Source organism: Myodes glareolus, chromosome 24 (genome assembly GCF_982192425.1).
Source record: "Myodes glareolus chromosome 24, mMyoGla1.1, whole genome shotgun sequence".
In the NCBI taxonomy this organism is placed as follows: Eukaryota; Metazoa; Chordata; class Mammalia; order Rodentia; family Cricetidae; genus Myodes; species Myodes glareolus.
The window spans coordinates 36950704-37088746 of NC_142049.1; the positions used below are offsets into that span (position 1 = coordinate 36950704).

The 138043-nt window shown below is 38.4% G+C and overlaps 1 long non-coding RNA gene across 1 annotated transcript; it reads right to left on the reverse strand.

Annotated features, from left to right (window-relative positions):
* Positions 1 to 9606: 9606 nt before the first annotated feature.
* Positions 9607 to 71025, reverse strand: LOC146889936 (uncharacterized). The gene is made up of 4 exons (XR_014999464.2): positions 70867 to 71025; positions 29499 to 29589; positions 25373 to 25450; positions 9607 to 9810 (listed from the first exon to the last, which is right to left on the reverse strand). It is a non-coding gene; the product is annotated as an uncharacterized LOC146889936 (long non-coding RNA).
* Positions 71026 to 138043: the final 67018 nt, after the last annotated feature.

Genomic DNA, 138043 nt, shown 5'->3' on the forward strand with positions numbered 1-138043 from the left:
GGCTTGAAAGCTACAGAGAAACTCTGTCTCAAAAAACAAACAAACAAAAAACAAAGAAGAAGTAGAAGAAGAAGAGGAAAAAGAAAGAAAGAAAGAAAGAAAGAAAGAAAGAAAGAAAGAAAGAAAGGAAGAAAGAAAGAAAGAAAGAAAGAGAACCCCCTTGCCCCATTATCAAACTCAGTGTTCTGAGTTCTAGGTAACTTTAAATTAAATTAAATCTAAATTAAAGAGAAATTGGATTAGGATTAGGAGTACTTAAATCAATACCTTAGCTCTAGTTCTGCTAGTGGGCCTCAAAATGCATATCACTTTTTCATTACTTTAGTTGATAAATTTTAAGAATGATCTCATGTAGCTTATAATTTACCACAAAGCTAAGGATGACCTTGAACTCACTTTTGATCCTTCTGCCTCCACCTCTAAGTAACAGGACTAAAGTACCACCATTCGCAGTTTTCTGTCATGCTAGGAATCAAATCCACAGATTGATCTATGCTATGCAATCATTCCATAAGCCGAGAAAAACCCTAGACTTACCTATTCTTTATATAGAACCTCACTACGTAGAGTGACCATAAACTCACCATTTTCTATCTGCACCAAAGAGTTTGGCAAATAGAGCTGTGAGTCAACATGCCCAGCCTCATTAATCTTTCACATGATATTTTTAGCATCTCTTAATACAAACAATCCAGGGGGGAAGGAAGTACAATTGGTGATACAATATACCCTGTAAAACTTCCTAGGAACATTTACATATTGTTACATTTAACTCTCAGTAATCTTAGGTTCTGCCAAAACAAAAACAATAGAAACAAAAGTCCAAACTGAGAACAAAAACACTGAGCATTGTATTAATTAACTCAAGAGAATCAACCACAACAGGCCTGCATAGTTTTGCCTTCATCCTTTGGCATGAGCCATCTGACAGGAAAAATGCAGAGCAAGAAGCAGGCCTAGCATAAGACAAATGTGTTAACTTCTCTTGATATTCTCTTTCTTTCTGCCCACTCTCTTTAGCACAGGACAACACAGAGAAACACATTCAGCTTGTTGTCTACTTTCGTATTTATACCATCCTGCCTCTGGTTTCTGTAACACAAGAGTGGAACAATTGTTCCCACTCTTACCAGGAAAGCAAGTTGAGCAATCCTAAAATCAATAGAAGGAAGACCCTGCTCAAACACAAAGAAATGCTGTGGCTATTTTGAAGGGTCACATTATAGGAGAAACTTCTTAGAGAGCCTGTACTTTTCAGGCAATAAATGTATGCATCTGTCCCTTGAATTTTTGAGGGCATGATTTCCCTGAATGAAGTTTGAATATACTTTGCTCACCTGAATAAGAATCTTTGTTGTTGTTGTTTGAGACAGAGTTCATTCTTGGTGGCCTAATAGTCACTATATAGAATGACTGTACTGAAAAATTATACAATAACCTTCTTCTGTCTGCAGAGTGCTAGGATTAAAGGTATACTCCACCATGACCAGCCTTGTTAATCTTTTTAACTATCATTCTATCTGCCTTCAGAAAGCTAAACTTGTAGATTCAACTCAATAAGCTGTCCCGGGCCCACGCCCTTTTGGGGTGACTTTTGTTGTGCTCCTAGCCACAGCGGATTCATATGTTCCAGGGTAGGGGCTTGAGGACTAGAAAAGTTAAATAGCAAGAACAGAGATAAGAAAGAATCAGGAGAGCCTCCTGCATACTGAGTTCTGAGTTTGCCCATGTTTAATTTTCCACACACTTTTCCAGTACAAAAGGGGAGAAGAGGGCAAAAGACTGCTTTAGCGTGATACGAAGGACAACTAGAATAATTACCAGCTTCAAAACTTTGGAGCATAAAGTCATTGTTTCTTGAGAAAAGTATTTTTTTGTTTAGGCAGTGAACCCACCCTAAATCAAATATTCTGAAGGCAACCACTCTCTAGGTCAAACCTCCTATTTCAAAAGAAGGAGAAGAAATATGTTTGCATTCTCAGAGTGAAGTGGATCTACCCTTATGGGCCATCTTATTGTCCAAAACGCCAAGTAAACACACCCTAGGTCAGGGTGTGTAGACACAGTTGTTTTCAACATCTTTGAGCAAACTCAAACTCTCTGACCTTTAAACAAGGTAGAAAATGTTCACAATTTTGAGCCTTCACAATAAACGTTAGTGTTCCTGTTTTTGTACTATTACCCTTGGGTAAATAGAATATAGAGAGTTCTCATAAGTGTATGTCACTTCTATACCTTATCAAAATCCCCTCAGGCAAAAAAATAACGGAAAGCCTTTAAAGAAGTCATAGAGACAGTGACCTGATCTCTTGTGAGTTCCAGACCACCAACTAAGGAGCCTGCATGGAACTTACCTAGACCCTTTGCATGTGTGGACTGTTTGTGAGCCTCCTAGCTGTGCTATCAGGACCTGTCCCTGATGTTTGAGCTGTCTTTTGGGAACCTATTCCTGTACTGGGTTACCTTACCCAGCCTTGATGCAGTGCGAAGGAGCTTGGGCTTGCCTGACTGCCCCTTAATGAATGGAAAAGGAAAAGGAGTGGATGAGAGAAGGGTAGCAGAGGTGGAGGAGAAAGGACAGAGGGAGGGGAGAGAGGGGAAACTGTTGTTGGGATATAAAAGAAATGAAAAAAATCACTAATATAAAAGAGAAATTAAAATAGCAAAAATCTCTTTAAAAGTGTTCAACATCTTGAGCAATTAGGAAAATGAAAAGTACTTTAAAATTTAATTTAACTTTGGTCAGAATAACTAAGTAAAAAACAACCTCCCCCCAAAAAAAACAGAAACAGTAAAACAAAACAAAAATCATGCTGGTGAGGGTATAGGGGAAAGGGCGTTTTTATTTACTGATGGTTAGCATTGCACACTGGAAAGGGTCATTGTAGAAATCAATGTGGATAATTCTCCAGAAGCTAAAAAGAAATCTATCATATAACCCAGTTGTATCATTTCTTGCTATATGCCCAAAGAATATGACATCAACTCCGAAGAAACCCACTCAGCATTGTTTTTCTGTTCTATTCACAATATCTAGGGAACTCAAACAAGGTAAATGTCTTGAAACTGATGAATGGATAAGGCAAGTGTGGTACAAATGCACAATGGAATTCTATTCAGCTTCAAAGAAAACAGAATTCATGAAATTTGCCTGTAAAAGGATGGGTATAGAAAATATTCTACTGATGGATAAAACCTATACTCAGAAAGACAAACACTGCTTCTATTATCTGTGGTTGTTATCTCAGAATCTTTAGATGTCAGCAACCTCATTTAAGCTGGGAATAGCCTGAAGTAACCAGAGACACCAGGAAAGGAAAAAGGAAGCAGGGGAAAAGGGTGCGAGAATAGTCTCTAAACATAAATAAACACAGGCAGCACTAAATGGAGTCCACAAACTGTATTTAACAATAATAATTAAAGAAGAGGCCATGAATTTGAGAGCAATTGCAGGGCACAGGGGAAGGGTGAAAATGATATAAATACAATGCTCATATATGAAATTCTAAAATAAATAATGTTAAAAGAATGATCCCAGCTACCAAATTCTGAGGCATGCTTTGTTCCTGACTGTTGACATTTCGGAGGCTATCTAGGACAATCATTACCAAACTGGAAGAAACATGTGAATTAATATGAATATTAATTAAGTAGGGTTGTGTTTGAGTCAATGATTCTATTGCTCCTTTTGATAGCCCACTTTCTCCTTAGCCCTTGTGGAGTCTATGGAACATCCACATATTCAAGATGGTAATTTGCCATGATACCTCATCAGATTTGATACATCAGTGACTTTTCTCTATCCATGTATAGAATTACAATCCCACCTGTACTTATTGGTTTTAGTTTTGTCCTTAGAGCTGAACTGACAGTTAATAAAATAGAAATTCAAATTCCCCACTAGATCTGGTAAATTTTAATTCCTAGGTGGAGGTTACGTTTAGAGTGTGAACAACTCCCTGGTGAAGCAAATGCACATTAAATTTGAGAAGCAACTGTTATTGCTAGAAGGATATTAGAATTAGGCCAGCACTGCTGGAAAGAAAAGATAATATCAAATACTCAAGAAAAGAATTCTCTATAAATAGAATTACATTACTTGATCAATATGAGACATGCTTCTGATTAAGGGGAAATAGCCAATATACAGCAGGTATAGGAAGAAGTTATTTAAACAATGTACAGGCTAGTGGAGGTTAAGAAGTAAGAGACAAGAGATTGTAATAATTCTAATAATACAAGACCAAAGTGTCTTCTGCATCTAGTAAGGAGGTCAGAAAAACCTGTGGAATCAATTCTATGGGAGAAACATGCTACATGTTATTTTATTTTATAAAAAATATGTTATTTTCTTTCAGGATCAGGTAGAGCAGGCCTGATCAGAGGGGATGCATTAGTGAAATGAAAGGTATCAGGGTGGTAAGGAGCAAGTCCTACCTGGATGGCAGGTAAGGGTGGCAGGTAAGAATTCTGAGGAGTGGACCTAGTTGAAAGATTAGGGCAAGCAAATATCTAAAGAACTAAGGAGGAGTTTGGGAGTGGGAATAAGCAGACTAGCTCTCTGTTGGATTAGGGATGTCCCTAAAGGTTGGATGGGCTTTTTGAATAGGAAGCAGCAGGCCTACCCAGTGGGGATGGAAAATGGAGTTATAAAGGATCACAGTAGACAAATAGGACACCATGACAAATATCATTCTTATTCCTTGGTGAGGATGTCTATTCATGGAAAGAGAAGAATATTGCATAAAATACTGAATTTCTGGGTTGAGGTATATCACGGTGCTACAACTCTTCCCTACTATGAACAAAAACTTTGATCTAAACTTCATAACCACAGATAGGAAAATTAATTTCTCCCTGAAAATTCTCTGCTTATTACAACTTTAGTCAGACCTCTTAGTAGGACTCTTTCAGAAGTTTCCAATTTTAGCAAAGACACCACTAACCAAATTAACAAGGGTGTCCCATGGTAGATATTGAAGAATGTTTCTCATCTGCCACTGTGCACACATGGTATCTTGTCACACTGAATTATTTTTAGCCAGAATCCCTATTAATACTTAATAATCATCACACTACTGACCTCCCTACCTTTTACTGGATTGTGGCATCATACTTTCCTATCTTTTACTCTGTGTTAAGCCAAACTTTCTCTTTCCACAAGAAAACTATGTTTGAGCAGTCTCTTTATAGACATCAAAGGTTACATTCACCATGCCTTAAGAAGTTATCATTGAGCTCCAGGCATGCTTGGAAGCTAGAGACAGGAGGATTGACACAAATTTACGGCACGCTTGATCCAGACCAGCCAGCTCTAGACAGTAAGATCCTGTGTCAGCAAACCCACTTCCTGCCACAAATTATTATTGAGTATGTTTCAAATAGTACAGAGAAAAATAGTACGTGCACACACACACACACACACACACACACACACACAGAGAGAGAGAGAGAGAGAGAGAGAGAGAGAGAGAGAGGTGCAAAAACACATCTGAATACTGGTATGTTATACAAAACTCACGTGATCCTTTAAGAGGGTATGCATATGTCATTGCAAAAAATAGGTTCCCAAAAGCCCTGTTCTTTGGCCTCTATCATAGTAGATACGGTTATCAAAATGTATGGTAGTTAACTGAATGGAAATTGTGGTTAAAATGAATCTCACTGAGACAGAAAAGGAGTATACTACACCATCAAAGGTACCAAAGACTATTTCAAGAAACTTTGACAAATGTATTAAACAGCACAAAAATGCATTGAGGATGGCATATAAATTTACAATCTATAATCATAGGATAACTGCAAAAGTATTTTTATTTGTTATACAAGCAAAAGCTTTGTCAATATATTTCTAGTGCTAGATTCAAATGAAACAATCAAAAGACTAAACAGAGAAGGCTGATACTTTATTATTTTTATTTATTTTGAGTTTTTGAGACAAAGTCTTGCTAGCCTGGGACTTAATCTGTAAATCAGACTGGCCTGAAACTCAGAGATCTTCCTGCCTCTGCTTCCCAATTATTGGGATTAAAGGAGTATGCCACCTGGCATAATTATTTAAGGCAAAGTCTCACGTAGCTTGCTTTGACCTTCAGATACTCTTCACTTCCCAGAAGCTGTAATCATAGGTGTGGGCCACCAGTGACTGGCTTTGGATATTTCCAAATTTATATTGCTTATGTGTACATTATAGAGAGTGAAGATACAAATCCATATATTAAACCAGTAATACTGACTAGCAAGGTGGTGCCCACAGGTGTTACCATAAAGAGTGTTGCATACGGCAGAACTATTCAGTATGAGTCCAGCTTGAGCTACAGTGGGAGACCCAGTTTCAAACCATCTCCACAAAACCAACAAACAAAACTCTAAAAATTTGAAAGTAAGTATAAAATAAAGAAAATATAATATGTCCCTTTCCAATGACCATGGAAATGAAAACCAGTATAGGATGCAGCCTGCCTTATCCAACACTTCAGAGCAGAGACAATTATGGCCCTGAAGGCCACTTTTATGCAAGACGGGTTCCTTGCCTATCCTTTATAAGAGATGGGGAAACTAGATATGCACTGAATGATGATGAATTTCTGAGTTGTGGCTTAGCAAAAGAAGTGATACCTGTCCTCTAGGATCACTTTTTAAACTAAATTTACTTCTGCAGAAGAAAGCCTCACAAATTTAAATGGACGTACTCAGCAGAGTGTCTCTGGATTTTTATTCCTAATGTGAAGGAGATCTGAGTAGTCAAAACTTGGCCTCACATTTGTTTATTTGTTTGATTGGGGTTTTTTTGTTTGTTTGTTTGTCTGAGACAAGATCTCTCTGTGCTGTCCTGGAACTAACTCTGTAGTCAAGGCTGTCCTTGAACTAACAAAGATCCACCTGCTTCTGCCTCTCTGCACGCTAGGATTAAGGGTGTGTGCCACTACTGCCCAGTTTGGTGCTATGAGATAATGCTCTTTTACACTGTAAATATTTGACACTCATATTGGCTTAATAAAATTCTGGTTAGTCAGTAGCCAGGCAGGAAGTATAGGCATGGTAACCACACTAGGAGAATTCTTGGAAGAGAAAAGGCAGACACTGTCACAAGTTAGACTCAGAAGAAGTAAGATGAGAATGTCTCACTGATACAAGGTACCAAGCCATGTGGCTGAACATAGATTAAAAAGTATGGGTCAATTTAAGTTGTAAGAACTAGTTAATATTAAGCCTGACCTAATAGGCCAGTTTATAATTAATATAAGCCTCTGTGTGTTTGTTTGGGACTGAACAGCTGTGGTACCAGGTGGAGCAGAAACTTGTCTACAGCTTGTCCTCAAATTAAGTCCCAGAGTACATGTGTAGCATAGGCTGCAATTTTCTGCAGGGATAATGGTTTTCAAAATGGACTCTGATTGGGAAAGTGGGCACTGCAGAGTCTAAGACAAGGACTGATAGTTAATGGTTGACACTGTTACAATGGGATGGTGAAGAAGCTCAGTGAAGTACTTGACTAGCATGCTCCAGGCTACATTTCCCACACCTTATATAGAATGCATGTCTGTAATAATAGTATCCATGATGTGAAGTCAGGAGAATCAGAAATTCCAGATTGTCTTCCACTTCAAAACAATCTGGAGGCAAACTTGGGTTACTTGAAACCTCCTCTCAAAAATAAAGGTAAACAGCAGATATACAGCTACATTTCCCTGGGCACATGAGACACAGTATCAGTAAATATTATTATCTGAAAGATTGCAATTTATAGTCATAGATTGCATATATAGTCATATAACTCCAAGTTAGAAAACATAATAACACCATTCCTACAAATGAAGTTGTACCACTCTTACAAAAACATAATCAAAACTAATTGTATCTTAAACCAATCTAAAGACACACACACACGCACGCACGCACACACACACACACACACATGTATTTTTGTTATATATCATAAAATACTATATGATATTATTTGTGTGGGAGGAGCAATAAAACTGAATTCTACAGAAACAAAGAGTTGAATGCTGGTCACCAGTGTTGGCACATGGCTCAAGAAAATGTTGTGTTAAGACTATATAATTAGGACATTTTAGACCAGTTTTTAGGAAACTCTAGTTGAGAGTTTGGTTTTATAGAACTTAAAAAACAAGTTACCATGGAAACTGGAAGTGGCTTGGGAAATAGGATGACTGCAGTGGTTACTGTGGGGTACCATTGCCTGTCTGCTTGATGGCTGAATCCTGCTCCTAAATATAAAGATGTCACAAAAACCTCCTGCTTCATTGATTGTCCTTGTAAATTGTCTCATTTTTTTTAATTGTCTCATATTTTAAAAGTTTAGAAAGTAAACTAAGAAGTAAGCAGTGGTGTGGGGCAAGAAATAACATGGCAGACTCTTTGGTGAGCAGTCTACCTGCCTATAGAAGTAAGATGGCATGGAATGAATTTTATTAATGATAGAGGAAAAATTAAAATTACACTTTAGTTTCATTAGCAATATGTTAATTACTGACAAGGGTCAAGGCAAAAATCCATATCTCGATTCTCAAAGAGAATAAAATGTAGTTCATTCTGGATCCATTCTGCGTGACCATGGCTTGCAAACACAGATTTAGGTTACCTCAAATTTCATTTTCCTACATGGAAGAAGCAGTTTCATGGAGGTTTTACAGATTTTACATGGAGCAAAGTCATGAAACAAGGCAAATATAAAATACACTGGGAACTGTATCAGAGAGGCAGGTGCAACAAAACTATAGGTACCTGAGATATTACCAGTTTTGGTGTTGGTAGAAGCTAGCTGACTGTAAGTTAACAGAGTCTAAAAGGTTTTGTTTTTAATTATTTAGTCCCAGTCTCTCAGTTCTAACAAATGTTGGTCAAGAAATGACTGTTCTGCAGGGGTAATATTGCCCAAGAGAAGATCATGAGTCTTTGGACCTGCAACATTTCAGCGTCTGCATCATAGTGAATCTAATCAGTCGACCAGTCTCTGCACACAGGGCTTCTTTTCAAAAGCTTTCATTTTCACAGCGAAGGTTAAATGAAAGGGAGAGGTGGCTAAATATACTATGCTAAATTTTATGGAAAAAACACATAATGTCTCTGTTTATGCCATTTTTCAGTCTCCTGATTTAAATGTTATACATTAGGTTAATGGTGGCTGTTTTGAAGCTTAGTGGTAGAATTTTTTTTTTTTTTCGAGACAGGATTTCTCTGTAGCTTTGGAGCATGTCCTGGAACTAGGTCTTGTAGATCAGGCTGGTCTCGAACTCACAAAGATCTTCCTGCCTCTGCCTCCTGAGTGCTGAGATTAAAGGTGTGTGCCACCACCGCCTGGTATGTGGTAGAATATTTTTACACCTGCTTTGTTCAAGACACGGGGCAAAATTCCTGGCAATGTGGGAGGGAATCCAAGGACTCTGCAAAATTGAGATAGCCAAAGATTCACAGAAGACTGGTAGGGAATGTTTGCCCTTTCGTAGAAATTCAATTAAACCCACAAACAAGTCAGGTGAGGCAATTCGTCCTCTGCAAATAAATTATGTCTTGTGTGAATGGATTCTCTCTAATGTGGTTAGCAGCATTAGGCGGAATACAAAGAAGTTCTTACCTCTTGTCTAGGAAGACTATAGGGCAGAAAGCTTATATACAAAGTTGAGGTAGAAAAGATCAGCCGTGCTGCAACAGCCTTTCCATGAGGCAAATTCCTGCATAGTTTTCACAATACTACAGGGAATTTATTAGCCCCATAGACAGGATCATCCTATTCCTGTTGGAATCCCTGGTTGTCAGAGGACACTTTGTCTTTGAATGCTGTACCTCAAAAAACAAGAGATTGAAATGTTATATGAGTGGCTAATGGTCAAGCAGTGTTTAAATGAATACAGTTTCTATGTGATTATTTCAGGTATAAGCAAGCTGGATGGCCCCTGCTTTTCTGCTACAGACATCTTAAGAAGCATTCTACTAGGCTCTTCATTTCATTTCTTGACTGCATACCCTTCATATGACGTGAGCCAGACTAGGCTAAGGGAGGGCTGAGAACTACGATCTTTGCAGCTAACATGCAACAAGCAGCAAAACCAGTAGAACCAAGAAAAACAAGGAAAGAGGAAAATAAGAGATAAAGTAAAAAGGATGATGAAGAGTCAAAAGTGGGAGAAACTCATAGGATGCTAATATATTATCTATCGTCTATAGGAAACCACGAATTAGAGTATTAGCACAGTACTAGATTATCTCTAAAATAGTCAACACTCTATAAGGGAAATCTGAGAAAAGGGATGATGTGCACTGCAGGTTAAGTTTCTCCTCAGTGTGGGGTCCTGTGAAAAAAGAAAATCAGCATGAAAACAAAGAGAGTTTGGCTGTGGAAGATACAGGGGCTTAATGCATTGTAGCTCAGGATAATATTTAACATCCCGAACAAGGTATCTTAAACCTGTGGAAAAACAAGGACTAAACAAAAGCAGGAAAAGTAAACAGAAATAGATGATAAAAATCAGAGCAGAAATCACTGGAATGGAAATGGAAAAAGTAAAATATTAATAAAGCAATCAAAATAGCCTAAATCAATGGTTCTCAACCTTCCTCATGCTATGTGAACCTTTAATACACTTTCTCATGTTGTAATAATTTCTAATCATGTAATCATTTTCATTACTACTCTATAACTGCAGTTTTGCTACTTTTATATATCATAATAGAAATACCTGTGTTTTCTCCTAGTTTCAGGGAACCCGTGTGAAAGGATTGCTTGATTCTCAAAGAGGTTGGGACCAACAGTTTGAGAAAAATTGATGAAAAGATTCCCATGTTCATGGATTACAGTAACTAATATTACAAAAAGAGGTAAATCACAGAAAAAGGCAATCTACAGATCTAATGCAATTCCCTCAATATTTCACTGACGTTCTTTACAGAAATAGGAAAAAAAATTCCATAATTCCTACAGAAGCCCAAAAGATACTGAATAGTCAGACCAAAACTGAGCATAAAAAACAATGCTACAAATATCCTTGAAGAACCAAAGTTCCTTCATTTTGTCCTCAGCCATCATCTTGTGTCTTGTGTAAGCTATTTTTCCCGTAGAACATTCCAGTCCTCTGAAATGGTTAGGGGCAAAAGTAACAGGGTAGCTGTTTGGAAAGTACAGACAAGCACAGAATGTCCCCACCCAAAGGTCAGCTGATAAGAAAACCTGAGAAGCAACAGGCAAGGTTTGAAAATAAGATTTGTGAAAAGTCCCTAGAAAAAAGCCAATCAGAATGGAACTGTCATCCCACACTCTTCTATTGTAACTTTTTTGGGTTATACCTTTAAATAATGTCCTCTAGAAGGGTGGGGAACCTCCTCTTGCTGTTGCACTGATGAGGTCTCTGCGGCTAGAAAATGTGCGCAAAATAAACCTTGTCTTTGAATTTTGGTGAGTCAGTCTTCCTGGTAGTCTTTTGAGGATCCCCATGGACTGGGCATAACAATCCTCATACTTTATTTCAAGTTATACTACAGCCATATTTAAAAATAAACAGCATTATGCTGACAGCAGAACAGAAATAGCCCTCAGAAGGTAGAGATCTGCAGATCCCTGAGTTGAGGCCTTCCTCATCTACAGAGCAACGTTCAGGACAGACAGAGCAACACAGATGAGCCCTGTCTCAAAACGAAAACAAAACAAAATAGATCAATGTAATAGAATACAGAACTTGAGTATAATTCCTTTCAGCCTCAGCGCCTTGAGATTTTGACAGTGATGACCAAAACAGACACTGAAGAGCCCATGGACAAGGACATAGAGATGAAACTCTTGTCACGGCCACTTTGTAAAAAGTCAATTTCAAATAAATCAAAGAGTGTTGCAGTGGAGTACCTGGAGCTCTGTTAACACAACTGTTAGAGGAAAACTAGAAGACACACTTTATGACACTGGAATAGAACAAAGATTCTGTGAAGAAGCCTCCTGTTACTCATCAAATAATGCCAAGAATTTCTAAGGAAGATTAGGTGAAATTACAAAGGTTCTCCACAGCAAAGAAACCACTGAGAAAAAAGGCAGTCAACAGAATAGGGGTCAATTTTTGTTAAGCAAACATCTGATAATAGAATAATATCGATAATATATAAAGAATTTTAAAAATCTTAAATGCCAAGAAATCAATGAGCCGAGTTAACAAACGTGTTAATGAAATAAACAGACAATTCCTAAAAGATGAAGGACACATGGAAACAAATAAGAGTGTTGTGTTTTTAAGTACTGTTGAGTTGGTGAATAATTTTCATTTCTTGTGAAAGCCTAGGAAAGAAACCCAATAAAGTGCACAGAGGGCTCCTCACGAAGTCCTGAAGTTCTAATCTGAGAGTTGAAAGAAGAGTTCAGTACTTAGTTCCCTTCTTCTCCCTGTCCTTTCTCTTCCCTAATCTTTCAAATTACAGCCCTCTCTCTGGCCATCCAGCTGTCATAGGAACAGTGATTGCTGTAACAACAGAAATGGAAAAGTCATCAACACACACAAGAAAGAAGCTTTCACCAATTGGAGGAGCAGTAGCTCCAGCCTAGTGGGTCGTTTCTCCTCTCTTTTTGTTGTTCCTATTGCTGGTACAACTCAAAACTGCTCTGTACCCTAGGAAACATGCATTTTATTCTGGAACCATTATTCTCACCCATCCCTGTTATTTTTTCTTTTCTTTTTTTTATCTGTCTATCATCTGTCCAATCATCCTTGCTATCAATGTCGTCTTTGATTTATGGATACAAAGGGGAGTCAAAAGCATACAAATCACTGAGAAGCTCTTGAAAGAACAATCTTTGCTGAGAGATATGCTGCTTAAATATTCAAATGCTACACATCCTTTTCCAAAGATTGATGTTATTCTAGTTAGCATATTAAATAAAGCTTTATCCCAAGATTGAACAATGCATAGATTGAAGGCCAGAGGGCATTTAATTACAACTTTGTTGATAATCATACTCTCTGGCCACAATTGATTGGACTGTGCCAATGTAGCATAAAACAGCTTTAGACAGTACATGAATGGATGGCTGTGGCTGTGTTTCAGTTGAGTTTTATTATGAAACAAAAACAAATGAGGTAGACAGGACTTGATCCATTGGCCATTAGTAAACAAAAAGGATAGATAAGATAATGTTTATCCTAGTAGGATGGTGAGGAACAGGGCTTCTATAGGCAGAGTATTGTGCTTATAGTCCAACAGAAATTGTTGTCTTATAAATTGTGAATGTTTGTCCATAAAACAGAATACATATATCTTCTATTTCAGAACTCTCTCTGACATGAAAAAGTGCCTAAGTACTTTGATACAGTTCCATTCCTTTACATGGATTTGAAACACACAAAGACAATTTTTTTAAATCAGTTTCTTGAACTTTGTTTTTAGACTGACACCTATACTTCTTTATGAAAATAATGAGTCTGTGAGTAAACATCAGTGATGTGGGAGTCCCCTCTGTGTGCTGTGATTACCATTAATGAATAAAGAACTGCTTTGGACCTATGAAAGCAGAACTTAGGTAGGCAGGGAAAGCTGGACTGAATACTGGGAGAAGGAAGGTAGAGTCAGAGAGACACCATGGAGCCGCTGGAGATAGACGTGCTAAAACTTTGCTGGTAGGCCACGACCTTGTGATGATATACAGATTAATAGAAATGGGTTAAATTGTGACATAAGAGTTAACCAATAAGAAGTAAGAGCTAATGGGCCAAGCAGTGATTTAATTAATACAGTTTCTGTATCATTATTTCAGTTCTGGTTGGCCGGTAATCAACAAGTGGCTTTCCTACTTTCGACCTATCAGGAATCCCCAACCTTGCAACTTCTTGTCCTCCTCTACTCCACAGTTTGACTATCAGGTCTCTCTGCCTCCTCCTTGTTCCTGGATTCAGGGGTTAGACTGCATTGTGCTATCAGGAAAGGAGCGGTCCTAAAAATACAAATGACTATCAGATTATTCAAACAATGAGCTTCAAATCATTAACATCTTCCCAAGAATCCTAAACTGGGGGAAGAGAAATGATGCAGCCATGATGCCAGCCAGAGCACGAACTTGTTTCCCAATAAGAACATTCACAGTTCACACATCTTATTGGAATGCCTTGCAGGACAGACTGGAACCAGACGATAATGGCTCAGGGATGAGGAAGAACACACCTGGAACAGGATTTGTTAATTACCATGACTTCTTGCCCTCTGTTTAAACCTAAACCTCACGTCAGAACCCTGAAGAAAGGACAGAAGGGGAAATAGTTTCTTTTATTTGTTCTTCTTCCCAATGTGATCAAACTGAACAAATCTTTCTCTGTTTTGAAGTGTTACTTGTCTGAAATTAGAATTTTAGGGACTTGTGGCCTAGTCTAACTTGTAGAGGCTGCCAGGGGTAGAGTTTTAACTTAAATACTTTAATAGTAACATGATCAGCTTAGCTTTAGTGTTTAGAAGGCTTCAACAAAAACCCAAGCCAATTTAGCTAGAATTCTCATCTTTTTACAATACTGATTTCTCCTAATTCTTGGCCGAAAGTCCCACTTTCCATGCTGAATTCAGAATTTCTTCCATTGTTTTCTGTCCTCCTACAATTTCTCATTGTCACTACTTAATAACAATGTACATTTTATGTTTTGTGTATCCGTTGAAAGAAATTTGAACTGAAACATAAATAAGAGAAGGTAAAGAGTTTTTGTGAGGACTCATGGCAAAGCTTCACAGGCATGTTTAAGGACAGCACACAAGGCTTTGTGAAATATCTCACCTTACGAATTGTGAAAAGCCTTGGAGAATTTGGAAGAAGAAACTATTTCTACTTTATTAAGCCAATATTTACTGGACATATTGAGTACTATGTAAGTGTTTTGTGTTAAAAAGATATTCAGCGTGATATTATAAGTAAGCAAAAGTGCTAGGCATAGCAGCATACCTCGGCCACGCAGACCATGAAAAAACAGCCAAGTTGAAGCTGAGGTTGTGAGTTCCAGACTGTACTGGGGTACAAAAATGAGAAAATATTGTTCCAGAAAAAAACGTTATTTTAATCCTATACACTGAAGTTCTCTGAAAAGGAAAAGAACCCGTGCTTAACACTCTACAAAGCTGCTTTACTATGGATTCGGTAAGTTGCACATTCAGGTCCAATTTATCTTGGAAGATTATATTTATTTAAAATACATATTAATTAGGTGCAGACTGACCCTGAAATAGGCAGCATCCAGAGGGCCAGAAGGAGGGGAGGTGAATACAGCTCAGAATATCAGTTTGTAAAGCATTGTTTTTCTAAAAGGATAGTTCATCTTTTAATTCCATCTTTTATTTCATTCAAGCCACAAGATATAGTGTTACCAAAGAAAAGAGATGCATTCCCAGAGAGCATAAACCCTAACAATTAGTCAGTGATAAATGCCATAGCACACATCAGTTAAATCAGTTTTGTAGTCAAACATGAAGGGTGTATTTGTCCACATACTAGTGTATCTGTTTCTGTCTATGAAATAATTCAAGTTGCAGGATTGATAAACCTCTTCAACCGCTTCAGTAAATACGACCTGACGGGAAACGTGAACTTAGGACATCCTTCCAGTTTCTTTATAGAGAATCACGACCTGATCTCCTCAACATTTTAGTCTCATAGGTTAGCTTTGAAATAGGTATTTTTAAAGAATCCTTCTATAGTTTTTTTATGGACTGCCCTCCTTTTTCAAAACTTTTTCTGAGCCTTGCTTTTGATCTTACCAACACTCTCATGCAATTTCAGACACAGTTTTGTTGGGTGCTAGGTGTCGCTGTGGTTACACTGGCCAGAGACTCCCCAAAAGTATTGTGAGGCATTTATTTTACCCCCTCTTCTTCTTTATTGAGATTATAATGAAACTGCATCATTTTCCATTTCCTCCTTCTTAAGACCTCCTGTTCTCTTTCAAATTCATGGTCCCTTTTCTCTAATTGGTGTTTGGAATTTAAGAATCCCGAGCTTGGAGTTCAATTGTCTCCTTCCTAGAGGACAATTTGATTGCCTGACTCAGCATCTTTATATTAGATCAAAAAGAGTTTCTACCCAGATAACACTTTCTGGGGTCTCTCTCATTATTTTATTTATTTATGAGTGTTTGTCTTTGCACCAGATACTTGCCTGATGCTCCAGAGACCTTAGGAGATGCTAGATGCCATGACTTGAGTTATAGACAACCGTGAGCTTCCATGTTGGTGCTGTAAAGTAAATCTGGGTCCTGTGGAAGAGCAGTCACTACTCCTAAACATTGAACCTCTGGTTCTTACTGTATATTCTGATCACACATTTTTCTCTCCCAATTCCTCCCAGATCTTCCCCACTTTCTCTACTCTATGGCATTTCTTCTCTTTCTTCCCTCCCTCTAGAAAACAAGACAAGCAAAATTAAAAAGAAAAATCAATGGAAAAAGCCATAAGAAATATACACAACATAAAACATCCAAAATTATAACCAAAATAAATAAGCAAAGACCAAAAAGACAAAATACTGTCCAAACAAAAAAATATGACGTAAGATGTCGACAAAAATACCAGTGATTATGTTTTGTGTTGACCACCTATTCTTGGTCAAGAGGCAGAGTCTGAACTGTGGTTAATCTATCCATAAACCTTCATGATTCGAGCCAGATGGGGTGCCAGTGCTTAGAAGGAGAAGTGGAAAATGGTTCCCACTCTTCATCAAGAAGCTACCTGTAACTGGCATCTACTTGCAAAGGAAAATTAGTTTTTTTTTCCAATGTAGCAACTGTTGTTACTTTTCTTGGACTTTATTAGACTTCTTATTTTTCTCCACATCCTACTTTTCTTTCTTGGTAAATGATGCACTGAATCAGTGAAGGAGAAAGTGAATTAGGAATGATAAAAGGTTCTACCTAGATTCTACTGTTTATATAAATAATGGAAAACATATCATTTATTCATTATATAGCCAGGGCCCTTCATAGTGGCCCATTATAGGAAACTAAAACAATTAGTGAAAATTCAGCATCAGAATTGTTTTTGCTGGGGAAGATGTGTTGTTTTGGCTGTTGCTATGTTGGTTGTTGCTATGTTGAGACAGGGAGTTACTAGGTAGCTCTAACTGGTCTGGAATTTGCTACGCAGGGTAGGCTGAACTTTAACTCAGAGATCCACCTGACCGTGCCTCTGAAGTGATGACATTAAAGCTGTTTACTACCATGATCTAAAGGGGAGGACCCCTAGACATCTAGAAAAGCAATGCAAGAGTTCCCTAAAACCTGACAGGTGATGCAGTGTGGATATAGTCATTCTGAGTACTGTGAACATGAGGAAGCCAAGTGATATACTTGAAGAATCAAAGCTCCTCCATTTTGTCCTCCATCTTGTGTCTTGTGTGAGCTATTTCCCATAGAACATTCCAGTCCTCTGAAATGGCTAGGGACAAAGGTAACAGGGTAGCTATCTGGAAAGCACAAATAACTGCAGAATGTCCCCACCTGCAGGTCAGCTGATAAGAAAACTTGACAAACAACAGGTGAGGTTCAAAAACAAAATTTGTGAAAAGTCCCTAGACACAAGCTAATCAGAACTGAAGCATCACCCTACACTCTTCTAATGTAACTTTTCTGGGTTTTGCGTTTAAATAATGTCCTCTGGAAGAACAGGGTACCTCCTCTCAAGGTCCCTGTTGGCTTGTAACTAATTGTGCACATAATAAACCTTGCTTTTGATTCTGATGAGTCGGTCGGTCTCCCTGGTGGACTTTTGGGGTCCCCACGGACTGGGCATAACAATATAAACTATCCCTCTTTGAGACATAAGCTCTATAACTGTGGGCAAATGAGTCTCTCCCTTAGAGGAGTCATGAGATATACTTGACTGTTGTGGTACGGGGCACCCATCAGCATCAGGTAGCGATCACAACAGAAAAAAGTTCAGTCATTACTGCAGGAACTAAGCATATTGGAGGTGGTAATTGATGTCCCAGTAAATATCAGAGATTACAAAACAGCGGAGGAAGTACAAAATTTATTAAGTGGACTGCAGATATGTGGGATTAGGTTGAAAGGGTTTAGACTAGCATGGGAACTAGGTCTACAAAGTACTGAGGCTAACAGGTCACATGGACTGGCTCAGGAAGACAAAGTGCTTGTCTGAGTTCACTCATGGGCAAATGTGGTGAGATATATACTGCATAGAGAAAAATGTCACCAGAAAGCCATAGGCTGTATTAGTGAGGTTCTGGAAGATTTTATAACCCAGGCGGCAGTTTACAGAAAACATAGATGCCAAATGATGCAGATGATGAAGATTAAGTTTGAAGCTGGGTACGGTAGCACATGCCTTTAATCCCAGGTGGTGGGGAAAGAGGAGCATTTTTTTTTTAATTTTTGATTTAAAGCCGGCTCTAAATAGTGACTTCCAGGTTAAAAAGAGCTGTATAATGAGACCCTTCAAACACTCTTTTTTTAAAGATGAAGTTTTTCCTATTAAGTATATATCATCTCAAGTATGCAGTGCATATTTTGCTCCATGACAAGACAGCTGGGGGCTGATGCTATCTGCCCAGCCCTAGGACTTTTAGCAGTCAGTTTGATTAATGGAGTCACCCAGAGCCCATGAGAACTGTGGAACTGGCAGGCTAGAGAGTCGGTGTCGTGCTTTGAATGAGAAAAATTTCCCAGAGATTCTGGTATTTGAACACTAGACTCCCAGGTGGTGACTCTGTGGCCTTGCTGGAGGAAGGAGTGCCCAAAGAATGAGTTTTGTGTTGAAAACCCTTGTGTGGGTGCCAATGTGCTCTCCCTGCTTATTTCTTGTCCTCTATCCTCTTTGCTTTCTACTTGAATGCAAAGCTATGAGCTTTCAGCTTCCTACACCAGGCGCCATGACTGGGTAGAACACTGGAGTTCACCTAAACAAAGAGATGACTGTTTCAGAAGTTATAATGCTAACAACTCTGCTAAAATAGCAATCCATTGTACAAATGTACTATACCATGGAGGTCTCAAAAATATGCATAATTTGAATATAAAAATAAGGTCTCGTTCTCTCTGTTCCTATCTTTTTTTCCCTGTCTTTCTCCCCTCCTCTTTGCCTGAAAGATGGTTAAATAGGGTTAATGCACAATTTCTAGAATACATAGTAGAAAGAGAGAACAAACTGAATACTGTCCTATGGCTTCACATGGGTATTCAGGGCTTTCAAACCCTCAGAACATGCACATGCATACACACTAATAATTAACAAACTAATAATTTTCAAGGTATTTATTTAAAAATATGTACTTGGTTGTTTGGATGAACATGGTGCCCTTGGACTCATAGCGAGATCCATTATAAGGAGGTATTGCCTTGTTAGAGTAGGTGTGGCCTTGTTGGAAAAAGTGTGTGTCTGGGGGTGGGCTTTGAGGTTTCAGATGATCAAGTCATACCCAGTGTCAATTTTTCTTCATGTTTCCTGCTGCTCCATGTTCCCTCTCCAACATCATGCCTACCCGCATGTTGCCATGCTTTCCACCATGAAGACTATAGATTAAACCTCTGAACTATAAGTCTTCTCCAATTACATGCCTTCCTTTATAAGAGTTGCCATGCCCTGGTACCTCGTCACAGCAATAGAAATGCCAACTAAGACAGAAGTTGTTACCAGGGACTGCGGTATTGCTATGATAGGCCTGATCTTGCTTTTCTCTTTCCTTGGGGGAATACAGACTTTGGCACTTTGGGTTAGGAAAGCAGTAGGATACTTTTAGCACAGCATAATGGGCCATACTAATAGGAGCGTGGAAGACTGTGGTGGTGAAGGTGATATTAACTGTGAGGACCCAGATCAAGAGGTCTCAGAGGAGAAGAATATTAATATGTGACCTAGAGACCATTCTTGTGGTATTTTGGTGAAGAGCATAGATATTTACTGCCCTTACACAAATATTTCTACCTGGGACTAAATTGAAGAGTTATAGATTAACAGCATTGGCAGAGGATATTTCAAAACTACCTATTATTGATTGTGCTACTTCGTTATTATTGACCACTATTATGTAGCTACATAATGAAAACAAAGCTGAGTAAGAAAAAAAATACAAAATATATAGTTTGAGGAGAAAAGGAGGACCAGGAAATCATTTCAAGAAAAGGCTGATGCTAAATAGAATAGAAGGAGTGGTAACCTCAGGGCAAGACCTTGCTTAGCTAACCGCCCAACCAGTGAAAAGGTGTGAAGACCCAACCGCAGGAGTCACTTCTGAAGGTCAGAGAGCTTGAAATTATTTTGCTTGCTCAAAGTTGTTAACAAAGGTTGCTACACACCCTAACCTAGGGTGTGGTTACTTGGTTTTTGGACATTAAAATGACCCATAGGGGTAGATCTACTCCACCCTGACCAAATATCAGAGAGTTCAAGCATACTTCTGCTCCTTTTTTTGAAAGAGGTTTGACCTAGGGAGTGACTACCTTCAAGATACTTGGTCTAAGGTGTGTTCACTGCCTAAACAATGGAATGCTTAATTCAGGTTATAGTTGCTTGTTGTCTCAAGTATTGGGACAAGTAACTGTTCTGGTTGTCCTTTGTATCATGTTAAAACAATCCTTTCCCTTGTTTACCCCTATTTTATTGGGGTATAAAAGTGTAGGGAAAATAAACACAGGCAAACTCATGAAGTCAAAACTCAAGAATTCAGTATTTGCTGAGTTGTCCTCCCATTACTTTCTTGTGTCTCTTTGTTTCCTTTTTATCTCTGTTCCTTCTACCTAACATTTCTAATCCTCATGCCCCTACCCTGGAACACATGGGTTTTGTCAAAGCAGGTTCCTGACAAAAAGAAATTATAAGGTTAGATAGATACAGGCATGGTGGTACACTCTGAAATTACCTGGCATGAGTGTGAAGGAATCACAAAACATGCAACAAACCTGCTTAGGAATTTAGAGGGGATGTGTACAGGCCTGGTGGATCGCTGTGCAGAGAAAGAGAGAGAGAAAGAGAGAGAGAGAGAGAGAGAGAGAGAGAGAGGACACGTCCAACTTTTAAAAGCTGCCCAGCGCATGCGCACAGGGGGTTGTTATGACTATGTCATACACAGATGATGAGGCTCACGCATGCATGCGAGGGCTTAGCTGAGAGTCATACGTGGTGTGCATGTGGGTCACACAGGCCCTTTAACATTCGGACAGTCCTGCCTGAGGGCTTGTCTGTATGTGCATTGCTCTAGAACCCCTGAAGTTCAGTCTTATTTGTGGCTGAATAATTACACACACCATTAATCCTAGTACTCAGAGACAAAAGCAAGTGGAAATCTGAGTTCAAGGTCAACCTAGTCTACAGAGCAAGTTCCAACACAGTCAAGCTTAGGCAGCGAAAGAAGCAATCAAAAACCAAAAAGATGGTGAATAGGTAATTAGATTAGGGGCTAGGTTCCACACCCAGCAAGTAGTAGAACTTGGCAGTTTTAACCATGTGGTGCTAGTTTTAGAGTCAAGGACAAAAGAAAGGAGTTATGGAATCTACTTTCATGGCTAAGGAAAGCCACAAAGACCAGATGTGTGTCAGGAGGCTCCTTGCATGGAGGTCTAGAGTGGTCACTGTGTGAAGCTGTGATGATGAAGTCTGGATTGCCTTAGAGACCCCAAAATGTTGGCGATGTCAAAGCTGTGGGATACCTGCTAAGGAGAACGACAAACAGGGAATGGAATCAGCCCAAGAAAGAACCATTCCAATAAAACCAAAAGGAGTTTGAGTTTGAGATCTTAAGGGCACTTTGACATCAGACACAGAGATGTAGAGTTTGGAGTTTTCCTAACTGCTGGTTTTCAGTCTTGTTTTGGTCCAGTAATTCCTCACAATTTCCCCTTTCTTCTCTTTTAGAACAGTAATTAATATCCTGTGGCATTAGATGTGGGAAGTAAGTCATCTGCTTTTTTTTTAAAATTTTGATTTTATAGGGACTTACAATTTAGAGATTGCCACCAGTCTCAAAAGAAACAGCATTTTAAAACAAAGACTATGGGGGACTATTTTGTTTGTTTTCTTGCTTCTTGAGATAGTATTTTTCTGTGTAGTTCTGGCTGTTCTGAAACTCTTTCTGTAATCCTGATTGGCTTCAATTTTGGAGCTCCTTCTCCCTCTGCCTCCCATGTGTGCACTACCACTGCCTGGATGACGATGGAGACTTGTAAATTTGGACTAAATGCAGTTTTTAATTATGGTAGATTTATAATCCTGAGGGCACCAGGGAGTGTAATGTGATGATCTGAAAGAAAATGGCCCCCATAGGATCATAGGGAGGGGCACCATTGGACGGTGTGGCTTTGCAGTAGTTGCAGCCTTGTTGCTTATTGGAAGAAAGGTGTCCCTGGGGTGGGTTTTGAGGTTTCAGATGCTCAAGTCAGGCCCAGTGTCACTTTTACTTCTTTCTGCCTGCTAATCTGTCTGTAGAACTCTCAGCCACCTCGCCAGCACCTATCAGTACATGTGCATCCATGCTTCCCACCATGAGGATAATGGACTAAAACTCTGAACTGTAAGCCAGTCTGAATTAAATGCTTTTCGTTATGTGAGTAGCTGTGGTCATTGTGTCTCTTTATAGCAGTAGAAACCCTAACTAAGACAGGTATACTTGCACAACAGAATATATCAGCTACAAAGAAAAGAAAATCATGAAATTTACAGGACAATGCACGGAAATGGAGCAAGATACTATGTGAGGTCACCCACTCCCTCCCCAAAAGCATACACTGCATGTTTTCTCTTGCATGACAATTCTAGAAGTATTATGTTTATGAATAATATATATGAACATTATGTTTATTGTGCTTACTATGAGGTCTATGAGAAAAATAGGAAACTAGAAATTACTCACTGGCAGACATGGATACATTCAGAGAGAAGTGATAGTATTATGTTTGTGAAATGAATGTAGAGAGGGGAATCCTCAAACAAGTAGCTGAGTGATGGGGATAGAGAAATAAGGTACCAGGGGAAGGGTTACCAATTAAATGCTCATGAAGAAGCTACTTTAGAACCTATAAACTTCCAATTGAGTTCAAAGTATAATAAGTGAGGTTTATACAGGAATGGAGATTGGGGAGACTGGATTTTCTTACCTATGACTGGACGTTATATGCTACAATTTTATATGTTCATGTATTGTGTTACTTGGTTATGATTAGCCAGTATTATGTAGATAAATAATGAAAAGAAGAAAACTGAGTAAGAAAACAATACAAAATGTACAGTTTGAGGAGAAAAGAAGCACCAGGAGATCATTCAAAGAAAATCTTGATGCTAAATAGAATAAAGGGAATGATGACCTCAGGATAGGACCCTTCCCAGCTAAGTGTCCAATGAGTAAACATGAATTAAGAGGTTATGTTCAGACATGGTGGTATAGGTCTTTAATCCCAGTACTTAGGGACAGAAGCTAGCAACAGGGCCCATAGGTTTGGGTTCATTCTACCTTGACTAAAGGTCAGAGAGTTGGAACTTACTTGTTATTGTCAACAGTTCAAAGAACAGACCAGGTATTTGAGGTATTAAGAAGTACGCCTGCTTCTACGTCAAACAAAGATCAAGGTTCCATTCCACCCTGATTTAGATCAGAGGGTTTTGTTCTCTCAAGACTGTTGTCAACAGGTGTGGCTAATGTCCAGACCTGGTATTTCGGGTATTGAGAAATAGGTCTGTTTTGACATCAAAAAAAGTCAAAGAATTCAACTAGGTTCCACTCCCTTAGGGAGATAACTATGGATTCAACCCAGGGAGTGGTTTGCCGACAGAATGCTTTGTTCTAGGGTATGAGCCTTACTTGTCTTGTTTTTGTAACAGAATATTTAACTAAGACTGTAGCCTGTAATCTTTCAAATGGTCTTTTCATTTCTTTGTATCATGTTAATGCAGTTTTTTTTCTAAAATCTTATTCCTACCTTTTGGGGTTGAGGTATTTAAGCAAATGGAAATTAAACATGGGTGATTTTCAGTATTAACTGGAACTCCCTCCTGATACTATCCTATGTTTTTGTTTTATTATCTTCCCTCACGTCTTTGTTCTGTCTACTTATTATTCTAATTCCAATGCCCCTATCCCAGTAAATATTGTATCCTCACAGAATACACCAGTCAGAACTTGACCATAATTCTAAATTTCCTTTAGGTACCCATAAGATCATCATTACCCCTAATTAGCAGGAAGTAGTCTAAAAAACTACACCAACATTCCCCCAAAATGGATTATGGATGTTGGTCTTTGTTTAGAGTGCTGATTTCAAGTTGTTCTGGATAATGGAGGAAACTAAACAAAGGAGATTAGATTCAGAGTTCTTATTTTGAAGAGAAAAAAAAAGAGAAGTACTGTGAGATAATGCTTTTGTACACTGTAAAAATTTGCCACTTGTATTGGTTTAATAAAATATTGATTGATCAGTAGTCAGGCAGAAAGTATAGGCAAAGCAACCACACTAGGAGAACTCTGGGAAGACGAAAGGTTCAGTCTACAGTCGCCATTCAGATGCAGAGGAAGCAAGATGAGAATGCCTCACTGATAAAAAGTAAAAGCCTTGTAACTAACTTAGACAAGAGTTATAGGTTAATTTAACTTGTAAGTGCTAGTTAATAATGGGGTTGAGATAATAGGCCAACCAATTTACAATTAATATAAACCTCTGTGTATTTTGTTCAGATGGAATGACTGCCAGAAACAGGCAGGACAGAAACGTCTCTCTACATACGAGTCTTAACTAGTGCAATAAGAGAAGTGAAGGAGATAAAGGCAATAGAAATAGAGAAGGGTAAACTCAAAGTATCATTATTTGAATATGATATAATTAATTATAAACAAAAATTTATAAATATACCACCAAATACCTATTACTGCTGACAAGTACATTCAGAAAAGGGGCAGGATCAAAAATTAATAAACAAAAATAAGTAGTTTTTTACACAGTAAACATGCTGAGAAAGAACTCATAAATATGTATTCACACTTACATATTTAAAGGCCACAGTTAAAATTAAATAAACTGAAAAAGTAAATTTAAGAAACCAGAGCCCAATCCATGGTTATTGATTACCTGGGTTATTATTTATAAAAATGACCATCCTACCAAAAGCAACTAACTGATTTGTGTTAATGTAATGTCCATCAAAATCCCAGCAAAAACCATCACATAATTTGAAAAACAGAAATTGTAAATTTGTGTGGAAATACAAAAGACTTGCTGTAGCAAGAAATATCTACTGTCCTATATTTCAAGTTATACCATAGAGCTAAAGTAATAAAAACAATATGGTATTGGCATAAAAACCAAGAGACCTAGAATTGAACCAACATGACTGGTTAAAAAAATTATATTAAAAAATTCCTAATGATATTCTCTTATACTCATAGATTGTTGCCCAGACCAATCATTACCAGAAAAGCTTCACTCAGCAGCTAATAGATACAGATGCAGAGACCCAGATCCAAACATTAGGCAGACCTTGGAGAATCCTGTGGAAGAGGGTGAGAAAGGATTATACAAGGTAGAACAGTCAAGGACATCACACAAAAACCCATAGAATCCAATAACCTGGGATCATCGGAACTCAGGGAGACTTAGTTGAAAATTAGGGTGCCTGCATGGGACTGACCTGAACCTATGTTGTGTACTTTAGTCTTTGTTTGGAACTCCTGGCAGAGGGAGCAAGTTCTGACTCTGTTGCCTGCTTTTGGAACCCTTTCCTCTTACTGGGTTGCCTGGTCCAGGCTTAATATGAGTGGATGTCCCTAGTCTTACAGCAATTTAATATGCCATGACTGACTGATATGCATGGCAGATGACTTTTCTGAAGAGGAAGGAGGAGTACTGGATCGGTGGGTAGGAGAGGTTGGGACTAGGAAATGGGAGCAGAGAAGGTAGAAAGGGGAAACTGTAGTCAGGCTGGAGAAAATTAATTAATTCATAAAAAACCCAAACACACAGATCAACGGAATAGAATTGAGAACTCACATATAAGCCCATACAAACATAATAATCTTATTGCCCACAAATCTTAAAAAGGTTTTAAATAAATGCCGCTGATTAAATGCACAACTACATTTATAAGGGTAATGTTAAATTTTTATCTCTCATCTTTCACAAATTCAACTACATATGGATTGAGGACTGAAATTTAATACCTAATGCCTTGAATATAATAGAGGAGAAAGCAGGGGATATACTTAAACTCACTGACACAGGAAATGACTTTCTGAACAGAACAGTGATATTACAGGCATTAATAAATAAAACTCAAAAAGTTTCTGTACAGCAAAGGACACTATCATTCAATTGAAAAGACAGCCTTTGGGTTGGAAAAAAAATAATATTTATGAGGTATACATCTGATAGGTTTTAAAATAGAGAAAGCAGTTCTAAAACTAAATATTAAGGAAAACAAACCACCCAGTTGGTGGTAGTACATGTCTTTAATCTCAGCACTTGGGGATGGGCAGAGGCAGGTCCATCTCTGAGTTCAAGACCAGTATTGTCTACAGACTGAGTTCCAGGACAGCTAGGGCTACACAGAGTAATCCTGTCTTGAAAACAAAACAAAACGAAACAAAACAACACAAGCAAAAAATAAACAAAACCTCTTAAACAAAAACATCATCAACAGCAACAGAATACAATTAAAAAGTGGACTATGAATGCATAATTACATATCCACACATGCGCACGCACACACACACATGCACTTCTAACAGTTGTTGGTGGTAAAAGTGATCAGAAGGGTTAGCATATATAAGGGTTTGGGAGAAGGAAAAAGAATGGAGAAATATAATTAAATCATTCTTAAAAACTATAGAATTTAAAAAGGTAGGCCAGTAAACTAAATTCTCAAAAGATAAAATACAAATGACTGAGAAATATTTTAAAATTCAATATTTCTAGCTCTCAGGGGTACAAGTTAAAACTAAACTTTTTTCCTGTGCACAGGCACAGGGAAAGAGGGACCCTGGTAGGAATGCAAACTGATGCATTCACTATGGAAATTAATGTGGAAGTTATAAAATAAGTTAAAAGTAGGTTTGTCATATGATCCAGTTATAACATTCTTGACCATGTGACCAAAAGAACCTATATCATACTATTGAGATACCTGCTATCCATGTTCTTGGTTTTATATTCACAATAGCTGGGATATGAAAACTGTTTACATATCCATTGTTTACGTAATGAATATTAAACATTTGGTATATTTATATAATATAGTGTTTATCAACTCATAATAAATTAAAAATATGAAACTCACAGGTCAATGAATGGAACTGAAAACAATTATTCTGAAAAAGGTAACAATAACCCCAAAAGATAAAATTTGATATGTTTTCTCTTATTTGTGGGTACAGTTTTTGGATTTTCTGCAATGTATTTTCCATTTTGAAAAAAATCAAAGGTATGGAAATTAGTAAGTGGCAATGCATTTCAAGAGAGGAATGATAGATCACAGTGCTATAAATGATTAAAGGAGAATAATGGTACGTGAAGAGCTTGATGAGACTAGTATGAGTGAGTTTTCCCAGTTAGTGCTCTATGTGAACTCTCTTATTACACACACAGAACTGTGTGTAGGTTTGATTTCCTACTCTCATAGGCGCTTCTACCCAATGTAATGGCATTCACCTAAGCAATATTCAAAATCCTCAAAAACATGAGGAGGATGAACACTATTAAATTTGTTTATGAGGCTAACATTATTATGGTAGAAAATTAAGGTACATGTGAACACCCCTAATCAATGCAGTTATAAAACCCATAACCGAAAGAGAAACACGATTTAACAAAGTAAAGACAGGATGATTGGGCGTGAACTAGGAGGGTCAATTTGTAAGGCGGGAATAAATTAGCATGTATTTTATCAATAAATTAAGAAGAATTAAAGCCCAAATAAATTATATTGACAATTTTAAAGAAAGAAATGAATATATGTCTTCAACACACATTTCACTAATGAAGTAACTTGCCAGTTACCAAGGAAAAATTATGGTGCATAGACTTCATTTCATTTTCTTGCTTACTACCAGTTGCTAATACCAACATTCTACTATAATCTTTCTAGGTATGTGTTCTTTAATAACAAAATCTACCATTTATGTGTGTATGTATGTACATATGTAAGAATGTATATTTATTATCTGCCTGGGCACCCATCTATATGTGGCTTTAAAGATTTAAAAACAATATTAGGTATCATTTCCCAGGTAATATTGGTCTTATTTTTGTGTTAGGGTCATGTGATAGCCTAGACTTCACCTAATAGGGTAGGCTGGCTTGGAAATTAGCTCCAGAGATCTGGCTGTCTCAATGTGCCCTACTGGATTACAGGTTCAACCTATCTTACCTTGGTGTTTTGTATTATTTTTGGAGATTGAACCGAGGGCTTCATGTTTGCATGGCTAACATTTTAGCAACTGAAGCAACTATTCAGCTCCTATTTATACTGTGTTTTAAATTTGAGTCACAAATCCATAGCATCTGCTGTAAGACTGTGAACTCTATGACAAGAAAGATTCAACCACGAAATTTCAACAGTGTGATCACTTATAAATACCAGAACATTGACAACACCAATTTATATATTAACATGTATGGGACAAATCTCACAGGGCCCGATCCCTAGGTGAACATATACAAGCAATCGTTGACTTCTGAAAGGGGGAGAACCAGTTTTCTTGGTGATGAACACCTAGTTGCTTATTTAAGATCAAGGGGTTAGTCTTGAAATATCAGACATATAAGAACAATTGAGTGGACTCAGAAAGTTATATTTATGTGTGTGTGTTTTACATGGAGTTAGTTGACCACGTTGGGTGCCACTCTGTAACAGGAGGAGTGGGCTGCTTGTCCTCTCAGTCACCCAAAATAATCACACAGAAACTGTATTAATTAAAACACTGTTTGCCCATTAGCTCTAGCCTCCTATTGGCTAACTCTCACATCTTGATTTAACCCATTTCTATTAATTTGTGTTCACCACAAGGTCGTGGCTTATCGGGAGAGATTTAGCATGTCTGACCTGGTGTCTCCATGGCGGCTCTCTTGACTCTGCGTTCTTCCTCCCAGAATTTAGTTTTGTCTTCTCTGCCTACCTAAGTTCTACCCTATCAGGCCAAGCAGTTTCTTTATTGATTAACCAATGAAACCAACACATAAACAGAAGGACCTCCTACACCAGTAAACATGTATTTTGTGACAAAAGTAACAGAAGAGATGATCTGAGAGGGAGTGGGAATCATTGGATGAATGGAAGAGAGAGACAGAATAATGGAGATGGTATAGATAAAATTCTCAAAAATAAAAAGCAATAAAATACCATAAAGTTGGGTAAAATAACGATCCTTATAAAAATGACAAAATTGGAATATCTACCTTAAGCTATAAATAGAATAAGTCTGAAATAGGAAAACTTAAAATCAGAGATAGTAGATGTATAGCTAGCTAGCAACATTGATGAAAAAATGGATGCATAGGTGAGAGATAATTTTAAAATTCTGGAAAATGTAGATGTTATCTCACCTTAAAATGATCTGAATTTGTTCATCATTCTTCTAGAGAAGCTGAAAGATCTAGTTCCAGGACAGGCTCCAAAACTACAGAGAAACCCTGTCTTGAAAAACCAAAACAAATTATAATTATTACTTATTACAGCTATATAATCATTACCAGAATTGATAATTGGATTACACCCATAAATATGTAAGATATATAATGAAAGACTTTGATAGCATTTTGTTTTCCATCGAATTGTCAGAGGCTTCTCATATTCCAACCAATGGTGGTCAATTGCACTGAACATGCTGATTAGAGCAAAATGAAACCTTTCAATGTTTCTCACAGATTTTCACCAACAGCATAACCATAATTTCCCAGTTACATTTTTTGATCAAAGTGCTTCTTTAAAGCCATGACTTTGCTGCATTTCCTTTAAAATATAATTCAACTTAACAGGATCATTCTTGTAAGATCATATTTAAAACTCTAAGAAATATTCAAAGATAAGAAATAAATTCATTAGTTTCTGGTTTCACACTGAATTCCTTTCTTCACTTGTACCCAGCACTGTGGCCTGTAATGCAGTTTATATCCAAATCTGAATTTGTTTGCTGTACAACGCTATAATTTTTAGAGCGGTTTTAACCACAATAAAACAATGTTATCACTATTAATATCACAATATTAACAATATTTAAAAGGCTATTATATAAGCATGCAGGGAAATATGTTCACAGGTAACATCACATTCCCCAGGATTCCCATGTATCCCCTCCAACATACCATAATGTCCATCCATCATCATGTCATTTTTATTTTGATAAGCCATTAAGTATGATGACCACTGCACATATGTGTATGGGTTCTGTCACATCCACTGACCCTTGGGAAACTGAGAAAAACAATGGTTCTTTCTATTCTAGGTGTTTTGACAGTAGCTCCTCAGTAAGGTGCCTATTGTTTTTTGGAGATCATCTATCTCATATATACTGGGAATTGGCTCAGTTCCATTTACAATATTTATATATTTATTTGAAGTAAAGTCTTAATAGGCAGCTGTGTTGGAGTGTAACTACTGTGTAGCCTGGGGAGGCTTCAAAGTCTTGATCATCCTGCTTCAGCTTCCCAGGGGCCTGGATTAAAGTCATCCATGAAGTTAGTGGTATCTTCATATTTGTATAAATACAGATGCTCAAATTATGACCAAACACATATTTTTTAAATCTTACTAGCATTGTGTCTATAGAAATAAGTCCATAAATGTAAGGGTAATTTTAGTAACATTTACTTAATGCTCATTGACCATTGAGACACAACATGCCCAAGAAAATAAAAGGGGGGAATCTATAAAAACCACATGGGTACATTTGAAAAAGAAGATCAAAATCTCTACTAGCTGTGAAGATTGCCTAACGCAGCACAGCAGGCCATGGATGTCCTCGCTTCTTTAGACACAGGGAGTAGCTTCTGTGGCGGCCAGAGGAAGTGTACAGCACCCATTTCTCAAAGAAACTATAGTCATCTACTACTCTAGTTTTCTAGAATACAGAAAAGCGGAAACATGGAGTGTCTGCCATGCCATGCAAACAGAGGCTACATAAATCCCTGATGTTCAGCTCCACTCTTTCAATGTCATCCAGGGTAATGAGTCTGCTGCTAACCACACTGTTTCGACTTGTGCAAACCCACTCGGTTTCCCTTGAGACCCGGCAAGGGAGCAGTCACAAGGAGTAGCTGCTGTAGCCAGAGTAAATTCACTGTAGTCACCATTCCCTGGCCGTGGTAGCACATTTCTTGGTGCCGATTGTGCCCTGTTCTGTGCTTTATTGCAATACGTGGGGTAGAGCGGTACGGGGCATGACAATCTGTCATCTCAAACTTCGCTGCGGTGAGCAGACTATCACCACTACTGTGCTGCATCCAGGTTGGTAACCTCTCTGGAGAAATGACAGCGTCTGCAAACAGTGTTACTGGAATGGGTCACCACTCCCTTGCATTTGCAACATATTATTTTAAAGTCCTAAATCTAAATACAACGTTGAAATGAAGAGCAGAACACAATGGCATAAAGAAAGGAGACGTGGCCCCCATGGACTTATCTGTCAGAGGATGCCTGAAAGAAAATGCTGCATCCATTCGCACATCTTATCAACTCCAACCCAGGGAGGGGATCAGAGCGAGTAATGCAGATGACACATCCAAACAAAATATTTCTCGAACAATCAATGATACAATGCTTGTTGTGTCCAGACAGCTTCACAAAAATAAAAGAAATGAAGACAAGGAAGCTTGTTTGCAACGCTCAAACTAGACTGCCTTACAAGTTCAGAGGAAAAATGTTTGTTACTCCATACCACTGTGTAGACAGCTTGCCCATATATGACAGATACGCCTCATTTCCACACAGTGGACTGCTGCAGGTGCATCCACTCACGTCTCATAGCCCAGTGGAACATAAACACACATGTGTTCTCTCTCTCTCTCTCTCTCTCTCTCTCTCTCTCTCTCTCTCTTGCATTCTGATCACAATTCTTTCTTACAGCCACTTTGGAAACTCCCTTCCTTTATTTTAACTATCATAGCATCAGAACTTATTCTTGCCTTCTTCTCTAACCATCACAAACTGGCAGGTCCAAACCCCACTATGGTCTATTAGACACCCCTGCCCCACCCCTGTGTGTTTATTTGTATGCTACCTTTCACCTGCTTTCATCCTCTCACATCCTTTAGCATCAGGCACACACTGAATTTATCTTTCCCAGACTGCTACATTTGTGTAGCATCCCCATATTACCACAATTGTTCATTTTTGATCCGTCATTGCCGCCCTTCCCCCCCCACACTGATAATCCACCATAACTGCCTCAGATTTTAAATACAAATATGCACTCAAAAAGAGACTTGAGCTAACTGGACAGGGCAGATTGAGGTAGCAAGGGGAAGGGTACCGCACAACCAATGCAAGAAAGGGAAGGACAAAAAAACCCAGGTCCTGTTCTGATAGCTTTCTGATCTGATTCTTCAAAGAATTTAGATCTATACAACGATGTTCTAATCCATACAGACTCACAATAATTAATGTGCAAAATTACTGTCCACCTATGGTAGATACAACAGGGCCCAGAGGGAGCTGACCTTGGTTGCTGCATTGTCTTGTGGACCATTCCTCAGGTGGATGCGACAGGCATCTTGGCTGCCTCTCCTCTGCACAGGACCTGCTGCTGCACTGACTTGAATCATCACACTCCCAACCCCCACCCTGTGCTAGTGAGCTAGCACAATGCTGCAATCACGCATGCGCGCACGTTTGCCAGACTGCAGGGGCTCAAGAATCTTTTCTGAACCTAATGACATAATATAGGCAACCATGAGCTTTAAGATTTCTTATTGCTAGTGTTGTAATGGAGTGCATTTATAACCCCCTGTATAAATTGCCCAGAAACAAATTCAAGGTGGTATTGGGGGTAATATGGACTACATAATCTTAATAATATTCACTGTTATCTCTCTACATACAGTAGAGAAAGGGTGCTTATTAATATGTCACCCAAACTAGAGGAGGTACAAAAACACTAGACACTTGAAACCTGGCGGAAGAGGATATTTTGATGATTAAAAGATGCTGCATTAAAAACATTCTGAAGTCATCAGGTTTTCCTTGATATATGCCTTTCAATATGTTCAGAAAATTGAAAATGTTACTATGAAAATAATAATTGCAGTTTTAATTAAAATTCAAATAGAAAAATTCCTTACTCGTTGTGCTGGGTAGTTTTATGGCAACTTGAGAGAAGCTACAGTCATCCGAGAGGAGGTAATCTCATTTGAGAAAATGCCTCTATAAGAACCTGCTATAGGCAAGCCTATAGCACATTTTTCAAAATTAGCGATTGATGGACCCAGTCTGTTGCAGGTGGTGCCATTCCTAAGACTGGTTGTCCTGAGTTCTATGAGAGGCAAGTCAGTAAGTGGCACCCCTCATTGACCTCTGTATTAGCTTCTGTCTCCAGGTTCCTGCCCTGTTTCAGTTCTCATCCTGACTTCCTTCAATAATGAAGAGCGATATGAAAGTGTAAGCCAAATAAACCCTTTTTTCTCCAAGTTACTTTGCTTATCACGCTTCATCATAGCAATGGTAACCCAAAATAAGACACTAATGTATTTAAAAATACTTGCTTGGATATACATTTTTTCTTTCCTTCTTTCTTTACTTACTATTGAGACAGGGTCTTTTTTATTTATTTTAATTTATTAGATTTTTTAAAAATACCAATTCAAGTTCCCATTCCCTCCACACACCCCCTCACCCCACCCCCTTCCCATCCTCAGAGAGGGTAAGGCACATTGCTTTTTGGAAGATCCAAGGCTCTCCCTACTATGTCTAGGCTAAGCAGGGTTACATTCAAAGAGCATAGGAACCCCAAAAGCTAATATATGCAGTAGGAATAAACCCTGGTGCCACTGCCAGTAGCCCCTCAGTCTGCCCCAGCAATTCAACTGTATTTTTTTCTTGGAATCAAAGTAATCTGTTCATTTTATTTATTTATTTTTATTAATTTATAAAATTTTCCACTTCCGCCCCTCCTCCCAATACCCTCCCATTCCCCCTAATCCCTCTCCTCCTCCCTCTCCAGTTCTAAGAGCAGTCAGGGTTTCCTGCCCTGTGGGAAGTTCAAGTTCCTCCCCTCTCCCTCCAGGTCTAGGAAGGTGAGCATCCAAAAAGACTAGGATCCCAAAAAGCCAGTGCATGCAGAGGAAACAAGTCCCAGTGCCATTATCAATGGCTTGAACTGGCCTTGGCCCATAACCATACTGATGAATATTTTGCATATCACCATAGAACCTTCATCTGGAGATGGATGGAGATAGAGACAGAGACCCACATTGGAGCACTGGACTTAACTCCCTAGGTCCAAATGAGAAGAAGAAGGAGGGAGAACATGAGCAAGGAAGTCAGGATCAGAGGGAACCTTCATCCGACGATGGATGGAGATTGAGACAGAGACCCACATTGGAGCACTGGACTGAGCCCCCAAGGTTCAACTGTATTTTTGTATTAAAAAGAACACCAGTGAGAAGGTTTAGTATAGATAAATTCACTTGTTACCAAGACTGACAACCGGAGTCTGGTTTGTAACGAATACACACAAGCACACACATAACACACAAGCATACACACACTAACATTTTTAATATAATTTATTTTATTTTTTTTAAAAAGAAAGAAAACACTATCTTATTTAATTTTGCCTACCAATCCCAGTTCCCACTCCTTCCCTCCTCCCATTCCCTCCACTTCCACCCCCACCCCACCTCCATCCACTCCTCAGAGAGGGTGAGGCACATTGCTTTGGGGAAGGTCCAAGGCTCTCTCTACTGTATTTAGACTGAACAAATACAAAAAAAAAAAACCATCAAAAATTAATGGTTCCCAAAAAGCCAGTACAAGCAGTAGGGATAGATTCCAGTGCCACTGCCAGTGGCCCTGCAGTCTGCTCCAGCCATACAAATGTCATCCACATTCAGTGGTCCCATTCTGGTTCCTTCCCAGTCCAGCTGGTGTTGGTGAGTTCCTATTAGCTCAGGTGAACTGTTTCAGTGCGTGTACCCATCATGGTCTTGATCTCTTTGATCATCTTCTCACTCCTCCCACTCTTCAACTGAACTTTGGGAGCTCAGTCCAGTACTCCACTGTGGGTCTCTGCCTCTGTTACCATAAGTTGCTGGATGAAGGTTCTATGGTGATATTTAAGATATTCATCAGTCTGACTACATGGCAAATCAAGATTGGGCCCCCTCTCTTCTATTGCTTAGTGTCTTAGCTAGGGTCATCCTTGTGGATTCCTAGGAATTTCTTTAGAGCCAGGTTTCTACTAACCCTATAATGGCTCCCTTAATCAAGATATCTCTTTCCTTACTCTCATCTCTGTCTTTCCTCCATCTCGACTATCCTATTCCCTCAAGTTCTCCTCATCCCTCCCCTTCTTCTCTCTTCCTCTTCCCCTTCTACCTTCCCTTCTTCTCCTGTCCTCGAGACGAATATGGTATGTACTCATTTATAAGTGGATACTATCTATAAACAAAGGACATAGAGCCTATAGTTCATGATCCCAGAAAAGTTATGTAATAAGGTAAACCCAAAGCAAAACACATATAGCTCCACCTGGAAATTGGAAATAGACAAGATCACCTGACAAAATTGAGACAAGGTCTTTCAGCGAAGCCCTGGCTGGCCTGGGAATTCACATTGTAGACCAGGCTTTTTTTTTTAATGGACAGTGATCTACCATCTTTTACTCACTGAGTGCTGGGATTAAATGCATGTATCACTACAATTGGCTAGATTTATTATTTTTAATTATGCATATGTGTGTATTTCTCTCTCTTTCTCTGTATGTTTGCGCAGAAGTGTCAGTGGAGCCCAGAAGCATTGGATAACCCCAAAAGCTGGAGTTACAGCAGTTGTGCGATGCCTGATGTGGTGCCTGGAACCAAACTCTTGTGCTCTGGCAGAACAGTAGTTGCTCTTAACAGCTGAACAATCTTTTGATCTCTCTGATTCACTTTAAAGTCTTGGCAAATTGGATCCATACCAAAATATGTAAACATCAAACAAACAAAAACAAGACAATTTTCTATCTGTTAAGATTGTATACATTGCATCTTCCCAATAAATATAAAGATATTATTGGCCTAACAATATCCATATCTGGAGATTGAGGATTATATGGGAAGGGAAATTGCGATCCATGATCACTGGATTGAGAAAAATGGACATTTTCAAGCAATACTAAAAGAGAAGAAAATAGAACTTGACTTAGCAATATCCTATATGATGAAATCTTATAAACTATAAACTTAAAATATTGTATGCTTAAAATGTTTTTGTTAATGTTTTTAATGCTTTCTGTATACACACAATATATTTTTATCATATCATTCCTTATTAACTCCCCAACACATACAAGACCCTCCAAACAATCTCACTCTGTTATCCTATCCAACACCATGAATGTCATTATCGCCTCTTTCATCAACTCCTTATGTCTAGTTAATGCTGACCCATGCACATGAGTTTGAGGCCATTCATTCACACAAATAGTTACGTTCCCCCAGAGAAATGTGAATGAAAATGAATGCACAATATACCCAAATTATGAGATACATTTGTAGTATTAAGTGCCTCCATAAAGAACCTGGAGAAATCTCATATTAGCAGCTTAAAAGCATACCTGGAAGCTCTAAACCAAAAAGAAGCTAGAGAACTCAAGAGTAGTAGAGAAATAATCAAACTGAGGACTGAAATGAACAAGATGGAAACAAAGAGAACAATACAAAGAATCAGTGAAACAGGGAGTTGGTTCTCTGAGAAACCAAGAAGATGGATAAGCCCTTCCAAACCAACTCCATGAAATCTGTAATAACTAAAGAACTGTATCTTCTATTAGGTTTCTGTTGCCTTGAGGGTAGTGGTGGCACATGCCTTTAATCCCAGTACTTAAGAGGCAGGTGGATCTCTGTGAGTTTGAGGCCAGCCTGGTCTCCAAGAGCAAGTTCCAGAACAGCTAGGGCTGTTACACAGAGAAACCCTGTCTTGAAAAAACTAAAAAAAAAGTCAGATTTCTGTTGCTTTAATAATGCACCCAATGTTGTTATTACTTCTATCTTAAATGTCTTTATTTTAGAATCAGTTTATAAAAACAAGATAGACTGAGATTTGCATAGGAGATAAATACTCTACATCAGGGATATAGAGGGACATATTTATACGAGTAATCTGAATTTCATAAAATAATGGCTATTATCAACAGCAGGCAAATTTATTCTGTATTTTGTTCTGATCATGATTATGAATATTAACTTTTGTATTGCATACTAAACTGAACACAGTATTATGCATGTGTGTGTATGTGAGATAGATACACACACAAAGAGAGAAAGAGACAGAAAGAGAGAGAGAAAGAAAGAGAGAAAGAGAGAGAGGTACTGTGAACTGGATAAGAAAGGGTTAACGACCTGGAAACCGCCTTGATGCCCCTCAACCAAACAATGGATAAAGAAAATGTGGTATAAATATACAACGGAGTATTACTCAATGGTAAAAAAAAATGACATCTTGAATTTTCAGACAAATGAATGGATCTAGAAAAAAAATACCATGTGAGGAAGCCAAGACAGAGAAAGACAAATATAACATGTACTCACTCATAAGTGGCTTTTAGAAATAAAGCAAAAAAAATACAAAACACAATTATAGAGAACTTAGACAACAAAGAGATCCTAAGAGAGAAATACATGGATCTACACAGAAAGGAGAAAAAAGACAAGCTCTCCTGAGTAAATTGGGAACATGGGGGAGTACAGAAGGGGAGAGGAGAGGAAGGGAATGGAGTGGAGAAAAATGTATAGCTCAACATAAACAATAAAAAAGAAAGACAGTGTGATAAAAGAAGAAAGGGTTAAAGAGACTGCAGGGTTCAGAAGAAGGCAGGGAGCTGTTACAGGTGAAATCAAAAGCCCTAAATGGGACCAGATAAAACGTTTCACAAACTTCGAGGTGGGCATAAAGCTGCTCCAAGTTACAAAGATACCAAATACAAAATTTGCTCTGTCTAACAGTCAGTCAGTTTTAAGTGGACTTCATGTTACAGAGAGGAGAAAGTGTAAGTGTCAGGGCTGGAATCCAGGAAACAGTGGTGTGCAGATTATTTTTTTTCCCAATTTAACACAAATTGGGTCATCTGTGCAGAGGGAACCTCACTTGAGGAAATGACTGCATCAGATGAACCTGTAGGCAAGTCTGTGGGTGTTTTTTCTTGATTGATGGTTGATGTGGAAGGACTCGGGCCACTGCATTGCGCCTCCTCTAGGTAGCTCCTACTGGGTTCTGTACAAGCTGAACAAGGCATGTAGAACAAGCAAGGAAGCAGAGTTCCATGGTCTCTGCCTTAAATCCTGTTTCCAAGTTCCTGCCTCAGAGATGAACTATAATGAAAAAGTAAAAACCAAATAAACCTTTCCTCTCAAGCTGGTTTTTGTTAGTGTGTTATCAAGACAACAGAAAACAAGTTAATACAAGATGCAGCTCTTTAGTTGTGGTAGTTTTCATGTAGATGGGTTGTGATTATCAAGCTTTTGCCATTTCACAGTCTTGAGTTATTCCTTCCGGTACAGTTTCAGAGGCTGTGGAGAATTCTGCTTCTCACAGTCCTGATATTTTAGATGTATGTGATATGCTCTTGATTTACCTAAAGTCTTTGACTGGTCATTGTTGTTTAGATGAATAATTGGTTTATCAGTCTGTGCGTTGTGGGAAAGGATGCACAGGGAGTAAATGTTTACATGTAAAAACATGATGTAGCCACATATTGCCTCAGCCTTTACATACTACAGTTTTGTAAAAACGTACTCATTAAAGGGGAAGGGACAGTGTAAAAGACATGGTTTTGTGTAGTATGGAGTAACTTATAGACAGGCACAACCCTGATCTCCACAAAAGACTCTGATCACATTTGCATATGCCAGATCTGTTTTTCTGGAAAAAGTAGAACAAGATACCACATAGTATTTTAACAACCATCAAGAAAAAAAAAGAGGTCACGAATTAGATAGAAAGCAAGGAGAGGCATATGAGGGGTGTTGGAGGGAGACAGGTGAAGGAGGAAATGATGTAATTATGTTATAATCTTCAAAAGAAAAGAGAAAAAGAAGATGTAAAATGAGAGTTTCTAAGGGTGAGGTGAGCAAGCTGCCTCAGCAGGGAAGAAGAGCTGTGGTACAGGCCTGGCACCCTGCATTCCCTCCCTGAAGACACGGGAGAGAAGAGAAGAATCAATTTCACAGTTTCCCTCTGGCCTTCACATGTGCACAGATACATCCAACCACATGTAAATTCCAAAAACGCATATATTAACAATACCAGCAAAGTTCAACAAGTGTGTTTCTAGTGAATTTAACCACCAACGCACACACGTAAGGGGACAAAAGAATGAATTTCACAAATGCACCTCTGGCCTTTCTATGTTTGCTGAAGCATACCCACATCTATTCAAACACAACTCTACACACATATGTAAAACAATAATAGCAGTAACAACAAGGGTAAACATCCAAAAGGGTTTCTACAGGAATAAATATTGATGAGTTCTCTGAATGAGTACTGGGTTTTCTGAATTTGGTTGTTTTATGCCAGTTTAAAGAAAATGACTCTTTTCATTAATATTGACAGTACAGGGTCTGGGGAGATAGCTCATTCAATAAATTCCTTTCCTGACGAGTATGCAGACTGGAGTTTGAGTCCTCAGGGACCATGAGAAACAGTTGGAGACAGCATGTGCCTGTAATTCCAGAAATAGGATAGGAAAAAACAGCAAAATTTTGGAACTCACTGGCTAGGCTAGCCAAATCAGCAAGGGTTGGGTTCGGTGAGAGAATTTGTCTCAAAAATCCAGATGGTACGCATAGGACTGGAGATGGAGGTTAAGGGAGGTTTCCTTTGACTTAGCTATACCTAGGTCTTCCTAAGCATTTACTATTAATCAGATGACTAAGGAAGCCTTGGGCCTCTTTGTTAGCTGGCTATCCTCACTATGCAGGATCACCACAAAGTGAACAACAGACACACTGCTTTCTCTCCCTAGGAATCCTTGAAGGCAAGTGGTAATAATAATTCTAAGTTTCCATTTATTGATTGTTTGGGTGTGTGCACTGACCTGTGACAAAAGGTGTGGGGCTGAGGACAACTTGTGGAACTCTTTGTAGGTTATGGCAATTGGATTCAGTTTTTAAAAATTACCAGCAAGTAGGATAACTGCTAAGCCGACTCACCAGTCCCAGAATTCAGTTATAAATAAAGGACTTGAACAATGAAAGTATATCTGATGAAGAAAAAGTTTATGAGGCTCCCAAACAGGTAGAAGAAGTTATAAATGAAACAATCGTCCTATAATCAGAGGCAAGTAAAGAAAACGGCACATTTTAGTCAAGGTTTCTATTGCTACGAAAAACATTATGACTACAGGCAAGTCTGAGAAGAATGGGTTTGCTTTGCTTACACTTCCATATCAGTTCATCAGCAAAGGAAGTCCAGGCAGGAACTGAAGTCAGGCAGGGACCTGGAGGCAGGAGCTGATGCAGAGAGCAAAGAGAACAAAGAAGAGCTCTGTTTACTCCTGGCTTTCTCAGCCTGCTTTCATACAGAAGCTGGGGTAACCATTTCAGGGAAAGCACCACCCTAGATGGGTTGTACCCTCGCCCATCAATCCCTAATTAAGAAAATGCTCTACAGGCTTGCCTACAGTCAGATCTTAAAAGGAATTTTCCCGGTTTAGATTTCTTCATCTCAGATGAATTTAACCTGTGTCAAGTTTAGATAAAATTAGCCTGCAACAGTGCAGAAATATGTGAAGTTTCTCTACACACAGGAGAAATTCATGTCACCCTAGGGTAACTGACAGCAAAATCTGTGGAGGAAAGTCTTGTGATAGAATGCATTCATGGACTTTTCACTCTGAATTATTAACATAGTCTGTGGTGAAGAATCTCAGAAGAGGCTTGGCAGTGGCAGCACATGTCTTGAATTCCAGCACTGGGGAGGCAGAAACAGGTGAATCTCAAGTTTAAGTCCAGCCTAGTCTCCAGAGTAAGTTCCAGAACAGTCAGGGCAACAAAGACCCTACCCCTCACCTGCAAAAAATAGTCAAAGTTGAGACTATCTAACTGTTAAAAACAGCAGGCTTATACACCCAAAATCATGAAAGAAAAGTTCATTGTGCTCCTTGAATGTAAGGCATAGAGACAGTAGAAAGAAAATATTTTATAAAACGTTAAATTTGGGAACTAGTGAAATTTTTCATAGGTTGCTTCCAGATCTACCTACCTGAACCTATAATGTGAAAACAGAGAAAATAGAGAACTGAATTTCCCCAAGACCAATCATGTACCCTCTCTTCTCTTCTCCTCTTCTCTCCCCTCCTCTCCTATTTCCTTTTATCTTCCGCTTAAACTCTCTCTTTCATTTTGTTATTAATTGCATTATTCTTGTTGTGCAAAAACACCTTGACCAACGTGACTTATAGAAGAAACCATTCTGTTTGTTTCAGACAGCATCTGTGGAAGAGAGGAGGTAGTAAGTAGCAGACGGCTCGAACAGCTGCTAATAGCTTACACCTCAAACTAAAAACAGGAAGAAGACAGAGCTAACTTGAAATACCATGAGTTTTTAGACAGCTCGGAGCCTATCTCCAGTGATAGTTTCTCTCCAGCAATACCACGTCCCCTCGACTTCCCCAAACAGCTGTCAACTAGTGGTCAAGTGTCTGAATACCTGAGACTAATAGGGACATCTCATTCAAACTACCACGTTCCACTCCTTGGCTCTTGTATTCTCACAGCTATATCATAATGTAAAATGTATTTAATCCATCCTCAAAAGTTCTCTTAAGCAGGGCTGTGGTGCCAACACACCGTTAATCCAAGGCAGAGGTAAGCAGATCTCTGAGTTCAAGTCTAACCCAGTCCACAGAGCAAATTCAAAGAGAGCCAAGACTGCATAGAGAATGCAAAAAAACCAAAAAGTGATCTTTGTAGGATTTCAAAAAAAAAAACCACCCAATAATATTGTTTAAAAGTCCACAGTCTCTTCTGTGACTCAAGGCAATTCCTTTTGAAATGATCTCACACTAGCCTGAAATATGCTGTTGATGACCTTGAGCAGCTTCTTCTTCTGTTTCTATCTACTGAATGCTGTGGACACTAGTGTGCACCATTTATGTGTATTCAGTCCTAAGAATTAAACTCAAATCTTTGTGCAGAATAGGCAAGAACTTTAACAAAGGTACAATATCACCCATCTCCCCATATGCTTTCTTCTAAATCACACATTTAGTAAGGATCCTGGCAACTTGGTCTAGCAAAACTCTCCTATAATAGATGTCAGATTAACTTTTTCACCCTTCACCATTTCTCAAGTGATATCAGATCACCCTGAAAATTTTCTTGACCAAATTTCTTACAGGTTAATAATTTTACTTTCACTGAAATATCTACCCTGGTCCTTGACATAAATAATTTTTTGACTCGGTAGACTTAAACTTTCTCCCCATATGAACAACCTGGTTGCTGAGATCTCTATTTATCTGTCATTGCTACTAACTTGGAATGTTCTCAGGAGAAGGCCTTTGGAAGGAGTGTTGATATAAAGCACTTGTAGTATCTTCTGAGACTATGTATTATTCAACAGAGTCAAGACACTATGCCAAGATCCACCTTTCTACAATGCATATTATACATATTCTGATGTTCTGATCTACCAGAACTTAAATTTTTCATGAAATACTTCAAAAATAACACACATTTAGTTGAGAAACTAAAACTAATTGCTACTTGGTGCATTATGGAAAGACCATATGACCATTTATGTTTGTGTACGTGGTGTAGAAATTGCCTCTGTGTCTTAGTCAGAGTTTCTCTCGCTGTTACAAAACACCATGAACCAAAACAAAGTTGGAAGGAAAGGGCTTACATTTCAGCATTGTTGTTCATCACTGATGGAAGTCAGGACAGGAGTGCAAACAGGGTGGGATCCTGGAGGCAGGAGCTAATGAAGAGGCGACAGAGTGGAGCTGCTTACTACTCAGTTCACCTGCTAATAGAACCCAGGACCAGCAGCCTAGGGATGGCACACCCACTATGGACTGGGATCCCTTCCTTTGATTGCTAAATGAGAAAATGCCTGAGAGTTGGATTGCATCCAGGCATTTCTTTCTTCAACTGAGACTCCTTCCTCTGACAACTCTAGCTTGTGTCAAGTTCACACACAAGACCACCCAGTACACTCTGTAATTACAAAGGTTTTAAAAATTAAATTATAGAATTCAAAATTATATACCTAAAGTATATGTTTGTTTATAAACAGTGAGTGTTTAAAATTAGTATCATATAAGTAGAAATGGAATAAAAATGGCCATCAAACATACTGAAAAATATTTCAAATAAAAGATTCTAACATAATTTACATGAGGGGCCCATAATTAGGACAGCACTACAGTCACATAATCTTTGACCTATGGTTTTTCCTGCCTATGGGATGTACTGGGACAAGGGTGTCACAGAGATTATGGAAGTGGCCAAACAATGACTGCTCTAGTTTTGCGCCCGTGCCACGAGACTGAACCAACCCCTGACACTGCCTGGATGGCCAAGATCCAGATGCTATATGTTACAGAGACCAAGGATATAACCAAACATGACTGGAGATAAAAAGATGTCAATGTAAGAATGTGCAATGGTATTCTGTGATAGTCATAGATTGTTGCCTAGCCCAACAGTCATCAGAGAGGATTTATCCAGCAATTGGTGCAAACAGGTACAATCCCACAGCCAGACAGTAGGCTAAACTTCAAGAAATCCTGCAGAAGAGGGGGAAAAAGGATTTTGGGGGTCAGTGGGGCCAGAGACATCACAAGAAAATCCAAAGGATCAACAAAGGCTCATAGGGGCTCACAGAGACTGAGCCAACAACCAGGGAACTGATCTAGGCTGTGTGCATATATCTGCCAATTGTGTAGCTTGGTCTTCTTGTGAGACTCCTAACAGCAGGAGTTTTGACTGTTTTTCTGTCTTTTGGAACACTACTACTCATATTGGATTGTCTTGCCCAGTTTTAGTACAAGCATATGTCCACAGTCTTACTGCATTTGATATGCCATGTTTTGTTGATATCCATGGGACACCTGCTCTTTTCTGAAAGAAACAGAGGAGAAGTGAATTGTGGAGGGAAGAGGGAAGGTAGAGGGGAGGGACTTGGAGGAGAAATTGCAGCCAGAATGTAAAATAAATTAAAATATACTGCCCTAGAGATGTCTGTAACCAAAGAAATGATAAAAATATTTAAATTTTATGTATATGGAAATATTTTTTAAGAACACATTGTGAAACTACATCCAATGTAATCAGAGAAAGATGAATAAAGGTGAATTTATGATAGTAACAAGTCACTTTCTAATTTAAGATCCCCTTCACAAGATGAACCCTATATATGGCACCATTATCAGAACTCACTACTATATGCTGATAAAGAGACACAGTATTTGTTTTAGTTTGAGGGACTATTGACACAATGAAACACCATGATCAAAAGCAATATGAGGAAGAAAGTGTTTATTTGGCTTATATTTCCACATCACTGCTCATTATTAAAGATGTCAGGTCATCCATCTGAAACAGGACAGGAACCTGCAGGTAGGAACTAATGTGGTGGCCTTGGAGGGGTATTGCTTACTGGCTTTTCTCCTCATAGCTTGCTCACCCTGCTTTCATATAGAACCTGAGACTCCTAGCTCAGGGCTTGGTCCACCCACAAGGAGCTGGGCCCTCCCCATCAATTACTAATTAAGAAAGTGCTATAAATCCTTGCCTATAATCCAAACTTACAGAGATATTATGCCTGTCCTGGTGTGGGAGAACTGTCTGTATTCTGTCAATCATATTTTAATAAAATGCTGATTGGCCAGGCAGGCAGTATAGGCGGGAAAGCCAGACAGGAAGTAGGGGTGGAGCAAAGAGACTGGGAGAATTCTGGAAAGCAGGAAGCTCTCTCCACACTCCTGCGCAGACCACCGAAGAGGCAGCATGTAGCTTGCCCAGCTGAGAAAGGTACGGAGCCATGTGACAAATGTAGATAAGGATAATGGGGTAACATAAGTTATAAGAACTAACAAGAAGCCTGACCTAATGGGCCAATCAGTTTATAATCTTATGGAGTCCTGTGTGTGATTTTCCTTGGGAGTTGCCAGTTGTGGGGTACTGGGTGGGACAGAACCCCAACAAGCCAGCCGTCATGTTACACTGTCCCTGTCCTCTAGTGACACATCTTATGTCAAGTTGACATAAAACTAGCAAACACAGTATTAAATCAAATACCAATGTCTTATTGGTATATCTGGAAATTATTGTACCTCTCAAAGCACATCAGAGAAGCTTCTATTTTCAATATATGGCAAGTAACACAGAGACTCACAAGCCGTCTTGGTGCAGAGAAAAAAGGAACATCTTGTCATGCAGCAGGTAGGGTGGGATATGGGTATTCATTAAAATGGATTTCTCCACAGGATGTGCTATCGAGTCTAAGCCTGAAAGTTGAAAATGGTGTGGGTGGGCAGCATCAGGGAGGGCCTACATATTTGGATGGTGCAGAAGATGTGTTTCTGGGACCAAGCCAAGATATATTTCTTAGATATGTTCAAATTTTAAAATAAACTGGGTGGTGGTGGCACACACCTTTGATCCAGCACTCAGGAGGCAGAGGCAAGTGGATCTCTATGAGTTTGAGGCCAGTCTGGTCTACAGACCTAGTTTTAGGACAGCTAGGGCTGTTACACAGAGAAACTCTTGTCTTGAAAAACCAAAAGAAAATTGTTTTTAATATATGCATTTACTTTATTGTTTTTCTTTTCTACATCTCATTTTACATCTCAATCCTAGTTCCTGTTCCTTCCCCACAACTTTTACCCCCTCAAAATCCCCATCCACTCATCAGAGAGGACAAAGCTTCCCATGGGGAGTTAACAAAGTCTGACCCATCACTTTGAGGCAGGACCAAGGCCCTCCCCTCTACATCTAGGCTGAGCAAGGTATCCCTCCAAAGAGAATGGACTCCAAAAAAGCCAGTTTAGGCCTATGCAGTTTCCATGCTATCAATCCAGAGTCAATGAGCTCCCACTCGCTCAGGTCAGTTGTTTCTGTGGGTATCTCCATCATGGCCTTGGCCCTCTGCTCATATTATGACTCCTTATTCTCTTTGTCTGGACTCTGGGAGCTTGGGTCAGTGCTAGCTGTGGATCTCTGCATCTGCTTCAATCAGTTGCTAGATGAAGGTTCTGTGATGACAATTAAGGTGGTCATCAACCTGATTACAGGGGAAGGTCGGTTTAGGCATCCTCTCCACTGTTGCTTAGAGTCTTAGCTGGAGTCAGCCCTGTGGATTCCTGGGAATTTCCCTAGTCCCAGGTTTCTGAATGGGACTTCTGAAACTGAGACACTTCCTTAAGGCAAAGGACACAGTTAATAAGACAAAACAACAGCCTACAGAATGGGGAAAGATTTTCACTAATCCCACACAGGACAGAGGATTGATCTCTAATATATATTAAGAGCCCAAGAAGCTAGACATCAAAATACCAAATGATACAATTTTAAAAATGGGATACAAATCTAAACAGAATTCTCAACAAAAGAATCTCAAATGGCTTAAAGATACTTAAGGAATTGCTCAACATCCTTAGCCATCAGGGAAATTAAAATCAACATGACTCTGAGATACCATCCTTTTTTGCTTGTTTGTTTTTGTTTTTTCGTTTTTTATGACAAGATTTCTCGGTAGCTTTGAAGCCTTTCCTAGAACTTGCTCTATAGATGAGACAGACCTCAAACTCACAGAGATCTGCCCGTCTCTGCCTTCCAAGTTCAGGGATTAAAGGAGTGTGCCACCATGCCCGGCCTGAAATACCATTTTATACCTGTCAGAATGGCTAAGATAAAAACACTGATGATAGCTTATGCTGGAGAGGATGCAAAGTAAGGGGAACACTCCATTGCTGGTGGGAGTGCAAACTTGTACAGCCACTTTAGAAACCAGTATAGTGTTTTTTCAGGAAAAAAATCTTTTTAATGAAACTATATATATATATATATATATATATATACACATATCTACATGTGTACACACACACACACACATATATATATATATATGTGTGTGTGTGTGTGTGTGTGTGTTAGTTGTTTTTATGTAAAGATAATGAGAATGATATGCAGCTAAATTACTGGCAGGTCATAGTTCTTATTAGTGATGGATTTGAAGGTATTTGCTGTGACTTTGCCAATGTCTCCTTTTATTTCTACCCACATTATATTTAAGCAGCACTGAGGAATGACTAGAACATGCAGAGACCAACTCTTCTGATACACAAGAAAGGAAATCTTAATAACCCAATACATCTATGTACATGGGTTGACTGTCTAAAGCAATTGTACTGATGATAAATATATTTAGTAAATGAAGATGGGTAAATTTGCAGAATAATTAATAGCATAGGCATAAAAGGATAATACATTTTCCTTGGTATTTTAATCTTCCCTTTTAGCACTGACTAGAAAATCAGGTGGGTATAACAATCATATCAATAGAAAAAAAAACAGTTCTGTGGCAAACACAGCCTCATTTTTAGGATGGAGATTGTAGTGTAGATGGATGTTTCATCCTTATAGTCATACTGGACTTCTGTACCATCTTGTCCATATCAGTATGCGTGAATAACAACAGACTGTGTATTAGTAATAGAGTTTCCATGTTTTTACAGCACATTTTTCTTGAATAGAGGAGATACCAATCACAGTTGTCTTCTGCACACTTCCCAGTGTTGGGATTAAAGACATGTACCACTACCTTTGGCAGTTTGATGCTAACATTATTTTTGTTGAGACAAGGTTTCTTTTGTAGTTCTGACTGTCCTTGAACTTAGAAATCTGACTGCATCTGTATCCTGAGTGCTGGGATTAAAGGCATGCGCTACCACCATGCAGGATGCTCCACTCTTAGTCTTTGTCTGAAAGATAAGGAGAGACAGAAGTCACATTACTTACATACTAATTGATAAATTAGTATTGATAAATCAACTAATCAATCATACTATTGATAAATCAACGATGCACAAAATATTTTTGTATTCCCAGCTCACATCCTAGATCAACAATCTTGGCTGTCCTGGAACTGCTTTGTAAACCAGGTTGTCCTTGAACTTGCAGAGCTCTGCCAACTTTTGATTCCAAAGACTGGGATTAAAGGTGTGTACCTCCATTGCCTGGCTCATACAGAGAATTTAGTTCACTATGTGATAGCCTGGTTAGAAGACACCATATACCTGCCAAAGGAGAAAGATGCCTGAACCTTACTAGTAGGCAACAGCCTCATGGTGATAGATAGATTAATAAAAATGAATTAATTTAAGATATAAGCACAAGCTAGAAATATGCCTGAGCCATCAGCCAAGCAGTGTTGTAATTGATATAGTTTCTGTATTCAGGTCTGGGTGGCTGGGAACTGAATGTACAGTCTTCACTTTGAGTGACCAGTGAGAATTTACTTCTGTGTAAGCATGTCTATTGGTCTTGCAATGTTTAGACATTGGCTATACAACCATTCCTATGAGAGACTGCTTCACAGTTCATTTCCTGGAATTTTGAATCTTGCAATCTTTTCATCTCCTCTGTGACATTCCCTGAATTGTAGAGGCAAGAACTACAATGTAGATACATCCCTTGGGGCTGGACTTCCAAAGATCTGTTATCTCTAAATTGTGGTCATTTGTGTTTTCTCCATTTGATGTAAGGAGAATCTTATTTGATGATAGGTGGTAGGGATACTTATATTTTGGTATGACGACAATATTGAGAATGAAGTAAGGAATTAATTTCCCCTTTCTAACAAAGTAGTGGAACTATACTCTCTTCTTATATCCATCATCTCTTTTGCCCCATCAATTTGACTATGTTTCTCTATCATGTATGTTTTCCTTCTTGCTGAGTATGACTTAAGTCCAATTAGACAGCGTTGGTCACCACCAAAATGTAAAAGTCACCCAATATATCATTACTAATATCTTTCTGTGCCAATAAATTTTGTGGTTCATAGATGTCAAATTGGGCAGAAATACTGTTTTCCTTTCTTTAGCAACTCACATAGCATTTTCTGCAATCATATAAGCTAGAGTCCAGGAAGGAAGTTTTCAGATTAGATCAAACGTTAAACATCACAGCACTGTGTCATGTGTATGAGGTGCCTTTAGGAATGTGGGATTACTTTCAATTCTGAATGGCAACCAAGGGTAATAGCCATAGTATTTATTTTCTTGAGAGTAATTTGAAATACGCCGACCAACAATTGCAAAGGACACTTCTGAGTAGTACCTACTCTATTGTTCTTTAGTAAGCACTGCTAAAGATAGTGACATAACTTTCTTCACACACACACACACACACACACACACACGTCTATCTATCTGTCTATTTAACTATCTACCTGTGTATTGCTTATTGTGTAAGTATATGAGCACATACTTACATTTTGCATATGATTTTAGGTAAATATAAAAATTATATTCTTTGGGGCTTATCAGAAAGACTTGGAAATTTTTATCCATCTTCTCCCCCTTTTCCTACTATGTTTGTTCCCTTCCCTCTCATAGATTTTAGATTTTTTTTCAACTAACACTTGCATCTTGCTAGTCCCCTCTCAAGTCCCAGCTTCACTGTCTGCTCATACTGTCCTGGTTTCTGTGATTTCAAGTTTTCTACTCACAAATGAAGTTTTGAACCAGTCTAATTTTTTAAGCAGATTCTAAATCTTCATTTTTTCATAAAACAGTGTATCTCTCACCTCTAATTAATGAGGCTAGATCAGGGTTATTACGGAAATCCATAAGTGATCAAAATGCAGAAAAGAAGTGACGGAGGGACACTTACACCAAATGGTATATCTACTTTACAAATACTTGTAACACATAATTTAATGAATATTGACAAGTTTAAAAGACTAATTGTGTGTCATTTAATTTATATACTTTTCTATAAAGGTATAACTCCAGATATAGTAAGAAATTTGTCCTTACCATTTGCTCTAATGATTTGGCTAGGCAATGAGCAAAATATGTCTTTGAAAATAAAATATTATGTTTACTGTATAACATTCCATACAAGTTATTGGTCCTCAGCTCTACAAAGTGTGATAATGCTAAAACTATTTTGCTTGTAAAAATATCGAAATTTCTTTTTTTCAGATTGCTTCTTGTGATAGTACAGTCCTTTAATCACAAGACTTCTTTGGCAGAAGCAGGAGGTTCTGTTTGAGTACAAGGCCACTAATTCTTCATATGTAACATGAGGGCCAGCTTGTTGGGGTATCTGTTCCCACCCAGTACCCCATAACCGGCAAGTCCCAGAGAAAATCAATCACACAGAGATCTCTATAAGTTATAAAGCTGATTGGCCCATTAGGTCAGGCTACTTATTAGTCCTTGTACCTTATATTAATCCGTTATCATTATCTATGTTAGCCACACGACTCAGTAGCTTTTCCAGTGGGGCAGCTTACATCTTTCCTCTCCTGTGGTCTGGGCAGAACTGCGGAGGGAGCTTCCTGCTTCCCAGAATACTCCCAGTCTCTTTGCTTCACCTCTACTTCCTGTCTGGCTTTCCCGCCTATACTACCTGCCTGACCAATCAGCGTTTTATTAAAATGTGATTGACAGAATACAGACAATTCTCCCACACCATTCATAGAATATTCCATGGCAGCTATGTCTGCATAAATAGACATTATATTAAAAATAACAACAAAACAATAAATAATTTTGGAATTATATTCAGTGATAGAATTGAAAATTTTAAAGAACAGAATTATAGCATTTGCTGAGAAATATATATTACTGCATATTATTATGTTGTAATATAATGGAAATACACTTGCTGAGGAAGACAAATTTACCTTCTGCCAGTGCAAAATCTATATTAAAAAATAAGAATGACATAAAAATAAAAAGTTATCAGTGACTGGATGTGGTAGGAGACTTCTTGTTCATTTCCTGACCACTCAGACTCCCAAAATAACCACACAGAAACTGCATTAATTAAATCACTGCTTGGCCCATTAGCTCTAGCTTCTTATTAGCTAGCTCTTACATCTTAATTTAACCCATTTCTATTAATCTGTGTCTGGCAATGAGGCTATGACTTACCAGGTAAAATTCTGATGTCTGTCTCTGGCTGGGCTACAAGGCATCTCTCTGGCTCTACCTTCTTCCTCTTAGCATTCAGTTTAGTTTTCCCTGCCTTACTCTGTCCTGCCCTGCTCTGCTTTAGGCTCAAGGCAGTTTCTTTATTAACCAATGGTATCCACAGCATACAAAGGGCTATCCCATATCACCACCCCTTTTTTGTTTAAATAAAAAGGAAGGTTAACTTTAACACAGTAAAATTACATACAACAAGACAGTTATCAAGCAATAATTACAATTACAGTATTTATATCTACTTGATATTTTATCATAACTAAGGAAAACTATTCTTCAACTTCATCAAAGACTCCAAAATGATATAATATTACCTAAGTAAACAGGAAATTCATTGTGGGCAACTTCCAAAGCTATAGAATTGACAGAGACATTTTGCTGCCGGGATAGTCACTCAAAATTTTTCTGAATCATTGGAGCATCCATCTTCAGCCTACAAGCCCATAATATCCAGCAGACATTTCCATGAAGCAGGGAATTTCAAAGACCATTTTGACTATATTGTCAGTCACTTTCTTCTGTGTTATGCAAAATGTCTGACAGACACTTACATGAAGCGGGAACCTCAAAGGACCGTCTCACCTTTAGGCAAGTTCAGCAGTCATTTTTCTGTAGGTTCTGCATGTCCAGCTCACAAAGCATAACATTAAGCAGTCCAGAAAAGAGCAGTTTCTTGCCCAAATGACAATTAAACTCCCAAAAGGAGTCTCTTTGATGCCCATCTTCCTCTTAAAAAATGCGTTGACCATACAATTGAAACCAGGAGATGTGTATATTGAGGAAGGGGTTTCACTCTTGTTTCAACAGGAGAAGAAAAGTTATGGCTACTATGAAAATTAATAAAGATTTGGCTTGAAAAGAAGAAATCCCGTGAGAACAAGAAATGGTGGCTCATCCACAGAGGTGACAACTATACAGGTGGTAAGGGAACATCATAATGGTTGGGGCAGGATTCTGTTGTATTTGGAGGAAAATACTCATCTTCAAAAAACAAGAGGAAAAGATTATTATCTAGATAGGATCAGCAAGCAAAGAGAATCATGACTTATGAGTACAGGTCTTCGGAGGGTAAGAATCTCTGAACATAAACTAGAACAATAGTCATGACTGACTTAAAAATTAAAGCTGGCTTTGGAGGTCGGCAATGGCTCTGTCCTTCTTTAAATCTAAGCTTGTTGTTAAAAGGGAATTTCAGAGTTTCTGTCTCATGTCAGGATCCATCTGATATGGGACAGAAAAAAATTTTTTAGGAAAAAAATTACTTTTCTTCATACCTATTTTGTCTCTATCATACATTTCATTGAATATATGTCTATATAAACAATGTTTAAATTTTGCTGGAGTACTCTTTGAAGTTTTCAGGAAGGAGATGGGGCCCCACAACAGCAACTCCACCTGGTCGATATGACCTCATGATGCTGATAGCTCTACTATAAGACTTGCTTTGGGTACCAGCTGCTCAAGATGGTTCCAACTTGGTTAGCTGAAATGGTGCATCTTTTTACAACAGTTCTGACCAGAACTCCAAATAGGAACGTCAGTAAAACCCTACTGAATATTCAGAGACTATTTGCCATTATAACAGACAGTAATCTTGAAACTTAACCATCATTTTACTTTCATAGACTCCCATAGAAAGAACATTGCTCCCATGACAGCTGGAAGTAATTCTAGAAAACGGCGTCCCCTCTACCAACAATGTTTGTCCTCAGGACTAAGAACATCAATTAGGGATTGATTATAATTTGTATAGGGTTGGAGGCTGGGGGTAAGTTATATAGGCTCAGGGATCTCTTTGATAAAAGGGAAATTGAATAGGATAATAGATTAGTATGAGCTTACTCACACTGATAATAAAAGTGAGTAATAGAGTGAATACTTGTGAGCTATTATTAGGCAATTTACATTGATATAGATTCTTGTATATTGATGAAAACTTAAATTATATTGAATATGTTCCTATTTTTCATATAAAATGAATACACCTATGCAAAATTATTTTATCATATTGAATGCATGCTTCTTACCTCTGTCTAAGACATTTTGTATATTGATACAATTTTAGGATATATTTATCATATTGCAACATACATTTCTATCTCTGATAAAAATACTTTACATTGTTTATATTTTGAGGTCATTGTCCTTATTTGTTGCACAGTTGTTTAAAGATTGTTTGCAATTCTAATATGAAGTCTTAGTCTTTAAGTTACATAGGTATTAAGAATTATAGGCCAATTCACGTTTGTCATACTTATAGTTAGAATAATCAGGTCCTTTTGATGCATAGATATTGTATTCTACATAAATAAGCCTTAGCCAAAGTTGGTTGCTTCAATGTTGCAAATGAGACTCGGGTGATTGCCCAAGTAGCCAGCTGTCTCTGTCATTTATTGCACATTTTGGAAGTTGCTTGATTGCACTTCTTGCTTACTCAAGTAATATTATTTCCCTTCTCGAGTCTTCAATGGGGTTGAAGATTAGATAGTTGTAGTTACTTTCCTCTCATGACTTGGCCAAGTTATTTATAATACAAGACTTAGATTCCTTAGGATAGGATAATTATTGAAACATTTATCACGTATTTCTTGCTTGGTATTGCTTATGCTGGTTGTAATTCTAATTTTTATACCTGATATTTGTTCCTTTTGTGTATAATTTTGTATTCAGTTTAGAACTCTCTTATTTAAACAAAAGGGGGAGATGCTGTAGAAAATCCTTCAGACAGTAGCCTTTAAGTTACCTACCCACTTGGGCATGGCTTATATACTATAAATGCCAATGTAAAATGCACGCTCACACTCTATTCAGGCTGCTGGATTAGGTTACTTTTCCTCATTCAAGCAGAGGACTGGGATATGTGAGTCTACTCCTAAATAAATAACCTTTTATTATACTCAATTCTGAGCTAGTGTAGGATTTCTTTTTAGCATCTGTCTTCTAGGGGAAGGAAAATCTCTAAGTGGAAGTAGTATAAGAATGAAAATGTACTTGGAAATGACCAGCATTGCAAGCTTTATCTTATGAATAAACAGGTACAGTTATTTGCAGGAAAGTAGATGATCCATGTCTGTAGAAGGGGCACAAGGCAGATGGGTGAATATTGAAGGGAACCAAATGAAATACCTAGGATGTAAAAAACTATCATTTAACAACATTAATTTTGTATTCATATTGATACTCGTTGATGCAAAAATGAAATAACTAAAAAAATTTAAAAAAAGAACCCAGAGTCTAGAATTAATAAGTACTAACTTATTTTTAATTAATTCATTTCATACTATTGGAGGGGAGACCAAGGGTTTGTGCATGGTAGACAAGCACTCAATCACGGAATATTTTCCCTCTACCTTTCTTTCATGCTTTATTTTGAGATGTGGTATCACTAAGCTTTGCATGATGGTCTTGAACTCAGTTTGTGTTTAAACCATGATTTGAACTTATGTTCCTCATGTACTACCTTTTCTTATTTCTGCATTACTGTCCTATACCAGCAGTTCCAGCTTCTGCAGGGTACCAAAAGAGAAACTGAACAGCAACACAGACCCAGATGCTTTGATCTACAGTAGTGTCCTGCCTGCAAGATATGCTAGTGCAATTGTGAAATAAAGTTTATGGGAATAAATAATCAACACCTCATTTGACTTAAAGCCCAGTCCATGAGATGGAACCCCTACCCAACACTGCTTGGGTGACAAACAACCTTCTACTAGATAACCCAGGGAACTAGAGCATAGCAAAATGCTAGTATTCTAAACCAATGTAGCATGCCTGACTCTTGATGATCTTCTTCTATATGCAGAGATCAGTGCCTAGCACAACCATTATGAAAGAAGCGTCCTCCTGCAACAAGTGGGAACACATACACAGACCCATAACCAGATATTATTTAGAGAATGACAGCCTTGGAATACTCAGGCCTAAACTTAATGTCTCCATCAAACCACTCCCCTCAGGAATCCGAGAACCATGGAAAATGGATGTCTTGGGAATTTAAGAGCCAGAGGGGATGGAGGATGCTAAGAAAATAGGGACCTCTAAATCAATGCACCTACGAACTCACAGAGTCTGAGGAAGCGTTCATTGTGCTTCCATGGGTCTGCATGGGTCTTAACACATACTCTGCTTATATAATATGGCTTCTAGTTTAGTTTTTTTATAGGACTTCTGAGGGTGAGAATGAGTAAGTCTCTGAATCATGTGCCTTTTTCTTCTGTTTGTTTGTCTTGTTCAATTTCAAATTGTTTTGTTTCATCATATTATAATATACTATATTACATATTTTGTTATTAACTCTAAAAGGCTATTTTCTAATGAGAGATGTAAAGGAAGATGTACAGGAACCGGATGAGGTAGATAAAGGGAAAGCAATAATCACAATATATTATATGGAAAAAATCTATTTTCATTAAAAGAAATAAAAAACTCTCCAAAAAGCTAAATTTTTCCAATATTTTGAGTAATTTTTTTCTTTGGTTCTATTATAAATGTAAATGTATGAATCATAGAACATTATTTTAATGTGGAGCTGTGGATGAATAATGCCTATATTTGAAGCACTGCAACTGACAGACTACATGTGAAGCCCAGCCTGGATTACATAATGAGGCCCTAGTAAAACATAAAGAAAAACAAGTGATAGTATCTAACAAATAAACAACAACAACAACAAAAAATCCCGATAGAATCTGAATCTGATGTTAAGAATATGCAAAAAAAAGTTCCGCAGTATAGAAAACTATGAAGATACTTCACAGGAGGAATTGAGAGGTAAGGAAGTAAATGAAGAATACTCAGAAAGTGAAAATCCCAAGCTCAGTGATCCAATTGTGTATACATCATGATATCACTACAGTAAGGGAGGGCATTTGCCAAATAGGAAGAGACAAATAATTCTTAAACAAATTTAAATCTATCTTGAGATCTAATAATAAATAAACAACATTAATTTCTAGTAGAGTGGGAAGTGAAATGCAACCAAAAGGGAAGATTGATGAGTTCTTGCAGTATCATAATAAGAATTTAGTTCTATTAGTGCAGTGGAAACTTTCTGGACTCTATGGAAGTGATCCCAATGAAGACTACTATTAATGAGGGATACCAAGACTCAACTGGCCATCTCTTGTAGGCAGGCAAGACTTCAAGAGGCAGGATTGGGTTGTATTCACTTAAAATGTTGGCCAATATTGTCCCATGAAAATCCTGCTGAAAACCTAGGCTAATGCTAAAAGGGTTGCTCTTCACAAACTGACAGTGGGTCCCCATTACAGAGGACAATATCCACATAACTCATTAAACATCGGAAAGTCGAGCTTATGCCTGCACACATCCTTCACCACATTCTAGATATTTTGGTGTGGGAAGGTATTCATCAGGCTATTAAAAGAGAAGGGTGAACACTACTCCACTCACAAAAGCTCTTACATATAATATGTCCTGCCTGCAAAATATACTAGCGCAGTGGTGGAATAGAAATTGTGGAAGCAGCCAACCAATATCTGATCTTACTTAAGGCCCACTCCACTAGAAGAAACCCATTTGTGATACTGCTTGGGTAACCAAGAACCAAAGAATATATAACCCAGAGTCCTAGGATAAAGCCAAACACAACTGGTTTAAAAAAAATCAAAAAATGACTCCTAATGATATTCTGCTATACTCATAGATTAGTGACTTATCCAGTTACCAGAGCGGCTACCTCTGGCAATAGACGAGAAAGACACAGAGATCCACAACCAGACATTATTGACAAGGAGACTAAATTGGAGATCTCCATCATATCCCACCCTTCAGAGCACAGGGAATCCTCTGAAAGATGAGGCAGAAAGATTGTAACAATCAGAGGAGATGGAGAATACCAGGAGAACAAAGCCTGCTGATGGAGACTGCACTTTTGCTTCCCAAATGCCTGGATGCAAATAATCACACGGAAACTATATTAATTACAACACTGTTTTGTCAACAGCTCAGGCATATTCCTCGCTAGCTCTCATATCCTAAATTAACCCATTTATATTAATCTGTATATTGCCACAAAGCTGTGGCTTATTGGTAAGGTTCTGGTTTCTCTCTCATTCGGTAACTACACGGCATCTCCCCCCTCCATACATGTCTAGGAAGGTGAGCATCCAAACAGACTAGGCTCCCACAAATCCATTTCATGCAGTAGAATCAAAACCCAGTGCCATTGTCCACGGCTTCTCAGTCAGCCCTCATTGTCAGCCACATTCAGAAAGTCCGGTTTGATCACATGCTCCATCACTCCCAATCCAGCTGGCCTTGGTCAGCTCCCATTAGATCAGCCCCACCATCACAGTGGGTAGGTGCACTCTTGGCAGTCCTGACTTCCTTGCTCATGTTCTCCTTCCTTCCGCTCCCCACCCGTACCCTGGGAACTCAGTCCAGTGCTCCAATGTGGGTCTCTGTCTCTATCTCCATTCATCGCCAGATGAAGGTTCTATGGTGATATGCAAGATATTCATCAGTGTGGCTATAGGATAAGGCCAGTTCAGGCACCCTCTCCTCTGCTGCCCAACAAACAAGCTGGAGACATCTCCTTCGACACCTGGAAACCCTTCTAGAGTCAAGTCTCTTGCCAACCCTAAAATGGCTCCTTAGTTAAGATATCTACTTCCCTGCTCCCATATCCACCCTTCCTCCATCCCAACCATCCCATTCCCGCATGCTTTCTCCATCCTCCCCTTTTTTCTTCTCTCTCCTCATCTCCCCTTACTCCCACCCCACACCCATGCTCCCAACTTCTGCCTGTCAATCTTGTCTACTTCCAATATCCAGGAGGATAACTATATATTTTTCTTTGGGTTCACCTTCTTATTTAGCTTCTCTAGGATCACAAATTATAGGCTCAAGTTCCTTTATTTATGGCTAGAATTCACTTATGAGTGAGTACATACCATATTCATCTTTTTGTGTCTGGGTAATCCAAAATTGCATATTCTAACGAGTCACTCTAACTTCAAAAACCTTTAGCTGTGGTCTGTTTATTTTTTTTCCTTTTGTTTGTCTGTGAGGTTCAGTTTACAGTCCTCCCTGTCGACCAAGTATAATCACTGTGCATTTGTAAATCTAATGTCATGTGCTCCATGGTTCTGGGAATGTTTTCTTAGAAGCTGATTAATACAACACTGATAGGGTCACAGAGGAGTCTTTAGGGGATACAAACAACTGGTAAATCCATTAAGTAAGATATACCAGGGTCATATTAATGTTAATTACTCTCATGATTCAGGCATGATAATACCCCTTTTCTGTGTCTTACACTATGTTTATATGGAATATAATAGAATTATTATATATTATCATTACATTAAAAAATGTAGTGTGTTCAGTATTCTCCCCCTCTATACCTCCCCGAACCTGATCACTCATGTTCCCATTCTACCTCCCCTCATTCTACTCATAAAATCTCTCCTATTTCCCCTTCCCAGGGAGATCTGGGTGTCCCATCTAGGATTAATGGAAAGAGGAGGTATTTCACGGTCACATGAAAACCCGGCATAAGAGCATCTTCCAGGAATCTATAAGGATGGTCCCAGCTAAAACTCCTAGCAATAACAGATATGTAGTCTGAACATACCATCTCCTGTGATCAGGCAAGCTTTCAAATAGAGGGAGTGGAACTCCAATCCAACCATATAATCTTTGACCTACAGCCTGTCCTGCTTATGGGAGGTTCTGGGATAAGGGTGACCTAGAGATATTTGGAGTGATCAAGCAATAACTGGCCAAGCCTAAAATTCATGCCAGGAGAATAGGAGAATAGGTCCACCACTGAAACTGCCCTGAGCACCAAGAACTATAGGCAGGATGACCCAGAGACCTAGAATAGAACCAAACACTATTGTAAGAGAAAAATGCCAATGCAATAATGCCTAATGATATTCTGCCAGACTCAAAAGTTGTTGCCTAGTACAATTGTCATTAGAGAGTCTTTATACAGAAACTAATGAAAACAGAGGCAGACTCACAGCCAAGCATTAGGCAGAACTCAGGGAATCCTGCAGAAGAGGGGAAGAAAGAACTGTAAGAGTCAGTGGAATCAAGAACACCACAAGAAAACCCACAGAATCAACTATCGTGAGCTCATAGGGGCTCACAGAGACTGAACTGACAACTAGGGAACCTATGTGGGACTGGCCAAGGTACTCTGCATATATGTTAGAGTTGTTTAGCTTGGTCCTCTTGCAGGACTCCTAACAGTGGGAACAGGGGCTATCCCTTGAACTGGCTTCTGGGACCCGACTTCTCATACTGGATCATGTAGTGTAGCCTTCATATATAGGGAGATGCTTAGTCTTACTGCAACTTGATATGTCCTGTTTTGTTGATACTCAAGGGAGGGGTGGATTGAGAGTAGGAAAAATTCTGCAGAAGGCCTGGGAGGAAAGGACATAGGGGGAAGCAGAAACTGGATCTTTAAAAAAGAAATTTGTGTGTACTAGAGGAGTAAAAAAGCTGATTGTAGAAGGAAATCACAGATAAGAATATATACTAATTTTAAATTCATTTCTTAGAAATGGTTTTTACTCATACTGCAATTTACAAATGCAGAATCAGTTGTTAGATGGATGAGATATCAAGATTCCATAGGTTGCTGTGGATATGACCAAATATTTCTTCATACAATTTGCTTTGATAAACTAACTATAATTTATTACTTCCCATGTCAGTTAACTCTACTCTGGCTGTTTTGAGTTTAATTTAGCGAGGGAACCCTGAATCATAACATAAGGTTCAGTCTTATAGACTGAAGTTTCGTTTCTAAAAATTACATCTGAATTCCTATATTTGAACATGAATCCTATCAAAACAACTTTGAGATACCATTTTACACCTATCAGAATATCTAAACTCAAAAACACCAATGATAAGCTATGGTGGAGAGGATGTGGAGTGAGGGGAACACTCATCCATTGTTGGTGAGAATGCAAACTTGTGCAGCCACTGTGGAAATCAGTGTGGCGGTTTCTCAGGAAACTGGGAGTCAATCTCCCTCAGGACCAGCAATTCCACTCTTGGAAATATACCCAAGAGATGCCCTATCATACTACAAAAGCATTTGTTCTACTATGTTTATACCAGCACTATTTGTAATAGCCAGAACCTAGAAACAACCTAGGTGGCCCTCAATAGAAGAATGGTTAAAGAAGGTGTGGAACATATACACATTAGAGTTTTACTCAGCGGTAAAAAACAATGACATCTTGAATTTTGCATGCAAATGGATGGAAATAGAAAACGCTTTACTGATTGAGGTAACCCAGTCCCAAAAATAGGAATATGGTATGTACTCACTCATAAGTGGATTCTAGCCATAATTAAAGGTCTTTGAGCCTATTATTCGTGATCCTAGAGAAGCTAAATAAGAAGGTGAACCTGAAGAAAATCATATAGTTATCCTTTTGGATATTGGAAGTAGACAAGAATGCCAGGCAACCTTGGGTGCACGGGGGGTGGGGTGGAAGTAAGGGGAGATGGTTAGAGAGAAGGGAGTAGGAGAGGATTGGGGAAAGCTTGGGGGAATGGGATGGGGGGAGGGAGGAAGAATGGATATGGGAGCAGGGAAGTGTATATCTCAACTAAGGAAGCCATTTTAGGGTTTGCAAGAGACTTGATTCTAGAGGGGTTCCCAGGTCCAAGGAGAGATCCCCAGATTGTTCCCTGGACAGCAGAGGAGAGGGTGCCTAAAGTGGCCTTGACCCATAACCAGACTGACGAATATTTTGCATGTCACCACAGAACCTTCATCTGGCGATGGATGGAGATAGAGAAAGAGACTCACATTGGAGCTCTGGACTGAGCCCCCAAGGTCCAAATGAGGAGCAGAAGGAGGGAGAACATGAACAAGGAAGTCAGGATCAGAGGGAACCTTCATCCGACGATGGCTGGAGATTGAGACAGAGACCCACATTGGAGCACTGACTGAGCCCCCAAGGTCCAAATGAGGAGCAGAAGGAGGGAGAACATGAACAAGGAAGTCAGGACCGCGAGGGGTACGTTCACCCACTGATACAAGGGGAGTGATCTAATGAGAGCTCACCAAGGCCAGCTGGACTGGGACTGAATGAGCATGTGATCAAATCGAATTCTCTGAATGTGGCTGACACGGGGACTGTCTGATAATGGCACTGGGACTTGTTTCCTCTGCATGTGCTGGCTTTTTGAGATCCTAGTCTGTGTGGATGCTCACCTTCCTAGACCTGGAGGTAGGGGGGAGGAACTTGAACTTCCCACAGGGCAGGAAACCCTGACTGCTCTTAGGACTGGAGAGGGAGGAGAGGGAGTGGGGAGAGTGGGAGGGTATTGGGAGGAGGGGCGGAAGTGGAAATTTTTATAAAATAATAAAAAAAGAGTGAAAAAATTTTTAAAAATTAAAAATATAAAAAAATATGTTCTTTTATTATTTTCAGCGGATTCTCTGTGGTCTAAAAATTGTAATCCAATACTTAGAGTACTACTAGCTGTAGGAATTAGTCAATTTTCCTTACAAAACAATGAATTCTTCTTTCAGGTTTTGCATCATTTGGTTGTAACATCTCGTAATTTTGTGTATTTTTAACAAGAATCCAAAGTGTAAATGTTCCTCATTATGGGGAGATGGCTTAATAGTTAAGAGTACGTGTGTCTCTTATAGAGGTCCTAGCTTTGGTTTTCAGCACTTAAGTGGTGGCTCACAACAATCTGTAACCCCATTTTCAGAGAATCTGATGCCTCTTAAAAACTTTGTGTTAATCCTGTTGGCCCAGGTGTGGGTGAGCCAACTCTTAAATTGAGAGCAAGGAAGAGCTGTCCCCCTTACTCATCTGTCATGTAGTGTTGTGGGCAGGGGAGAGATAGTCTAGTCTCCAAGAACTCCCCCCAACAGTCACCCTCTCACCTTAGGTAGAAGAGCTGGCCCTGAGGTCATAAGAGTGGGAGTGCTGGTACTGCTATTTGTCAGTCATCAGCTGCAGTGTTCCAGATAGTGGCCCCTACACTTCAACTGGTCACCACAGTACAGCTGGCCCTGAAAGAGAACCTAATCTGAGGGTGGGAAAGTGGAAAAACTAGCCAGGGCAATACTGGAGCGCTAACCCTGGTAGTGAAGACAAGGGAGAGCTGGTAGCCTGACAAACCATCAACTACCCAAGACTAGAACCAGGTCCATTCCAATATCCATCCCATCAGTGATTTGCTGGAGCACAGGTGGTATGGAGGCAGTCCTGCAAACTGAAGGCTACAGGATCTCCATGGCAAAGGGTAGCAATAGGAAGTCAGGAAGTGTGCCAGTGATGGCCCAGGGTTGATAGTGAAGCAGAGACCAGGGGTCTCGAATCAAACAAACAATTCTTTGCAATTAAGATGCATGTAAAGATGTATGAATAAAGGGGTGGACTGCGTGATTTACTGTGCCACACTGCAGTTTCCATAATGAAATTTTCCCTTTCTTCATCTTCATCTTTTTTAATCTAAATTTTATTTTGTTTTATGAAGGGGTAGATTATAGGACAGAGGGCAGATGTGAGATGAGTGAAATCAGGGTGCATGACATGAAAGACAAAGAATAAATAAAAAAAGGAAGTTAAAAAAGAACTCTGTGTTAACCAGGCACACATTTGGTATACATACATACATGCAAACAACACACTTGTACACATAACATAGATGGATAATTCTAATGTATGCTTAAGCATATCAGTGTTACTGTAAAGTATGCAAAATTATGAGTATACCATAAACATTCACAAAATAAATTGTTAATCCAATATATTCTGATCAGAATTTTCTCTTCCCAAAATCTTACTAGATTTTCCTCAAATGTCTACTCGCCTAACTTTATACCATTTCTTTTTTTCTATTTTTAAAACAAAAATCAAATGAATAAAAAACAAGAATATTTTTAAAAAGAATTAACACAAAAACATACAGAACCCATAAAAACACAAAATCAAAAATCAGCATAAACAAGAAAAAGACCAGAAAGACCAAAAGAATTCCAAGCAAAGCTATAGCAGAGCAAAACCTACAAAACGCTATTGAGTATATTTTGAGTTTGGCATCCACGACTGGGAATAGTTTATAGCCTTAAATGTGGTTAGTATACTCAGTTAGATGCTAATGTATAGTTGGTTGATTTCTTGCTTAGCATGCACAGAAACCTGAGTTTTATTAATAACACTGCATAAACGGAAGGGGTGGACAAAACTTCTAATGCTAGCATTCAAGTGCTGGTAGCACAAGGATCAGGAGTTCAAGATCATTCTTGCTACAGTGCAATTTCCAGCTCAACCTGTAATATATAACACCCTGTTTAAATAAAGAAAGACAGAAAAGAAGAAAGGGAGAAAGAAAGAAAAAAGAAAGAAAGAAGAAAGAGAGAGGGAGAGAGAAGGAGGGAGGGAGGGAGAGAGAAAAAGAAGAAGAAGAAGAAGAAGAAGAAGAAGAAGAAGAAGAAGAAGAAGAAGAAGAAGAAGAAGAAGAAATCAATTATTTCACAGGCTTAAAGACTAATTTTAGCTGGTTGTGGTGGCATATATTTGTAATCCCAGCACTAGAGAGACACAGACTCTGGTGGATCTCTATGAGTTTGAGGCTAGTCTGCTCTACAGAGAGAGGTCCAGTATAGCCAAGGCAACACAAAGAAACACTGTCTTGAAAAACCAAGTCAACCAACCAACCAAAGAAAATCAATTTTAGTATATCAATAAAAGACTTATTGCATATTGTATGTATACACAGCAACACAATTTGACAAACATTATAATTATTTAATTTTAAAATTATGCATTTATTTATTTATATGTGCATTGGCACACACAGATATGCAAACATAATTTTTTTTGTTTCATGTGTGGAGGTCAAAGGATTACTTAAAGTAGGCATTTTTCCCTTCCACCACATGTATTCAGGGTTTAAACTCAAGTTGACTAAGTTAGCAGCAAGCATTTTTAACAGCTGACCCGTCTATCATGGCTTTAAATACTGATTTTTATATTTATCAATAATTATTTTTTTTTGCAAAAATACATTTTAAGTATTTTTGGTTCTGGAAATAAATACTTTTTTCATTCCTTTTCTCCAAATTCTCCCACAAACCCCTCCACCTTCTCCATCAAATTAATGACCTCTTTTTTCCTGCATAAATTACTGCATGCATATGCTTATATATACATATATTTACACACATGCATATTCTATGTATAACATGTTTAGTCTATAGAATATTACTTGTATGTATGTTTTCACAGCTGACTATTTGGAAATGCACAATGAGTCGGTGTGCTTTTCTTGAGCAAGATCACCTTTTCTACTTCAAGCTATCCACAGTTGCTTATTTGGCTTGGCACTTCCAGGGGTAGCATTCTATTCAGCACTTTTTAAGTCATACAATATACTTTGACCTTATTCTTCTCCTCCTCCAAAAGTTCTAGATCCTCTCTTTCTCCCTAATTTCATGTTTCTTTCCACATTAGAAAAATCCTAATATTTGAAACATTACAAATAAACCTAAAATGTATAGAATAACACTCTTTGAGGATGTATTGAGGAAAATTCAGGCAAAATAACTATTGTACACAACAATTCATGCAACAAAAGGTACATTAACAGTTACTGATATTATCAAAGATAGTTGGGGAGTAGTGGTTCCATGGCCTCAATATGGGAAATGAGGCATGTAACCAGTGCTGATATAACTGAGGATGACATGTTCACAGGGCAATTTCTGATAGCTTCCTAGTGCCATGAGACAATGTGCCTATTTGCTACATTGTCAGTAGTACGTTCCTTCTCGTGGATGTGATGGCATGACATTATAGTTAAGACATCTGTGAAGGGAATGTTCTTAGGGACAATCCCAGCATAAATATTTGCATATATATAGTATTCAAAGGCATACCTCTAAAATGAATATAGTTCATCTTATAAGTGTGGAGATATCTTTATTGATGAACTGAACTTTATATCATCATCCATAAAAGTAGTACATATTGGTTAAGATCATTTGCAAGTTGTGGAAGCTGTTGAGTGTCCTTCTTCTTGGACAGTAAGGTATCTAGTCATTTCTGATTTGTCTGCACAGGATTAATTTCCTCTGTAAGGATTGAGTTACTGGAGGGGAAAGATGTGGATGTGCTTTCAGCCGGTAATTTGGCAAAAACATATGAAAACAATGGGATGGGATGCTGACTGGACGGCTTTTGTATTTGATTTTAAACAGGGTCTTACTATGCAGTCTTGTCTGATTTGAGACACTTTGTAGCTAGCCATGCAGGTCAGGCTGGCTTCAAATGCACAGAGATCCACCTGTCTGTCTCTTTGAATCCTGGGACAAAATGTGTGTGACCACAGCAGGGTGCCTGCCATTTTAAATAGGGGTAAGTATACAGGGAAAAGAGAATAAACATTCTAATTTTACAAAAGGTCACTATCTTGGGGACAAAGACTTGCAACCCACCAAAGAATCATATAGTGAAGAGGTATAAACTGAGTTAGAAATGCTAAAATATTTTATTCAGATTCAATTGTTAATATATATAAAGGGAAAATATATGACTCATTATACTGCTGGGGACTCTAATGATGGCCCAGTAGAGAAAACTATGACAAGTAGTGAACATTCTGCATCAGAATTGCTTGACAAAGATTTTTCTGTTGATTTGTTTTTGTTGCTGTTTTGAGACAGGAAGTCACTACATAGATTGCGCTGGTCTGTCACTTGCAATGCAGACCAGGATGGCCTTTAAGTCACAGAGTTCCACCTGCTTCTGTCACTCAAGTGATGGGAATAAAGGTTTGCATGACCATACCCTCCAATGTGGGAAACATAAATATGGGATGGAGGAGTCCCTCAAAGCTGGTCTCATGATGCCATGTATCATGGGAGTGGATGAAGTCATTCTGAGTACTGTGGAAATTAGGAAAGCAAGTAATATAGTAATTAGCCCTCGTTGAGACAAAAGTTATACATCTTGTGTTATATAAATTGCTCCAGCATAGGAAGTATTAGATACATCTAGTTATTACAATACAAAATCCCCATGAATATCAGTTATTGGAACACAACAGAGCAACAAGCATCACTGTAGTAACTGAGCCTATGGAAGATGGTATTAGATGTCCCTATTAACACCAAAGGAATACAAGACAATGGAGGAAGAACAAGTATTATTGAGTGGACAGTAGATGTGTGAGATCATGTTCAAAGGGTTTAGACGAGCATGGAAAATTGTTTTACAAAGTGCTAAAACAACCAATTAGGTAGGCACCAGGGACTGGCTCAAGTAGACAGGGTGTCTTTCTGGGTTCACTCATGGACAAATGTGAGATCAGTATGGAGCATTGAATGCTTGGGGAAAGTGTTATGAAAAAGACAAATCTGTACTACTCAGCTTCTGGGAGAGTTTGAAGCTTATGCAGCATTTTATCGAAGCCATAAATGCTAGATAATGCAGGTGATAAAGATTATGTTTGAGGTGCAGTGTGGGGGGTATATAGTTTTAATCCCAGCATAGGGAAGACAGAGGAGAGTTTATGTGAGGTAAGACAAGTCAGGTCAATATACTGAGCCCAGGTTAGCCAAGGCTACATAATGGGAACATTATCTGTTGAAAGTTGTCTTTTAAAAATTAACTTTTTCTATGGATAGGTAATTATCTCCCACAGAATGTTCAGTGTTCATTTATCTCCTACGGCAAATCGTGTTGGGGACAGATATTAGTCGCCCAACCCTTGGCTCCTCAGCAGGTAGTTTGGTCCATGGAAAGGCAAGGGCCAAATTATTTTGCCAGGGGCCTATAAGAATGGTTGAACTGAACTGGCAGGTATATTACAATAGGGAGTAGTTGAGAACATTTGTATAACAAATATTCTCCACAGATTCTGTTATTTAGATAACAGAATTGGCTTTCAGGCAATGGAACTATATGGCAATGTATAGGTGGTGTGTCCTTCCTGGAGGAAGTACATCACAGGTGTGAGGTGGTGGGTTTTAGGATGAAAAGTCTTGTGTAGCATCTCTTTCTTCTCAGTGTTTATTGTTTTATCATCTGTTTCCTCTTCTTCCTCATAGTATTTAAAGATTTGAGCTTTCAGCCTCCTATGTCAGCCATTGTGACTGGGAAGTAAACTGAAGTTCACTAACACAAAGATTTTATGTTTCCGAAAATGTAACTGCTAACAATGCTGTCCAGGAAACAATTCATTATACACATTATGATCGCATTATGGCTCCACCACATATGTAAAATTTGCATATGAAAACAAAATCTCTTTCTTATTCCTCTCTCTACAGAAAGATACCCGAGTAGGGTAAATGTGAAAACCTTGAAACACAAACAGTTAAAGGAGAAAACAGACTTGAGAAGGTTTGTCCTCCAACTTTACAAAGATGTTGTTGGTGTGTGTGTTTGTGCCTCACACCACACACACACACACAACACACACACACAAACAGTAATAATTCATGGAAGAACACTTTTCAAACATTAATTATAAAAGCATATGTGATGTACATACACAAAGAAATGATGTGTAGTGGCAAGGCATAAAATAAATCACAAAATTTGCGGGTTAATGGATGGAAATGCAAAGAAACAAAGACATTGAGTAATGTAATCCAAACCACAAAAGACAAATGCTCAATGTTTTCTCTCACAGGAGGGCCCTACTTAACATCTTCTTTTAGGTGTGTATATGGAACCCATACAAAAAATAGGAACTAGAAACTGTCATAGAGGCATACACTTAGAGAAGAATGGCAGTATAATATTAGGGAAATTACTTAGAAAGGGAGTTTCTCTAGGCAGAAGGGTAGAAGAGAGGGATGTGGTCAGGTATGGAAAATGAGGGACTCCATCAAGGTTTAAGTGAAAGGAAGTGTGTGCCAAGAAGCCATTTGAGAACGTATATACTTACTTACATACTAGTTAAAGCAATAGTGAGACTATTAGAGCGTATATACTATAAGAGAATGTAGAAGGAATACTGAATGCTGAATGTTTAAACAGGAATGGGGATAGGTCATAGGGTTGGCTGAAGGCTAGCTGATTGTGTTCAGCAAAATGAAAAATGTATGAAGAATCCTTATGAAACTCCATTATATACATTAGAGCTATCTATCTATATGTATATATATGTGTGTGTGTGTATATATATATGTGTGTGTGTATATATATATGTGTGTGTGTGTGTGTGTGTGTGTATACACACACACTTTAGAGAGTTCAACTAAGATTAGTTAACATTAGCGAAATGTTATTCCCAGAAGACAAGAGTTATTAATGAAAATCTTAGTGGCAGACATGGGCTACTTCCCCAGGAGTTATTGATCAGAGAAGCTCTGAAAGCATCTAATACCAAATTGATGATTGCAAACATTCTCTGTTTCCCCGTAAAACTTCATGGTAAGACCATGTGGTTGAACACATCACACATTTTATTTGCTGGGCAAGGAGACATCCACCTTCAACTAACCAGCAAGGTCCTTGATGGCTATCTTGCATAGTTCTAGAAAATGCTATTCATGCTATGTGAAAAGATAATGATGTTCTTTTTTCCTTTTCAATATAAAATAATTTTTGATTCTTTGGGGCTTTCACATCATTCACCCCAATCTCACTCACTTCCCTGTCCCTACGTATCTGCCCATTGCCCCTGCAGCATCCCCCTAGAAGACCCCCCATATTCATTTAAAACCAAAGAAAACAAAGAAAACAGCCTCACTCCACCATCTTTCCTGTCCATCCAATAGCTCTTCACTCAGCCCAGTGATATTGGAAGCCGTGGTGTGTCATGCAGTATGTCCCTTTTCATTGCCATGAGTCAAGGGTCTGATTCAAGGCTTCTGGCCTCTGCACACCAGCATCACCAGACTTTTGGATATTCTGTGGCACAGTGTCATGGAGACCCTGCAGCTATCATTCTGTAGCATGAGTCCCTTCACATGCTCCATAAAGTCATATGTGGTGTAGATGTTGGGTCAACCCAAGGCCCAGAATGTGATCTGAGTAGAGCTGGTTAGTTCTGGTTACTGGGACTGTCCCTCCCTCAGGTGAGGGGTGGAGCCAGCTCTCCTATGTCCATGGTGAGGGGTAGGAACATACCTCCCAAATATGGGGGTCAGGTTTCCCATGAGGGGTGGGGGCATCTCTCTTGCTGGAGAGTCTAGACAAGGGTAGAGATATTTCAGGGTCAGTAAATAGTGGAGCTGGCTCAGCATAGTCCTCAGATCTCAAAACCCATTGTTCCTATGATCCCTTGTGGTAACATGAGCCATGGATATCAACACAGACTCCAATTATAGCAGAGAGACTGAGACATGGAACTCAGGGAAAGGTGGGGAGGAACTAGAAGGAAGGAAAACTGTAATCATGGTATGTATGAGAAAAATCAATTATTAATAAAAGAAAAAATTAAATACAAACACCGTTTAGAAATGAAAAACAAAACAAAACTGAACACCCAACAAACAAACAAGCAAAGAAACAAAAATGGGATGCAACCTTGTGGATTTCTCGGTTAACGGGTGCTTAATGACAAATTCTCCATGCCATTTGCATATCTTATAATCTTGAAATAGATGACATATCAAAACTATGAATTTCTCAAAGCATCAGTCTATTGTCATATTAGGACTACATTTCAAAAAATCAAATATACTAATAAATATAAAAAATACATAAAGACACCGAAGCATGTTCACAAACTAGATCACCTGACAAAATCATGGAAAGCATGTACTATTCTGTACCACCATATGAACTACAGCTCTGTATGGGGAAAACACTCTGCCTATCCACATACTGGCCATTATGCTGACATGCCCCCTCCTCACTTGTGATCCTGAAGTAGAGCATGCATGCACATGCGCAAACACACACACGCACATGCGCGCGCGCGCTCACACACACACACACACATACACACACACACAGAGAGAGAGAGAGAGAGAGAGAGAGAGAGAGAGAGAGAGAGAGAGAGAGAGATACTGATTCACTCTGTCCATCATTCTATCTTGCAGCCACTCGGGAAACCCCTCTCCTTTATTATAACTATGGTAACATCAGAAATTATACTCACTCGATCCTCTTAACCTTTCAGAGACTGGCAGGTGCAATCCGCTACGGCCTGCTCATGTGAATGCTAACTCTCAAGTGCTTCCATCCATTCACAGCCTTCAGTATATGACAGACAATTAGCTGCGGTTAGCAATGTTACCTCTGTGCGACATCCCTACACCAGAACAAATGTTTACTTCTATTTGTTTAATATCCCTTATTCACACACAACGATAATCCAAAATATTGTCTGGGCTTTGAAATGTTAATGTTCACCCCGTAATACTACTGAGTTAAAGCGACAAAACAGATTGAGGGAGCAAGGGGAGGGGCCCTGTGCAGCCATTGTAACACAGAGAAGGACAAAAGAACCCAGGTCCCGAGACCTGATAGCTTTCTGATCTGATTCATCTGAGTAAAGACTTGAGATCTATAGAATAATTTTCTAATCCCAGCAAATTTGTAAATCTTAAGTACACAAATTATGCACACCTGTGATAGATACAGCAGGGCCCAGAGGGAGCTGACCTTGGTTGCTGCACTGTCTTGCTGGCCATTCCTCAGGTGGATGTGACAGGCATCTTGGCTCCCTCTCCTCTGCGCAGGACCTGCTGCTGCACTGACTTTCCTCTCACACTCCCAACCCCCACCCTGTGCTAGTGAGCTAGCACAATGCTGCAATCACGCATGCGTGCACGTTTGCCAGGCTGCAGGGGCTCAAGGATCTTTTCTGAACCTAATGATGTAAGGCAGGCATCCATGAGCTTTAAGCTCTTTTATTACTAGTATGAGAAAAGATGGCTTTCATAACCACCTGTATAAATTGGTCAACAACAAATTCAAAGTAGTTTTGGGGGCGATATGGACCACATAACCTTAATTTATATTCCACTTTAGATCTGCCTAGGAAGGGGTGCTTAGGAAAATATAACCCAAACTGGAGAAGGTACAAAATGCTAGACACTTGAAGTACTGGCAGCAGAAATCACTAACAAATAAAAGATGCTACATTAAAACATTCTGCATAAATTAGGTTATTTATTTTTTTAATTAATTTCTTTATTTATTAAAATTGTCCACCTCCTCCCCACCTCCCTTTTCCCTCCCCCTCCCCACTTACCCCTCTCTCTCTAGTCTTAAGAGCAGTAGGGTTCCCTGCCCGTGGGAAGTTCAAGGTCCTCCCACCTCCATCCAGGTATATAAAGGTGAGCATCCAAACAAACCAGGCTCCCACAAAGTCCGTCCATGTAGTAGAATAAAAACCCAGTGCCATTGTCCTTGGCTTCTCAGTCAGACTTCATTGCCAGTCACGTTCAGAGTGTCCATTTTGATCACATGCTCCATCACTCCCAGTCCAGCTGGCCTTGGTGAACTCCCATTAGATCAGTCCCACCGTCTCAGTGGGTGGACGCACCCCTCGTGATCCTGACTTCCTTGCTCATGTTCTCCCTGCTTCTGCTCCTCATTTGGACCTTGGGAGCTCAGTCCAGTGCTCCAATGTGGGTCTCTGTCTCTATCTCCATCCATTGCCAGTTGAAGGCTCTATGGAGATATGCAAGATACTCATCAGTATGACTATGGGACAAGGCCAGTTCAGGCACCCTCTCCTCTGCTGCCCAAGAAACCATCTGGGGACCTCTCCTTGGACCTGGGAACCCCTCTAGAATCAAGTCTCTTGCAGGGAAGTAATTTTTTTATTTTTAAAATTTCAAGTGTATTCAGGTAATGTGATATCCTTACCATGGACATGGATACAATAATTGTTTTCATAAAAGTGTTGGGTTACACTCAGTGGTGAAATTTCTTTACTCATTTTCAAAAAATACTTCCCATGCTCTAGATTTTATTTTTATTTATTTGTTTACTTCTGAGTCAGTATCTCCCTGTTCCAACCTTGTGGGAAAACAGTTTGTAGATGATGCTGGGGTTAAACCCAAAAATACCCACCAGCTTCTGCTTTTTGAAGTGCAGAAAGTAAAGGCACAAGTTATCAGGATAAACTGGAGTTTATTATTTCGAATTGTGTGTATGCGAACTTCTCTCTCTCTCTCTCTCTCTCTCTCTCTTTCTCTCTCTCTCTCTTTCCGTGTGTGTGTGTGTGTGTGTGTGTGTGTGTGTGTGTGTGTGTGTGTGTGAATTTCCATATAGAGGTGTTAATGAAGTGAATTTGTTCATCTCCAGAGCTGTAGCTGTAGCACTTATGAGATTCCTGGCACGGGACTGGGAACTGGACTCCAGCCCTCGTGCAGAGCAGAAGTTGCAGCTAACAACAGACCTATGTCTCCAGCTCTGCTCTTTACTTTTACGCCATGGTAAGTTAGATTCCTATTGAACGTGCATATAAGCAAACTAAAATCTAGATAAACTTGTGAATTTTATTTTCTTTTTGGTTTCTAAGACAAGATTTCTCTATAAAACAGTCCTGGCCACCATGAATCTTCCTCTATAGACCAGGCTGACCTTGAACTCACAGAGATCTGTCTGCCTCTGTCTCCTGAGTGAAGGAATTAAAGATGTGCATCACTACTGCCTGTCAATTCCTGAATTTTAAATATACATACATTTCATTTTTTCAATAAATGTATCTATGATATTGAAATAGTAATATCCCTGGCCGCAAGCCAAAGACTACTTGGTAAAGAAAACTCCATATTGAGTTCCAAATGCACTTTGGATTGAAAATCAACCATGCACACTGTAACATCAAGGATGGATGGAAGAGAAAGGAGGAGAAGAGAAGGGGAGAGGGAAAAAGTAGAAGAGAACTTGAGGGAATGAGATAGTTGAGATGGAGGAAGGCCAGAGATGAGAGCAAGAAGAGAGATATCTTGATTGAGGGAGCCATTATAGGGTTAGCAGAAACCTGGCTCTAAAGAAATTCCTAGGAATCCAAAACGATGACCCCACCCAGGACCCTGGGCAAGAGAGGAGAGGGGGGCAAATCTTGACTTGTCCTGATGCTTATCTTAAATCTCACCATAGAGCCTTCATCCAGCATCTGATGGAGGCAGAGGCAAAGACCCACATTGGAGCACTGAATTGAGCTCACAAAGTCCAGTTGAAGAGTGGAAGAAATGAAAATATGAGCAAGGAGGTCAAGACCATAATGGGTTCACCCACTGAAGCAGTTTGCTTGAGCTAATGGGAGCTCATCAGCCCCAGCCGGACAGGGAATGAAAAAGCATAGGACCAAAATAGTTCCCCCGAATGGGGGTGACAGTTGCATGGCTGGGGCAGACTGAGGGGCCACTGGCAGTGGCACCAGGGTTTTTCCATACTGCATGTACTGGCTTTTTGGGATCGTATTCTCTTTGGATGTATACCTTGCTCAGCCTAGATATAGTAGGTCTTGGACCTACTATATCCCAAGGCACATCCCAAGGTAATGTGCCTTATAGTCTCTGAGGACAGGATGGGGTGTGGTGAGAGGGTGTTTGGAGGAAATGGGAGGAGGGGAGGGAGTGGGAACTTGGATTGGTATTTTTTAAATCAAATAAATTAATACAAATATGACTTTTAAAGGAAATTTATATTTTTCATCAGTAATGTTGGCTACTTCAAACAGACATAAGATAATCCTCTGGAAGTAAAGTGCCCAACAAGGTTTACTAGTCCAGTTTGAAGAGGAAGAAAAAAAACGTACACAGGGACTCCTCCAGAAAATCTTTCATTGGTGGTAGATAAAGCAAACATTGCCCTAGCCTTTGCTTCATTCATCTCCCCTTTTCCACCTAATACTTGCAGAAAGAGAGCCTCTGAGAACCCCATCATGCTGTGTCTGTGGAGTTAGGGGAAGGGGAGAGAAAGTGTAGCTACTGTAGCAGCCAAGTGAAGAAGAGCTGCCATTCCCCTTGGTCAGAGGTGAACAAGCTCTTATAATCTACACTTACAGCAGGAGGGCAGCTGTCTCAGCTCCTGTGCTTGCATGCCCAGCTCCCTATCTCCTGGCAGCACTATCAGGAGCTGTCCCAGTGTGGCGGAATTTGCTGCAGGGTAGGAATGAGCAGATAAGGATGCTCCTATCTCAACTTGTGCAATGCTGTGAGGAGGGGATGAGCACCCTGAAACCTGCTGTGCTCCTGCTGTAGAGTCAGTCCCTCTGCAGCTAGAGCCAGATTTTGAAAATGTTAATGTATGCTGAAAAAATACTCCTGTACCCCTGCAATCTCAATATACTTTCAAATATTGATTCCTGACATGAGATAGCTAAAGAAACTACAGTGCAGTAGACTTGTTTTGTAAAAATTGTGAGAGGATGCCTGCCGGCAAGTTTTCAATCAGTCTTAGTTCTTTTGTTATTATGAAAGATGGTGTGTCCCTCAATAGCCCTATCTGGCCAGGAAGCTGCTTTGTAGGCCTTAAACTTGGGCTATTCCATGAGCATCTGCCTCCTAACACAGAGATTATAAGTTGTTCAATTTTGATTAGTCTGATTTCTGGATTTTACACAATACTCACAAAATTCAAGGATTATATGGAAGTCAGCAAAATAAGAAAACCAAGAAAGATTTTTTGTCACCTATTAATATATTGTAGGTCAAGGTGGCATAAGTGTACTGTAGGACCTAAAGAAATACCTGTATTTTTAAATAGAATACAATTTTAGTCATATAATTTATAACTAAATTGTGTAAAATTGTTAATATGTTTGCTTCGGATGCACTGAGTTGGTGAGATCCTGACTCAAGATACAGAAAGTCAATATTTAGTGTAAAGGCCAATGCTAAGGATTCCCAACTTGGCAAAAAAAGTGCTAAAAATTAGCAGCTTTGCTTTACAGTATTTTTTCCAAAATATAATTTGTTTACATATATATAAACACACACACACACATATATATGGACATATATGTGAAGTGTGATGGAAACATGATTCTTTTTGTTGCTGTTGCACTTTCTTTGAGACATGGTTTCTATTTGTAACGTCAACTGTCCTGGTACTAGTTCTATAGACCAAGATGGCCTTCAACTCATAAAGATCCACTCTGCCTATGGAGTGCTTGGATTAAAAAAAAAAGTTTGCCACCACTGCCTGGCTGGGAACATTATTTTTACCTTGCAAGTGAACAACTGTCTTAGTTATATTTTCTGTGACTAAGATAAAATACCCTCCCACTTAGGTAAGAAAGGTTAAGTTTGGTACACATAATCCCATCATTGTGAAAAAGTCACAGTGGCAGACTTGACTCAAGTGGTCAATCTTGATCAAGAAGCAGAGAGCAATGAATGATAGAGCTCAGCTACTATACTTCATTTTTGTAATGTCCTGAACAGGTCTTCCCATCCCAATTAAATTAATGTAGATAATCCTGCTCAAGCAAGACAGAGATTGGTGTCCATGTGATTCTTGATATCAAGTTGAAATAGAGAATAGCCATCTCAGCGGCATGTAAGAATAAAACTAATTGTATGATGTGTGTGGAAGCATCTATTCTATGTTACTCTACAGATAAATCCATGCCTTTGTACTGTGTGCTTTTGATTCTATCTCTAGCATTGACAATATTGTTAGCTGGGCAAGGTACTTAAAATTCTGTGTACTACTTACCACATTTGTATAAAGAAGAGTATTTATTCTGACCTATTTCAATAACTAGTGAACATGAATATATAGAACTGTCCTAGTAGTAAGGAATTATTGGATCTTAACATTCAACGAAAGGGTACAGGGTACACTATCTGGAAATGTAAAAAATTGTGTACTTATTGTTCTTATCATTCCTGACAGAAGTCTAATATGTGTGCCCTCATTTTTCCCATAATCCCTCCTTTTCATTGCACAGAAATCTAGCTTACATATGATAGGCATTTTATTCATGTATCTTGGGCTTGTACTTGGCTCTGAATATTGGCATACTCTCCTTGTTAATCTTCCCAACACATAATTTCTTTTGTGCTTCACCCTCTCTTTATTTTTGGATCTTTGAAAAAGAGTGCCATTATGTAATGTAGGCGAGCCTCAAATTTGTAATAATGTTTTGGCTTCTATCTCTTGAATGATATGATTACAGGTATGAGCCAATATGCCCAAAATTCTTTTCCCCACTTTTAAATGTGCTGTTTGTTTTTTATCATTAATTACTTTTACAATTAAAATTTTATTATCAGAGTCCAGACATGGTGGCACATACCTTTAATTCCAACTCTTTAGAGGCAGAGGCACATAGTTTGTTTTGTGTTTAACTCCAGCCTGGTCTACACAGTACATTTCAGGCTATCCAGGATTACATATTGAGACACAGTCTTAACATAAACAAAAATAATTAAATAAAATTAAAATACTAGTATCAAAATATTCTTTCTGGCCTTCTATGTCTTGAGTGGGAAGAGCAGGTGGTTGAGCAGCAGCTTATATCTCACACCACAAAAAGGAAGCAGAGAGACCTAACTTGAACTATCATAAGCTTTTTGAAATGTCAAAGACACATAAAAGTACTGGCTTATAAATGACAGCTATAACCAAGGAAATAATGAGGATATTTTAACTTCATTGTATTGGAGAACAAATTTTCTGAAGAAAGCATGGTAAAGCTACCTTCAAAGAATCCAGGGAAAAGATTAATAAAGATAAGTACTTAAAGGTTTGTACTATATAAAAAAATAGTCCTTTCATAAGGGACCATGAGTGACTTCCATTGTAGGGTAGTAAATACAGAGTGGTAAGAAGTGTGAAAGAGAAACTGTGGCCCAAAAAGTATTACACTTGGCTAAGGATGGGAGAATAGTTTAGGGGAAATATGAGGAGTACTAAGTAGTGATAATGAACTTTTAAAGATTTTTTTGGAAAAACTACTCCTGAAGAGCTTCCATACCTGTCTGTCTATCTGTCTGTCTGTCTTTCTGTCTGTTTGTCTGAATAAGTAAATAGTTTAGATGGATTCACATGTCTGTTTTTATTCAAAATCCATTTGACTTGCATTACCATAGTTCTATAGTACAACCTGATATCTTCCATTTGTGTAAAGTTAACACAATACTATCCCACACAATTTTACCCTTGCCAAGTGACTCACAAACCTAACTCTTGAAAGTATTTTTCCTTTCTTGCTTTTCCTCATAAACTCACATTAATAAATATATCACAGCATAAAACATTGTAAAACACGTTAAAGGTCAACAGCCTTACAAATTCAAACACCTTAAAAAATCAGTATTTTACCACTGAGTAGAACTCTAATGTGTATATGTGCCACACTTTCTTTATTCATTCTTCCATTGAGGGGTACCTAAGTTGTTTCCAAGTTCTGACTATTACAAATAATGCTGCTATGAACATAGTTGAACAAATACTTCTGTAGTGTGATTGGGCATCTCTTGGGTATATTCCCAAGAGTGGAATTGCTGGATCCTGGTGCGGGAGAATTGTCTGTATTCTGTCAATCATTTATTTTAATAAAACGCTGATTGGCCAGGCAGGAAGTATAGGTGGGCCAACCAGGCAGGAAGTAGAGTTGGGGTAAATGGGAATAGGAGAAGGCTAGGGAGGAGAAAGCTCCCTCCTGCATTCCTGTCCAGATCACTGAAGAAGCAACATGTGAACTGACAGCTGGAAAAGGTACTGAGTCACATGGTTAACACAGACAATAATTATGGGTTACCATAAGATGTAAGAATTAGTTAATAAGTAGACTAAGCTAATGGGCCAATCAGGAAGCAACATGTGAGCTGACAGCTGAAAAGGGTACCAAGCCATATGGTTAACATAGATCAGAATAATGGGTTAATATAAGCTATAAGAGTTAACAAGAAGCCTGAGCTAATGGCCCAATCAGTTTATAATCTTATGGAGTCCTGTGTGTGATTTTCTTTGTGGCTTGCCGGCTGTGGGGTACTGGGTGGGCAGATACCCCAACAAGCAAGCCGGCCGTCATGTTACAGGATCCTGAGGTAGGTTGACTTCCAGTTTCCTGAGAAACTGCCACACTGATTTCCAAAGTGGTTGCACAAGTTTGTATTCCCACCAGCAATGGATGAGTTTTCCCCTTGCTCTACATCTTCTCCAGCATAGGTTATCATTGGTGTTTTTGATTTTAGCCATTCTGACAGGTATAAGATGGTATCTCAAAATTGTTTTAATTTGCATTTGACATCTTGAATTTTGCATGCAAATGGATGGAAATAGAAAACACTACACTGAGTGAGATAACCCAGACCCAAAAAGATGAATATGGTATGTACTCACTCATTAGTGGATTCTAGCCATAAACAAAGGACATTGAGCCTATAGTTCGTGATCCTAGAGAAGCTAAATAAAAGGTGAACCCAAAGAAAAACATATATAAATCCTCCTGAAATTGGAAGCAGACAAGATTGCCGGGCAAAAGTTGGGAGCATGGGGGTGGAGCGTACGGGGGAAGGGGAGAGGAGGTAGAGAAGGGAGAAAGGGAGGATTGGGGAGAGTTTGGGGGAGTGGGATGGTTGAGATGGAGGAAGGGTAGATATGGAAGCAGGGAAGAAGATATCTAAATTAAAGGAGTCATTTTAGGATTGGCAAGAGACTTGGCTCTAGAGGGGTTCCCAGGTGTCCAAGGGGAAGTCTCCAGCTAGGTCCTTGGGCAGTAGAGGAGAGGGTGCCTGAACTGGCCTTGTCCCATAGCCACACTGATGAATATCTTGAATTTAACTTTAGAACCTTCTTCCAGCGATGGATGGAGATAGGGACAGATACCCACATTGGAGCACTGGACTGAGCTCTCAAGGTTCAGATAAAGAGCAGAATGATGGAGAAGATGAGCAAGGAAGCCAGGACAGTGAGGGGTTGGTCCACCCATTGAGACAGTGTGACTGATCTAAGGGGAGTTCACCAAGTCCAGCTGGATTGGGACTGAACGAGCATGTGATCAAACTGGACTCTCTGAATGTGGCTGATAGTGGGGACTGACTGAGAGGCCATTGATAATGGCACTGGGTTTTGATTCTACTGCATGTACTGGCTTTTTGGAATCCTAGTCTGTTTGGATGCATACTTCCTAGGCCTGGATGGAGGGGGAAGGGCCTTAGACTTCCCACAGGGCAGGGTACCCTGCCCTCTCTTAGGACTGGAAGGGGAGGGGGGAGGGTGAGTGGGTGAGTGGGAGGGAAATGGGAGGAGCGGAGGAGGTGGAAATTTTGAATGGTATTATTCATAAAGCAAAAAATATAATTGACAGAAAAAACTAAAAAAAACCCAGTATTTTAAAAAATATTCAGTGTCATTTATATCAGATTGTTTCTGAAGCTCCCATATCTCATTTAAAAAAATATTTAAAATCTCTCAATTGTGGGCCCCTGTAAAATTAAAAAAAATAATCACTTTCTTACTTTCTTGAAGAGGGAATAATCAAGGAATAAACTGAACAAACCAAAATCAATCTCCCCTGTGTAAAATTTCAAAACCTAATATCTGGGGTCAACTCACTATTTTTGGTGGTCTTCCTAGGTGTTTGGGTCTCTTCTCCATCTCTGCCCTTGAAAACACACATACCTTGTCTTCTAGGCTCTGGTTGACTCTACTTCATTGATGCTACTAATCTTGGTGGCCATATCCTGGTATTCATACATGAAAACACTGGACAGCTGTGGTGAAACTGGACTACACTTTGATTAAGAGCACCTCTTGTGTTCTCTTTAGGGCCTCCACTACTGCCACACAGTACCATTTCACAACATGACTCCTGCAAGACTTCAAAATCAGTGCCACTTATGGGGCTCCTAATTTCACAGCATCAGTAGACTCAAACTTGTCCATTTCTGGAGTTGCCCAGGAAGAAACACTTCCTAGAACTCTTCACCTCTATGACCCTGCTGGTCACTCGTTGATCAGAATTGATTGTTTAGCCCCAGGTGGCCAGCATCCATTATCCAGCAAGGCAAAGAGGTCACTTTAGCAATTCCGACATCTTGTTAATCATAGCTCATTCTTCATCCTCAGCTACCTAGAACCAATCATTCTTAATGCAAATGTCCAGGTAGAGTCTTTCCTTCCATCTGAAACTTCGCAACCCAGGGCTTTGTTGTTTTCATTGCTCTCTATATTCTTATTGCCCAAACTCCAATAGAACATTTCACTGAGTTCTTACCACTAATGTTTTTTATAGCCAAAGTGCCCAAGTCTTCCAGACTCTGCAAAGCAACACATTCTGGTCTGTCCCTGTATTGGTACACTATCCTGGTATAAACATGTGATACTTAGGGCTACTCTTCCCTACATCCTGATCACGGTGGCATGTCTTTAAAATAGAGATTTCCTCCTCATGATGACTTTAGGTTTTCTCGTGTAGTATAGGAGGTCTTTCTGTCTATGTGTAGCTTACATTGGTTAATGAATAAAGAAACTGGCTTGATCTATAGCATCAGGGAAGGAAGGTTTAGTTAAGGAAGATGCCATGGATCCATTGCTGGAGATAGACATGCTCAAAATTTGCTGATAGGCCACAATCTCCTGGTGATACACAGATTAATGGAAATGGGTGGCCAGGAAATGAACTAATGACCTCCTACAACAGCCTAGTACATTTTTGAGTTTAAAGCCAGCCTGGTGTACAGAGCAAGTTTCAGGCAAGCCAAGCCAGGGCAGTAAACAAAACTATGGAAAACAGAGAGTTGGTGAAAATGTAATTGAATGAGGGCAGCATTTTCCATCCCTGACAAGAAGAACTTGGAGGCTTTGGGCACACGGTACTGATTTTAGAGTTTAGCATAGATAAAAGAGGCTATGCAGTTTGTGTCCACACCTAAGGAAAATGCTGAGGTTGAGCAGAAATCAGGGGTTTCCAAGATTGGGGGTCAAGAGATACCATTTCATGAAGCTTTGACATTGAAACCTGGATTGCCTTGGAGAACCCAATATGTTAAAGATGTCAGAGTAATAGGATTTCTGCTAAGGATAGCTACTAACAGGGAATGTCAGCAGCCCTAGAGAAAGAAGTGTGGTGCAGTCAACAGAGCTGAATAAAGATGAAGACATAAAGAGGGTTTTGACATCAGACAAGGAGAAAGAATTTGGAGTTTTCCCAGATGGCTCATACAGTGAGCCACCCCTATTAAATGTTTTCCTTATAAGAGTTACCATTGTCATGGTTCTTTTTCATAGCAATAGAAACCTTAACTAAAACACTGGAGGATTTAAAACAACATCAAAACACTCAGTTTTCTATTTCACAAGAAAAAATTTGAAATTAGGTAAGGTAAGTGGAATGATAAGAAATTTTTCCTTGAGTAAATTAACTCCAGCAGCTGGGGAAATCTTCCAACTGAAAGATTTACAGTGGCATGACCCTGGCAGGTACTCTGGTGGGTGAAAGGCCACAGAGGGTCAGGGGCAGACTGATACGCAGAGAGAGCTTCGGTATAGAGTTTTATTTAGTGGGTATGGTGAAGGATATAAGGGTAATGGAATTATAGAGGGAAGAGAGAAAAAGAGTGAGAGAGAGAGAGAAGGGGAAAGGGAGAGGCAGTGGTTAACTCTTCAGAAGAAGGAGAGGCAGAGAGAGGGAGAGAGGGAGAGAGAGAGAGACAGAGGAGAGGAAGAGAGGCAGGAGGTGAGTTTAGCTTGCATTGGTGAGCAGGGTGATATTGAGGGTGGGTGGGTCTTAAAGGGACAGGGTACCCAGGTTACAGGGAAGGGCATCTGAATTATAACATTTTCACCTTTCTCTTATCATAAAAAGACAAGGAGATATGGTCAACAGCTTAAGGGGGATGGAGATATTGATTTCTCAACTACTTCCTGCTGATTGGTGGTCATTGGAGTCTTAGGACACCTGAGAAAGCTGGGTGTTGGTCACATTCTGGGGTAGCTGGTTGTGTTTCTCCTGTCCAGAATTTGTGATGTAGAACTGTTCAGTGTCTCTTTGACATGGCAGTGTGTTGGCAGAGCAGAGGACAAGGTTAACGTTAGGAAGAAAAAATTTTCTTTAACTCCTTGTAAAGAACATTGGGGGAGAGGACAGTGTCAGGACTAGGGAATTGAGAGAGGGGTATATCTGATCTCTTTCAGGGGAGAGAGGGGTGCATCTGACTTCTTTAAGGTGAATGCTTCAGTTAGATCTATGGAACTCACAAGAACTTTGTAAATTCTTCCTCTCTTCCTCTCCTCTGTCTCTCTGTCTCTGTCTCTCTCTCTCTATCCCTCTCTTTCTCTGCCTGTCCTTCTTCTGAAGAGTTAACCACTGCCTCTACCTTTCCCCTTCTCTCTCTCTCTCACTCTTTTTCTCTCTTCCCTCTATAATTCCATTACCCTTATATCCTTCATCATACCCACTAAATAAAACTCTATACCGAAGCTCTCTCTGCATATCGGTCTGCCTCTGACCCTCTGTGGCCTTTCACCCACCAGAGTACCTGCCAGGGTCATGCCACTGTAAATCTTTCAGTTGGAAGATTTCCCCAGCTGCTGGAGTTAATTTACTCAAGGAAAAATTTCTTATCATTCCACTTACCTAATTTCGAATTTTTTCTTGTACAAAGAGTTTGTACAAAGAGCAGCATATTTCTGCCAGAATGACTATGACAGATGTTTTTGCCCAAAAAAAAAATGTCTTTAGAAAATGACCCAAGAGAACTCAAAATCTTGATAAGACTATGAAAGGCAGCATGAGAGAGAAATTTGATAGCTTGTATTTGTCCTCACACCTTTATAACTTGCAGGTGCAGACTTTAATTGCCTGCATTTGTCTATCTTAAAAAGCATTTTCTTTAGGACATGGTAAGAAGCTATACTGAAATTTGTTAAGTGAGGTTGTCCTTTTAAACTGAAAAAACATCTCAGCCATCAAATCACATCGGAGATCTTTGAGAAGAATAGAATTTTACTTGATTATTGAATAAAAAAACAGAGTACTTACTGAATTGACTACCTAGAGCCACTCCTCAGGTTTCTCCATTGTTGTCAAGGGCAGGAGCACCCGGGTTGTGTTTGTCTTCTGTTGGCGTAGGCCTCCCAGGCTTTAGAAGACCCTGTGGATTAGCAAATATGAAGGAAGACAAGCCTAACTTGGCCTGAGCAGTTAGACTATCAATTTTAGTTATTAGGTCCACTATTTGGAAATCTTCAGGAGTTTAGATCAACCCAGTGGTTAGCGCATTATATGATAAAGCGAATTGTGGAGAGATGTTGTTCTCTGCCCGTCTGTCTTCTGTCTTCTTTTGAAAAAAAACGGGATGCTGCTGCAAGAAGTCAAATTCTCTCCTTGTTATGAAAATCCTTTTAATAATTAAACATTTAAATGCCATATTCCCCATGATCTCTGAGAGTTCAAGAGGTATTTGTTGGGGATATATTTTAAGTTATGACCACAGTATAGAATCTGCCTGGAGATCTCTGTCCAAGCTTGACTGTACTGGTTTTTAACTTAACGTGTGATCTGAGTGACAGGACCAATAAAAAATTTACCGGTGGTGTGATGCTGGCAGGTACCCGGATGGGTGGGAGACCACAGTGAGTGGGAGACAAGCAGATATACCTTGTGGAGGGAGCTGGGATACAGAGTTTATTTAGTGAGTATTGGGAAGAATAAAGGGTAAGGGGAATGTGGAGGGAAGAGGGAAATGAGAGAGAGAGAGAGAGAGAGAGAGAGAGAGAGAGAGAGAAGGAGAGGAGAAGGGGGAAGCAGGAAAAGATAGAGAGTTCAGAAGAAGGACTTCGGGAGAGAGAGAGAGAGAGAAAGGAGAGGTGAGGAGGCAGATTAGTTTGCCTTGGCATAAAGGGGGAGATTGAGGGTAGGATGATCTTGTCTCTTAAAGGGACAAGGTACCCAGGTGACATGGAAGGACAGCAGAATTCTGACATTTACTTGCTATGGGCCTCTGGAACCTTATGAAATGTATGTTTGTTCATTTAAGAATGTGGATATTCCCCCCATATCCACACTGTTTCTAGACTTACTGATTGGCTATAATTAGTGTCCCATCAATCCAGGCTTAGGAACTTCTCATCGATCATTCTAGTAAAGTATCCTAATTAATCATGAAAATCAGAAAAATATTCATTCATTAGAGTTAACATAACCATATTGCTCCTGTACACTACATGATTGACACAATGACACTGACAAGGGTTTCTTTTTAAGATCAATCAAACTGTGTTCAGGATCTTGGTTCTGATTCAGGACCCACCTATGTGCTACATATTAGTTATTAGGAACATAGTTAAACAATTTTAGGAAGAACCACAGACTTGACAACATACTAATTTTTTGTTTTGCAAGGTATATACCAGGCTTCCCTTTTTTCATTTGACTTTTATCTAGTGATTACTGCCAGCATGTAGCATCACCACAAACTCTGTTAGGAAACTTTTAACCTCCTGGTGTGTATTGTTGGTCAGTGTGCGTCTACTGATACACAGGACAAGCTTGCCTAAAATTTGCACTAGACCACCCTGTGAACATATGATTTTCATTCCCCCATAAATCTGAAATGTTTAAATTTTGTATGACTGAATGTGAATTTACCAAGAAAACCAATAAGGGAAAGAGCAACAAAGGTAAACCATTACTAGAATATTTGTGGGAATATTCACAATCACACATATACACACTCACACACTCATGTATGCATGCGTCTCCTTTGAAGTACAAGAAGTAATATAAAATATCTCAAGTGGGTCTATTAAGACAGTTTAAGAAGTACAGGGACTGGGTGTTAAGCTCTTCTCTTCTACTGAACTGCAATTACCAGGACTCAAATGATAGAATCAGAGAACTGTGAAGATCAAGTTATTTTTTCTCATTTCCATTCATGCCAAGATGCATACATGTACATATTGCACTTATGGCACCCACCAACACAAACAAATGAATAAATGAACAAATGCATATTCAGAAAGTTAAAAGTGTATATAAAGGGATAAACATGGTAATTATTGATACTCAAAAATAAATGGTGTCCCATTGCTCTTTAAGTATTTAACTATTTTGTATATACTAAGTGATTTATAAGATTTGCTGACTGATCCTTGTGAAGTGTGATAATGAATACAGAATATCTGATTATCAGAATCCTGGTATCTTTGGTGAGGGTAATGTCATGTCTCTTGACACTTTTTTCAGTATCAATACATGAATAAAAAAATTACACAGAAGCCCTTCTGTCACGTTGTTCTGTGTTTCAGTTATGAAGAACAGCCCGTAGTTAGTTCCTTCAAGATTCTATCATTTGGAAGTTGGCACATTCACGTCATGGAAGACAAGGTAGATGGTCTAGGCATGGTCCCCTTAGACTTCAAATTTTTTCTCAGCTTTGGAATGTTTATCATCTTAAAGGGACAATGATGACAATGAGCATCATCTGTTGACTGATTTTCACCTGTTGATTAAAGAATGACTGATTTATGCCGGGCGGTGGTGGCGCACGCCTTTAATCCCAGCACTCGGGAGGCAGAGGCGGGTGGATCTTTGTGAGTTCGAGGCCAGCCTGGTCTACAAGATCTAGTTCCAGGACAGGCACCAAAGCTACAGAGAAGCCCTGTCTCAAAAAAAAAACCAAAAAAAAAAAAAGAATGACTGATTTAGAAGATGGGGCAAAAGAAGTATTATGTTTTGTTATGATGATGATGATGATAATGCTTTTGATGATGAGAAAATGAAGTTAAGAAAATATAAACTAATAAAGAACTCTGTAAGTGCTAATCCAGGATCAAACCACAAAAGAAAATCAAAACTATTAACATTGTGAATAACAGCTCAAGAAACTTAAAAAACAGAGTGGGAAAAATTCTCCACATTCCCAAAGTACCTAGTTCGGTTGGCAGTGAAATAAAAATGAAAGTAATGAAAGACCCAGACCCTCATACAGCACCCTGGTTTGGCAGCCATGGAGACTTACAGAAAAGACACATCAAAATGTAGCCCCCCCCCCGATCAGCAGAATGTTCTGGACCCCAAACCTTGCCCTAATTACCAGGGAGAAACTGCCAGATAGCCACCATCCTGAGGACCTAAAGTTGCCTGACTTGGCCCTAATTACTTGGGAGAAACTGCCAGATAACCTCTATCCTGAGGGTCAGATCTTGTCTGCTTTGCCTTAATAACTGGGGAGAAACTGCCAGACATTGGCCATACAGTAAGTAACCAATCAGAAGTCACAGAAGTTAGCTGGCAGGCTCTGGACTTTAATTTACTGATAATGGTGGAATCCAGAAACAGAAGTAAGAGCCCCAGGATTGTCCTCCAGGTATAGCTACCATTCTGCAGCTGCAGCTGACCAATTAACTCAGGACAGTCAATCCTGAGACTGTTCCTATGTAACTTCCAGAACACCAGATGCACCCCTTGGCTGTACCCCTAATAAATGCCCCACCCCACTGCAGCCTGTGAGTCCCTCATAGTTCACACACAGTTTTGAAAGGATAGAGAATACAAGTTAACTCACAATTCTAAAGACCTTTGCTTATCCATTGGATCTGGTTTCTTGGTGATTTGGGGTGGTCCCAACTCTGGGCACATGAATAAAGACTGAAGTTGATTTCTTATCAAAGAAGTCATGTCACCATTTATATGAAGAATTAATTCTCATTGAATGAACAGTAATCTATCTATTCAAGATCTAATCCTCAGTGGTTATGAGCTTCTCTTGTTCTTATAGAAAACATGCCTTCTTCTTTTTTTTTTACCAGAATCAATATTTTGGAATAAAACTTTCTGTAATTCTGTTACAGAGATTTATGAGAATATACCACATAATTAAAGATCAAGAATAAATATAGTACCACAAGATCATCTGAGTGAGCGACACTGACAACTTTGAACTACATTTTTGCCTTTTTAACATACTTTTTTCTCCCTTCTGTAAATAAAGTAAGTACAACATAATGTTATTTATGTGAGTGTTAGCGCTCATAGTTTTTAGAAGAAATGGTCAGAAAAGATGACATGGGCAACTATTCTTTCCTTCTTTATAAGGATGCATGAATTGAATCCCTCTACTCCAGGAATTATCTATTACAATTATCATTGAAATGAACCTTTAAAACTGTCGATCCACACTGAACACATTATGTTTTTCATTTCCCACCCGGTATTAAGTACGTTCTTCTGTATATGTGTTGCTTTTATTGGTTAATGAATGAAGCCATGATGGCCTCTTATAGGACAGATTAAAGGTAAGCAGGAAAACTAAACTGAATGATGGGAGAAAGAAGTTGGATTCAGTGAGAGTTCATTTAACCGCTGCAGGAGACTAATGTGCTGGAATCCTGCTGATAAACTATGAACCTCGGGGTAACATATAAAATAATAGAATTGGGGTTATTTGTGGTATAAGAACTGGCTCAAAATATACTTAAGCTATTGGACAAAAAGGGTAATAATACACTGTCTGTGTTATTTTGGGTCAAGGTGGTCTGGAAACAAATGAACAGGCTCTTCCTGTAGACATCATATTTCCTTTCTTTTTTTCTTTTCTTTATTTTATTTTGCTTCTCATTACAGGGTTTCTGTGTGTAACTACTGTGGCTGTCCTGGAACTCACTTGTATATCAGGTTGACCTGGAACAAAAGGAGATCCATTTGTCTCTGCCTCCCAAGAACTGGGATTAAAGGTGTGCATCACCACCACCTGGTCCATCTTTCCTTTCTTATGTTTTAAATGATGTTTCTTTAAACTCCTTTATTTCATTAGATGTTAGGAGGAACTGTGAGCAGAGGAGTCACTGATTTTCCAGCGTTAATGGACCATAAATTTTGATGAGGGAGAGACATGTAGGTAGACCAGAATTTCATAATTGATTTTTAATCACTATATTTTATATTTTGCTTAATCAAAAGAGTTAAAGGGAACGTTATTTTCTCCGTAAGTGAAGAATTAGCCTGGAAAGATAAAGATTACTGAATCACACACATCTAAATGAACACTTACATATTCTGATTTGAGTAGTAAAAAGTAGTATAAAAGACAGTTGCTTTGCTCACTCCAAATCTCAAGATAAAGCTTATTGTTTTCTCATTGTTACCTTTTTAAAAACTGTTTTTATTGGGCTACATATTTTGTGCACACTACTTCTTCCTCCCTCCCCATCTAACCTCTCCATGAATTCCATGCTCCCAATTTACTCATGAGATCTTGTCTTTTTCCACTTCCCATGTAGATTGGATCCATGTGTGTACCTCCTAAGGTCTTTTTTGTTGTCTATTTTCTCTGGGGTTGTGAAGTGTACGCAGGATTTTCTTTGCTTTATGTCTAGAAGCCAATTATAAGTGAATAATCTCATTGTTACTACTATTGTGATGAGATCTAAATTTTTATAACTCTAAGTCACAAGCCACACAAGAGCCTTGGCATAGTGTCATCCTTGAAATGAAAGAACCATCTTATTTCATAGATGATTGTAGATAGAGTCACTGTATAAGTCTTCCATGTTATGATACAAAGAAAGGAAATCCATAATGACTATTGGCAATAGCATTATAAATGTTTGACAAATTACACAGAAATTTATATGGGACCATGTGAATATACAAAGCACAAACTGTCTTGAGAAAAGCACATTCATAGAAATCTATTTCATAATTTATCTCAACATAAGAGCATCAGGAGGTTGGGGTACTTGTATAAAGACTCTATGAATCAGGTAACTATGTTGTGGCAAACAAATGTTCAAATAAGATGTCAACTTATTTTGAAAGATTGACAAGGCGTTGAATTATAGAATATTCTTTTTATTTTCTCACAACTGTACCTTGGAGTATCTGACGTTCACATGCAAACTTATGTTTCATCTCACAGTGCAATTTCAACTGACTTAAGAGTTCATACTCTAGGTGATGATTATGATGATTTTCATGATGAGAAAATGAAGTTAAAAAAGTAAAAATTAATGAACAATTCCGTAAGTTTTACTCCAGGTTCAAAACAGAAAAAACTCTAAGTGATTAACACCATAATTCATAGTTCATGAAATTTAAGAAATATGGGGGGGATCTCAAAATGCCCAAAGGACTTAGTTCTTTTGACATTGAAACAAATATGAAAGTATTGAAAAGTCCATACCCTCACCAAGCCCCCCACTTTGGCAGCCATGAGTGCTTACACAGAAGATACAGCAAGATGCACGGCCCTGACTCAGCAGGATGTGCTGAGTCTCTGGTCTTACCCTAATCACTGGGGAGAAACTGTCACGTAGCCTCTATCCTGAGGGCCTGACCTTTGCTTGTTTTTCCCTAATACTGTGAAGAAACTGCCAGACATTCTCCATATGGAAAGGAACCAATCAGAAGTCACAGAAGTTGGCTACTGGGCTCTGAATATACTTTCCCTATATGGTCAAATGCAGCAGCAGCAGCAGTAACTGCCCCAGGGATGGCACTCAGATATAGCAACCTTTCTACAGCTGAAACTGACCAATTATCTCATGACAGGTTCCTCCAGCCCAATCCTGAGACTGTTACTATGCAACTTCCAGACCCTCAGATGCATCCCGTGACCCTACTTGGAATGAATGCCCCACCCCCAGAACTAGGGAGTCTCCTGTACTCCTCCAGCTCTCTTGGATGGATAAAGAACCCAAGTTAACTTGTAATTCAAAATTCTCTTTGCTTTTGCATTGACTCTGGTCTCTTGGTGGTTTGGGGGGTTCCAGACTCTGGGCACAAGAGTATAGACTAAAGTTGTTTTCGTTCCAAGGAAGACATGTCACCATTTATATGAACAATTAATTCCGGTTGAATGAACAGAAATCTATTCAAGATGTATGTTGTTCTTTAAGGACAATAAAAGCTCTAAAGAAGGGAAACATCCAACTCCACTGACAAATGTGGGAGTAAGTAAACTCTGTATTTTAATAAAGTAAAAAAAACAGCACTCATAGAAGAACACACAATGATATACTGTAATATTAGCATAGCTATGAGGAGAAGGAACCAGGCATCTAATGTGGGTACTACTCTCGCTGTCCAGTGGTAGGAGTCAACAGTACAGGAAGAGTTTCCATCACTGTTTCCCCTCATCTTTGCTTTTTGTCATTGTCACTTTATTTTTTCCAATAAAGATAAGGTACTTTACATGGATAACTATAGAAGAATTTATAGACAACTGATAACTGAGAGAATCAAGTAAGCAGCTCTTAGTGATCTGTTTGTTAACGTCTGCAATTTCATCCTTCCATCTCCAATGCCATCGTAACATTTCCTTCCTATGTTAAATACTTGAAGTAAAATAAAAGCTCTTAAAATATTTTAAGAGTCATCAATTTTTCGTTACACATTGTTCCAACTGTTTTATATATTTAATTTTCTACAAAACTCAGTATTAACTTGATTCTTCATGAATTTTTTAACTTAAAACATCTTTTTATACTTGTAAATCATAGAGGGCTGAAGAGAAAAAAATATTCATGGGAATGCACCACAAAATTGATTATCAATAATAAATATGGCAGCCAAGATCATCTGAATGAATATCACTGACAACATTGAACTACATATTTGCCTTTTTAACATACTTTTGTTTCTCCATTTTATAAATGAAGTAACTACAGCGTAATACTATTCATGTGACACACAATGTGTGTAAGAACTGGCAGGAAAATATGACATAGACAAGCAGTCTTTCCTTTCTATATGGAAGCAAGAATAGGATCCCTCTACTCCAGGAATTATCTATTACAGTTCTCATTGAAATGAACCTTTAAACTGCTGATCTACACTGAACACATTAAGTTCTTCAATTCCCACCCTTGTGCTAAGACCTTTTCTATATGTGTTGCTTTCATTGGTTAATGAATAAAGAAGCCATGATGGCCTCTGATAGGCCAGTGTACAGCTAGGAAGGAAAACTAAACAGAGAAAGAAGATGGAGTCAGTGAGAGGCCATTTAGCCATTGCAGGGACAGATGCGCAGGAACCATGCTGATAAACTATGAGCCTCGTGTGGTAATATATAAAAAATACAGTGTCTGTGTGGTTATTTTGGGTCAAGGTAGCCAGGAATAAACGAACAGGCTCTCACTCCAGTCATTATCTTTCTTTTCTTTCTTTTTTCCCTCTCTTGTTTTTTTAATTTTTTTTATTTTTTATTTTGCTTCTCAAGACAGTGTTTTTCTGCTTAACCACAGTGGCTGTCCTGGAACTCACTTTATAGACCATGTTGACCTTGAACACAAGGAGATCCATCTGCCTATCCCTCCAAGAACTGGGATTAAAGCTGTGTGCATGATCTATCCTTAAGCTCCTTCATTTCATTGGATGGTAGGTGCAACTGTGGTCACAGGAGTCACTGTTTCCCCAGTGTTAATGGGCCATGGGATTCTGAAATGTGGGAGAGACCTCGTGGTAGATCAGAATTTCCTTATTGATTTTCAATCACTGTCTCTTTATATTCTGCATAATCAAAAGATTTGAATGAAGCTTGTATTTTCTCAATAAGTGAAGAATTAGACTTGAAGGATAAGACTTCTTGAATTACACATATCTAAATGAACACTTACATATTCTGATTTTAGTCATAAAGAGTGAAGTAAAAGTCAGTTGTTTTGCTCACTCCAAATCTCAAGATCAAGGTTATTATGTTTTCTCATTCTTACTTTCTTTTCTTTTTTTTAAAAAAAACTGCTTTATTGAGCTATGTATTTTTTCCACTCTTCTCCCTTCTTATCCCATTCTCGTCAACCCTCTCCATGTGTTCTATACTCCCAATTACTCAGGAGATCTTGTCTTTTTCTAAATACCATGTAGATTGAATCCATGAATGCTTCTCCTAGGGTCTTTTTTTGTTGTGTAGTTTCCACGGAGTGTGATTTGTAGGCAGGATAATTTTTACTTTATGTCTAAATGCCAATTATGAGTGAATACTCTCATTATTACTTCTGTTGTGGTGAAGTATATTGTTTTTTGTCTCTGAATCACAATCCACAGAAGAGCCTTGACACCGTGCTATCCTTGGAGTAAAAGAATCATCTCATTTTATAGATGACTGTAGATATAGAAATTGCATAAATCTTTTTTGTTAGGACATGAAGAAAGGAAATTCATAATGACGGTTGGCAACAGCATTATGAATGATTGAAAAAATTAACACAGAAATTTATGTGGTACCATATGAATCTACAAAGCACAAGCTGTATTGAGAAAAGGATATTTATATAACTCTATTTCAAAATTTACCTCAAGATGAGAGCATCAGGAGGCTGTGATACATTTAAAAACTGTATGAATCAATTAACTATGTTGTATCAAACAAAATTCAAAGGAAGTGTCAACTTAAAGATTGACAAGGCAATGAATTATAAAAGATTCTTTTTATTTTTTTCAAAAGTATAGCTTGGAGAATTAGGTGTCCACAAACAACTTCGTGTCTCATCTCACAGTGAAATTTCCACTGACTTAAGAGTTTATACTCTAGGTGATGATGATGATTTGATGATGATTTGATGATGAGAAAATTAAGTTAAGAAAATGAAAATTAACAATTCTGTAAATGCTATTCCTGGTTCAAGCCAGAAAATAAAACTCTAAATGTTCATGAAACTTACAAAATAGAGGGGTAAAACTCGCAAAATGCCTAAAGGACATAGTTGTGTTGACAATTAAGCAAATATGAAAGCATTGAAAGGCCCAAACCCTCATCAAGTCCTCCACTTTGGCAGCCATGACTGCCTACTGAAAAGACATAGCAAGATGTAAGGCCCTGACTCAGCAGGATGTGCTGAATCTCTGACCTTACCTGAATCACTGGGGAGAAACTGTCACGTAGCCTCTATCCTGAGGCCCTGACCTTTTCTTGTTTTTTCCTAACACTGGGAAGAAACTGCCAGACATCCGCTATATGGTAAGAAACCAATCAGAAGTCACAGAAGTTAGCTGGCGGCTCTAGATGTACTTTCCTGATAATGGTCGAATGTAGCAACAGTTTTAGCAGTCCCAGGAATTGTCTCCTAATATAGTAAACTTTCTGCAGCTGTATGTGATGGACAAATTAACACAGAAATTTACATGTGACCATATAAATCTCAAAAGCTTGAATTTTCTTGGGAAAAGCATATTCATTTAACTCTATTCCAAATACATCTCAACGTGAGAGCATCAAGAGGTTGTGGTGCTTGTATAAAGACTCTCTGCAACAAGTCACTATGTTGTTTCAAATAAATATTTAAATAACGTGTCATCTTATTTTGAAAGTTTGACAAGGCGATGAATTATAAAAGAATATTTTTATTTTTTCGTAACTAAAGCTTGGAGAGTATGATGTCCACATAAAAATTTATGTCTCATCTCACACTGAAATTTCAACTGACTTAGGAGTCCATAGTCCGTGCCACAGCCAAGCAGTGGTGATACACACCTTTAATTCCAGCAGTGGGGAAACAAAGGAACGTGGATCTCTATGATTTTGAAGGCAGCCTGATGTTAAGTGTTAGTTCCAGGACAGGCTCCAAAACTGCAGAGAAACCCTGTCTTGAAAAACCAAAACCAACCAACTAACCAAACAAACAAAAAAAACTAAAATAACCCCAAAAACCTAATGCCCTTCAAAAAACCAAAAAAAAATTAACCCAATAATTTCATAGTCCTAAAACTACAGTCTAAAATAATATACCTTAAACCCCATAAAAGAATACCCAAAAAGAAATTTTCTTTCTTAGAATGTAGAATAGACAACACGTCTTATTTATTACATAACTTACTAAAACTTTATGAGGATGTTCAGGAAATATGAACTTTTGTTAGGTTAAATATCTTTAATAGGAATAAAGGAGTATTGCATGCAATCCAGATACAGGAAATATTTAGGAATGTAAGTGAAAAAAGACTTAGTGTGTGTGTATGCGTATGCTTTCCCTTAAAGATACTACAATTTAAAATACTGAAAATGCAGACTATACAATGTATACAAAGAGAAACCTGGGATGAAAATTATCCAATGAGAATTGGAAAAGTAATAATAGGAGCATTCCCCAGAGCTCACTATTTAATGCTGTGACAGAAACATTAAGATATCCTGCCTTAAACGTGTGACAATAAATTCCAATATCTGCCTCAGTTTTACTGGAAATTTTTCTAAGTAGACCAAATTTATTTCACAAATATGACATTTTTTTCCTGCCAGTGGTAGCACATGCCTTTGTTTCCAGCACTTGGGAGACATAGGCATGATGGTCTCTGTGAGTCCAAGGCCATCCTCTACTACAGAGCCAATTCTAGGACTGGATCCTTACCTATTGAAAAGCTATGTCTAGAAAATAAAATAAAAATGTCAATTGCACAGACAGATTTTAAAGTGACCTAATTTTATTTTCTACTAGAGTGTATCAGTTTTTGTATAGACGTATGTGGTATTCAGTGTCTGCAGATCATGGGAAGGGCAGCAGAGCCTCCTGGGACTGGTGTCTCAGATCCTTCTCAGCACAGATGTCGGGGCTATAAATTGAACACAGACTCTCTGGAAGAGTATTCATTGGCTTTAACCACTGAGATAATCTCCAGAGCAATGACAGGTTTCTTAAGGTCAATATTAATTACTAATATTAACACTCGGTCTCCATTAGGAGCAAAACATGTTCTAAAAGCCTCTATCACCTTGAGAAAAAGTTATAGACTTAATAGCTGTTTCCAGAAGTGGAAGGTTGAGGGCAAGAAGCCAGAGATAGGTAACATTTTCAGTTGGTAAGGGAGGTTCTTTCATCATCTGGTGACAAGACTCCAGCTAAGAATCTCAGCTACTTATCCAACATGTCACCATGCTCCCCAACATGAAGATCTTGAACAGAACATATATACCTGTAAGCAAGCCATCCCAAGTATTTATTTTCCTTAAAAAGAGTTGCTGTGGTCATGGTATATACTCACAGCAATAAAAACCCTAACTATGATCAAAGTTGACAACAAGGACAGCAGTATTTCTGTGAGAGGCCTGCCCATGTGTTGGCTTAGAGTAATATGGTCTTTGTGAGCTTATAGTAGGAAAGCAATGGGATGCTTTAAATGTGAGTTCACTGGGATCATGGAAGACAGTGGTGCTGAGTGCAATTTGATGAACCGTGTGGATCAAGAGGTTTCAGAGAAGAAAATTAGCATGTCCTGGAAACTGATCTTGTGATATCTTGGTGAAAAATATAGCTTTTGTTTTGCCCTTGTTTGAAGAATCAGCCTACTACTGATCCTATAGTCTCGTTATTAGTGGCAATTCTAAGTAAGATTTATGATGAAAAGGAACAAGTTAAGCACGGTCAATTACAAAATGTGAATTTTTAGTAGAAAAAGAGCAGCAAGATGTGGAATGGAGCTAAATCCAGTGTTCAAGAAGATTAATAGATTAAGAAATGGAATTTTGGGAGTGGTGAACTCAGAAGCAAGATCCCCCACAGCTAAGTTTCCAACTTGGAAAATGGAACAAAGGAAAAGCTTAGAACCAAGTGTGGACAGGCACACCTTTAGTCCTAGCACTTAGAATGCAGATGTTAGTGAATCTCAGAGTTTAACAATTACCTGGTATACAGAGGAAGTTTCAGGAGAAGCAAGCCTAGGCAGTGAACAAAGTTATGAATAACAGAGAGTTGGTGAAAATGTAACTGAATGAGGGTAGCATGTTCCATTTCTGAAAAGCTGCAGACTTTGACAGCTTAGGCACATAGTTCAGGTTGTAGGCTTTATCATAGATAAAAGAGGCTATGCAGTTTGCGTCCACACTAAGGAAAATGCTGAGGTTGAGCAGGAATCAGTGGTTTCCCTGAATAGGATCAAGAGATACCATTTCGTGAAGCTGTGACATTGAAACCTGGATTGCCTTGGAGAACCCAAGATGTTAAAGATGTCAGAGTAACAGGATTTCTGCTAAGGATAGCTGCTAACAGGGAATGTCAGCAGCCCAAGAGAAAAAGTGTGGTGCAGTCAACAGTGCTAAATATAGATGAAGACATAAAGAGGGTTTTGACATCAGACAAGGAGAAAGAGTTTGGAGTTTTTCTAGATGGCTCAGACATCATACACCATACAGCGAATCCTTTAAATGTTTTTCTTATAAGAGTTACATTAGTTATGTTTCCTTTTCATAGCATTAGAAACCCTAACTAAAACACTAGAGGATTTAAAACAAAATCAAAACACTCATTCTTCTGTTTAACCAAGAAAAAATTAGAAAGAAGGAAAATGGAATGATAGGAAATTTTTCCTTGAGTAAATTAACTCCAGCAGTTGGAAAAATCTTCTATATTCCATCTACATTTGGACTTACTGAAATATTTACACCTGCATGATCTTAGCAGGTCCCCTGGTGGGTGGGAGGCCACAGTGGATGGGAGGTAGACAGATATGGCAAGCAGAGAGAGTTTTGGTATAGGGTGTATTTAGTGAGTATGGTTAAGGATATAAGGGTAAGGGAATTAAGGGAATTATGATTATGGAGGGAGAGAGAGAAATAGAGTGAGAAAGACAGAGAGAGAGAGACAGAGAGAGAGAGACAGAGACAGAGACAGAGAGAAAGGAGAGGGAGGGAGGGAGGGAGGGAGGGAGAAGAAAGGTAGAATTAGCTTGCTTGGTGAGCAGGGGGAGATAGAGAGTGGGTGGAATTTGTCTCTTAAAAAGACAGGGTACCCAGGTCACAGGGAAGGTCAGAAGAATTATAACATTTCCATTTTTTTCTTTTTAGATAAAAAGACAAGGAGGTAGGTTCTACAGGTTAATGGGATGGGGCTATTGAGTTCTCGACTACTTCCTTGTTTGTGGTCATTGGAGTCTTAGGAGACCTGAGATAGCTGAGTGTTGGTCACATCCTGGGGTAGCTGATTGCTTTGCTCCTGTCCAAGATTTGTGATTTGGAACTGTTCAGTGCCTCTTTGATCTGGCACTGTGTTGGAAGAGCAGAGGACAAAGTTAATTTTAGGCAGAAAAACTTTTCTTTAGATCCTGGTAATTGAGGAAAAGGAGGGTGTCAGGACCACGGAATTGAGAGAAGGGTATATCTGACCTGTTTCAGGTGAAAGAGCTGTGTATCTGACTTGTTTAAGGTGAATGCTTTAATTAGATTCCTGGAACTCACAAGAATTCTTTCAGTTCGTACAAACAGTAGCACATTTATGCCAGAATGACTGGGACAGATGTTTTTGCTTAATGAAAAGTATCTTTAGAAAACGAACAAAGAAACTTAAAATCTTGATAAGACTGTGAAAGGCAGCATGAGAGAGAAATTTGATAACTTACATTTGTCCTCAGACCTTTATAATTTTGCAGGTACACACTCTAATAACCTGCATTTGTATATCTTAAAACACCTTTTATTTAGAAGATGGTAAGAAACTATACTGAAATTTGTTAGGTGAGGTTGTCCTTTTAAACTGGCAAAGTATCTCATCCATCAAATTGCATCAGAGACCTTTGAGAAGGATACAATTTTACTTGATTATTGAATTTTAAAAGACAGAGAACTTACTCAACTGACTACCTAGAGCCATACCTTAGGTTCCTCCATGTTCATTAAGGGCAGAAGCATCACTGTTGTATTTGTCTTTTGTTGGCGCAGGGCCTGCCAAACTTTAGAAGACTCTATGGATTCGGAATACTGTAGGAAGACAAGCCTACTTGCCCCGAGCAGCAAGGCTGTTGATTCTAGTCAATTTGATCCACTGTCTGAAGATCTTCAGGAGTTTAGATAAAAGGCTGTTCCACACAGTGGCTATCACTTTCACTTGATGAAGCGATTGTGGATGTTGTTCTGTGCCCATCTGTCTACTCTATTCTTTTGAGGCAATGGGTGCAGCTGTTAGGAGCCAACCTCTCTCTCTATTATGAAAAGGCTTTTAACATTTAAACATTTAAATGCAATATTCGTCATGATCTTTGAGAGGTGAGGGCTGTTCATAAGGTATATATTTTAAGTTATGACCACAGTATAGAATCTGCCTGTAGATCTCTGTCGACGAATGACTGCACTGGTTTTTAACTTAACATGTGAGCTTTATCTGATTCACAGGACCAATGAAAATTTTACCAGTGTCACAACCCTGGCAGGTATCCTGGTGGGTGGGAGACCACAGTGACTGGAAGACAAGCAGATATACCTTGTGGAGGGAGCTGGGGTACAGAGTTTATTTAGTTAATTTTAGGAAGACTATAAAAGTAAGGGGATTATGGTAGGAAGAGGGAAAGAGAGAGAAAGAGAGAGAGAGAGAGAGAAAGAGAGAGAGAGAGAGAGAGGAGAAGGAGGAAGCAGGAAGGAAGAGGCAGTACAGAATATGGTCTGTCAGAGAGAGAGAGAGAGAGAGGGAGGGAGAGAGATAGGGAGGGGGGAAGGAGGAGAGGTGAGAAGGCAGAATAGTTTGCCTTGGCATGAATGGGGAGATTGAGGGTAGGATGAGCTTATCTCTTAAAGGGTCACTGTACTCGAGTGACAGGGAAGGCCAACAGAATTCTGACATTTGCTTGCTGTGGTCATCTAGCAGTTTATGAAATGTATGTTTGTTCCTTTAAGAACAAACCCACAAATTTCCACAGTTTTTCTTGACCTACTGTCTCTTATTGTCTGTTTCCAATCAATCCAGCCTCAGGAACTTGTCCTCAGTCAATTAAAATATCCTATTTAATCATGAAATACAGAAAAAGTTCCATTCAATAGAGTTAACATCACCATATCTCTCCTGTATACTACACGATTGACACAATGACACTGACAAGGGTTTGTTTTTAAGATCAACCAAACTGTGCTCAGGATCTTGGTTCTGATTCAGGACCACCTATGTGCAACATATTAGTTATTAGGAACATAGTTAAACAATTTTAGGAAGACTCACAGACTTGACAATATAATAATTTTTTGTTTTGCAAGGTATATACCAGGCTTCCCTTTCGATTCATTTGACTTTTTTCTAGTGATTACTGCCAGCATGTAGCATCACCAAAAAATTCTGTTAGGAAACTTTAACCTTCTGGTGTAAATTGTTGGTCAGTGTGAGTCTTCTGATACCCAGGGTGTGCGTGCATAAAATTTTCACTAGAGCACCCTGTGAAAATATGATTTTTACACCCCCATAAATCAGAAATGTTTATTCTTTCAGTTAATGTAAATTTACAAAGCAAAACTATAAGGGAAATAGCAACAAAGGTAAGCCATTACTAGAATATTTGTGGGAATATTCACAATCACACATAAAAATGAAAGTATTAAAAGACCCAGACCCTCACACAGCCCCCTGGTTTGGCAGCCATGGAGACTTACAGAAAAGACACAGCAAGATGTAGGCCCCCCTGACTCAGCAGAATGTTCTAAGCCCCAAACCTTGCCCTAATTACCAGGAAGAAACTGCCAGATAGTCACCATCCTGAGGACCTAAAGTTGCCTGACTTGGCCCTAATTACTTGGGAGAAACTGCCAGATAATCGCTACCCTGAGGGTCAGATCTTGTCTGGTTTGCCTTAATAACTGGGGAGAAACTGCCAGACCTTGTCCATAAACTAAGTAACCAATCAGAAATCACAGAAGTTAGCTGGCAGGCTCTGGACTTAATTTACTGATAATGGTGGAATCCAGAAACAGAAGTAAGAGCCCCAGGATTGTCCTCCAGGTATAGCAACCACACTGCAGCTGCAATTGACCAATTAACTCAGGACAGCCAATCCTGAGACTGTTTCTATGTAACTTCCAGATCACCGGATGCACCCTCTGTCTGTATTCCTATTAAATGCCCCAACCCACTGCAGCTTGTGGGTCCCTCCTCCTTCAACCACAGTTTTGAAAGGATAGAGAATCCAAGTTAACTTGTAATTCAAAAGACCTTTGTTTATCCATTGAATCTGGTCTCTTGGTGGTTTCGGGTGGTCCCGACTCTGGGCACATGAATAAAGATTGAAGTTGATTTCTTACCAAAGAAGTCATGTCACCATTTACATGAAGGATTACCTCTCATTGAATGAACAGTAATCTATCTATTTAATGGTTATGAGTTTCTCTTGTTCTTATAGAAAACATTCCTTCTTTTACCAGAATCATTATTTTGGAATAAAACTTTCTGTAATTCTGTTACAGAGATCTAACACCCACATCTTAATTCCACAGACACCAATCCCACATGTAGTGCAAAAACATACGCTCAAGCAAACCAATTACACTCTTAGGACAAAATAAATTAATCTAAATATGTTAGATAACAAGACTTGTCAGGTAGAAATACGTTGTCTCCCTTTATTTCTTCAACAGAGGATAAGTGGTTGTCCTTACTATACTACAAAATGAAAATATTACCTATTGTGTCTAGTAAATCTGTTAAATATTCATTGCCAAGAAAATGATCTTAAAATTTCTGCTTTCTTTTTTAAAGTTGAGCTCCAACTTTTACCTATTTTTTAAGGTATATACAGAATGCTGTTAAACACACAGTACTAACTGGTTATATATGTAAATATTGACAAATTCTCAAGTAAGTAAACTCCATATTTTAATAAAGTAAAAAGAATAGAGCACTCCTATCAGAACACACAATGATACACTGCAATATACCAGGTCTCAGAAGAGAAAGCAACAGACATCTTATGTGGATACTGAACTGACTGTCCAGTGGTAGGAATCAAAGGTACAGAAAGAGTTTCCATCACTATTTCCCCCGTTTTTCTTTTTTATCATCATTAGCTTATTTTCATCCCATAAAGATATGGTAGTTTGCAGGGAAAACCATGTTAAAATTTAGAGACACATGATAGCTCAGACAATCAGGGTAACAGGTCTCAGTCATTTGTTTGTTAACTCCTGCCATTTCATCTTGCCGTTTCCAATTCATTGCAACATATCCTTCCTAAATCAGATATACGAGGTAAAATAAAAGCTGTTAAAAATATTATGAGTGATTATTTTGGGGTCACACAATCTACCAAGTGTTTCGCATGTGTAAGGTTCTGCAAGATTAAGTACTAACTTGGTTCTTCAATGCCTACATTGGTAAATAACAATTTAACGGAAATCATTCAGCCTTTCTCTAACTAATCCATTCAGATGCTATCTTTCATTGTTTTCCTGATCCCAATCATAAAAATCAATGTCACACATTAATGGAACTACTTACTAAGGAACCCTTGTAACTAAAAACATGTGAAACTGCAAATGACAATGTTCACACATTTCTAAGAAATGAAAAAATATGCAAACCTTTATTGCAACAGAATGGGCAAAAGGAAAGAACCAACTAGGAGTTAAGATTCAAAACGATTACAAAAGGAGAGATTGTCTTAAGTCAGCACATGAAGCTCTTATACTTCCATAATTGTTTCAAAAATGGGGTAAAAGTTCTTTGAAACTAGGATAATTTTTAAGTGCTGTTTTATAGCAAGCATTTGACACATTAGAAAAAGTTTGATATTGAGCCAACAAATGTTATATTGAACTAATTTGTTGGTCAATTAGAAAATAAAGAATTCGATAGATAAAGAAAAGAAGAATATAAAGCACAATACAGTAATCAAAGAGTACACAGATATTACTTATAATCTGCCAAGTTTTTATATTAAGACAGCATGGATATATGAAAAATTTCAATATTGTAGAATTTAGATAAAAAACCAATTCAGTATGTTATAATTGTACAGAAACTAGATAGTGCTTTAAATAAACAAATACTAAATATTTTTAGTGGAATATGTAACAAATATGAAATTAAGAGAAAATGAAGGAGCAAAAGATTAAAACTGACAGGAAGAAAAGTTGTGAACATGTTCTTTAGTAATTAGATGCTGAAAGACTTGGCAGCATGTTTAAGACCTGAAGGAAATTTCCAGACGTGCATTTAAATAGAACCAAGAAGAGATGAAAGAAAACTAACCTTCTCATCATTGAAGAGTCAAAGAATAATTAAATAAAATTGTAGATTCCAAAAATAAAAATGTAAAAATAAAAAAATATAGAGTTATAAGTCTAGGGGAATGAGAACAGACTGTCAGTAGATTTATCAGTAGATCAAGGATCAATCATTCATAGTGAGCTATTTTTCAGATGCTTAACAAGCCTCAGGCAGCCTAAGTCATTTCATTTTACAACTGGTGTTGTATTTACAAGGCCTTAGCTTCTCTCTGCAAACTGAGAGTAGTGTCCTGGCCATCCTTGATGAACGACAGATATGAACTGAGTTAATCTCTAGGAGACAGAGATGCATGACCTCTGGATTAGGCACTGTCTCTGTTATGGGAAACTGGCACCATCAAAGGGAAGGCATGGCGCTTCAGTATACACTTCTTGGAGGTACCAGGAGAAGCAGTGACCAAAGTGCAAATACCTTGTTTAACTAATGAGCTCTGATAATGGAGGTTATAAAGTATGGCAGTCTATAAATGAGTTTTCCCTTGTGATAATATGAAGAACTTTCTCCTATCTTCTAAGATAGCAGAACCTAAGCCTAAGAACCAAGTATTCTGACTTATCAACCCTCTGATATTACTAGCAGTCCCTTTTCTGACTAATTGCTAAAGACACCTGTTTTCCTGCATTTCGTGACTTTTGCTGTAATCTACTCTGAAACATATTTCATGATAGCTGCCTAGTTACCCCTTGACATTAGAACTCACACCCCTTCTTAGAGTCTACATTGACTGACCCATAAGTAAGGGCAAGACTGTAAAAAATTCCACTGTTCAGACCTAAAGCTTGGTGCACCTATTAAAAAAGGTGAGTTCAAAAACTAGGCTTTTGCCACAGCTTAACAGGCAAATCTCTGACTATGGTCTCAGCAAGCTGATAAGCTTCTCTGTCCCATGGTGGTTTTTTTTTTATTTTTATTTTATTTTTTATTTTCAAGCTTGCTTCTGGATTTGCTCTGATCTGGTTTCTGGAATAAAGTTTGGCTCTGGTTTATTAGACTTGGTGGTGTTCTCATCTTTTCATGACCTGCCCCCCACTCCCACCCCGGACTCAAAATCCTGACCTAAAAGTGGAAAACTAATGACTGAACCTACTATGCAGCTTTCCAATCTCCCCACTAGACCCCAGGACCTCCAACTTCCAACACAGCAGCTGAAAATGGGGCTTCCTCTTCTGCATTTGTCCAGTGAACCTGGCTTCCACAGGGTGTCAGGGGCCTGGGATTTCCCTGGATATTCAGACCTCTCTCTAACATACACATTTATTTCTTATCTCATAGTGAAATTTCAACTGACTTAATAGTTCATACTGTGGAGATGACTGTGATTATTGTGAAGATAATTTTGATGATGAGATAATGGAAGTTCAGAAAATAAAACCTAAAGAAGTAGTTAATAAGTGCTACTCCAGATTCAAACCAGAGAAATCTCTAAACTATTATCACTGTGATCAATAAATAGTTCAAGAAACTTACAAAATGGAGAGAAAAAAACTCTCAAAATGACCAAAAGACCTTGTTCTCTTGACATTGAAGCAAATTTGAAAGTATTGAAAGACCCAGACCCTCACCCAGCACCCCAATTTGTCAGTCATGACTGCCTACAGAAAAACCTCAGGAAGATACAGGCCCCTGACTCAGAAGAATGGAATGGGTCTCTGACCATGCACTAATTACTGGGTAGAAACTGCCAGACATCATCTCTCCTGAGGCCCAGACTTTGCCTGACTTTGCCCTAATTATTGGCAAGAAACTGCCAGCCATACTCCATCTGGTAAGGAACCAATCAGAAGTTACAGAAGTTAGCTTGCAGGCTCTTGGCCTGTTTTACTGATAATGGTTGAATGTAGCAACAGCAATAATAGCCACAGAAATGACCACCAGGTATAAAAACCATTCTACAGCTGCTACTGACCAATTAACTCATGAGAGGTTCCCCCAGCCCAATCATGAGACTGTTACTATCCAGACCACCAGATGTACCCCCTGGCTGTACCCCTAATATAGACTTTACCCCACTGCAGCTAGGAGGTCACTCCCATTCACCCCTTGTATTGGATGGATGGAGTATCTGAGTTAACTCATAATTTAATAGACTGCTTTTTTATTGGATGTGACGTTTGAAGGTTCTGAATGATCCAGACTCTGACCACAGCAGTATAGACTAAAGTTGTTTCTTTGCCAAAGAATTCGTGGCAATACTTATATGAAGAATTAATTCTGATGAATGACCAGCAATCTGTTCAAAATAAATGCCTCAGTGGTTAAGAACTTTTATTGTTCTTGTAGAAAACATGCTTTCCTTTCCCAGAACGAATATTTTGACACAAAAATTTCTATAATTCTGTTACAGAGATCTAACACCCACATATCAATTCCATGGGCAGCAAACCCATATGTAGTGCAAAAATATACACTCAAGCAAAACAATTACACTCATAAGACAAAATAAATTAGTCTAAATATTATTTCAGACAACAAAGCTTCTCAGGTAGAAATACTTTGTTTTCCTTCATTTTTTCAACAGTGAATAACTGGTTGTCCGTAATACACTACAAAATGGTTGCATTCCCAAAGTATACTTGGTAAATCTGTCTAGTATTTATTGCCATGAATGAGGTCTATAGAATTCATGCTTTCTTTATAAAAGTAGAGCTCAACATTTTGAATTTTTTATTTAGATATGTATAGAATGTTACTAAAAATACAGTGATAACTTGGAGAGATATGCAATATTGAGAAATGCATGAGTAAGTAAACTCTGTATTTTAATAAAGTAAAAAATAGAGCACTCATAGAAGAAAACACAATGGTACACAGCAATATAAGCATGTCTATGAGGAGAAAGAACCAGACATCTAATGTGGTTACTGCTCTGGCTGTCCAGAGCAGGAATTCAATGGCACAGAGAATTTGCATGACAGTTTTCCCTATCTTTGATTTTTGTCATTGTTACTTTATTTTTATCCCATAAAGATAGCATAGTTTACATGGATAACCATGGAAGAATTTATGGATAACAGATAGTTGAGACAATCATGGTAGCAGGTCTTAGTGATCTATTTGTTAACGTCTGCCATTTCATCTTGCCTTCTCAAATACCATTGCAACTTTTCCTTCCTATGTCAGATATTTGAGGTAAAATAAAAGCTCTTACAATATTTTAAGACTCATTATGTTTTGGTTACACATTCTATTATCTGATTTGTACAATTAATTTTCTCCAAAATTAAGTATTAACTTGGTTCTTCATCAATTTTTTAACTTAAAAGAACTTTTTTATTCTTGTGAACCATAGAACAACTGAAGAAAAAATATTTATGGGAATATACCATATAATTAATGATCAAGAATAAATATAGTACCACAAGATCATCTGAGTGAGCATCACTGACATCTTTGAGCTTTATATTTGCCTTTTTAACATATTTTTTCTCCATTTTGTAAATAACGGAAGCACAGCATAATACTATTCATGTGAGTGTTAGCACTCACAGTTTGTGGAAGAAATGGCCAGAAAAGATGAAATCTGCCAGTATTCCTTCCTTCTTTATAAGGAAGCATGAATTGGATCCCCCTACTCCAGGAATTACCTATTACAATTCTCATTGAAATAAATCTTTAAAACTGCTGATCTACATTGAACATATTTCGTTTTTCATTTCCCACCCTGGGTTAAGTACATTCTTCTGTATATGTGTTGCTTTTATTGGTTAATGAATGAAGCCATGATGGCCTCTGACAGGATAGATTAAAGCTAGGCAGGAAAACTAAACTGATGGGAGAAAGAAGGTGGAGTCAGTTAGAGTCCATTTAACCACTGCAGGAGGATGATGCCCTAGAACCATGCTGATTAAATGTGAGGGCCGTGGAAACATAAAATAATAGAACTGGGTTTATTTGTGGTATAAGAGCTGGCTCTAAATTTGCTTAAGCTATTGGACAATAAGTATTGTAACAATATTCTTTCTGTGTAATTACTTTGGGTCAAGGTGGCCAGGAAACAAATTAATAGGCTCTGCCTGCAGCCATCATCGTTCCTTTCTTTCTTTTTTTCACTTCTTTATTTTATTTTATTTTTATTTTATTTTATGTTATTTTTGCTTCTCAACTCAGGGTTTCTGTGTGTAACTACTGTGGCTGTCCTGGAACTCAGGTTGCCTTGGAACAAAAGGAGATTCATCTGCCTCTGCCTCCCAAGAACTGGGATTACAGATGTGCATCACCAGCATCTGGTCCATCTTTCCATTCTTATGTTTTAAATGACCTTCCTTTAAACTCCTTTATTTCACTGAATGTTAGGAGGAACTGTGAGCATAGGAGTCCCTGGTTTACCAGTGTTAATGGGCCATAAATTCTGATAAGGGAGAGACATACAGGTAAACCAGAATTTCATAACTGATTTTTAATCACTACATTTTATATTTTGCTTAATCAAAAGATTTAAAGGGTGCATTATTTTGTCAATAAGTGAAGAATTAGACTGGAAAGATAAGGATTATTAAATTACACAATCTAAATAAACACTTAAATATTCTCATTTGAGTAGTAAAGAGTGGTATAAAAGACAGTTTCTTTGCTCATTTCAAATCTCAAGATCAAGGTTTTTATGTATTTTCATTGTTACTTTTTTAAAAGCTGTTTTTATTGAGCTGTAAATTTTTCCACTCTCTTCCTTCTTCCTCCCTTCCCATCTAAACGCTTTATGAGTTCCATGCTTCCAATTTACTCAGGAGATCTTGTCTTTTTCCAAATACCATGTAGATTGAATCCATGTATGCCTCTCCTAGGGTCTTTTTTGTTGTGTCGTTTCTCTGGAGTGTGATTTGCAAGCAGGATTTTCTTTGCTTCATGTTTAAATGCCAATTATGAGTGAATACTCTCATTATTACTTCTATTTTCATGTCTCTAAATCACAATCCACAGAAGAGCCTTGATACAGTACTATCCTTGAGATGAAATAACTATCTCATTTTATATAAGACTGTAGATATATTCACTGCATAAATCTTCCTTGTTATGACATAAAGAAAGGAAATTCTTAATGACTGTTGACAATAGCATTAGGAATGATTGAAAAAAATTAACACAGACATTTATATGGGACCATATGAATCTATTAAGCACAAACTATATTGACAAAAGGATATTTATATAACTCTACTTCAAAATTTATCTCAATGTGAGAGTATCGGAAGGCTGTGTGGTACTTGTATAAAGACTATATGAATCATTTTACTATGTTGTGTCAAACAAATATTCAAATAATGTGTCAACTTATTTTGAAAGATTAACAAGGCAATGAATTATAACAGATTCTTTTTATTTTTTCACAACTATAATTGGAGAATTTGAAGCCCACATACAATTTATTTCTCATCTCACAGTGAAATTTCAACTGACTAAAGAGTTAATAGTGTAGTTGAAGATTATGTTGATGTTAATTATTTTTATGATGAGTAAATGAAGTTAGGAAAATAAAATAAATGAAGAAGTCTGCTAGTGCTAGTGCAGGTTCAAACCAGAAAAAAAATACCTAAACGATTAACACTGTGTTTAATAGCTCATGATACGTATGAAATATAAGGGGGGAAATATTAAAATGTTCAAAGGACCTAGTTCTGTTGACATTGAAGCAAATATGAAAGCATTGAAAGGCCCATAACGTCACCAAGCCCCCCACTTTGGCAGCCATAACTGCCTGCAGAGAAGATACAGCAAGATATATGGAACTGACTCAGCAGGATGTGCTGAGTCTCTGGTCTTACTCTAATCACTGGGGAGAAACTGTCACATAGCCTCTATCCTGAGGGCCTGACCTTTTCTTGTTTTTCCCTAATACTGGGAAGAAACTGCCAGACATCCGCGATGTGGTAAGTAACCAATCAGAAGTCACAGAAGTTAGCTGGCGGCTCTAGATGTACTTTCTTGGTAATGGTCAAGCATAGCAACAGCGTTAGCTGTCCCACGCATTGTCTCCTAATATAGTCAACGTTCTGCAGCTGTATCTGACCAATTACCTCATGGTGGATTCCTCCAGCCCAGTCCTGAGACTGTTACTTTAGCTTTTACTGGTGTTGTGTTGCTCTTTATGGTGTTTCCTGTGTTCTTAACTTTTCTATGCATTTTTTTCCTCTAATAGGTGTGCTTGGGGCTATCTTTGATTCTGTTGATTAATCTTCTAGGTGCCAATGCATCCAAAGCTCAGAGGGTTGTTCCTCATGGTAGAGTCAGTTAGTTACAGTGTTGGTCACCTCGTCTTACTGGAAATCACTCAGTGCTCCTGGGCTTTGCTCTACTCCCTTGGCATTTTCTCTCTTAAGCCCACTTCAGCCTAGGTTGCCAACTTTGACCTGTTTCTGTAAATCCTGGCCTGGATTGACTCCTGCAGAGGTCCTTGGTTTGTATTTGGTCCTGCAAAGGTCTCTGGCTTTGGTCAACTTCCTTGAAGTTCCCAGGTTCGGGTGGACCCAGAACTTCAGGGGATCTGGATAAGGTTTACTCCCTCAGAGGTCTCAGACTCACGCTAAGACCTGCAGAGGTTTCTGGTTCCTGCCTATTCCCTTTGATATCCCAGACGAAAGCCAGGACCTACAGAGGTCCTGGCTCAGGCTTACACCTTCTTGGGTCCCACACTCATGCCTCTGAAATCTCTGGTTCCTGCCCGATCCCTCTGAGGTCCCTGATTCATGACAGAATGGCAGAGGTCCTTGGCTTAGGCCCAGTTCCTTAGTGGTCCTAAACTCATGCAAAGAACCGAAGGGGTCTTGGCTAGGGTTTACATGCTTGAATCTGACAGATTCGTGTCAGAACCCTCAACGGTTACTTCCCTGTACCTGTTCTGGTGGAGTTTGCTGTCTCATGTCTACTCTGGACCAGGTTTCTGACCCAATTCTGGTCCTCCAGTCTCTCAGGATTAGATTGTCTCCTGGATTCTGCTCCTGTACAGCTTGCTTTCTCAGGATCACTCCAACCTAGGTAGCTGGTTCAGTCTCACTCCTTTTAAAGGTTTTCTTGACCAAAGTTTCCCGGTGTGACTCCCAAAATACTTAGGAACATTTTGCAAGCTAATGCTTGTTTTACACAAACAAATATTAAGACCTTATTTCCAAGGAGGGACAATTTTCGATCTGCCAGAACATGAAGATTCTGAGTTGGTTTCTTCATGGCTCCTGGATAGCATTTCTCATATTAAAAGGTGTTACAAATGCTCTGATAAGAAATTTAACACCAACATGTCTGTCAATCTTTTGAAGTAAATCGTGCATTTGCTTACATGATACAATGTTGTAATAGTGGCACAAATGTTCTGGGAGTAAGAAACCATTATTTGATTGGATTTAAGGTCCATTCCATGATACAGAACAGGTTCTTGACATTGCTCTTGTTGTCAAGTAAATGAGATTAAGTAGGACATGTACCTAGGGAAAGGCAAATACTATTCTTTTTCTGAAGAAGAAACAATACAATGAATCCTAACAGTTAGGGTTTCTTCCAACCAAATAGGCCAAGGTTCTGGCAGAATACTTAACCACCATAAGCTCTGACACTTCTTGATTCCAAGGTTGCACATGAGGCATCAATCATTCAGCCACTTACACAGCCACCCAGGGTCCTCAAGCCCTATGTGATCTATGTGCTAAGTATGATGAAAAAATACTCCTGTAAACTTTCAGTCTCAATATACTTTCAAATATTGATTCCTAGCATGAGATTGCTAGGGAAACTACAGTGCAGTAGACTTGCTTTTTCAAAATTAAAATCTCAATACAATTTATTACATAACTTTAAAAAACAATACTAAACTTCATATAGACAACCAAAAAATCCAGCATAGTTAAAAGAACCCTGCAAAGTACAAGAACTTCCAGAGGTATCGACATCACTGATTTCTAACTCTTCTACAGAGCTAAAGTAAGAAAAATTGAATGCATGAGATTTGTATTAAACAGATAGGTGAATCACTGGAATGAAATCAAAGATTGAGATGTAAACCTACAACCTAAGAAGCCTGATGTTCGGCAAAGAAGCAAAAATTATACAACAGAAAAAAGAAAGCATCTTAAATAAATGGTGCTGGTCTAACTGAATGTAATCATGTAGAAGAATGTTAAGAGATCCATATCTATCTCTCTGCACAATACTTAGGTTTAGGTGGAATGAAGGGCTCAACATAAATCCAGATACACTACACCTGATAGAAGAAAAAGTGGGAGATAATCTCAAGTACATTTGCACCAGAGACATATTCCTTAAGAGAACATCAATAGCATAGGCAATAAGACAGATAATTCATAAATGAGACCTCATAAAATTAAAAAGTTTCTGTAATGCAAAGAACACCATCAATAGGATAAATTACCTGCATACAGAGTAGGGAAAGATCATCACCAACTATACATCTGACAGATATCTGATTTCCAAAATTCATAAAGAACGCAAGAACCTAGATATCAACAAACCAAATAATCCAATTAAAATGGTGTGCATTTCTCAACAGAGAATTCTCAACAGATTTGACTATGTGAGAAACACTTATGAAGATGTTCAACATCCTTATCAATAATGGAAATGACAATTCAAATGACTCTGAGATTCCACCTTACACCTGTCAGAATGGCTAAGATCAAAAACACAGTGACAGCTCATACTGGAGAGGATGTGGAGCAAAGCAAACACTCCTCCATTGCCGGTGGAAGGCAAAACTTGTACAGTCACTTCGTAAGTCAGTGTGACTGTTTTCAGAAAACTGAGAATTAATCTACCACAAGACATGGAAGATTAATCTTTATAGTGTGTGTGTGGGGGGGTTGTGCATTCATACTTTTAATGTACGTGAAGCTCAGAGGAGATTTTGTGTAGTTAGTTTTCTACATCCACTTTTATATATGTTTCAGAGATCATACTCTAATTGCCAAGGTTGAACATCAATACCATTATCTGCTGAATCATTTCATTAGTCTTTATTTCACTGTAATTCTTTGATGGTTTTATGTATATATATTAAATAACTTAATCATTTACATTCCATTATTTCATCAATATCTATCCCTTTTTGCATTGAAATCTCTATTTTAATAAGATTCCCCTTCACTTGTATGAAATATATATATTTACTTTAATGAAATTAAATGTATATATATAGGAAATAGTGAATATTTAACATGCTCTTATTTTTTAGTTGTCAATTAAAATTTTAGATGTAGTTGTTTTCATTTTTTAGTTTTCTGTCTCTACTTCCACAAAACTCTCTGAGCCTTTGATATAACCATACATTCTCAATGTACTGATTGGACTTGGGAACTTATTCTTTCATTTTGCATTTTTTTCTTTTTTTCCTTTTTTAATTTATTTTTTTCCATTCAAAAATTTACACTTTCTCCTCTCCTCCCATTCCCCTCCTGCTCCCCCGCTCACCCTCTTCCCTCCCCCTCCCTCCTTAAGAGAAGGTAGGGAACCCTGCCCTGTGGCAAGTCCAAAGTCCTCCCAGCTACATCCAGGCCTAGAAAGCTTTGCATCCAAATAGACTAGGGTCCCAAAAAGCCAGTAAGTGCATAGAAACAAGTCCCAGTGCCTTTATCAATGGCTTCTCAGTTAGCCCCTATTGTCAGCTACATTCAGAGAGTCCGGTTGGATCACATGCTCGTTCAGTCCCAGTCCAGCTGGATTTGGTGAGCTCCCATTAGATCAGGCACACTGTCTAAGTGGATGGACCAACCCCTCGCTGTCCTGACTTCCGTGCTCATCTTCTCCCTCCTTCTACTCTTCAACTGGACCTTGGGAGCCCAGTCAGTTGCTCTGATGAGGGTCTCTGTCTCTTTTTCCATCCGTTGCGGGACAAAGATTCTATGGTGATATTCGAGATAATCATCAGTGTGATAGTGGGGCAAGGCCAGTTCAGGCACCCTCTCCTCTGCTGCCCAAGGACCTAGCTGAGGACATCCCTGTGGACACCTGGTATCCCCTCTAGAGCCAAGTCTCTTGCCAACGCTAAAATGGCTCATTTAATATAGATATCTTCTTCCCTGCTCCTTTATCTGCCCTTTCTCCATCTCCACCCTCCCATTCTCCCAAGCTTTCTCCAGTCTTTCCTTTCTCCCTTCTCGCTCCCCCTTTCCCATTCCCCCATCCCTACCCCCACCCTCATGTTCCCAACTTTTGCCCGGTGGTCTTGTTTTCTTCCAATTTCCAGGAGGATCTATATATGTTTTTCTTTGGGTTCACCTTGTTATCTGGCTTCTCTAGGATTGTGAAATATAGACTTAATGTCCTTTGTTCATGGCTAGAGTCTACTAATGAGTGAGTATATACCATATTCATCTTTTTGGGTCTGGGTTATCTCACTCAGGATACTGTTTTTTATTTCCATCCACATGCATGCAAAATTCAAGATGTCATTGTTTTTAACTGCTGAGTAGTACTCTAATGTGTATATATTCCACACTTTCTTTATCCATTCTTCCATTGAGGGGCATCTAGGTTGTTTCCAGGATCTGGCTATTTCAAATAATGCTGCTATGAACATAGTTGAACAAATGCCTTTGTAGTATGATTGGGCATCTCTTGGGTATATTCCCAAGAGTGGTATTGCTGGATCCTGAGGTAGATTGAGTCCCAATTTCCTGAGAAACCACCACACTGACTTTCAAAGTGGTGGCACAAGTTTGCATTCCCACCAGCAAAGGATGAGTGTTCCCATTACTCCATATCCTCTCCAGCATAGGTTATCATTGGTTTTTTTATATTTAGCCATTCTGACTGGTATAAGATGGTATCACCAACACCACGTCAGACAAAAGTCTGATCTCCAAAATTATAAAGAATTCAAGAAACTGGACATTAAAATTCTAATTAACCCAATTAAAAATGGGGTACTGAACTGAAAAGACAGTTCTCATCAGACGAAGTTCAGATAGCCAAAAGACACTTAAGGTTATGGTCAACCTCCTTAGCGATCAAGGAAATGCAAATCAAAACAACTTTGAAATATCATCTTACACCTGTCAAAACGGCTAAAATCAAAAACACCAATGATAGCCTATGCTGAAGAGGATGTGGAGTAATGGGAACACTCATTCTTTTCATTTTGACCAACAAAGGAAAATTGCAATAGCCTCTGTATAATGTAAAAAGTAGATTCTTTGTTGAGGACTGAGAGGTATAGTTATTAATGATCACATTTCCTAGATGTGGTACTTTGAATGTAACTGGCCTCCATAATCTCATTAACAGTGGAACTATTACAATGTGTGTCCTTTCTAGAGTGTCTATGACCTTGATAGAGGGTGTGCATATCACTGGGGGTTTGAACCTTGAGGTTTCATGCCATAATAATATCCAATGATGTGGGTTTCCCTCTGTATGCTGTGATTACTATTGATTAATAAGAAACTTATTTGGACCTGTAGCAAGACAGAATTTGGCTAGGTGGGGAAATCTAAATTGAATGCTGGGGGAAAGAAGGCAGAATCAAGGAGAAGCCAAGTAGCCCCACTAAAGACAGAGGCAAGAATTGTACCCAGTAAGCCACAGCCACATGACAATACACAGAATAATGGATATGGGTTAAATTAAGATGTAAGAGAGAGTCAACGAGAAATCAGAGCTAATGAGTCAATCAGTGATTTAATTAATACAATTTCTGTGTGGTTATTTCAGGGCTGAGCGTCCGGGAACAAACAAGCAACCTCCCACAACAGTCCAGTGTCTCAGTTGACTTTTTGTTGCTTGTGCAATATAAGAATCTCAGTTACTTCTCAAGCATGGCACCATGTTCTGCATCATGATAATATTAAACTGAACCTATGACACTGTATGCAAGCCACCCAAGTATGTATTTTTCTTAAAATAGTTGCTATGTTCATGGTATTCTTCATAGAAATAGAATCCCTATTAAGATAAAAGTTGACACCATGGACCTGGGTATTGCTGTGAGAAGCCTGCACATGTGTTGTTTTAGAGTAATGTTGTTTATGGGAGTTTATATTAGAAAAGTAATGAGATGCTTTAAGTGTGATATCACTGGGCAATACTAGTAGGATCATGGAAGACAGCGGTGCTGAGTGCAATTTGATGAACTATGGGGATATAGAGGTTTCAGAGAAGAAAATTAGCATGTTCTGGAAACAGATCTTGTAATTTCTTGGTGAAAAAAGTAGCTTATTTTTGCCCTTGTTTGAAGAATCTGCCTGAGACTAAAGTAATGAGTTTTGGGTTAATTCCATTGGCAGAGGAAATCTCTAAAAGTCTACTACTGACCCTATAGTCTGGTTATTAGTGGTAACTCTAAGTAAGATTTATGATGAAAAGGAACAAGTTGAGTGGGGTCAATTACAAAACGTGAATTTTAAAAGAAAAAGAACAGCAAGAATTGGAATGGAGGTAAATCCTCTGTTCAAGGAGATCAACAGATTAAAAAATGGGATAAGGGGAGTGGTGAACTCAGAAGCACGATCCCACTCAGTTAAGATTCCAACTTGTGAAAATGAACTAAGGAAAAGCTTAGAACTAGGTGTGGACAGGCACACCTTTAGTCCTAGCACTTAGAAGGTAGAGCCACATAGATCTCTGAGTTTAAGGGTTACCTGGTCTACAGAGCAAGTTTCAGGAGAACCAAGCCTGGGTAGTGAACAAAACTATAAAAAATAGAGTTGGTGAAAATGTAATTGAATGAGGGCAGCATGTGCCATCCCTGACAAGCAGCAGAACTTGGCAGCTTTGGGCACATGGTTTGGGTTTTAGAATTTATCATAGATAAAAGAGGCTATACAGTTTGCGTCCACGCCTAAGGAAAGATGCTGAGGTTGAGCATGAATCAGGGTCTTCATCAAATGGGCATCAAGAGATACCATTTCATGAAGCTGTGACACTGATCCCTGGATTGCCTTGGAGAGCCCAAGACGTTAAAGATATCAGAATAATAGGATATATGCTAAGGATAGCTGCTAACAGAGAATGTCAACAGCCCAAGAGAAAGAAGTGTGGTGCAGTCAACAGAGCTGAATAAAGATGAAGACATAAAGAGGTTTTGACATCAGACAAGGAGAAAGAGTTTGGAGCTTTCCCAGATGACTCATACAGTGAGTCACCCCAATTAAATGTTTTCCTTATAAGAGTTACCCTGGTCATGGTTCTTTTACATAGCATAGAAACCTTAACTAAAACACTGGAAGATTTAAAAAAGATCAAAACACTCATTTTTGGTTTCACTAAGAAAAAATTAAAAATTAGGTAAGTGGAATTATAGCAAATTTTTCCTTGAGTAAATTGACTCAAGCAACTGGAAATATCTTCTATATTTTGTCTACATTTAGAGTTGCTAGAAAAATTTTCAGTGGCTCAACCCTGACAGGTCCACTGGTGGGTGGGAAGCCACCTTGGGTGGAAGACAGATAAGGCATGCAGAAAGAGCTTTGTTATAGAGTTTATTTAATTAGTATTGTGAAGGATATAATCGTAAGGAAATTATGGAGGGAAGAGAGAGAGAGAGAGAGAGAGAGAGAGAGAGAGAGAGAGAGAGAGAGAGAAGTAAAAAAAGATGCAATGATTAACTCTTCAGAAAAGGACAGGCACCGAGAGAGAGGGAGAAGGGAGGATTAGATTTCAAGGTTAATTTTAGGAAGAGACAAAACTTTTCTTTACGTCTGGTAATTGAGGAAAAGGAGGGTGTTAGGACAAGAGAATTGAGAGAAGGGTTGTCTTACCTGTTTCAGGTGAGAGGGCTGTGTATCTGACTTGTTTAAAGTGAATACTTTGATTCGATTCCATGAAATTCTTTGAGTTTGTACTAACAGCAACATATTTATGCCAGAATGACTGTGTGAATGATGTTTTTTCCCAATTAAAAATATCTTTAGAAAATGACCATAGAGAACTTAAAATCTCTTGAGAATATGAAAGGCAGTATGAGAGAAATTTGATAACTTGTATTTGTCCTCAGACCTTTATAACTTGCATGTACATACTTTAATAACCTGCATTTGTCTATCTTGAAACACCTTTTATTTAGAACATGGTAAGAAGCTCTACTGAAGCTTGTTAGGTGAGATTGTCCTTTTAATCTGGCATAATGTTTCATCCATCAAATTGCATCAGAGATCTTTGAGAAGGATAGAATTTTACTGAAAATAAAAATGACAGAGAACCTATTCAATTGACTACATAGAGCCATGCCTCAGGTTCCTCCATGGTCGTCAAGGGCAGGATCTTCAGTGTTGTATTGTCTTCTGTTTGCACAGGGTCTTCCAGGCTTTAAGAAGACCCTGAGGATTAGAAAATATGTAGGAAGACAAGCCTACCTTGGCTGAGCAGCTAGGCTGTTGATTCTAATTACTTTGATACATTGTCTGGATATCTTCAGGTGTTTAGATGAAAGGCAACTTCCCTTGTTGAAGCAAATTTGGGATGAATGTTGTTCTGTGCCCATCTGCCTTCTGTCTTCTTCAGAGGGAATTTGGTGCTGCTGCAAGGAGCCAGCCTGCCTCTCTGTTAAGAAGTGACTTTTAATAATTAAGCATTTAAGTGCCATATCCCCCAGATCTCAAAGTACTCCAGGACTGTTTATCGGGTATGTATTTAAAGTTATGACTACAGTATAAAATCTGCCTGGAGAGCTGTGTTCAAGCTTGACTGTACTGGATTTTAACTTATAATGTGAGATTTATCTGAAAGATTTACCAGTGTCATGACACTGACAAGTCTGCTGCTGAGTGGGAGGCCACAGCCCGTGGGAGGCAAACAGATATGCCATGCAGATAGAGCTTGGGTATAAAGTTTATTTAGTGGGTATTGAAAATAATATTAGGTTAAGAGAATTATGGAGGAAAGAGAGAAAGAGAGAGAGAGAGAGAGAGAGAGAGAGAGAGAGAGAGAGAGAGAGAGAGAGAGAGGCAAGAGGCAAGTTTAGCTTGCATTGGTGAGTGAGTGGGGTGGGAGGATTGAGCGTGGGTAGAATTTGTCTGTTAAAGACACAGGGTACTCAGGTCACAACGACACAGGGAAGGTCAGAAGAATTATAACATTTCCATCTTTCTTTTCTAATAAAAAGACAAGGAGGTAGGCTCAACAGGTTAAGCGAATGGGGCTGTCGAGTTCTCTACTACTTCCTGCTTGTTTGTGGTCATTACATTCTTAGGAGACCTGAGATAGCTGAGTATTGGTCACATCCTGGGGTAGCTGATAGCTTTGCTCCTGTCCAGGATTTGCGATGTGGAACTGTTCAGTGTCTCTTTGATCCGGCAGGGTGTTGGCAGAGCAGAGGACAAGGTTAATTTTGGGAAGAATAACTTTTATTTATGTCCTGGTAATTGAGGAAAAGGAGGATGTCTGGACCAGAGAAATGAGAGAGGGGTGTATCTGACCTGTTTCAGGTGAAAGGGCTGTGTATCTGACTTGTTTAAGGTGAACGCTTCAGTTAGATTCCAAGGAACTCACAAGAATTCTTTGAGTTTGTATAAACAGTAGCATATTTATCCCAGAATGACTGTGACAGATGTTTTTGCTCAGTGAAAAGTGTCTTTAGAACATGACCAAAGAGAATTTAAAATCTTGATAAGACTATGAAAGGCAGCATGAGAGAGAAATTTGATAACGTATATTTGTCCTCAGACCTTCATAATTTTGCAGATACACACTTTAATAACTTGCATTTGTATATCTTAAAATACCATTTATTTAGAACATAGTAAGAAGCTATACTGAAATTTGTTAGGTGAGGTTGTCCTTTTAAACTGACAAAACCACTCATCCATCAAATTGCATCAGAGATCTTGAGAAGGATACAATTTTACTTGATTATTGAATTTAAAAAGACAGAGAACTTACTCGATTGACTATCTAGAGCCACTCCTCAGGTTCCTCCTGAACCTGTTGAGTTGACGTCAAGGTTGACGTCAAGGGAAGGAACATCAGGGTTGTATTTGTATTGTGTTGGTGCACGGTCTGCAAGGTTTTAGAAGACCCTGTGGGTTAGGAAATCTGTAGGAAGACAAGCCTACTTGCCCTGAACAGCTAGGCTGTCTATTCTAGTCAATTTGATCCACTGTCTGGAGATCTTCAGGCGTTTAGATGAAAGGCAGTTCAACCCAGTGGTTAGTGCTTTCACTTGATGAAGAAAATTGCATATGGATGTTGTTCTGTGCCCATCTGTCTACTGTATTCTTTGGAGGAAATGGTGTGCTGCTGCTTGGAGCCAACCTCGCTCTTTGTTATGAAAAGCCTTTTAATAATTAAACATTTAAATTCCATATTCCCCATGATTTCAGAGAGCTCGAGGGCTGTTTATCTGATATATATTAAAAATTATGTCTACAATATAGAATCTGCCTGGAGATCTCTGTCCATCCTTGACTGTGCTGGTTTTTAAGTTAACATGTGAGATTTATCTTAGTCACAGCACCAGTGAAAGATGAAGTGGCGTCATTATACTGGCAGGTCCCATGGTGACTGGGAGACCACAGCAAGTGGGAGACAAGCAGATACACCTTGTGGAGGGAGCTTGGGTAAAGAGTTTATTTAGTGGGTATTGGGAAGGATATAAGCGTAAGGGGATTATGAAGGGAAGAGGAAGAGAGAGAGAGACAGAGACAGAGACAGAGAGAAACAGGAGAGGTGAGGAGGCAGATTAGCTTGCCTTAGCAGGAAGAGGGAGATTGAGGATAGGTGTAGCTTGTCTCTTAAAAAGACAGGGTATGCAGGTGACAGAGAAGGCTAGCAGAATTCTAGCCTTCTAGAATTCTGTGTGCATCTAGCATATCATGAAATATATGTTTGCTCCTTTAAGAAGAAACCCACAAATTTCCACATGGTTTCTTCACTTAGTGATTGGTCATAATCTGTGTCCAATCAATCCAGCCTCAGGAACTTGTACTCAGTCAATTAACATATCCTAATTAATCATGAAAATCAGAAAAAGGTTCATTCAATAGAATTAACATTACCCATCTCTCCTGTACGCTACATGATTGACATAATGACCCATCTATATCTATGTTCTACCTTATAAAATCCAGAGTTATCAATAACATAGGTAAACAACTTTAGGAAGAACCACAGACTTGACAATAGTCTAATTTTCTGTCTTGCAGAGTATAGAGCTAGTTTCCCTTTCTTTTCATTTGACTTTAATGTAATGATTATTGCCAGCATGCAGCATGACCAAAAATTTCTGTTAGGAAACTTTTACTTTCTGGAGTAAATTGTTGGTGCCTTTGAGTCTGCTGATACCCAGGCCATGCTTGCCTAATGTTTGTGCTAACCACCCTTTGAAAATACGATTTTTATTCCCCCATAAATGTAAAATATTTAAATTTTTGTTTGAGTGAAAGTTAATTTCCAAAGAAAACCTATAAAACAAATAGCAACAAAGGTAAGCCATTACTAGAATATTTGTGGGAATATTCACAATCACACATATATACACTCACACGCTCATCTATGCATGCGCCCAATTTGAAGGGCAAGAAGTAATATAAAATATCTCAAATGTGCCTATTAAGGCAGTTAAAGAAGCAAAGGGACTGGTCTTTAAGCATTTCTCTTCTACTGAACTGAATTCAATTACCAGGACTGAAATCGTGAAGCTCAAGTTTTTTTCTCATTTCCATGCCCAAACACATACAAGTATGTGTGGCATATATGGTACACACTGACATAAACAAAAGAATAAATGAAGAATCAGTATTCAGAAATAAGTAAACATGCTAATCATTGGTACTCAAAGAACATGTTTTAACAATGCTATTTAAGTATTTAAATACTTCACATATACTAAATGATTGATAAGATTTTCTGACTGAACCTTGTTAAATATGGTGATGCACACAGAGTATCTAATTATCAGGATCCCGATAGCTTTGATGATGGTTATTTCATGTCTCTCGCCACTTTTTTTAGTATCCATACATAACTATAATTTAACACAGAAGCCCTTCTGTCACCTTGCCCTATGTTTCTATTCTGAAGAGCAGCCAGCAGTTAGTTCCTTCAAGATTCTATCATTTGGAAGTTGGTACCTTCTCCTCATCAAGATTATACGGTCAAGGACATGATCCCTTTAGACTTCAAACTTTTTTTTTTGCTTTGGAATTAAAGGCAGAAATCTTTATCACCTTAAAGGGACAATGATGACAACAAGTATCAACTCTTCTAAAGAATGTCTGATTTAGGGGATGGGACAAAAGAAGAATCACATATTTTTATGATGATGATGAGAAAATGAAGTTAAGAAAACTAAACTAATGAAGAAGTCTGTAAGTGCTAAACCAGGATCAAACCAGAAAAAAATCAGAACTATTAACACTACGATTAATAGCTCAATCAACTTACAAAACAGAGCAGGAATAACTCTCCAAATGCCCAGAGTACCTAGTTCTGTTGGCAATGAAGTAAAAACGAAAGTATTGAAAGACCCAGACCCTCAAACAACTCCCTGGTTTAACAGCCATGAAGACCTACAGAATAGATAAAGCAAGATGTAGGCCCCTGACTCAGCAGAATGTGTTGAGCCCCAAACCTTGCCCTAATTACCGGGGGAGAAACTGCCAGATAGCCTCCATCCTGAGGACCTGTCCTTGAGGGACTTTTCCCTAATTACTTGGAAGAACTTGCCAGATAGCCTCTATCTTGAGAGCCAGATCTTCCCTGGTTTGCCTTAATAATGGGGAAGAAAGTGCCAGGAATTGTCCATATGGTAAGGAACCAATCAGAAGTCACAGAAGTTAGCTGGCAGGCTCTGGACTTAATTTACTGATAATGGTGGAATTCAGAAACAGCAGTAAGAGTCCCAAGATTGGCCTCCAGGTATAGCAACCACTCTGCAGCTGCAACTGACCAATTAACTCAGGACAGCCAATCCTGAGACTGTTACTATGCAACTTCCAGGCCACCAAATGCTCCCCCTTGCTGTACCCCTAATGAATGCCTCACCCCAGTGCCGCTTGCAGATCTTTCCTCCTTCAACCACTGTTTTGGATGGATAGAGAATCCAAGTTAAATTGTAATTCAAAGTCTTTTGCTCATTCATTGGATCTGGTCTCTTGGTGATTTTGTGTTGTCCCAACTCTGGGCAAATGAGTAGAGACTAAAGTTGATTTCTTACCAAAGAAGTCATGTCACCATTTATATGAATAAACTAATTTTCATTGAATGAACAGGAATCTATGGAAGATCTATGGCTCAGCGGTTAAGAACTTCTCTTGTTCTTATAGAAATCATGCCTTCCTTTATCATAATCAATATTTTTGAATAAAACTTTCTGTAAATCTGTTACAGAGATCTAATACCCACATCCTAATTCCACAGGCACCAGACCCACATGCAGTACAAAAATATACACTCAAGCAAAACAATTACACTCATTAGACAAAATAAATTAATTTAAATAAGATTTTAGATAAGAATGTTGATCAGGTAGAAATATTTTGTCTTCATTTATTTCTTCAACATTGGATAACTGGTTGTCCTTACTATACTGTAAAATGGTAACATTACCTACTTGCAGCAAGTAAATATGTAACGTATTCATTGCCAAGAATGTGATCTCTAAAATTTCTGCTTTCTTTTTGAGCTCTATCCTTTACCTATTTTGTTTAGATATATAGAGAATGCTGTTAAACATACAGTAATAACTGGTCATATATGAAAATATTGATAAATGCTTAAGAAAGTAAACTCCATATTTTAACAAAGTAAAAAGAATAGATCACTCCTGTCAGAACACACAGTGATACACTGCAATACACCAGGTCTATGACGAGAAAGCACCAGACATCTGATGTGGGTACTGCTCTGGCTCTCTAGTGGTAGGAATCATAGGCACAGAAAGAGTTTCCATCACTATTTCCCCCATCTTTCCTTTTTGTCATCACTAGCTTATTTTCATCCAATAAAGATCTGGTAGTTTTCAGAGATAACCATGTTAGAATTTAGAGACAAATGATAGCTCAGACAATCAGGGTAGCAGGTCTCAGTGATTTGTTTGTTAACTTCTGCCATTTCATCTTGCCTTCTCCATTTCATTGTGACATTTTCATCCTATGTCTGATATTTGAGGTAAAATAAAAGCTCTAAAATATTATAAGAGTCACTATCTTGGGGTAACATATTCTGTTATCTCTTTTGCACATGTACGGTTCTGCAAGATGAAGTACTAACTTGGCCTTCACTGCCTACATTGGTAAATAACTCTTTAATATACATCATTTAGGTTATCTCTAACTAATCCATTCAGATGTTATCTTTCATTGTTTTCCTGAATCAGTTCACAAAAACCAATATCACACATTAATTGAACTACTTACTAAGGAACCCTTTGTAACTAAAAGCATATCAAACTCCAAATGACCATGTTCACTTCACAAATTTCTAAGAAATGTAAAATATGCAATCTTCATTGCAACAGAATGCGCAAAAGGAAATAACCAGCTAGGAGGTAAGATTCAGAACAATTACAAAAGGATTCAGTGCATGCAGCTCTGATTCTTAAGTTATTGTTTCAAAAATTGGAGCAAAAGTTCTTTGAAACTAGGATAATGTTTAAGGGCTGCTTTATATCAAGCTTTTGAGACCATGGAGAATGTTTAATATCTAACCAACGTACGTGTAGGAACCTTGCTGATAAACTATGATCCTTGTGCTATATATAAAAGAATAGAATTGGGGTTATTTGAGGTATAAAAGCTGACTAGAAATATGTGTAAGCTATTGGACAATAAGTGTTGTAATAATACACTCTCTGTGTTATTATTTTGGGTCAAGGTGACCGGGAAATAAATGAACAGGCTCTGCCTGAAGCCATCATCTTTCCTCTCTTGGTTTTATATTTTTTATTTTATTATATTTCATTTTATTTTGCTTCACAACACAAGGTTTCTGTGTGTAACTACTGTGGCTTTCCTGGAACTCACTTTGCAGATCAGTTTGGCCTAGAACAAAAGGAGATCCATCTGCCTCTGCCTCCCAAGTACTAGAATTAAAGGTGTGCGTCACCACCAATGGCCCATCTTTCCTTTCTTATTCTTGAAATGACCTTTCTTTAAACTCCTTTATTTCATTGGATGTTAGGAGGAACTATGAGCACAGGAGTCACTGATTTTCCAGTGTTAATGGGCCATGGAATTCTGATGTGGGGTAGACATGTATGTAGACCAGAATTTCATAATTGATTTTTCAATCACTATATTTTTATATTTTGCTTAATTGAAAGATTTAAAGAAAGCATTATTTTCTTAATAAGTGAAGGATTAGACTGGAAAGATATGGACTATTGAATTAGACATACCAAAACAAACACTTTCATATTCTGATTTGAGTAGTGAAGAGTGGTATAAAAGACAGTTGCTTTGCTCACTCCAAACCTCAAGTTCAAGCTTATTGTTTTCTCATTGTTACTTTTAAAAAAAACTGTTTTTATTGAGCAAAATATTTTTTCAACTCTCCTTCCTTTTTCTCCCCTCCCCATCTAACCTCTCCATGAGTTCCATGCTCCCATTTACTCAGGCAATCTTGTTGTTTTCTACTTCCCATGTAGATTGAATCCATGTATGCCTTTCCTAAGGTCTTTTTTGTTGTATAGTTTCTCTGGGGTTCTGAATTGTAGCAGGATTTTCTTTGCTGTATATCTAAAACCAACTATGAATGAATAATCTCATTATTACTACTATTGTGATTAAGTGTATATTTCTATAACTCTAAATCACAAGCCACAGAAGAGCCTTGACATAGTGTTATCCTTAAGGTGAAAGAACCATCTCATTTTATAAATGACCTTAGATAAAGTCACTGTATAAAGTTTCCATGTTTTGCCATGAAGAAAGGAAATACATAATGACTATTGGCAATAGCATTATAAATATTTGATAAATAACACAGGAATTTATACTGAACCATATGAAAGCACAAACTGTTTTGAGAAAAGCATATTCATATAACTCTATTTCAAAATTTATCTCACCATGAGAGCTTCAGGAGGTTTTGATACTTGTATAAAGATTCTATGAAACAAGTGACTATGCTATGTCAAATACATATTTAAAAAACATAACTTATTTTGAATGATTGACAAGTCAATAATGATAAAATATTCTTTTTATTTTCTCACAACTGTAACTTGGAGTATCTGATGTTCACATACAAATTTGTGTCTCATCTCACAGTGAAATTTCAACTGACTTAAGAGTTCATACTCTAGGTGATGATTATGATGATTTTCATGACGAGAAAATGAAGTTAAAAAAGTTAAGATTCAAAATTAGTGAACAATTCTGTAAGTGCTACTCCAGGTTCAAACCAGAAAAACTCTAAATGATTAACACTGATTCACAGTTCATAAAATTTATGAAATATAGGGGAAAAACTATTAAAATGTACAAAAGAACTAGTTCTATTGGCTTTGAAGCAAATATGAAAGTATTGAAAGGCCTACACACTCACCAAGCCCCCCACTTTGGTAGCCATGACTGCCTGTCTACAGAGAAGACAGGGCAAAATATAAGGCCCTGACTCAGCAGAATGTGTGGAGTCTCTGGCCTTATCCTAATCACTGGGGAAAAACATTCACATAGCCTGTATCCTGAGGCCCTGATCTTTTCTTGTTTTTTTTTTTTTTCCTAATACTGAGAAGAAACTGCCAGTCATCCTCCATATGATAAGGAACAAATCAGAAGTCACAAAAGTTAGCTGCCAGGCTTCAGATGTACTTACTGATAATGGTCAAATGTAACCACAGCATTAGCAGTGCCAAGTATGGTCACCAGTTATATTAACCTTTCCTCAGCTGTAACTGAGCAACTAACTCATGGCAGGTTCCCCTAGCTCAATCCTGAGATTGTCCCTATACAACTTCCAGACCACCAGATGCATGCCTGGCTCTTCCTCTAATAAATGCCCAACACCACTGCAGCTAGAGAGTCTGCTCTACTCCACCCGATTTGTTGGTTGGGTAGAAAACTCAAGTTAACTTTTTTTTCAATAGACTCTTTGCTTTTGCATTTGATCTGGTCTCTTGGTTCCAGACTCTAGGCAAGAGTTTATAGAGTAATTCTGGTACAGGGATCTAGCACCCACTTCTTAATTTTATGGGAAGAAGGTTCATATGTAGTGTAAAAACATACACTCAAGGACAACACTTATGAGACAAAATGCATTAATCTAAAAAAGCTTTTAGATAACTCGTTATGTAGAAATACTTTGTCTTCATTTATTTCTTCAACAGTAGATAACTGGTTGTCATTACTATCCTACAAAATGGTAGCATTCCCTAGCTTTTCCTGGTAAATTTTTCTAGTTCTCATAGCCAAGAAGAACGCCAATTGTTCTTAAATGTAGATCTCCACTCTTTGACATTTTTTTAGATATGTATAGAATAGTATTAACCACTCAGTAATAACTATGGCCAGCTACAAAATAATTGAGAAATGTACAAGTAAGTAACATCTGTGTTTTAATAAAGAAAAAAAAGTAGAGCAGTCATAGAAGAGCACACAATGATACATTGCAATATTCATATGTCCATGAGGAAAAAGCACCAGACATCTAATAAGGGAACTGCTCTGGCTGTCCAGATGTAGGAGTCAATGGCACAGAAAGAGATTCCCTCACTGTTTTCCCCCTGTCTTTCTCTTTTGTTATCATTAGCTTATTTTAACATATAAAAATAGTGTAGTTTACATGGATAAACATGGAAGAATTTACAGACAAATGATAGCTCAGATAATCAGGGTAGCAGATCTTAGTGATTTGTTTGTTAACATCTGCCATTTCATCTTGCCTTCTCCAATAGCATTGCAACTTTTCCTTCTTTTATCAGATAATTGAGGTAAAATAAAAGCTATTAAAAATATATGAGTCATTACATTTTGGTTACACATTCTACCATCAGTTTTGCACATGTAATTTTCTACAAGATTAAGTATTAACTTGAATCTTCATGAATGCTTTAATTTGAGGCCCTTTTTGGTCTTGTGAACCATGGAGCACCTGAAGAGAAAAACATATTTATGGGAATATACCACATACTTGATGATTAAAAATAAACATGGTAGCACAAGAACATCTGAGTGAATTTCACTGACAATTCTGAACTACATATTTGGCTTTTTCATATCCTTTTGATCCCAAATTTTGTAAATAATATAAGTACAGTATAATATTATTTGTGGGAGTATTAGCTCTAACAGTATGTGTATAAAATGGCAAGAAAATGTGACATGGGTAAGCAATCCTTCCTTCTTTATAAGGAAACATGAATTGCATCCCTCTACTCTATGAATTATCTATTCCAACTCTCATTGAAATGAACCTTTAAAACTGCTGATCTCCACTGACACATTTATGTTTTTCATTTTCCACCTGATATGAGAAGTCCTTCTGTATAGGTAATGCTTTTATTGGTTAATGAATATAGAAGTCATGGTGGTCTCAGATAGAACCAAGTAGTGAGAGGCAGGAAAACTAATGGACTTGTAGAAAGAAGTCAGGAAGAGGCCATTTAGCCACTGCAGGAGACAGATGCACAGGAACCTTGCTGATAAACTGTGAGTCTCAAGTTAATAGATAAAATAACAGCATGGGTTCATTTGAGATATAAAAGCTGGCTAGCAATACGCTTAAACTATTGGACAAGCAGTGTTGTAATAATACAGTTTCTGTGTGGTTATTATGGGTCAGGGCACCCAGAAAACTAATTAACAGGCTATGGCTGCAGCCATTATCTTTCTTTTCTTTCTCTTTTTTCTATCTTTCACTTTTTTATATTTTAGCTTCTCAAAACAGTGTTTCTTCGGGTACCCACTGTGGCTGTCCTGTAACCCACTTTGTAGACCAGGTTAGCCTTGAAAACACAAAGATCCTTCTGCCTCTGCCTCAAAAGAACTGGGATTAAAGGTGTGTGGCATGTGCTAGCACCAACTAGTGTTATCCCTTAAACTCCTTCATTTCATTGCATGGTAGGTCAAACTTTGAGCACAGGAGTCACTGATTACCCAGTGTTAATGGGACATGGGATTCTGAAATGAGGGAGAGACCTGATGTTCTATCAAAATTTCCTAACTGATTTTCAATCACTATGTCTTTATACTATGCACAATCAAAAGATTTAAAGGAAACATGTGTTTTCCCAATATGTGAACGACTAGAATGGAAAGATAAGGCTTCTTGATTACACATATCTAAATAAACACTTACATATTCTGATTTGAGTAGTAAAAAGTGGAGTAAAAATTGTCAGCTCACTCCAAATCTCAAGATAATGTTTATTATGTTTTCATTTTCACGTTTTTAAAAATTGTTTTTATGGAGCTATGCATTTTTTCCACTCTCCTTTCTTTTCCCCTTTCCCCATCTACCCTCTCCAAGAGTTCCATACTTCTACTTACTCAGGAGATCTTGGCTTTTTCTACTTTTTATGAGGATTCGATCCATGTGTGTCTCTCTTAGGGTCTTCTTTATTTTCTAGTTTCTCTGGCATTGTTAATTGTATGCAGGATTTTCTTTGCTTTATGTCTAAAAGTCACATTTCAGTGAGTACTCTCTTTGTTGCTTCTAATTTGATGAGGTATAGATCCCTCTGACTCTAAATAATCTAGAGAAGAGCCTTGACATAGTGCTATCCTGGTGGAGAAAGTGCCATCTCATTTCATAGATGACTGTAGATAAAGTCACTGCATAAATCTTTCTTGTTATGTCACGACAAATGGAAATTCTTAATGATTATTGGCAATAGCATTAGTAATGATTGAAAAAAATTAGCACAGACATTTATATGGGAACACTTAAATCTATAAAGCACAAACTGTCTTGAGAAAAGGATATTTATATAACTCTATTTCAAAATTGATTTCAATATGAGAGTATCAGAAGGCTGTGGTACTTGTATAAAGACTGTATGAATCATTTGACTATGTTGTATCAAAAAATATTTAAATAATGTGTCAACTTATTTTGAAAGATGGCAAGGCAATGAATTATAAAAGATTCTTTCCATGTTTTCACAACTATAATTGGAGAATTTGATGTCCACATACAATTTATTTCCTATCTTAAAAGAAAATTTTAATGATATGATGATTTTATGATGAGAAATTGAAGTTAAGAAAATGAAATAAATGAAGAATTCTGAAAATGCTAGTGTAAGTTTAAACCAGAAAAAAATTCTAAACGACTAACAATCTGTTTAATATCTCATGATACTTTTGAAATATAGGGAAAAACTCGCAAAATGCCCAAGGGACCTAGTTCTGTTGACATTGAAGTGAATATGAAAGCATTGAAAGGCCCATAGCCTCACCAAGCCCCCCACTTTGACAGCCATGACTGCCTACAGAGAAGATACAGCAAGATGTAAGGCTCTGACTCCACAGGATGTGGTGAGGCTTTGACCTTACCCTAATTGCTGGAGAGAGACTGTCACGTAGCCTGTATCCTGAGGGCCTAACCTTTTCTTGTTTTTTCCTTATACTGTGAAGGAACTGCCAGACATCCGCCATGTGGTAAGTAACCAATCAGAAGTCACAGAAGTTAGCTGGCGGCTCTAGATGTACTTTCCTGATAATGGTCAAATGGTGCAACAGCTTTAGCAGTCCCTGTGATTGTCTCCAATTATAGTCAACGTTCTGCAGCTGTATCTGATCAATTAACTCATGGCAGATTCCTCCAGCCCAATCCAGAGACTGTTACTATGCAACTTTCAGACCTCCAGATGCAACCCCTGGCTCTACCTCTAATGAATGTCTCAGCCTACTGTGGCTAGAGAATCTGTTCTACTGCACTCGCTTTGTTGGATGGATAGAGAACCCAAGTTAACTTGTAATTCAAAAGACTCTTTGCTTTTTCATTGGATCTGGTCTCTTGGGTGGGTTTGGCATTTATAGACTCTAGGTTTGAGGTTGTTGACTAAAGTTGGTTTTTATACAAAGAAGACATTTCACCATTTATATAAAGCATTAATTCTTGTTGATTGAATAGAAATCTATTCATGATCTAATTTTCCCTTGATTAGAATTTTTATTTTCCATAAAGAAAACTTGCATTCATGTTCCAGAGCCAATAGGGCACTCATGGAAGAGCACACAATGATAAACTGCAAAATAATATTATGTGAGTGTTAGCACTCACTGTATGTGTATGAAATGGCTGGAAGATGGCATGGGAGAACAATCCTTCCTTCTTTACAAGGAAGCATGAATTGGATCCCTCTACTCCAGGAATTACCTGTTACAATTCTCATTGCAACGAACCTTTAAAACTGAGGATCTACAGTGAACATGTGAAGTTTTTCATTTCCCACCCTGTGTTAAGTCCTTCTGTATATGCATTGCTTTTTTGGTTAATGAATAAAAAGGCGATGATTGTCTCTGATAGAAAAGAGTATAGCTAGTCAGGAAAACAAAGCTGAATACTGGGATAAAGAAGGTGGAGTCAGTGAGAGGCCATTTAACCACTGCAGGAGATAGATACGCAAGAACCTTTCCAATACAATATGAACCTCATAGTAAAATATAAAATAATAGAGTTTGGTTTATTTGAGATGTAAGACCTGATTAGCAATATGCTTAAGCTATTGGCCAACAAGTGTTATAATAGCACAGTTTCTGTGTTGTTATTTTGGGACAGGGAGCCCGGGAAACAAATTAAGAGTCTCTGCCTACAGTCATCATCTTTCTTTTCTTTCTTCCTTTTTTGGCTTTTTCTTTCTTTCTTTTTTTTTTAGCTTCATGAGACAGGGTTTCTCTGTGTAACCACTGTGGTTGTCTTGTAACTCACTTTGTAGACCAGGTTGGCGTTGAACACAAGGAGATCCATCTGCCTCTGCCATCCAAGAACTGGGATTAAAGGTTTAATCACCACCACCTGGTCCATCTTTCTTTTCATATGTTTTAAATGACCTTTCCTTTAGTTTCTTTATTTCATTGGATGTTAGGAGGAACTCTGGGCATAGGATTCACTTTTTACCAAGTGTTAATGGGCCATTGAATTCTGAAATGTGGGAGAGGCCTGTAGGTAGGTCAGAATTTCATTATTGATTTTCAGTCACGATATATTTATATTTTGCTTGATCAAAAGATTAGAAAGAAGCATGTATTTTCTTTTTTCTTGTTTGTTTTTTGATTTTTATTGTGCTCTACAATTTTCTCTGCTCCCCTCCTTGCCTTTCCCCTCCCCACTTCAACTCCCCCCCCAAGGTCCCCATGCTCCCAATTTACTCAAGAGATCTTGTCTTTTTCTACTTCCCATGTAGACTAGATCTATGTTAGTCTCTCTTAGTGTCCTCAATGTTGTCTAAATTCTCTGGGATTGTGGATTGTAGGCTTGTTTTCTTTGCTTAATTATCAAAAAACACCTATGAGTGAGTACATGGGATAACTGTCTTTCTGTGTCTGGGTTACTCAAAATAATTTTTTTTAGCTCCATCCATTTTCTTGCAAAATTCAAAATGTCATTATTTTTTCTGCTCTGTATTATGCCATTGTGTAAATACACCATATTTTTCTTATCCATTCTTTGATGGAGGGGTATTTAGGTTGTTCCCATATTCTGGCTATAACAAACAAAGCTGCTGTGAACATAGTTGAGCACACGTCCTTGTGACACGATTGGGAATCCTTTGGATATATACCCAAAAGTGGTATTACTAGGTCTTGAGGAAGCTTGATTCCTAATTTTCTGAGAAATCGCCACACTGACATCCAAAGGGGTTGTACCACCTTGCATTCCCACCAGCAATGCATAAGTGTTCCTTTTCCCCACAACCTCTCCAGCGTAAGTTGTCATCAGTGTTTTTGATCTTGGCCATTCTTACAGGTGTAAGATAGAATCTCTCTCAGAGTTGTTTTGTTTTGCATTTCTCTGATGACTAAGGATGTTGAACATTTCCTTGAGTGTCTTTCAGACATTTCAGATTCCTCTGTTGAGAGTTCTCTGTTTAGGTCTGTACTTCATTTTTTTATTGGATTATTTGATCTTTTGGTGTCCAATTTCTTGAGTTCTTTGTATAATTTGGAGATCAGACCTCTGCCTGATGTGGGGTTAGTGAAGATCTTTTCCCATTCTGTAGGCTGTCATTTTGTCTTGTTGACCATATCCTTTCCTTTAACAGAAGGTTTTCAGTTTCATGAGGTACCATTTATTAATCATTTCTCTTAGTGTCTGTACTGTTGGGGTTAAATTTAGGAAGTGGTTTCCAGTGCCAATGCACTCAAGTGTACTTCCCACTGTCTCTTCTATAAGGTTCAGTGTGGCTGGCTTTATGTTGAGGTCTTTGATCCATTTTAAATTGAGAGTCTTTATACAAGTACCACAACCTTCTGATGCTCTCATGTGGACATAAATTTTGAAACAGAGTTATAGGACTATGCTTTTCAGGAAAGTTTGTGCTTTGTAGATTCATATGGACCCATATAAATTTCTGTGTAATTTGTCAAACATTTAAAAAGCTATTGTCAATAGTCATTATGGCTTTCCTTTCTTTGTGTCAAAACATGGTCGATTTATTTAGTGACCATATCTACAATCATCTGTGAAATGAGATTTTTCTTTAACCCCCAAAGATAGCACTATGTCAAGGCCATTCTGTGGCTTGTGATTTAGAGACATTGGAATTTGCTGCTATGAGACCATCAATTGTGTATGTTTTTGTTGGTATAGTCAATTTCCTTGGGCTGGAGTTTTCTTTTTAGTATTTTGTGTAGTCTTGGGTCTGTGGCTAGGTAGATTTTGTCATGGAATATCTTATTTTGCTCTTCCATGGTGATTGTAAGTTTTTTTTTGTATAGTAGTCTGGGCTCCTTCAATTTTAATGACTGCAAAACACTTGACCATGACCTTCTAGCTTTCATTGTCTCCAATGAGAAGTCAGGTGTAATTCTAATAGGTCCATCTTTATATGTTACATCGCCTTTTCCTTTGCAGTTCTTAATATTCTTTCCTTACTCCGTATGTTTAGAGTTTTGAATATTAATTGGAACAGGGACTTTTTTGAATCCAGTCTATTTGGTGTTCTGTAAGCTTCTTGTATTTTCAGAGGCATATCTTTCTTTAGGTTGGGAAAGTTTTCTTCTATGCATTTGTAAAATATATTTTCTGTGCTTTTGAGTTGAACTTCCTTTCCTTCTTCTATACATAATATTTTAGGTTTAGCCTTTTCATGGTGTCTCATATTTCCTGAATATTTTGTGTTAAGCTTTTGTTACATTTAATGTTTGGTTTGACTGGTTAGTGTATTTCCTCTATTTTATCTTCAGTGCTTGAAATTGTTTCTTCCATCTCTTGTATTTTTCTGTTTGTGCTTGTGTTTGTAGTTCCTAATTATTTTCTCATGAATTCTGTTTCTACAATTTCCTTGGCTTGTGTTGTCTCTATTTCAGTTTTCAAGTGTTATATAGTTTCTTTCATATGTTTGATTGCTTTGTCTTGGTACTCTTTAAGGAATTTGCTGATGTCTTCCAATTTTTTGTTTGTCTTTTTCTCTATTTATTTAAGGGAATTTCTCATTTCTTTAAGAGTTTCAGACATTCTCCTGAAGTTATTTTTTTAGGTCGTTTTTGTTCTTCATCTATATTTGGTTGATCAAGTCTTACTATTGTAGAGTCTATAGCTTTTACTGGTGTTGTGTTGATCTTTGTGGTGTTGCCGGTGTTCTTGCCTTTTCTATGCATCTTTTTCTCTAATGGGTGTGGTTCTGTTGATTAATCTTCTAGGTGCCAGTGAATGCGAAGGTCAGATGATTGTTCCTTATGGCACAGTTAATGCCACAGTTCCAGTTACCGTGGTTGTCACTCTGTCTTCTTGGAGATCACTCAGTGCTCCTGGACTTTGCTCTGCTCCCTTGCCATTTACTCTCTTAGGCCTCATAGGCTTAGATTGCCAGCTTTTACCTGTTTCTGTAAATCCTGGTCTGAATCCAATCATGCAGAGGTCACTGGCTTGGAGTTGGTCTTGCAAAGATCTCTGGCTTTGGTCTACTCCCTTGAATTCCTAGGCTCGGGTGGACCCAGAACTGCAGGGTACCTAGCTCAGTCTTACTCTCTCAGAGGTCCCAAACTCATGCTCAGACCTGCAAGGGGTTTTTGGTTCCTGCACATTTCCTTTGATATCCCACACCAAAGTTTGAACTCACGGAGGTCCTGGCTCAGGCCTACTCCCTCTGAAGTCCCTCACTCATGCCTTGACACACAGAGATCTCTGGTTCCTGTCTTCTCAGTCAGAAGTCCCAGATTCATGAAAGAATGACAGAGGTCCTGGCTCAGGCCCAGTTTCTTGGAGGTCCTAGACTCATGCAAAGAACCGCAGTAATCCTGGTTTAGGTTTACTTCCTTGAAAGTGCCAGATTTCAGGACCTTCAGTGGTTACTTCCAGGCACCTGTTCTGTTGGAGTTTGCTGTCTCATGTCTACTCTCCACCAGGTTGTTGACTCAATCCTGGCCCTCCAGTGTCTCAGGACTGGAGTGTCTCCTGGATTTTACACCTGTTGAGCTTGCTTTCTCAGAATCACTCCAGCCTATGTAGCTGGTTCAGATCCACTCCTTTCAATAGATTTCTTGACCAAAGTTTCTCGGTGTGATGACTCAAATAATTAAGACCATTTTGCAAGCTAATGTTTGTTTTACACAAATAGTAAGATCGTTTATCCAAAGACCAACAAATTTAGATCTGACCAAACATGGAGAATCTGAATTGGTTTCTTCACGGCTCCTGGATAGCATTTCTCATATTACAAGGTGTTATAAATGCTCCTAAGAAGACATTCAACACCAACACAGCTCTCATTCCTTTGAAGTAAACCATGGAGTTGCGTACATGATACAGTGTTGTAATAGTGGCACAAATGTTCTGAGATTAAAAAATCATTCTTTGATTGGATTTAAGGTCCATTCTATGATACAGAACACATTCTTGACACTGCTCTTGTTGCCAAGTAAATGAGATTAAGTCGCACATGTACCTAGGGGAATGGCAAATACTGTTATTTTGCTGAAGAATGAAACAAGTAAATGAATCCTAACAGTTAGGGTTTCTTCCAACCAAAGAGGCCAAAGTTCTGGCAGAATGCTTAAGCACCCTAGGCTCTGACACTTTTTGTTCCATGGCTGCACATGAGTCATCAATCATTCAGGTAACTTACACAGCCACACAGTGTGCTCAAGTCCTATGTGATCTATGTGCTGAGGATGCTGAAAAAAATACTCCTGTAAACTTTCAATCTCATTATACTTTCAAATATTAATTCCGAATATGAGATAGCTAGGGAAACTAGAGTGCAGTAGACCTGTTTTATCAAAATTTGAATCTCAATACGATTCTTTACAGAACTTGAAAAAACAATACTCAACTACATATAGAAAAGCATAAATCCAGGATAGTTAAAAGAACCCTGCAAAGTACAAGAACTTCCAGAGGTATCACTACCGCTGATTTCTAACTCTTCTTCAGAGATGAAGTAAGAAAAATTGTATTAGATTGGTTTAAAACAGATAGGTGTTTGTGGGGGAAGATGGGATAAGAAGAGTCATGAAGCAACCTGGGGGAAAAGTCTCTCAAAATGCCCAAGGGACCTAGTTCTGTTGACATTGAAGTGAATATGAAAGCATTGAAAGGCCCATAGCCTCACCAAGCCCCCAACGTTGACAGCCATGACTGCCTACAGAGAAGATACAGAAAGATGTAAGGCTCTGACTCTGCAGGATGTGGCGAGGCTCTGACCTTACCCTAATCCCTGGGGAGAAACTGTCACATAGCCTCTATCCTGAGGGCCTGAACTTTTCTTATTTTTTTCCTTATACGGGGAAGAAACTGCCAGACATCCGCCATGTGGTAAGGAACCAATCAGAAGTCACAAAAGTTAGCTGGCGGCTCTAGATGTACTTTCCTGATAATGGTCAAATGAAGCAACAGCTTTAGCAGTCCCTGTGATTGTCTCCAATTATAGTCAACGTCTGCTGCTGTATCTGACCAATTAACTCATGGCAGATTCCTTCAGCCCAAGCCTGAGACTGTTACTATGCAACTTTCAGACTCCCAGATGCAACACCTGGCTTTACCTCTAATGAATGCCTCAGCCTACTGTGGCTAGAGAGTCTGTTTTACTGCATTCGCTTTGTTGGATGGATAGAAAACCCAAGTTAACTTGTAATTCAAAAGACTCTTTGCTTTTTCATTGGATCTGGTTTCTTGGGTGGATTTTGGGGTTACAGACTCTTGTTTTGAAGAAAGTAAATCTTTAATAACTGTTGGCAATAGCACCAGGAATAATGGACAAATTAACACAGAAATTTATATGGAACCATATGAATCTACAAAGCATGAATTGTCTAGAGAAAAGCATATTCATATAACTCTATTTCAAAATATATCTCAACGTGAGAGCATCAGGAGGTTGTGGTACTTGTATAAAGTCTCTCTGCAACAAGTGACTGTGTTGTTTCAAATAAATATTTAAATAATGTGTAAACTTATTTTGAAAGATTGAAAAGGCAATGAATTATAAAAGAATCGTTTTATTTTCTCGTAACTAAAGCTTGGAGAATATGATTTCCATGTCCAAATTTATGTCTCATTTCACACTGAACTTTGAACTGACTTAGGAGTCCATACTCTTATTCCAAGCAGTGGTTACACATACCTTTAATCCCAGGAGTGGGGAATCAAAGGGATGTGGATCTCTATGACTTTGAAGCCAGAGATGTAAAAGTGCTAGTTCAAGGACAGGCCCCAAAACTACAGAAGAACCCTCTCTTTTAAACCAAAACAGAAAACAAACAAACAAACAACAGCAACAAAAAAAACCCACAAACCCTAACACCAAAAAATTTTAAAAAAACCAATAATTTCATAGTCCTAAAACTACAGTCTAAAATTACATGCTGTATACCCTGTAAAAGAATGCACAGAAAGAGATTTTCTTTCTTTGAATATGGAGAAGACAACACATCTTATTTATTAAATAACTGACTCAAAATTTATGAGCATGTTCAGAAAGTAAACTTTTGTTATGTCAAATATCTTTGATAGGAATAAATATATGTTGCATGCAATTCAGATATAGGAAATATTTAGGAATATACGTGAAAAAAGACATAGTTTGTATGTGTGAATGTGTTTTCCCTGTAATATGCTACAATTTAAAATACTGAAAATGCAGACTATACAATGTATACAAAGAGAAACCTGGGACGAAAATTATCCAATTAAAATTGGAAAAGTAATAATAGGAACATTCCCTCAGAGCTCACTATGTAATGTTGTGGCAGAAACATTAAGATATCCTGCCTCAAACGTGTGACAATAAATCGTCACATCTGTCTCAGTTTCTAGTAATTTTTCTAAATATATTGAATTTACTCCACAATATGACAATTGTTGCCAGGCAGTGGTAACACATGCATTTGATCCCAGCAATTGGGAGATATAGGCAGGACATTCTCTGTGAATTCAAGGCCAACCTGGTCTACAGAGCAAGTTCCAAGAATGGATACTTAGGTATTGAGAAACCATGTCTAGAAAATCGAAAAAAAAATTATGTCAATTGCAAAGACAGATTTTAAAATGACTTTATTTTGTTTTCTGCTAATGTGTATTAGTGTTTGGATAGATGTATGTAGAACTCACTGTCTCCAGATCATGGGGAGGGCAGCAGGGTTCCATTGATTCCCTGGGACGGGTGTCTCAGATCCTTCACAGCATAGTTGTGGGTGCTGTAATTGAATACAGACTCTCTATAAAAGTATTCAGTGGCTTTAACCACTGAGATAATCTCCAGAGCAATGGCAGATTTCTTAATGCCAATATTATTACTAATAATAACACTCAGCCTCCATTAAGAGCAAAACATGTTCTGAAAGCCTCTATCGCCTTAAAAAAATTATTGTAGACTTAACAGTTGTTTCCGCAAGTGAAGGGTTGAGGGCAAGAGACCAGAGATATGTAATATTTTCAGTTGGTAAGAGAGGTTCTTTCATCATCTTGTGACAAGACACACAACTATGGAAAAATGGTATATGAACCATGTTCTAGAGTTCTTGGTTTAGGTAGAAATAACTGATAGCATATAGAAAACACAGTAAACAGAGAGAGAGGTCAAATGGACTATTGACATTAGGTAGCTTGTCAGGGACTCTAAATCTCTCTCCTAGTCCAGAAGTAGTGTTATAATTTAAGACACAAGGAAGATGAGTTTTGACGTACAATCAGAGATTTAGGTGTCAGCTCTTGTTGTGAGGATGGGGAAAAAGTTCTTTCACCTAGCACAACTATTCTCCTGGATCTTTAGTTTGGACTCTTTGATCTTAACATACTTACCCACTATGAATAGAGCACCTTTTGTAGAAATTACAGTGAAAGATAATGTTCAAGAAATTAGAAACTTTAATCTCATTTTTCTATGCTGATAGTGAGAACTAGAATATACCTACCAAATTGGACAGAACAGTCATAAGATGAGAGTTTATGAAAAATATAACAGTTGCTTATTGGAAAGGGAGGGCATAGGTGCTAGGGAAATATATCATTAAAATTATTTGAGTTAGAGGAATAACATTTTCAAACAACACTAGAGTACTAGGTACGAATGGATAAAGCTCTAGAAATTGATACCTGACAGCATAAGGTAGAGCAACTGCAACAAAAATTACAAGAAAAATAACAAGAAAAACAAAAACTCCCTACACTTATGTCTCCTAAAAATGACTTTTTTCTTTCTGAATCAAATTTCCTTCAGGATTTTAGAGCTTCATTTAATATCTGTAAACTCTCACAGGAAATTCTGTCTGCAGAAGAAAAGAAACCTAGAAAGAAGGAGCCGTCCTCAGTCTTTCCTACCTTAAGAGGCAATAGGGATCTCCCTGCTTGGGAGACTATTCTGTCATTCAAAAGACCTCCCCACAATAAGATTCAGTTTCTTTTCCAATTGACTTGGTCACTTCAAGTGGACCCTAAGTGCCATACA